This window comes from Rhododendron vialii, chromosome 8a, assembly GCF_030253575.1.
Source record: "Rhododendron vialii isolate Sample 1 chromosome 8a, ASM3025357v1".
In the NCBI taxonomy this organism is placed as follows: domain Eukaryota; kingdom Viridiplantae; phylum Streptophyta; class Magnoliopsida; order Ericales; family Ericaceae; genus Rhododendron; species Rhododendron vialii.
Window position 1 is genome coordinate 33,491,542 of NC_080564.1, and position 124,753 is coordinate 33,616,294.

Sequence of the window (124,753 nt, forward strand, 5' to 3'; positions counted from 1 at the left end):
AGTACAAAAAAACAACACAAAATAACAAAACAAAATACAAAAAGGCCGTCTAGAACCAAAAGGCCTTGTTGATTGAACATTCCATGAATTTTTGCTCATTGATTCTTTGTATATTTTTTTTAATCGGCAAAAAAACATTTATTAACTTGATTAACACCAAGTATATTTATTGATTCATTGCCAAGTGGCATTCGGCCGTTCCTTTTGGCACAAAGGGCTCGGATTGAATCTGACCGCATACAGATCTAAACCTTCCATTGCTCGGTCAAAATCCGAGCCGTCGATTGCCGAGATAAACGGCTAGATTGACCAATCGGTACCCACTTGGTAGGGGGTGCTTGGCAGAATCCCCCATTCCTAACATGTGACACAACATAAGCAATTTGTCACTTGAATTCAAATCCATGGTTTAGTTCGATCTCTATACATACAAGACATAATTAAATCCCTGACCTATATAAATAAGTATTACTCATGTATACATATTATCGTACAAAAAACCAAAAACAAATAAAAAAATGTGTGGGTAAATTTGTTCGGACAATTAAGTTATCAATAAAAAAAAAAATTAGCAAGATATATGTGGGCCATTGAGACCTCTTTGTGTGTAGAGCTGTAGGCATTGGCACGATTTGTCTTCTTTCTCTTTTGTGTTTTTGGTTAACTGAAGCATCAGTGTAGAGGCACACAAGTTGTCAAATTTTGTTCTTTCCCGTTATGTCAAACCACTTTCTTGATTCCTCCATTTTGGTCATAAATCCACCAACAACTTGTGACATCTTAGCGACAATTTAAAACGAATATTAGACTTTTTAACACATTATTGCTTCCCTCGTCGGCCCTTGTCATTAGACCACTATCACTGCATATATTTTAAGCCTGGACTCTTGAATCTTTTGCTTTTCGAGTGGTGGCAAACAGTGACGGCTATATAGCTTAGTTTAGATGGTCACATGAGCACCCCAAATTCCTCCCCCCCCCCCCCCCCCCCCCCCCCCCCCCCCTTATAATACATGTAAAATTTTTAGGTTATTTTATCATTTGAACACTCAGTCAAAAATTAAATGAACCTCATCCCAATTTTTGAACACTCAGCTCTATATTATGAACATCCATCAATTCAACTAATTTATAGTTGAACACCTAACACATAAGCCCAAACTAGGTACATATTTCTAAAACATCAAAAAAAAAAAAAAAATAGAGAGAAAAACAATGACCTATTGGTATCGGTATCATACTTTGGCTTCTTTTTGAATAACATTCGACTTTACATCTCAAAAAAGAAAAAAAATATGTCGTAAAACATCCATGGAACCTATTCGCCTAATTTCCCCTAAAAGAATATTAATAGATTTATGAGTCTATTAAATCCTGCTTAACTCGAAATGGAAAATTTCATTAAAAAAATTGTAAAATCTTATGTGTTTTTATGTTTTCTAATCGCACTGTTTGTACTATTATAATTCTTCTATCCCAAAATCATAGTCACCTTTAAAAAGATGTGCAATTTTCAGTTAAAAAATAAAGTACTTTCATAAATTATTTTCCAAGTTTCTTCGCATCGAATTAAAAAATCGTTGCGAAAAAATTTAATTAGTTCTTTAATTTGATGCAAAAAAAAATTAAAAATTGTGAACGTAAGCATTAGATTTTTTTATTCAAAAATTGAACTTTTTTTCGTTGGAGACTGTAATTTAGGACGTTGGAAGTATGGATTTTTGTGTTTATTCTACTCATTAACAGAGATAATAGAGTTAAGGTAATTCTTGACCCTCTTAAAAAATCCCATAGCCACCATTGGTGGCGAACAATGCTGCTTTCGGCGTGGGAGATGAGATGTCTGCCCGTAGGGCTCGGTCTGCTTCCCGCCTGAAAGAACCACTCACTAGCTAGCCAAACTGGTTTGCTATGTATATCCATGTGCACAAATTGAAAAGTCGTTTTCAAAATTTTGGATTGGAGATTAGTCAGTAGAGCCATCTCTAGTTCCTCTGCTTATTCTTGAGGTCAAAAAAGTCGACAAATTTCAACAACCAGATTTTAGAGTACGTACTCTGTTTTCTTTTCTGTTTTAGACCTTCCACAAAGCCTTTTTCTTTGGTGTGTTGAAAATCAAACACCAATTCCATTTCCACACCAAGTCAGGCACACCAAGTTTCGACAGCAACCTCTGTTGTATTATTACTCGAAGTAAATGAGGCCGTGTCTGAAAGCACTTATTTAGAAGCATCGACTCACCGTAACGTAAAACTTTCTTGCAAATTGTGTTGGCAACGTAGTTTTAATTGCGATTCCTATATCGCTCAGTGACGCCGAGTTGTCAGTATTTTGTGTTCCTTTGGCGTGTCCTTTACACTTTCAAACATTTCAAGTTCTTCATGTGTTCTTCGAATGCGTTTTCGTTACATATTTTGGCTTCGGGTTAATGACAATAGTAAGTTCTTTCTGCCAAAATGGTAGTATTTTAGTTGATATATGTGAGAAGAATAATTTACTTAGAAATTCATAAAAACATGGACTTTATTGTTGTACCTTGGCACCAGAGAAGTCTAGAATCACCATCACAAAAAAAAAAAAATTAGTGGGTGATCTAGTTTCGAATTGGTGTATTGTAGGTGAAAAATTCTAGCTCGCCTAGGTATATAAATATTTGCTATGTTTGATCTCTTTAATAACTCTACCCACCAACCAATAAATAAATCTGTCGCATGAAAGGAAGCAATAAATAGATAATGCCAGGATATACGTGGAAAACCCCAAATACGGGTAAAAACCTTGGGAATGAATCAAATCACTATAATCATTGTGCAGTTGCAAATCCAAACGAAGTAAATCCTCACAACGTTCTAAGTATCACCTGCCGAGTCACACGTACACCACACCCAATGATTGACTGCTGCCGCCTTGAATCCTCAAGCCTTCCAATACTCTTCCGGAAATCCACGGAAAGCGAATCAAACTAAGTTGATTTGATAAAGTGAAAACTTCTTGGAGTTATCGTTGTTGTGTATCAATGATCGAGAGATCCCATTTTGTACTCCAAGACACAAAAATAAACAGAATCCTCTTCAACGCATATACTTATAGCTCACGGCTTCCCCACTCAAGCATAAAGGAGGCCATCCTGTTTCTTTCTTGTTCTGTTCTATGTATTTTTAGGAATGAAAGCAGCACTCATTTTATTGCCTAAGGAGACACATGTCCTTGTATGGAAATAAATCTTTCAGGTCTCTGATTAATGCCGTGGCTTCAAAGACTTACTTGCCGATCAACCCGTAAATTAATCTAAAAAATTCTTTTTCCTTTTCTCCCCCCAGCAAATGATTTCCCTATATATCAATTCCATGTGTAGCAGATCATTTCTATGTGCAGCAAATCCTTTCCATGAGCACCAAAGCAAATCCTTTCCATGAGCACGAAATACTTTTTCCCAATACTTTCACAAACCGGCCCAGTAATAAATTGACTAACATCTACCGCTCTCAAATACAAAATAATATTGATTTCCTTCCACTTCCTAAACAGACACTCTAGGAATAAATAAAAAATAAATTACAACTCGATATTATGGGATACACGCCAATATGTGTTTTGTTGTGAAATTGCCAAATAAGACGCACCACAAAATATGGACCTTACAGTAGGCGAGAAAAACTTCTTTATAAAGCAATCTATAAATAAAGTTTACGGTGCTCAATCGCGTGCGTCCAAAAGTGTTTTGGACAGTCCAGATTGAAAACCAATTTTGACCGATCAAAATTAATTGTTACCGGTCAAAATTGAAAAGCAGATCTCAACCATTAATTGCCGAAATGGATGGCCGAGATTGTGCTATTCATAGCTCCGACGGGAATAAGTTTCTCTCATGTGAGTAATTATTCAATACTTCCAGAGTATATGAACAGTATACTCCCTCCTCTCACATAACATATGCGGCCCACATGTATCCCCTATATAGACCACACATGTTATATGAGAGGAGGAAGTATACTATTTTTATACTCCGGGAGAATCGAATAATTTTCGCTCTCATGCAACCTCTCGAATGACTTGATTCTAAAAGGAAGGTACAACTCCAAAGAGCCAAACACAAAATTTGTAAAACCAATAGAGTTTTTTTAAATTGTTTTTAGCATAGATAACCAACCACAAAAGTACAAAACACATGTTACCACTTACCGGTCCCTATATGATAATTAATCCACTAATTCAGTGAGGATGATGTTCTGGAGAACATCTAGAGACTGTAGCCTTGTGACACAATCCATGCCAAAGCTTGACCTCATTCATACATGAAGGCCCTCAAAACTCAATTCTAGTGTAAAACTTCAATTTTTTGATGTTTTGAAAGCCACCCTCAACCAAAGTTTGAAAATTTGACACCCCTTTGACTTAACCCTGATGAGGGGGTTAATTTAGTGGATGAGTCATGCATTTCTATTACTACGAATATCCTATTTGATAAGATGTTCTTTGTTTGGCCAAGAAGAGAAATACATTGCTGAACGGGAGAAACAATTAGATTTGAATTAATCCAAATATCATTTCCGATTGGTAGGTGAAAATAGGACATTTTGATTTCTTGAGGTAGGAGTTGTAAGGCTTAATTGGATATTATTAAGTACCTGATCGGAACCCATATAACTCTTGGTCCATGGGTTACAGTGGATTTGATCTAGTGTTTCGGATCCATGATCCATTTTTTTTTGCATAGTTGTTCTACTCGATGAGCTCTACAAAATGAACGTTTTCGATCATCGGAGCGAGACCGGAGTGGGCCCGAAAACCCGGGACAGCAGCACGCTGCTGCCCCCCGCCTCCCTATTACTGAGCATGATATTCGGATTCGAGCCTTACAACTCCTACCTCAAGAAATCAAAATGTCCTATTTTCACCTACCAATCGGAAATGATATTTGGATTAATTCGAATCTAATTGTTTCTCCCGTTCAGCAATGTATTTCTCTTCCTGGCCAAACAAAGAACATCTTGTCAAATAGGATATTCGTAGTAAGCTATCTTTTACGTGCATGTCTGCGATGAAATCGACATCTAACCGAATAATGCAATTGAGTCTCCCCGTGACGAAAGCCTGACTTAAGAAAGACACAGCTTCATATTTTTTTTTGGGAAACTTTATAATTGCTTTAGGTTTGTAAGTCCAATGTTCACACCTCATTGGATCTTATTATACCACACAAATAAAGGAAGGTGGACCTATCTACCGACCCTACATGCCTTTGTTTCAACCATGGAAGCCCAAGTGGTCTGAGCCTAAAGACCTTAGCAGATCAATTAATTGGTTTTGGTGTCAATTTACCCAATCCCTTACCTACCTCTGAAGTAACAGCTGACATAAAAAACAGTATTTTTTTCTCTCTCTTATTTTCCACTCTGTTGGGACTTGAGGGCCAGGGGTGGGTGAACAGAATGCCCAGGTCTCTTTTCTGTTTTTTTCATCGTACTTCAGTACCAATGGCACCCGTCATTCATGACACAATACGTTCACATAGTAGCTAATTGGTTTGCATTCTTGTGAAACCTAGCCTAGCTTACTCAAAACTGTGTTTGTTTGCCCTTCCTTACAGTAGACATTGATCCAAACAAGCGCCCGACATGGGATTGCGAACCGATTTTTAAGGTTTCGTCGCTGAGACTGCTAGTTGGTATGGAGATCTTGTGTGTTTAGCTCCCAGGCAACGCCTTGGCGTACTCGACAGGGGCGGACCCACCTTGGAGCATGTGGGGTCACGTGCCCCCACGCCCTTTTTAAAAAAAAATCTTCTTCAATTTTGTGTGTGTGTGTGTGTGTGTCTGTCGAATCAGTCCGCTTTAGATAAAGGCCCCCTCAAATAAGAAAAAGTGCGCATATCGCTAGCAGCCGTTGGATAGTGATTTCAATTGTCCAGATCCACGGATGTAAATATGTCCACGGATCCGGACCATTGAAATCACGATCCAACGGCTGCCACGTGAAGTCCGCATATTACTTAAATGCAGACGACCTTATTAGAAGGCTCGTGTATGTCGAATACATGCAAGTGGTAGCATTTGGTGTGGTGGTAAGGTGCTGGCATGGCATTCTAAACAGAACGGTTTGTGTTTGTGTCTCCCACAATCCGCCAAGTCTTTATATTTTTATTTGTTTCTCTCCACTCGCCCAACTTCTCCGATCATTTTTGCAGTACTTAATATGAATTCTCATATTGTATTTGTACACTTTTGGTCTCCGAAACTTGTACTCATAGAGTTAATAATAGGAAGATAGACGATAAACATGTGATAATTTTGTTTTTACGCATATAGTCGAGGTGCGCAAGTGTCCCCAAATAGCTGGTTATTAAAATACATATATACTTTAAAATTGTTACTTTATCATGAATGCTAAAATTAATTTTGGTATAAATATGCTTAACTGTAAGTCATATATTACAGTTACAGAAAAAATTGGTGCCCCCACTATGTCAAATTCCTGGATCCACCACTGCACACATCCATTGTCAAGAGAAAATGCGAAGATTTTACGCAATGTGACATGCATTTTTTTTTTTTCTCACACATAGTCTAGATTGAAGCATGACAAAAATAGAGAACTCTAAAAGTGTTGTTTTTTCTGAAGCACAAAATCCGTCTTTTCAATGGCTACCACATCCCGGATGCATCAATTTCAAAGTTTAACCGAAAGTGAGAAATCTGGAATGGTACTTGTGCCATCTAAAGTCCATATAGTATGTATCATCTTAAAACTTGTGACAGTTACTTTTGAAATCTACTCTTTCTAACCCCAAAGGGCCCAAACACGTAAACTAGGCAATTAAGTTCACACTACCAAAGTCCTGTGAACTACAATCTAATAATAGATTTGGTGGTTGCGAGTCATGTCACTAGTCTATTTTAAGTAACATTTTCTTTTTCTCCCTCTCTCTTTAAGATGAAACAGCTCTCCTTCAGCCACGACCACTTTGGATTCATCTTGGCAAGTTCAACCCTGAATAGGAGTACCTACAAACGTTTACAAGCCACATGTATCGAGGAGTATGTGAGTACTGTAAGCAACAATGAAACGAGGTTTTTTTTTATTTTTTATTTTTATATATCATCGGTACGAAGATTCTCCCAGTTAGTAGATGGCAATGACCATCTATTTGTTTTCCCCAAAAAAAGATGGTCCTACTTATTTTTCATACTACTAATAGTTTAGGTCCCTATTTGGTTGATCAATTGAGTCCTTTTGCAGCATTTTTTTTTTTTTTTTGGTAAATTCTTTTGCAGCATTTTCGTTGAGGTACGTACTTGCAAGCATGTTATAACAAAATAGAAAGGAAAAAAGAAAAAGAAAAGGAAGAAAAATTGAGTCCTCGAACTCGTGTTGAGCAGTACAATCCTATGGCATTGGAAATCATATGTAGTAGCAGTAATATTCGACCAGTAGCACAACTTAGAGTTATAACAAAACAGAAAGGAAAAGAAAAGGAGAGGAAGCAAAATTGAGTCCTCGATCTCGTGTTGAGCAGTACAATCCCATGGCATAGGAGATCATAGGGAGTAACATTCTAACATACGACTAGTAGCACAACTTTTAGAGTGAGAATTGACAAGCAGAGAGATATCAGAGAACCCAAATTTGACACAACACCTAAAAGCAAAATGTCTTTAAAAAGTTGATTTTGGAAAGGGATTATGCGAACTAGGTTCACCGTTTCTCATCGACACTTGTTACTGTGCCTTAGAATCAGTCTTGACATACGAATTAATTTTGGTAGGTTTAATTTGGACCGAGTATATACCTTCTGCTTAATTCGTAGGCAGTGCTGCTTAGGTATAGGGTGGTTCTATTTCCATTGTTTCGATTCTACTTCCATTGTTTTGAATAGGTAATGCGTAAGTTGTCAAGAAAAGTATAGACTTGTCTGCTAGACAATTGGAATAATGTTCCAAGTATAAAATTTTCCAGCTGCCCCAAGAAATTGGAAAGAACAACTTTTGGTTAATCATGCTTTCTGGCGCTGAAAATTACCATGTGCCAATTTTTTTTTTTATTCGATCAGGACATTTCAGATTGTTCGAAAAGCGAATGGCCAAGAAGTAAGCATAATCATTCATTGCATAAGAGAATTTTTTTACCAGTCGTAGCGTGAAAACGTAGCTCAGTCTGACTTAGTTTGGTTTGGATTTTGAGGGAAATTTTTTGACGTAGCAAGTGGAGAGAGATAGAAAGAGTAATAATAGAGAAAATTTATCAACGACCATGCACAGAGAGAGAAGTCAAAATCTAGAGTCCCAAAACAAACAGGGTTGTCGGTTCGCTAAAGATTACTACGAGGTATCGAGTGCGATCTCTCAGACAGTGGCAATCGATCGGCCCCGCCCCGTTTGGGGCGAGTTTTCCACTACCTTTTCCAGTATCATGTCGGGGTCGAGGTAAAAATACTAAAACCCGGCCGGGTTCGGGGTGATATATAGTACCCCACCCTAAACCCGCCCTGATATTACCCGCCCCGAAATGTATTTATTACAAAATTATAATTTTATCCTAATCTAATTATCATTAATACTTCAAATTTTATATTTTTATCCTAATATTATCATTATACTAAAAAATCCTTATATTCTTACCTTTATATTTTCATCATTATACTAAACTAACACTTTATTTACACTTATTTTCTTTTATTTTGCTTTTAGATTAGCAATTTTTTAAATTTTTTTATGGGGCGGGGTGGGTAAACCCGTTCCCCGATCAGGTGGGAACAGGGGTACCCAAAAAATACTTGGTCGGGATCAGATAATAATTTTCAAGTCGGGATACGCAAAAACCCGCCCCGTCCCATTGCAATTCCTACTCTCAGACAGATATACAGTAGTTATCTGCATATATAGCTGTTTTGTTGATTAGTAGTACTAAGACAGAACTAATGGCATGCACCTCCGGAGGGTTAGGTGAGTCGCTTCCCAAATTAGAGGCGTACTTAAGCGAACGAGGTGGCGCGCGGGTCAAACTAAAACAAATCCCTCGTTTTTGTGGCCTCTGTCTGTTGTGAGTTTCCAAGAAACAACACAAACAAAAATTTAATGTTGCATTAATTCAAGGGGGTTCCCCTAACATATAGGACTTTTAGGGCTGAGAGAGAAAATAGAAAACAAAGAATTAGTAGTAGTATATATCACCTACTAAGTACGCGGATTCATACTGATCGAGTACCTTAAAACAACCAAAACTCACTTTAATACTACTATTCATTAGGATATTGCATTTCATTAATTGAGAACTTTTGTCAATTATTATATATTCTCGGTGTCGCATATATTGTTTGTCCACTATTCTATGTTTAGGATGTTTCAAAATATTTGTTCTCTTTAAAAAAAATTAATTATAATGAAAATGGTATGAGTATTTATAAATTCGTCCTCATAAATGATTTAAAGCAGTCGCAGAAGTACAGAATAAGAGATAATGATTTTTTTAAATTCTTGAAAAGGCATGTATCAATTGTGTATCTCCTTTAAGAGAGAAATTTATTCACGGCTCCGCGCGATCTTCGGCGCTGTCCGTTTTGATTTTGAATGATCCGAATTTAAATGAAACTTTTTCTCAAAAAATTATGTTTTATTAGCATCTGAACCGTCCAAAACACTTTTGAACGGCTGCGATTAACGCCGTAAACAACTATTTTCGGCGGAACGGTGAAAAAGATTTTTTCCTCCTTTACAACCTGAGTTAGAAGATTAACTTCTTCTAAAGTACAGTTTCATGTTCCAAATTCCTTTCTTCATCACCCGTAAAAATATTTAAAAAATGCCATCAGAGCCCTCATTAGTCATTAACCAAACCCTTAATTAATTCATGATTAAATTCTGTGCATCATTGGGGTGTATGCATTTAACGCCCGGTTCTGTGCATTGGCTCGGATACGATGATTGGGTTCGGCCAATCACATTTGACCACCCCCACAAACTTTTTTGACTCTTCGATCCCAACAAATCAAACAAAAATAGTACTCCCTCCGTCCCAAAATGTTTGTCCGATTCGTAAAACGGGATATTAAAAATAATACAATTTTTGCAAGAAAAAATCAAAATTTTTTTAACAACTTACTAGATATCAATGAGTATTTTTAATTTGTGAAAAAAATTTGAATTTTTTCATGAAAAAATTACATTATTTTTATCACTCCATTTTGCGAACCGGACAATTATTTTGAAACGGAGGGAGTACTAAATACTCTCATGAATGCTACTTTTCTTCACCGAACCTACCTCTCTCTCTCTCTCTAGAATGGGCATATATAAGTACCCACAAACTTCTCTTCAAAATGGGATCAACCCACAGTTCTCAGGACCACCATCTCTGATCTCTCCCCCCCCCCCCCTCTCTACAAAGACAAGAGACCTTGTCAAGAACTGTTGGAAAGAGAAGAGAATACAAAAGTCTCTCCACCAACCCATATATATATATATATATATCCTCCCGTGAGAGAGAGAGAGAGAGAGAGAGAGAGAGAGAGAGAGAGAGAGAGAGAGAGAGAGAGAAACATCACACGGTTTCGGTTTTACTTTCTTTGCCATTCAAGAACACTCAGACCCACTCCCCTACATCTAGATTTGATCATAAGTATCTTGCATTTCTACAAAAACCCAAAACAAGTAAGTAGTACTTTAGCTTCCTTCAACTTCACAATGTTTATATGATGAGTAGTATTTCTTGATTTCTTCTCTATCTACGTTTCCATGTTTGTTTCATGTTCTCTTAAAACGCGTGACACAGTAGAATTTTTATTTCTTTTTGAATATATGTCAGGAACTAAGAAGATGGATACAGAGAAACCCTTAGGTCTGGGAAGGCCCCCGAGCCGGAACAGGAGCAAGAACAAGAGCTGGAGCCGGAGTGTAAGCCTGACCTGGAACATGGAAGAAGTGTTTGGTGGTGGTGGCGGCAGTGGCAGTCAGGTGAGACGGGCGCCTAGCCATGCCGAGGAAGACGAAGAGGCCCTAAAATGGGCTGCACTGGAGAAATTGCCAACTTATGCTAGGCTCAGAACTAGTATCATGAAATCATTTATGGACAATGGAAGTCATGAAAATATTACTAGCAACAATACTAACGTTAATAAGGTGGTGCACAAGGAGGTTGATGTTCGAAAGCTTGACGTGAACGATCGACAACAGTTCATCGATAGGCTGTTTAGGGTTGCGGAGGAGGACAATGAGAAGTTCTTGCAGAAGTTTAGAAATCGAATTGATAAGTAAGTTCTTAATTTGCATTCATCACTCTTTTTTTAAGGTTTTTTTTTTAAAATTTTATTTTGGAAATTGGAAATGAAGATGAAACATTTTTTTACAAAAAACTTGAATTGGACTTCCCAGTCACAGGATGCTGTGAGAGAAAAAACAATGATTTTGTTTTTCCAAAAGGGAATAATTATTAACATTTTAATTTCACTATTTATTACACATTTGCCTTTCCTCTAATTAATTTGCCGACACAAACGTGTGCGTTGCCTTTGGCGGGCTGTATGTACAAACCAAACCACCAAACAGAGATGGAGAGAGGTGTGGGCATGTGGGGCCAAGGCCCTCGCGCGGTTTTGGGTTTTTTTTTTTTTTTTAATATTAATGTTATTTATTTTTTGTTTGTTGAAAACATCTAAGTATTATATTTTGTATTGAGTGTTATTTAGACATAAAAATGTGTTCATTTTTTGTTCCAAAACCTAATTTCTCTCTCTGTGCATGGTCTTTCTTAAGTTTTTTCTTCAATTATTGATCTCATTTCTTTTTCTATCTCTCTATACTTACTACCAAAAAAAATTTCCCTCAAAATCTAAACCAAACAAACTATTAGATTCCCGAACCTTCAAATTTCAAAATCTTGTTCATAGGTCAGCCCATGTGTTTACAAAATCCTGGTTCCGTCCATGCCACCAAAAAAAGATTTATTTATTTTTTTCCATGCATGCCAGTTTCAAAGAAATTTTTTTTTTTTCCATGCATGCCAGTTTAACACATATGTACCCTAAGATTCGATAATTTATTTTTGTGATTGTAGGGTTGGGATCAACCTTCCAACAGTAGAAGTTAGGTTTCAACATTTGACAATCGAAGCCGATTGTTACATCGGCGACAGAGCTCTCCCGAGCCTTGCAAACACGGTCCGGAACATGGCCGAGTCGGTTTTGGGTTTGGTCGGAATCCGGTTGGCCGAAACAACAAAACTCACTATTTTGAAAGATGCCTCCGGCATTATAAAGCCATCAAGGTGAGGTTCATCAAGCTCGTTTCCTTTTCTTTCCATGTACGTACGTAAAAAAAATCATATACCATTTTCTGGTCGATTAACAAACTTGGTAAACTCTTTCACTATAAGTATATCAAATTTTCTTAAGGCTCATAATCGAGGTATACGTAAGCTGGCAAACTAGCCGGACATCCGGTTATAAAAGAAATATATACGAATGGTTCTCTTATTTTGATTATTTGCATTATAGGATGACGCTTTTATTGGGCCCACCTTCATCTGGGAAAACAACCCTCTTGCTGGCCCTAGCTGGAAAGTTGGACTCATCACTAAAGGTTAGTGACAAACGTACAACTCTTTTTGTCACCAACTCCTGCTACACTTCTTGAAAGGTTTTTTTCAGACCACTTAGAATTCAAGATAAATGGTTAAAGTGAGTGTTAACCATTAATTACAAATTCTAGCCAATTTTCTTGAAAACTTTCGTGTACCATAGACCTTCCTTTTGTCACCACTAAAGAATATAAAATCTAAGAATCATCAATTTTATGTGCAACAGGTAAAAGGAGAAGTTACTTACAATGGGCACAGACTTAATGAATTTATACCTCAAAAGACGTCAGCATACATCAGCCAAAATGATGTTCATGTGGGCGAAATGACTGTAAAAGAAACTCTTGATTTCTCCGTAAGGTGTCAAGGAGTTGGGTCACGATATGGTACTTAATCCATCGAGTCTCACTAGCTATATTTCCACATAACCCAAATCTTCTTTTCGTTCTAAAAAGGTTTGGTTTTAATCAATGATCAATGGAATACAGAACTCCTAACCGAGCTCGCAAGGAGAGAGAAAGATGCCGGTATTTTTCCCGAGGCCGAAATCGATCTTTACATGAAGGCAACTGCAATGCAAGGAGTTGAGAGCAGCCTCATTACCGACTACACCCTTAGGGTAATTTCAGCTCTCTATTTACCCTCTCCGTTTTTCGTAAGGTCGAAATCAAGAAACTTGTGTTTGTTTTGGGGTGACTTGGTAATTTCAAACCAATAATAGACTATCATCGAAATGGGTGGGTGGTGACTCACTCCACCAACTCAATACTATCTTGAAATTTTTATTTTTCTACTTTTTTATTCGTCAAACATATCGGCTTACCTACTCTTCTATCTATTTTTCCTTTAATTTGTTCCTTCTTTTTGTCTTTTTTAAAAGAGGTTTTCTTTTTGGTTTATACTTTGGTTGGTGAAACAACTGATTTTGGGGTAGAATAGCAATTAATGGGTTCTGAATTTAAAGTTCCACTTAAATTGGAATTTTTCTTTTATTTCAATTAATTCTGTCACGCGGCATTGTTATAAGGAAAGGAAAAGAAACGCTAATGTGTTACTTTTTTTAAATCAATATACAGATTTTGGGACTCGATGTATGCCGGGACACTATTGTCGGCGACGAAATGCAGAGAGGAATATCAGGAGGACAGAAGAAGCGAGTCACAACAGGTTGATGCGCTTTTTGAAATAATGTCATCAAGAAAAATGAATTGATTGTAAACATTGATTTCTTCTTTTTATTAGTGGGAAAGGCATTTTTGGCCGGGATTTAATTAACAACTCTACTAGTAGCCAATGCATCTGCTGACCATTTCTAGCTAGGATAGTTGAACCACCAAACCCATGAATTTTCCATTCAAGCAACAGTATTACTCCCTGCGTTCCCATTCTATTGTCCACGTTTTAATTGTTCTATATTCCAAATAATTGTTCATTTTTTAAAAGCTTAAAGTCTATGAAAATAACCTTTTATCCTTCAACATAGTGGTGATTCTACGATAGCACTGTCCAACCGATTCTATCTCCATTTCCTTTTGGATTTTAGCTTCTATTGTAGACAATATGGCAATATGGGAGATGATTTTATATTTTACCTAATTGAACTAAAGTCATTTAATCTTGAGCTGAGCATCTGAGTTTACGGAAGTGAATTGCTAGTGCAACTATTAGGGACGAAATTCGGATTTTCGTCAAGTGGCGAGACCATATGTGGCATGGATAAAAAAGTCAATTCTTAAAAAGGAAAAATTAAAAACCATGGAGTTGCTAAGTGAAGAAAACCAAGAACTATAGGTCCGAATGGTATTCTTAAAAAAGCATTGTCTTTCTAAATCAAAGATTTTGTTAACTTTGTAGTGACAATGTTTTGCGAATAAATTTTAAAATTCGGGCTTAATAATGCAGGAGAGATGATTGTCGGGCCCACAAAAACCCTGTTCATGGATGAGATATCAACGGGTTTAGATAGCTCCACGACGTTTCAAATAGTGAAGTGCTTGCAGCAGATTGTGCACCTCACCGAGGCCACTGTCCTAATGTCTCTGCTCCAGCCCGCTCCCGAGACGTTCGATCTCTTCGATGACGTCATCCTCTTGTCGGAGGGCCAGATCGTCTACGCGGGCCCACGAGAGCACGTACTCGAATTCTTCGAGAGTTTTGGATTCAAATGCCCAGAGAGAAAAGGAACGGCTGATTTCTTGCAAGAGGTAATCGTTTTATTTCAGCGAAAATCCTATTGGTACCGACGGTACCATAGGGAAAATGTACCGACGGCCACCGGACGGCCATCTCCGGCCACCGGACGGCCGATCCGAGCCGTCCAAAAATTTTAAAAAATAAAACCGAGTGGGCCTACGCGAGAATCAATGGCATCCGAGGTGTGTAGGGTACTTGATCCGAGCACCCCTTTTTCGTGTATATACACGTATATACATATATAGACGAAAAAGGGGTGCTCGGATCAAATACCCTACACACCTCGGATGCCATTGATTCTTGTGTAGGCCCACTCGGTTTTGTTTTTTAAAATTTTTGGACGGCTCGGATCGGTCGTCCGGTGGCTGGAGACGGCCGTCCGGTGGCCGTCGGTACATTTTCCCTACGGTACCGTCGGTACCAATAGCAGTACTCTTATTTCAGTAGCTAGGCAAAAACCATGTTATAGAAGCCGTGGGCCGAGCCTGTACCCAAAGAAACGGGCCTACAGGCCCATGTACGTTTGCATAGGGAAATGAAATGGGCCGAAGTAGCCCAGTTTGAAGTTTTAAACTTGTGGGTAAATTTCATTGACGCCCCCCTGAGGTTTCTGAAAAATACAAGATCCCCCGGAGGTTTCTGAAAATTTCACTGACCCCTCTTAATTTACAAAACTATTTCTACTAAATGACTGAAGTGCCCTCAAGTAAGGGTGACAAAACACGAAAGTACGCTTTTTTTTTTAGCAAACAAACTGGAGGGTGTTTTCGATGGTGAAAGAATTTTGAGATAAAACTAAACGAAGCTTTGGACTCTATTTTCGTGGGATAAACACCGCAATCATAATGAAATCTAATTTACAAAGCTTCAATCTAGTTGCTTTAAAAGTTTTTTTTACTTCTCTAATCCAAAAAAAATAAAATACGATATTTCGATAAGGGTATAACACTTCTTTTTGTTTTTTCTTTTAAAAGCAAAATTTCATTAATTTGTTTCTCGTACCATTAATCCAAATATTCTTACTTGTTTTCATAAAACGCAAAAGAAATAGGGCAAAAAAAAGGGCCCTACGAAGATGGGATTGGTTCAATAGTGAAAACTCAAATTTGGTTAGACAAGGTCCAAGTTTATGTTTTCGTAGTCCCAATACTTCTAACATCACTCATTATGTGGTGGGATCATAGTTTTAGTTCAAAAATAGGAACGGTGAAATCTTCTATACTATGAATAATGGTGTGGTGTGATCAGATAATACTTATATATTCCAACAGAGGAGAGAGTACCATACTTGCACCTCATTTTTGTAACAAAATCAAATATGGGAATGGTTTTTTCGGATAGTGTACAACACGGTATTGTGCCCCATCAAGCCATCCACACGATAATCCAATAGTCTAGACCTCATCTCGGCACCATAATATATGCATTGTTGAATTGCCGAATGAACGAACGATATCAAAGGAAGAAAAGAAATGGGCCTAACACCTATTTTTCTGTTGTGTCACAGGTGACATCAAGAAAAGACCAAGAACAATACTGGTCCGACAAAACCAGGCCCTACGCCTACGTCTCCGTCACCCAATTCGCCAAACGCTTCAAGCGCTTCCACGCCGGCCTCCGCCTCGAGAACGAGCTCTCCGTCCCCTACGACAAGTCCCGCAGCCACCAAGCCGCCCTCGTCTTCACCAAATACGCCGTCCCCAAACTCCAACTCCTCAAGACCTCCTTCGACAAGGAATGGCTCCTCATCAAGCGCAACTCCTTCGTCTACATCTTCAAGACCGTCCAGATCATCATCGTCGCCATCATCGGCTCCACGGTGTTCATACGGACCAGAATGCACACCAGGAACGAGAACGACGGCGCCCTCTACGTTGGGGCGCTCTTGTTTTCGATGATCATTAACATGTTTAATGGGTTCGCCGAGCTGTCGCTCACGATTCAGAGGCTTCCGGTTTTTTACAAGCAACGGGATTTGCTTTTTCACCCGCCTTGGGTTTTCACCCTGCCGACTTTTTTGCTGAGGGTGCCGATTTCGTTGGTGGAGACTGTTGTTTGGATGGTTATGACTTATTATACAATGGGGTTTGCTCCTGAAGCTAGCAGGTAACTCCTGTTGGAAAATTTTTATTTGATTTTGGAATCACAATTTTTGTTAGTTAAGTAGAATTCTTGGGTTGAAGTTAACTTAGAACTTTGTAGTTGGAGTAGCCTAGCTGACTGTCTGAGTTCAGTCCGTTTAACTTTTGCTTGTTTTTGCATCATAAGTTGCTTCAGGTGAACTCAACGGGTTAGCTCAAGTGGTAAAGAGAGCGAGATTAATGCCTTACAAGTTCTAGTGTCTAGTTGAATTCTCACTAGGAGTAGTATTCTTTGGGTCACGCTCTTGCAACATAGATGTGGGATGGGACTTGGGAGGGAGCTCTAGTTTACGGTGTGGACACACTCCTTAAGGTCGTGGTTGTTGGGATCGGTTCAGGATTACGTAAAAAGGAAAGGTAGCCACAAGTCAATTCATTTCATGAAAACTCAAAAGTATAATTTCTTGACATAGAAACCCAGTTGTTCAAGGGTCTTGGTATGCAGTTGTCCATGTTGCATACCTAGTTTTTCATATATACAAAACTAATGACCAAGTGGGAAGCAACAAGTGTATACTGTAGCCTTGTACTATAGTCATGTGCATAAGTTTAATCATGAAGAATATCTTTGGTAAACCTCCATTTTATCTCTGGGTATTTGAGAAATTGACCGTTGGCACTCATACATAAGTCTCCAGTTCAAAGAAGAATCGTGAGAGAGAAATAGTAGATAAACATGCAGCCTCAAGAGTGTTTGTTTTAATTACTAGAAGTGAGTTTCTTCTTTTATGGGCTGAGAACATGTCAAGCAATAATGCAGCCTCTTACTTTCATTTTCAGGTTCTTCAAGCAATTCCTGGTGATATTTCTGATCCAACAAATGGCAGCTGGATTATTCAGGGTCATTGCTGGTGTCTGTAGAACCAATATCGTAGCCAATACTGGGGGAGCCCTATCTGTCCTCCTCATTTTCCTGCTTGGTGGTTTCATCCTTCCCAGAGGTTTGTTCAAGCCCAAAACAATGATTCAGATAACACTGTAAAGATTTGTTTTGTACTGTAATGAGTTGATATTTTATTTATGGAGAGTTGCTTTCCATGTGCCAGATCAAATTCCTAAGTGGTGGCAATGGGGCTATTGGGTCACCCCTATGAGCTATGGTTTCAATGCTTTAGCTGTCAATGAGATGTTTGCTCCTAGGTGGATGAACAAACTGGTATGCAGTTTTACCATATTATCCTGCTTTTTATTTCCACGGACAGAAAAAATTTCACGTAAAAGTGTCTACATTATTGTGTCGGCACCACTTCATTAATTGTGGATCCACTGGATTATTGCATTTTGGACGGTTTTTCCTTTCGCATCATAGTGAAAGTATTTCAAGATAGTTTGTGTTCGACAAAGAAAGATTGCGATGAAATTCTGTTTTCTTACAGGCTTCGGATAATGTTACCAGTTTGGGGATTGCAGTGCTAAAGAATTTTGATGTCTTTCCCGAAAGAAACTGGTTCTGGATTGGTGCAGCAGCTCTTTTGGGGTTTATAGTTCTCTTCAACATGCTCTTCACACTTGCTCTTATGTACTTAAATCGTAAGTTTTACTTTTATGGTCATGAAATGGACCTGGGATTTTTCATTTTATTGGGTAACTCACGGTGCATATGCATTTATACTGTGCAATGAAATAGCCCTTGGGAAGCCTCAAGCTATAATCTCCAAAGAAGCAGCAAATGAAATGGAAGCCGACCAAGAGGAAACAAAGGAAGCACCTAGGCTAAGAACAAACAGATCAAAAAAGATAGATTCATTACCTCGATCCTTATCTGCCGCTGATGCGAACAATTCCAGTAAGAAACGTGGACTTATATGTAACTGAATCCAAATCTAACAGACGTAATGGTATACAACTTCGGGTTGTTAACTTCAGAGGCCTTTTTCAGGAGAAATGACAATTCGAAGAATGAGCAGTCGGTCCAATGCTAATGGACTCAGCAGAAATGAAGATTCAAGCCTTGAGGTTGCTCGTGGACTCGCTCCCAAGAGAGGAATGGTCCTTCCCTTCACCCCCCTCGCCATGTCCTTTGACACTGTCAGTTATTTTGTTGATATGCCGCCAGTGAGTGTTCCTTTTCTCCTTCTTTCACTCCCATTTAGCTCAAATGCAACTAAGTTATAGAAACCCAAGTGCTAAAGTATTGAATTATGTTGGTATTAACAGGAGATGAAGGAACAAGGAGTTACTGAGGACAGGCTCCAATTACTTAGAGAAGTGACAGGAGCATTTAGGCCCGGTGTCCTGACTGCTCTCATGGGAGTCAGCGGAGCTGGAAAAACAACACTCATGGATGTCCTAGCTGGGAGGAAAACCGGTGGTTACATTGAAGGTGATATCAGAATTTCTGGATTCCCTAAAGTTCAAGAAACCTTTGCTCGAATTTCCGGATACTGTGAGCAAAACGACATACACTCGCCGCAAGTAACTGTACGTGAATCTTTGATTTACTCGGCTTTCCTTCGCCTCCCCAAGGAAGTCAACAAGGAAGAAAAGATGGTAAGATAATCTCATCCATATCCATTTGATATGAAGAAGTAAGAATAACTGAATAAGGATATGATGTGGGACAAGGACAAGTACTAAAATGTAATTTTCTTTTGTAGATTTTTGTGGATGAAGTGATGGAATTAGTTGAACTAGACAATCTCAAGGATGCCATTGTAGGGCTTCCGGGAATTACTGGTTTGTCGACAGAACAGAGAAAGAGATTGACAATAGCAGTGGAGTTGGTTGCTAATCCCTCAATCATATTCATGGATGAACCTACTTCTGGTCTTGATGCGAGAGCTGCAGCCATCGTTATGAGAACTGTGAGAAACACAGTGGATACTGGGAGAACTGTTGTTTGCACTATTCATCAGCCTAGCATAGATATCTTTGAAGCATTTGATGAGCTTCTACTGATGAAAAGAGGAGGACAAGTGATCTACTCAGGACCACTAGGAAGGAATTCACGCAAGATTATTGAGTATTTTGAGGTACTTCAACTTCCTGAAATTTACCTCTTTTATATCGTGAAGCACACAGAAAATGATTCAACCAATTTACTCATTTCAGGCAATTTCTGGAGTGCCAAAAATCAAAGAAAAATACAATCCAGCGACGTGGATGCTTGAAGTAAGCTCAGTTGCAGCAGAAGTTCGGCTTGGAATGGATTTTGCTGAACACTACAAATCATCCGCCTTACATCAGTAAGTAATAATTGGCATTCTTTGATCAAAATGCTTAATTGGTCTTGATTGTTATGGTTTTTGAACTAATATATGCTTCTATGCAGACGGAATAAGGCACTAGTGAAGGAGTTGAGTGGACCTCCACCAGGGGCGAAAGACCTGTATTTCCCTACGCAATATTCACTGTCCTCATGGGGGCAATTCAAATCCTGCTTATGGAAGCAATGGTGGACTTATTGGAGGACTCCTGATTACAACCTCGTGAGGTACTTCTTCACCTTAGCCGCTGCCCTCATGATTGGAACAGTCTTCTGGCAAATTGGCAAGAAAAGGTTTGTGACTAGTTCTTACAGATTTCTGTCTTATCAGCGCAGTGGCGATAGATTCAAAGGTCATTGATAATTGCTTGTCTCTATTTGGTTCAGGGACAACTCTGGTGATCTTACCACAATCATTGGGGCAATGTATTCTGCTGTTCTATTTGTGGGGATTAATAACTGTGGAACAGTACAACCTTTAGTATCTGTTGAAAGAACAGTATTTTATAGAGAAAAAGCTGCCGGAATGTACTCTGCATTACCATATGCCTTGGCACAGGTAAGCTGAAGATTTTCTTCACTTTTTGTGAGTCTGCAGGGTTACGCTACATACGCAGAACAGAATAGTATAAAAGAAAAGTGAAATGGGAAGTGGCAGCACTGTTTTGGATATTGATCTATGACCTCACCTTCTCTCAATTTTATTTATATAGTTTCTGTTTTTTGATATGCAGGTTATCACTGAATTACCGTACGTGCTTGTTGAGGCTGTCTTTTTTAGTCTTATCGTCTATTCCATGATGGGCTTCGAATGGGCAGCAGCAAAATTCTTTTGGTTCTTGTTCATCACCTATGCCTCCTTTCTCTACTTCACTTACTATGGAATGATGACTGTTTCCATCACACCAAACCACCAAGTAGCAGCTATTTTTGCAGCCGCTTTCTACTCTCTCTTCAATCTCTTCTCCGGTTTCTTCATCCCTAGACCGGTAATTTTCATTTTCCTCAGAGCCATTTAGAAATAGTGTATGTTTCAAATCTACCTCGATATGTACTAACAGTTATTTCCTTTTGTCTTTTGTTTTCTTTGGTGCTGAAAATTCAGAAAATTCCCAAGTGGTGGATTTGGTATTACTGGATTTGCCCCGTGGCATGGACTGTTTATGGGCTGATTGTGACGCAGTATGGTGATGTGGAGGATACCATAAAAGTTCCTGGAATGACGTACGACCCAACTATTAAGTGGTACGTGCAAAATCATTACGGATATGAATCGGATTTCATTGGACCAGTTGCTGGAGTTCTGGTCGCCTTTGCTGCCTTCTTTGCCTTCATGTATGCCTACTGTATTAAAACTTTGAACTTCCAAATGAGGTAGTAGCTACAGACTGTTAGAGTCCATGGATGAATTTGTCCTGCAAACTGAACAGCGAATTGGATGAAACCAGAAGTGTCGTATTTTGGGACAGAAAATGGTTTTCAACAAGTTGTGGATCACTGTAAGAGTAAAATACTGAACATGTACTAAGAAGTAAGTATTGTATAACAATAGGTGTATAGCCATTGGATATATATTAGGGAAGAAATAGCTATAATTTCTTATGCAGAAGAACAATTGTAGCTCTTACCGTTTCAGCCAACTTCAGCTATATCAATGAAAGGTTTTTTGTTTATTCTTGTATCTCTTCAAATTCTTACAGGATCTGTTTGGTTAGTATTGCTTATTGGATACGTGTTATGGGTCTGTTTGGTTAGTATTGCTTATTTATTTATTTTGGGGAAGCAACGATGACTCTGCACGGGCCATGGCAGATAGCGCCATGGCAGAAATTGAGGTACTTCTCGGGCACTACAAAGCTACATTGGAAATTTTCGATACATGTTTGGTGTACGCGGTACCTATTTAGAAGTACCGTGTAAAGTATTGATACCCGATACATTATGAGTATGACAGAAATTTAGAAAGTACCCATGCTTCATAGCTTACCAATAAACTTCCATATACATACGTGTAAAGAACTTGATGTTGCTTGTGAGTACATTTAAGAGCAGAAAAGGAAAGAACCATCACCTACTACGAGCATTTATACAAAACTATATGTTAGGTCAACCAAAACCAACTTCATTCAGTAGAATATACATAAACTGATGGTTACTTTGGGATTGGGATTGTCTTTTTTTTTCTTCTTCTTGTTCGTATAGACAAAATGGTCCTTTAGGTTAACTATAAGCCACGTACATAAGGTTGTTTAGCTAAAGGCCATCAACATGGGCGGACACTTGATCCTAACTGTGAGAGAGAGAGAGAGAGAGAGTGTGTGTTTCATGCATACATTACGTATATTTTAATATGCACTTTTTTGTTTTGTTTTTATTTATCAGGGCGCTTCTAATAAGGGCGCCCTTATTTTAGTTAAATGGGAACGTCGCTGGTAGCCGTTGGATCGTGATTTCAATGGTCCTTATTTTAATGAAACTTTTCCTTATAACCAATCATAAATCTTCTGCAGATCCAGACCATTGAAAACACGTTCCAACGGCTGAAAGGCGATGTCCGCATTTTACTCCTCTAAGGGCGACCTTAGAGGAAGCCCACTGTTTATGTAAAACTACGACATTATTATCTCACTTGTTAAATACTCCTTCCTAAATGAAAGCGCATTGTCGTACATTCACATGAATGAACGCAAAAATAAGGGGATGCAAATAGTGAATTGAAAAGAGTGTCAAAATCAATTACCACAGGAACTGGCTATTTTTACTGGAGAAGAAAAATTGGCTCACTTGATTTTATGGTTCCTATATTGGTATGTGAATTTAGTTAGGGAGAGCTTATGAAGATTGGTTAGGGAGAGAAACAAGGGCTGTAATTACCTTTTGAAGATGTTAAACAAGCACTATTTTTCAATACAAAAGCAAGTTGGCTGATTTGATCTAATGGTTCATTGGCTTGCATGGGATTTAGTTAGGGAGACCACTAAGGACCTTTTAAAGGATTTAGGGGGTAAACGAGCTATTCTGAGTCAAGCTTTGTGATGTTCGAGCTCGATTCGTTTACAAAACGAGTCTAGAACTCGAGTTCGGGCTCGGCTTATTTGTAAACGAGCCGAGTCCTTGACAAGTCGAACCCAATTCATTTACTAAATAAGCTTTTATAAACGAGCCGAGCCTATTATACAAATGACCCGAGTTTTAGAGTGTTGAGCTCAACTCGTTTACTACACAAGCCTAAAACTTGATGGGCTCAAACTAATCGAGCCAAGCCAAGCCGAGCCTTGAGCTACTCGCGAGCGGCTTACTTCGTTTTCAGCCCTATTAAAGATGCTAACATTTTTTGGCAGGCTTCTGTGATTCTAGATTTCAAGCATATATATTCTAAAACTTACTCGAGTATAGGTGTATATATATTAATGCTAATTTACTAGAGTGTCAAGTAAATATTTATATATCAGTATTATGACTACATTTATTTACGTTGAATTAATTCAATAATTCATGACATTTTTGTCACACTGAAATATTCTAATTTTACGTAATTAAGTTCAAATTATATACAAATGTTCTGTTTCTTCTCTTGACCTCGATCTCCCTTGGTCTTTGACATTATTTATCAACTCACTCTTGGTCGTTCATGGGTACATGTATACAAATATATACTATATATACATGTATGGGAAAGTCTTCAATACACACTCCTTTAAGGTGTGTACCATATGCACCTATTGTGTGGTTCATATTGTACCACTTCATAAAAAATTCCTTGTAGGACCGGTCATTCATAACATTTTATTTCGTATCGTAACTTTTATACTAAAAATTCGTAACTTTTTATCAATATGATTCGTAACTTTTTAGCAATAGATTCATAACATTTTGAGAATCATAACATTTTAGTGTGTTTTAATAAGGGTGCATATGATACACACCCAAATAAGGGGCGTGTATTGTAGCACTTCCCTGCATGTATTTGTAGCACTTCCCTGCATGTATAACTACCCACAAACTTTCCTCAAAAAGGAATCAACCCACTTCTCTCTCTCTCTCTCTCTCTCTCTCTCTCTCTCTCTCTCTCTCTCTCTCTCTCTCTCCACAAGAAAGACTTTGTTTGTCAAGAGCTTTTGGAAGGGAAAAGAGAATACAATGTTCGTGACATTCTTAATTGCCATTCAAGAACACTCTTAAAGACAATCCCTACATAACAAATTAAATCAGCATCTGCATTTCTACAAAATCCCAAACAAGTAAGTACTTTAGCTTCCTCCAACTTCACAATGTCAACGTAATCTGTACTTCTTCTCCATCAATGTTTCCCTGTTCGTTTAATTCGTGTTCAAAAATGAAAATTTCACATTGAACATTTTTTCGTGTCAGGAGTACTTGAGAAGATGGACGCAGACAGAGCGTGGGGAGCGCTAGGAAGGACCCAGAGCCGAAACTGGAGCAGCAGCAGGAGCATGAGCAGGAGCGTGAGTCGGAGGGTGGAGGAAGTGTTTGGCGGCAGCAACGCCACTTCGCGGAGACAGACTATCAACTCTGTGGAGGATGAAGAAGCCCTGAGATGGGCTGCACTGGAGAGATTGCCAACTTATTCCAGGCTGAGAACTAGTATCATAAAATCCATTATGGACAATGGAGTTCATGAGAATAGCAATCATTATAAGGTGGTGCACAAGGAGGTTGATGTCCGAAATCTCGATGATAACTATCGACAACAGCTCATCGACAAGCTGTTTAGAGTTGCGGAGGAAGATAATGAGAAGTTCTTGCAAAAGTTTAGAAATCGAATTGACAAGTTCGTTCCTAATAATTCGCATTCGAATCTTCTTTCTTTTTTTCATTTGCTCCTGACATTTCTTATTAATTTTTCGTTTTTCTTGACCGGAGGGGACACCAAAGGCCTCCGCCCTTCCATCCCTCGGATAGATAGAGAGGGATGGCAGAACTTTTGGTTTTTTCATGCTTCGACCCCCGGGATCGATCGTTGGTAACAAACATTATGAAATTGTGTGGTTGTAGGGTTGGTATCAAGCTTCCAACAGTAGAAGTGAGGTTCGAGCATTTGACAATCGAAGCCGACTGTTACATTGGCAACAGAGCTCTCCCGAGCCTTACAAACACAGTCCGGAACATCGCCGAGTCGGCTTTGGGTCTGATCGGAATCCGGTTGGCCGAAACAACAAAACTCACTATTCTCAGAGATGCCTCCGGTATTATAAAGCCTTCGAGGTGAGCTTCAACAACTTAATTTGTCACTATGGTGCTAAAAAGTTGACCGAACTGTGAACCCTCTTGATATAAAAATCTTTCAAGCCAACCGTGGTTCGAATCGGAACCGAAGCTAAATCCAACGATCTGGATTCGTTTGGTTCTTGGTTTAATATAAAATCAAACCAACAAGAAATATTGATGCTGTTCTCATTAATTGGTACCTTTTGATTTTTGAAAACCCAACTATTTACATTATAGGATGACACTTCTATTGGGTCCACCTTCATCTGGTAAAACAACCCTTTTGCTTGCCCTAGCTGGAAAGTTGGACTCAAGCTTAAAGGTTAGTTATTGTCCTTTTACTGGCAAAGATGAATGAATAATTCAAAATCCTAAGGGATTATGATTCTATGAAGGTAAAAATGTGCGACAGGTAAAAGGAGAAGTCACTTACAACGGGTACGAGTTGGAAGAATTCGTACCACAAAAGACATCGGCATACATTAGTCAGAACGACGTTCATATGGGCGAAATGACTGTGAAAGAAACTCTAGATTTCTCCGCAAGGTGTCAAGGAGTCGGGACACGATACGGTGCTTAGTCAATCAAATCTCAACCGTACTTCGTTGTGAGCCAAATCTCTTTCATCCTAAAAACGTTTTGTTTTATTTGTTGAACAATGAATTACAGAACTCTTGACCGAGCTAGCAAGGAGAGAGAAAGATGCTGGTATTTTTCCAGAGGCCGAGATTGATCTTTTCATGAAGGTTACTGCAAGACTTTGAAAATTTTGAGTGAATATAGCTATACAAAACAATTAGTTATATGTTCTCTCTCTCTCTCTCTCTCTCTCTCTCTCTCTCTCTCTCTCTCTCTCTCTCTCTCTCTCAATTTGTCAGGCAACTGCAATGGAAGGAGTTGAGAGCAGCCTCCTTACTGACTACACTCTTAGGGTAAGTTGAGCACTCCATTTACCCTTCCATTTGTCACAAGGTCAAAATGAAGAGGCTTCTATGTTTTAGGGGTGACTTGGTAATTGCAAATTAATACTCCATAAATAAGACTGCACCAAATTTTCTAAGAGCCCTGCTTATCTACTCTGTCATCTCATCTGAATAGATTGGAGAATAATCAGTGGGCAGTCTTATTTTCTTCAATAAAAAAAAAAGTCTTCTTTGTTTTTTAAGACGTTTTTGGTGGACAAATTGATATAGAAAAGACAAATAAATCCACCGTTTTTTTTTTTTTGTTCAGTAATAAATAAATCCACCCTTAATGTACTTTAATAAGTAAATAATTATTTTCAAAGGCCAAATCCAATTCGAACAGACTGCCATATCCAGCATGCATGTATTAGGAAATCTATACTACTAGCAATAGCAAAATGGTCTTTTAGTGAGAAAAACTTTGATAGTGCCATATGGCACGAATAGATTTGATATTTTTAGAGGTAAAATGATATTCCGTATTTAACAAAAATTCTTTTAGAAATTGTTTCTGATTTTCACAGTAAGTACAAATTATGTTCTCTTGCATCTTAAAACTTCTATTAGTGTGTGCGTGCTTAGTTATGCACTGCCACTGGACTGGCATATTTAGCATGTACTAGGTCATATGGGAAAAAAATAGAAGTCCTTAATTCAAGCCAAATAAATAAAAACCAACACCTAATTAATGTGTTATTTTTTTTCTGTAAATGGACAGATTTTGGGACTTGACATGTGTCGAGACACTATCGTTGGCGATGAAATGCACAGAGGAATATCAGGAGGACAAAAGAAACGAGTCACAACAGGTTAATGCCTTTTTCAAAAACTTTGATCTCCAATGAAAATGAACTACTACTAATTATTCTACTCATGTAACTATTTTAATTGAAAGAGGGCATATTTGGGCAAGTTGGAACCAACCGAACCGACCAAGATTCGTGAACAACTCTAGTCTCTGGGGGTAGTAGTTTTTACAGCTCAACAGTAGACAAGTTCCGATAGTTGAACCACCAACCCCACCCCGTGATCTTTCCAGTACTCGTATCAACATATTAATTACTACATAATTCTAATTAAGAAGCAAAGATGCCAACTACTACCTAATTAACTATTTTAAACTAAAACTGGTTCAAGATAGTTTGTTACACAAACAAACCAAGTATGAAGATTTTTTTTGAACCTCGTTAAGTGTTCAAATCAAGTTCGAACAAGCTACTACTCAGCTCGTGTAGCTCGTTCGGCTTATGATGTAAGAAAACTCAACTTATTTGTATTCGACTTCATTAAAGTTCATTTGAGATTGGCCCGTCTCGTTTAACAAGCCAATTAAGCCTGAACATGTTTTGAAGCTCGTGAAATTTTTAAATCAAACTTGAACAACTAACTGCTCGGCTCGTTTATGTATATTTGCTAAAGATGCATATAGATTCATACACAGACAAAAGAAGAGCATAATAAAAGAGTCCAAACTCGACCCCCAAAAAAAAAAAAACTGAGAAGTCCAAAATTCAAAATATAAAAAATACCTTGTCAAAAAAAAAATATATATATATATATATATATATATATATATATATATATATATATATAAAAACTCTGGGCTCGTTCGTTTTGGATTTTGAAGGAGGTGAGTGGAGAAAGATAAACAGAGAAAATATATTGGGGTCCGTGCGCAAAGGTTTAAAGCTCCCAAACGAACAAGCTCAGAGTGACTGAAAAGACCCAAACAAAGAAAGCACGCCTTTCAAGTTCTTATGAATATCTTCATTGTTAATAATTGTGCTTATAGAATTACTTACCATTCCCGTCCATGGAAAAACAAAACTACAGTCAATATTTCAAAATGTAATGGTGGAAAATTGAAGGTTTTACCGATTTTGTAGAGAGACATGCAAGCTAAAGAAAATTTCAGCACATAATAATGCAGGAGAGATGATCGTTGGGCCCACAAAGACGCTGTTTATGGACGAGATATCAACGGGCCTGGACAGCTCTACAACGTTTCAAATCGTGAAGTGCTTACAGCAAGTTGTGCACGTCACTGATGCCACGGTCTTCATGTCCCTCCTCCAGCCCGCTCCCGAGACGTTCGAACTCTTTGACGACATCATCCTCTTATCGGAAGGCCAGATCGTCTATGAGGGCCCGCGCGAGCACGTAGTGCAGTTCTTTGAGAGTTGTGGGTTCAGGTGCCCAGAGAGAAAAGGAACTGCTGATTTCTTACAAGAGGTAATCACATGACATTATTCAGTAGCCTGGGAGCACCGCGTGGAGTTGCTTTGGCCATTTCAAAATCTTATATGTATGCGAGGTCCATATACTTAGTCATGAACTGTATAAGAATGCATGGTTGTTGAGTGGGCCGGAGCACCACGTGTGTGGTGCTCCCGGATTACTGAATAATCGGTAATCACAGCCAAGGCCCAAAGCCTGCAATATATATAACATTGTATAAAATGGGAAAAATATTCCTAAAATACTTCTAGTAGAAAAACTCATCTAAAACAGTTAAAATTGTTTGAATTTTTGAATTTTTTAAAAATCCAATAAAAAGCTTGAAATTTTGAAAAAAAAAATTCTCCTTCTTCCTGCTCTTTTACATTTTTAGATAAACTGAATAAAGGAGAAAAGTGTGGAAGCCTAAGATTCGATTTTCTGTGGAAATTAATTTTGGCATTTCAGTATTAGTTACTTACACTCTGCTTTGTGTCTTGATCATGTGAGAAAACAAAACTAAAATTAAAATATCATTGGCTAAAAATAGAATGCCAAAATCACATCTAATTTTCAAAATTCACAATTTAGTCAGATTACAAGTTTCTATTTCTAGATTTCGTTAAGTAGAAGTCATATTTTGGCAAACGTTCTGTTGTGCCTCTTTTTGTTTTCTCCAAATTAGGAATTACTGTAGTTTCTCATATCATTGATCCATTAATTTTTGGTAACTATAAAATCATGTACACTAAAAAACTGGGTTCGTTCAAAGAAACTCGTTATGAAAGTTAGTTAAACTCTGCTCTTTTACAAATGAGCCGAGCTCGTATATTACAAAGTTCTGCAGGGCTCTGCTCGTTTGCACTCCTATTAATAAGACTATTAAAAGAATTTTTCATCCCACATTAATCCAGGTTATTAATAAGACTATTAAAAGAATTTTTCATCCCACATTAATCCAGGTTATATCAAGAAAAGACCAAGAGCAGTACTGGTCCGACAAAACCAGACCCTACACCTTCATCTCCGTCACCCAGTTCGCCACCCTCTTCAAGCGTTTCCACGCCGGCCTCCGCCTCGAGAACGAGCTCTCCGTCCCCTACGACAAGTCCCGCAGCCACCGAGCCGCCCTCGTCTTCACCAAATACTCCGTCCCGAAACTCCAGCTCCTCAAGGCCTCCTTCGACAAGGAATGGCTCCTCATCAAGCGCAACTCCTTCGTCTACGTCTTCAAGACCGTCCAGATCGTCATCGTGGCGATCGTCGCTTCGACGGTGTTCTTGCGGACCGAAATGCACGCGCGGGACGAGGAGGACGGCGCGATTTACGTCGGGGCGATTTTGTTCAGCTTGATTATCAACATGTTCAATGGTTTGTCGGAGCTTCCGATCACGATTCAGAGGCTTCCGGTGTTTTACAAGCAGCGGGATTTGCTTTTTCATCCGCCGTGGGTTTTTACCCTGCCGACGTTTCTTCTGGGGGTTCCGATTTCGGTGGTGGAGTCTGTTGCTTGGATGGCTGTGACTTATTACACCATTGGGTTCGCTCCTGAACCTAGCAGGTAACTACTTAAATATTTTTACGAGTGAAAACACAGTTATTTTATATGTATAAGAGCAATCCTAATTGGACTAATCAAAATAAAAAATGTTGCTAAGGTTGGTAAGGTTTGCTCAAAAAAATGCTCACATTAGAATAATCAAACTTAGCAACCTCTTAACAACTAACCAAATTTTGGCCCTTAACCAAAACTAACAATTTTTTGCCAATAACCAAATTTAGTGGACCTCACCGTTACACAAAAACCTTCTCTCTCTCTAAATGTGTATGATTTCAACTTCATTACTAACCTTGGCAACTCCTAAATGGGGTATGTTTCTGTGAGTATCGCTGTATCGGTATCCGTTACCACTACGATAGGCATAGGACTCGTATGTTGAAGTATGCTTGCTCCATAGACTAGGACAGTTTTCCTTGCTTCGGGGCTGTAATGGTGCAATGGATCTTTTTATCAGAAGCAACAAGTGCACATAATTGTACACTACTAGGTTGTAGCATAGCCATGTGTTGGGACATGTGTGAATGTTGAGTCTCACATTAGATAAAGAGAATACAGGGTTGGTCTTAGTATTGTATTGAATGGCTCACCACTTACTCACTTAAGCTTTAAGTGAGTTTGAGGTCATTCAATCTATATTGGGCTCAAGCACTACAACATGGGCTATGCACTTACTTCTCAACCCATATGCGCAAAAGGGCAGATCAATACAAAGTAAAGGCTCGTAATATTATGTGCATAATGTGATCATAAAGAATGTTTTTACGAATTCTCCATTTTATCTCTGGGTACTAGAGAAACTGACCGTTCGTGCTAAGTACACAAGTCTCGCATTTAATGTATAATCGTGAGAAAGAGTAGCTAAAGACTCTTCTCTTTTTGTGGAGATTCACCCAACAACACTGGGAGCCAAGCAATGCGTAAGACTAGGCTTCTACCCAAAGAGAGATTTTTCTTATATGGGCTGAGAAATTTCAACTAACATGCATTCTTTCACTTCTTTTTTTAGGTTCTTCAAGCAATTTCTGGTGATATTTCTCATCCAACAAATGGCAGCTGGCATGTTCAGGCTCATTGCCAGTGTTTGTAGAACAAATGTTGTAGCCTATACTGGTGGAGCCCTATGTGTTCTCCTCGTTTTCCTGCTTGGTGGTTTCATCCTTCCTAAAGGTTTGCCTGAGTCCAACACATCTGTTCAGAAAACATTATAAAGATTTGTTTAATGCTGAAATGAGTTGTTTCCACTAGAAAGATTGGTTTATGGAGAGTTGCTTCCTGTTTGCCAGATCAAATTCCCACGTGGTGGCAATGGGCCTATTGGGTCACCCCTATGAGCTATGGTTTCAATGCTTTGACTGTCAACGAGATGTTTGCTCCTAGGTGGATGAACAAACTGGTATGCAATTTCCCATTTTACCCTTCTTTTTGATATCCCCGGACGGAAAACATTCATGAAATAAGTATCCAAATGTTGTGTCGACACTATTACATTAATTGTGGAAGGAGCCCAAGCTCCAACAAAATAATGCATTTTAGATGATTTTCTGAGAAAATTTTCTCGCCTGTAGCATTGCTGTAATTAGTAGTAGGAGAGAGTTTGTATTACACAACAAAGAAAGTTTCCGAAAAAACAAAATTTCTGTTTTTGTGACAGGCTTCAGATAATGTTAGCAGTTTGGGGGTTGCAGTGCTAAAGAACTTTGGTGTCTTTCCCGAAAGAAAATGGTTCTGGATTGGTGTAGCAGCTCTTTCGGGGTTTACAGCTCTCTACAACATGCTCTTCACCCTTGCTCTTATGTACTTAAATCGTAAGTACTATTTTTATGGTTCGAAAGATAAACTTGGGATTTTTCATTTAATTGGGCAACTCATGCTGGGTACTACTGGAAATAGCCCTTGGGAAGCCTCAAGCTTTAATCTCCAAAGAAGCAGCAAGGGAAATGGAAGCAGATCAAGAGGAAACTAAGGAAGAATCTAGACTTAGGACAAACGGATTCAGCAAGGTGTCACTCCCTCAATCCTTATCATCTGCTGATGCAAACTATTCCAGTAAGAAACATGAAATTTGTGATGTTGGGATATATAACACTTAATACCAATCTAACATAAGTCATTTATAACAGTTCCAAAGTCGTAAAATTTGAGATGCCTTTTGCAGGAGAAATGGCAATCCAAAGAATGAGCAGTCGATCCAATGCCATCGGACTAAGTAGAAATGAATCAGGCCTTGAGGCAGCAAGTGGACTCGCTCCCAAGAGAGGAATGGTCCTTCCCTTCACCCCCCTCGCCATGTCCTTTGACACTGTAAATTATTTTGTAGACATGTCACCAGTGAGTATCCATTTTCTCCTTCTTTCACTCTAATGCAAGTAAGTTATTGAAACCTAAGTCCAAAAATATTGGATTATGTTGGTTTAATAGGAGATGAAAGAGCAAGGAGTGACTGAGGACAAGCTCCAATTACTTAGGGAAGTAACAGGTGCATTTAGGCCTGGTGTCCTGACTGCCCTCATGGGAGTCAGTGGAGCTGGAAAAACAACACTAATGGATGTCCTAGCCGGGAGGAAAACCGGTGGTTACATTGAAGGTGATATCAGAATTTCTGGATTCCCTAAAGTTCAAGAAACCTTTGCTAGAATTTCCGGATACTGTGAGCAAAATGACATACACTCACCGCAAGTCACTGTTCATGAATCTTTGATTTACTCGGCTTTCCTTCGCCTACCCAAGGAAGTCAACCGGGAAGAAAAGATGGTTCAATAATCTCATCCATATCCCTTTCTTTAAGATAATAAGGATATTATGTTGTACAAGGACAAGTACTGAAATGGAAATTTATTTTTGCAGATTTTTGTGGAGGAAGTGATGGAATTAGTTGAACTAGAAAATCTCAAGGATGCCATTGTGGGGCTTCCAGGAATTACTGGTTTGTCGACAGAACAGAGAAAGAGATTAACAATAGCAGTAGAGTTAGTTGCTAATCCGTCTATTATATTCATGGACGAACCTACTTCTGGTCTTGATGCAAGAGCTGCAGCCATTGTTATGAGAGCTGTGAGAAACACAGTTGATACTGGGAGAACAGTTGTTTGCACTATTCATCAGCCTAGCATTGATATTTTTGAATCATTTGATGAGCTTCTGCTGATGAGAAGGGGGGGACAAGTGATCTACTCAGGACCGCTAGGAAGGAATTCACACAAGATTATCAAGTATTTTGAGGTACTTTAAAATTCCTGAAATTTTCCGGATTTCTGTTATTATAAAACACCCACTAAATGATTCAACTGATTTGTTAATTTCAGGCGATTCCCGGGGTGCCAAAAATCAAAGAAAAATACAATACAGCGACATGGATGCTGGAAGTGAGCTCAGTTGCAGCAGAAGTCCGTCTTGGAATGGATTTCGCTGATCACTACAAATCATCTGCCTTGTATCAGTAAGTGAAAAGTGGCATTCTGAAAACACAATGCTTAATAGGTTTTCATATAGATGGTGATTAAGCTTGTAAAAGCCTATTTCCAGATGGAATAAGGGTCTAGTGAAGGAGTTGAGCACTCCTCCGTCAGGGGCAAAAGACCTGTATTTCCCAACACAATATTCTCAGTCCTCTTGGGGGCAATTCAAATCCTGCTTATGGAAGCAGTGGTGGACTTATTGGAGAACTCCTGACTATAATCTCTTGAGGTTCTTCTTCACCTTAGCTGCTGCCCTCTTGATAGGAACGGTCTTCTGGCAAATTGGCAAAAAAAGGTTTGTGTCTACTTCTAAAATTCCTTCTTATTAGCCCAGTGGCGATAGACTCTAAGGTCATTGCGAATTCTTTGCCTCTATTTTGGTTCAGGCACAACTCTGGTGATCTTACTACTATCATAGGGGCAATGTATTCTGCTGTTCTATTTGTGGGGATTAATAACTGTGGGTCAGTGCAACCTTTAGTAGCTGTTGAAAGAACAGTTTTTTATCGAGAAAGAGCTGCTGGAATGTATTCTGCATTACCATATGCCTTGGCACAGGTAAGCAGAAAATTTTCTTCACGTTTTCTGAGTCTGCATAGTAATGCCACATACCCGGAAGAATATCAGAGGAAAATGAAATGGGATGCGGCAGCACTGAGTTTGGGATTTATTTATGATCTCAGCTTCGTTCAATTGTATTGATATAGTATCTGTTATTTGATATGCAGGTTATCACCGAATTACCGTATGTTCTTGTTCAAACTGTCTTTTTTAGTCTTATTGTCTATTCCATGATGGGCTTCGAATGGGCAGCAGCGAAATTCTTTTGGTTCTTGTTCATCACCTATGCCTCCTTTCTCTACTTCACTTACTATGGAATGATGACTGTTTCCATCACACCAAACCACCAAGTAGCATCTATTCTCGCAGCCGCTTTCTACTCTCTCTTCAATCTCTTCTCCGGTTTCTTCATCCCTAGACCGGTAATTTTCATTTTTCTCAGCGCCATTTAGTGAATTTATGTTTCAAATCAATCTCCATACATGCTAACTATGTTTTTTTTTTGTCTTTGTGCTGAAAATTCAGAAAATTCCCAAGTGGTGGAGTTGGTATTACTGGATTTGCCCCTTGGCCTGGACTGTTTATGGGTTGATTGTGTCACAGTATGGTGACGTGGAGGATACCATAAAAGTTCCCGGAATGACGTCCAACCCGACTGTTCGATGGTATGTTCAAAATTATTATGGATATGAGCCGGATTTAATTGTGCCAGTTGCTGGAGTTTTGGTTGCTTTCGCGGCCTTCTTTGCCTTCATGTATGCCTACTGCATTCGAACTTTGAACTTCCAAATGAGGTAGAAAAGACTGTCAAGTCAATGGACGAAATTTGTGCTGCATACCAAGCAGCGAATTGGAGTCGTCGGAAGTCATATTTTGAAAGAGAAATGTTGCTCAACAAGCTGCATATTTAGTATCAGAGTGGGTATTAGAGAGAGATTTATTGATAAGTATTTAATAACATATATTACTGTATAGACATCGAATACATGGATATATAAGGGAGGAAACTGTTGCGTTTTTCAGCCAAATTTGGGCTGTATCATCAGAATATACAAGGAAAGAACTTGCTTTGTCTTACTCTTCTGTAGAACTACTTGAGGATTTATCATGAAAAGGTATTTATGTTAATTCTTGTGTGTTGTATTGATTAGTATTTGTTTCAGATGGATTGATATATGTACAGTCATGGATCAACCTATCGTCTATGGACAACATGTACTCAAAGCCAAAAATGATCTCTCTTATTCTAGTCAAAATTACTATTCTAGACATGGACACGACTTAGGCACATTTTGGCCCCCATTAATCTGAAATTTGACTTCTGTTCAAAAAAAAAAATCTGAAATTTAGATTCATCTATAAGACTCTCCAAATGACCAAATAACAACTAGTCTTTGTTACACTTCTATTATTGCTCATTATAAATAACGACTAGTCTTTGTTACACTTCTGTAATTGCTCATTATATTGAGGGTGACTTTACGTTATATTTCTTTTTTGTCTTTAGACTAATGTCAAAATACCACTTGTTTTTATTTAAAGTATCAAAAATACTATTTAGTCCATATAGATAAGGGAAATGAGTTGTCTTGAATAGTGAATGTTTTGGTCTAAATATCTTCTAGTCAATAGTGTGAACTCACTCTGATTCTTTTTCGTTTATGATAGGAAGGAATTTTAGATCTATGAAGTCATTTTGTCATTCACTTAACTTACCCATTTTCCCAGTTGTTTCTTGATGAAATTCACCACCATCTTTGTACTTGTTAGTCATAAACTGCCAAGTGGTAGGAAGTTGCTCGCCGGGCTAGTCAAGGTCAAATTCAGCTTGACTATATGTTAGTGTACTACATGGAATGATTACAGAAATTACATAGCAAAAGACAAGGAAAAACAAAATTAAGGCTCCGTTTGTTTCGATGTAAAATGTTTTTTTAGAAAATAAATTTCAAACTTTTATTTTTCGGTATTTGGTTGGCAATTGAAAATATTTTCAGAAATCAACAAAAATAGTGTAGAGGGGGACCCTTAAACGGTGGAGAGATCTGAGAATATTGGAATTGAACGTGGGTCAGGATTGACGATCGAGGAAACTGAGTAGTGAGAATTGCAATAAAAGCCAACAGGTTCATTTCGAAAAATAACTTACGAAAAATTTAATGGTAAGTCATTTTCATCCAATTGATGAAAAATATTTTCTTAATTTTTTACACAACCAAATACTGAAAAATAGGAAAAACATTTTACGCCTAAACAAACGGAGCCACCAGGGGTGAAATCTATTGTTGTCAAAAATGTTTGCAGTTGTAGTGTCGTGGAGTTGTAAGTCGCGGACTCAGAATACATGTAGTGCAACGGTATACTACAGGGACCCCCAACTCCATGAGTCAAATAGTACAATCTAGGGGGTTTCATAGTTCTGAGAATAACCTAAAAACAAAAAAAAAGTAATTCTACCCCAAGAGTGCAGCAAGACACAAAAGTGAATGGTTTACAACATGTGACCTAGTTCGGTCAATTTTTAGCGTTTGTCCCGTGCTCCAGAAACCACATAAACTCGTTTGATCATTAACTTCGAGCTCCCAAAATTAATCGAGGAGCTCATAACGTGATTTGATACATACCCAGTTAGGAAAAAAAAATCACTTTGGGATAACATGAAAGGGTTTTATAAATGAAGTCTCCCTCAAGATATTCTTGGAAATTCCAGTCAAGATAACCTACTTTAATCGCATTTTTTTTCCTTCCTTAGAGATAAAGGAAAGGAAAAGGAAAGGAAAAGGAAGTTAAGCACCACTTTGCTTTGCTAGTAGAGAGAGAGAGAGAGACAGAGAGCCTGCAAAGTTTGACTTTTGATTCGTCCCCATTGCCAACGGTAGCACATTCCGACACGTGGCGTATCGAAAAAAGGTTTATCCTCTGGTGATCATCGTGTCCGTACGCATCCTAAAGCATTAATTAATATAGAGATAAGGTACTAATATCCCTTTAAAAATCATCTTTTAGACAACTTCGCTTTAACCGAAATTTGGCTGGCTGCGGGCTGCTGCTGGCCAGTAGTACTAGTAGAGAGCCCTAGAACTATTAGCACACCAATAACCATACTTTGGATACGCAGGGGTGCGCTACATCTGCGATGGTATACAATAGTATGCTTCGAGTCGTTCATTTCAATAATCAAAAGTTTTCTTACACTACACTCCTAGAGACCATGTTTTGTTGGACATCCCGAGAAAAATATGAGTACAATTGAATTTATTAGTATATAGATGGAGTAATATTATTCATCGATCGTATTTCAAGAAGATGAGCAGTGTTTTTACTTTTATTTAGGATTTGGATTTCTTCAGGTTCGCCATTTGATTGCACAGGGTCCAGTATGGCCATTTTTGGCGCCCTTTCAAACTCACCTTGGATGATCGAACTCGTTGATATTGTAAAACTCGTTGATGAGAACAGCTACGTAAAAATTAAAGTCGATCGAGTACTGATCAATACCATAACAAAGCACATTTATCTATTTAAAAATGGGTTCTTTAGGTTATAATCCAGTGTGTCTAATTCATTTTTTCCAAGATAAATTTGCTATGTTCACGTATTGATCGGTATCCAATCTATTTGATTTGTCATGTAGTTATTTTTATCGATGAACTCTATCCATGTCAACGAGTTTGATCATCAAAATGAGTTCTAAACAAGGCCGAAAATGGGCGACCTGTGCAACCCTGAGAAGCCACCTCCATGTGAGTATCATCCATCCATTCTTAAAATGGACAACGTTATTCAATTATTTCAAGTAAAAACTGTAGTCTCTTTGTAGTACTAAAAGCAAGCATTCTTGGAAAAACAATGAACTCGAACGTCCGGAGGAGTACTGGCTATTCAATCTTGTCAACTAATTGAGACCGAAAATTGAGAAAAAAATATACGAACGGAGAAACGGAGAGGAATACTAATCAATGAAAAAATACGACATCATCCTACTTCAATAGAGGAACGAGAAAGGGTTTAAAAACTACCCGGTCTAAGTCCGATTACTGCAAAAGGCACGTAAAATTTTCAAGGTATATATAGAGACTCTACCAAAAAAATCGAAAAAAACAAGCACACAAGCAAAAAAAATCTTCTATACATAGTAGCAGTATTTGTTTATTTTTGTTATCAACCTGAGCAAAATCTTTTAATCCAATAATGCGTGACGTTATCCAAGTACAATATATAGAATTCATTTCTAGGTCAAGTTCAACGAACCACCGCGTTCCGGTTAATTCCGTAATTACTCTCCAAATCCAGCCCCTAATTATCACCCCCTCCTCACATAAATGTCCTTTCCCAGTAACCCTCAAACCACATGCACCCTCCTCCCATTTCTCTCTCTCTCTCTCTCTCTCTCTCTCTCTCATCCAAATTCCCAATCCAAAACCTTCACCGTCCAATTCAGTGAGTCATCAATAGAGGGTCGAGTCAACCCGCCATGACTCGGCGGTGCTCCCATTGCAGCAACAACGGCCACAACTCCCGGACCTGCCCCACCAGAGGCGGCGGCAGCGGAAGCGGCTCCGCCGCGAGCGGCGGTGTGAAGCTGTTTGGGGTTAGGCTCACCGACGGCGGCTCGATCATCAAGAAGAGCGCCAGCATGGGAAACCTCTCGGCGCACTACCATTCTTCGTCGTCCGCCGCCGCTTCACCCAATCCCGGATCGCCTTCCTCCGACCTTCTCCGCGACCCGGTTCACGTGCCCGATGAGTACCTGTCCGACGACCCGGCCCACGGCCCGGGTTCGTCGAATCGCCGTGCCGAACGAAAGAAAGGTACTAGCTTCTTTCGATTCAATCTCGGATCGTATCGTTTTTTGTGTTTTGGGTTTTTCGATTCTTGGAATTTCTTGGGTTATTAATAAGTAATTTTGGATGTATTATTTGGATAAGGTTGTTTGGTGTTATCTGTTTATTTGTTAAAGTTTTTGGGTTGTACTTTGATTGGATTTGATTGGAATAAATGAATTAATGTGGTGTGCAGTGCTTCATGGGTAGATGACAGTGTGACATGCTTTTGTCACCATTCATTTAGGTCTCGACTTGGTCTTCCTTAATACGGAGTATTCTTTTTGAAACCAACACACAATTGCACGAAGACTAAATCTACCACAAAGGATTACGTGACTACGTGATTTCCCGGTTGTGTAATTAGGTACATCCACGGCTCGCAGCTCACACTAGTTTCGACTGTGTTTCGAATGAGAAAGTAGGTACTAATTTTGATTTTTGGTAAGAGAGGAAAAGAGTACAAATTACATCAGTTGTGCGTAGCACGAATTTGTATCCTAGGTTTACAAACACAACAACTTTTTTTTTTTTTATTCCTTCATTGGCTACTGTTGATTTTTTTTGTAACGACATGTGGATACAGAAACTATTGACATCCTTGGGTAAAATTGTTTACACAACTGATTTTAAGATGCAAATTTTCAGTATTACTAGTTTCAGCTGACGATGTTGTTTCTGTCTTATGGTTTCCAAGATCACTTATGCAAAGACAAAATAATCCGTTATTCGGGTTAATTATCTTTGTTCTATTTACAGAGGTTTAAGGGAAGTATTTTGATTGCATTATACTGAGCTGCATTTCTTGCAGTTTGAATTGATTGGTAGACTCGGTTATCTGCCTTTTAAGTCGTGATCTTCATTACAATTCGGCCTTTGGAAGGAAGGTCTTGGTATAGTCCTGTTTGACTAGGTATTAGGCAAATAATGCTCTGATGTGGAACTGCAGATTGGAGGGAGCTTAGTGGTAGGGGCATTCAAGTGTAGGAACTCTTGACATATCAGCCTTTAGGAACCTCTGTAATGTGGTGACCCCAGGAGCAATGGTTTTATATAGCACAATTTTGCTAGATTTTCTCTGTTCTAAAAATTGGTCTGGGCAGCGGACTAGTTGGCGCCTACGCAGGTGCTAGGTGGGGGTCCAATGCCTAGATAAAAATTGGCCTAGGCACTATGCGCCCCTCTTCCGCCTGACTAGCGCCTAGCGACTTTTAGATCACTGTCGATTTTTATGGAGCTGGTACTGGGGTCTGGGTCATGGTCCTGACCTGGAAGCAGAAAATGGGAGTGGAGTAAAGAAATAGAAAGCAATCCCTATTCTGCATTTGAAAAATGCTAGGAATGAGCTTTGTTAACTTTATAAGCAAGTCCTGCCCTTCTTTGTACAGTGAGAGTGGGCCAACATACAGAAGTGTTTTGCAAGTATGCTGCTTTTTATGATGCAGTTCATATCCTTGAAATAATTGTGCATTTTGTCTGAACCATGTGGTGCGGGCACCGAGAAAGATTAGTGTTCATTTCCTAAATATTGGGTGATGCATTTCTAATCCGTTGGCATATTGCCTTCAGTCACGTCGACATTTGATGCTTATAAGTAAGCAAAATGGTTTCTTTCCAATCTGTTGACAGCCTATTGTACATTCACCTCTTTTGGTAGAAGTGGAACAGTGGCATTGAACACTTGTTAATGTCATTCGACTAATTTGGGTTTGGTCTCTACCTTTCGACAATTTGTGATTGACTGCTTGGTTTCCAGGTGTTCCATGGACAGAAGAAGAACATCGCCTGTTCTTACTTGGTCTCCAAAAGTTAGGGAAAGGTGATTGGCGTGGGATATCACGTAGTTACGTCACATCAAGGACACCTACCCAAGTAGCGAGCCATGCCCAGAAGTATTTCATCCGGCACACTAATGCTATCCGGAGAAAGAGGCGATCCAGCCTTTTCGATATGGTTCCAGAAATGGTTTGTCTGCTCCAAATTCACTCTACATTACATCATCATATGAAAGATTGCCATTATGGTTTTCAATTCCAGTTTCATGATGGCAATGGCATTGTTTAGAAAGTAACACCACACCCCCTGTGGATGGTGAGAAAGGGTGAGAAACAAAATCGACCCATAAAAGTTCTTCGGATCTCGTCATTTCTCACCCCTTTTCTTCATCCAAACAAAAGATTTGATTGTCACCTCTTAAAATTAATGTGGGTGATGTTACAGATTGTCGCTATACTACTGGCTTATCCCTTTAATAATATCTACACATTCCTTTTCTTTTCTCATCATTTCTCGTTAGGTTGTAAATGGATCGCTCACAAGACTAAGTTAGTCATTTGCTAATTGTAGAACACCACCAACCATTCTTCTTTCATTAAGTAACTTAAGTTTAACTTTCCAATTATTATGTTGTTTGTCAGGACACAGATCAGCCACCACTACCGGAAGAGCAATTCATGCTCCCTCCCTCTCAACCTTTTGATACTGATACTTCAAACTCATTCCCCTCATTGAAGCTCTCTCTGAGTCAAGAATTTGAACCCATGGAAACCACTTCTGAAGAAAAGGTCGAAGAAGAAGCCAAAGAAACCGCGACTCCAGCAGGTGAATTCCCAACAGCGGTTCCTGCATTCTTTCCCGCTTTTCTACCCATTCCATTTCCACTGTGGCAATCAAATGCAGCCCCTCCTGAAGAAGAGAAAGGAGTAGAGACATTCCATCATCAAGTCCTTAGGCCCATTCCTGTCATTCCTAAAGAACCAGTAAATGTGGATGAATTAGTGGGAATGTCTCAACTTAGTTTGGGAGAGACTGAATCAAGCCATAGGGAGCCCCCATCGCTGTCCTTAAGCCTGTTAGGGACACCTTCAAGACCGTCTGCGTTTCATGCAAGCACTCCTGTTAATCCGTCAGCTACGACAAGTAAACATTTGTGAATTTAAATTGTGCGCTTCCCTTGTTATTTAGTTTTTTTTTTTTCAAATTTATTTGTGCTATCATGTAGCTGTATCGATCTATGGGAAAAACGGATGGTACTATGGTAGGATGTTCTTGTTCGAAATAGTTATTCTTTCACCCCTGTAAAGAGGTAGAATTTCGAAATAATATGGATCAAGTTGGAAGCAATAATCTCTCCTCTCTCTTTTTAGGTGAATTCTTGTTTGGTTTTTGTTTTCAATCTGGTGTCACATATGGTAGGTAGCCTCCAATTGCTAGTCTGCTTTCACTGTGGCAGTTATAATTGGATTAAGTTCAAATGTTAATGAAAAGTTTTGCTGTCTCTGTTTTTTGCTTTTGACATGGGTGGATAAGATTATTAGGGAAAAGGATGATGAAATCATTTGTGATCAATGCTTATGCTAATGAGGCAAGAAATAAATCAGAAATTTTCCCTCGAAACTCAGTTATCTTTTCCTTCATTTATCTAATACTCCTTGGAGTTGGGCCCAAAGGAACTTGAGATCTTGGTTTTCGACTCGTATGGACATGAAGTTGTCCTTCGTAATAATCTGACAGATACTCCGTACTAACACACTACCGTCTAGTACACTACCGTCTGGTCAAAAGAAAATTTTTACTGTAATAACCAAGAAAGAAAATGGGTTTTTAAATTTAGGGATGGTCAGCTATAGGTCCACAGGACCACAACACACAAAATGTGCAATAATTTTATCCATCCATATTAAAAGCCACACACATATTAAAAGCCATACAAGTTTGGTTGGCCATTTCTATGGTTTTTTCATCCAGCAATGTTGTAATAATTCCTGAATTTAAATGAAAATTAAGCAAGCACACAAACTATACAAGCACAGCCCAGGATAGAATTGACCTCGTCACCTTTGAGAGAGAGCATGACTGGCCAAATCGTTTTTTTCCATTTAAAAAATTATTCTAGAAGTTAGTTTTGAAAGCATAACACGAACGGGCTCGTATCTTATTCACTTTCACCGGACATGTTTCCGAGAATTTTAAGTAGTATCTTTTTGCTATTTTTCCTAGAATCTTCGAAAAATTTCTCCGGAAACAAGTCTTGGAGCAATGCCACATACACTCCTATCGACCACTCCCCGATAACTGTTAGAATAATTGTCTTGTGTTTTCCCATAAAATAAGAGCAAAAGCAAAATTGATTCCAATTCCAACAGTCTTCAAGGGCATTTTTCATAGTCTTTTTTTTCGGGCCTATATATCGGGGCCCAAGGCTAACTGGGTCTGGCCTGTCTTCAAAATCGCCCTAAGCCCTTTATTAACACAAAGATCCGAATATGGCTCCGGGAAACGAACCGCTCCGGTTCGAATGCCCGTTCATCGTTATCTTGTTCGCGGGAAAAACCCTCTCTCTCTCTCTCTCTCTCTCTCTCTCTCTCTGTGGATGGCCTTTCGATCTTTGTCACACAATGCATGAGCCTCCGCTCCCGCGATCCTCGCTCTGTGCTCGCGCTCTCAAATCCCGACTCTAGATTTTAGTACTCTGGGATATTTTCAAAAAGACTTTCACGCTCGAGCTCGCTCGCATTATGTAACTTGGCTTTTGATCCTGCTATTACTCGTCGGTTAAAACTAGGCTTCTCAGCTTGGGGAAACGAAGGGAAACAATGAAGAAAAAAGAGGTAGATTCAACCTTTTTCGTAAACCTTCAAGATAACAAGATGAATAATTGCCCTTTGTTTTAAATACATAAACTCGCGTAGATTTAGGATTCTCTATGGGCGTGCTTGCGATAACTTTGGGTGCAGGTTTTAGATTACAGTATCAGACTTTGCTATAGATTATAAATTCTACATTTTGGATGTCAGTTGAAGACTTGAAATCTAAAATTTGATTCAAAAGGCATCTCAAACTAGCTTCTCTAGATTCAGGTTTAGAACCCTTTTCAGCTTCTAGGAATCCCAAAACTGATTGACAAGAATTTTTTACAAACACTCGCAACAGCTTTTCAAATGCTTGCTCCTAGAAATTTTCACAAACATGAATTATATATAAGCATTAAGTTTCTTGCTGTATTTCAGAATTCAGGTTTTTCTGATTGCTAATTCAGATATTTGCAGCTGGTTTTATGTGGTGCCTAATTTGGGGTCATTGTGTGAAAGTTCGTTAGTTTTGTAACTATCCAAATTACGTGTGTTCTTGTTGTTGTGTCTATATGCAAAACTAGTGCTCAAAAGATGAAGGAAAAGTCTTGGAACACATGTTCCGGAAACAACTGTGTCCACAGCCGTTTGATATATATTGGCCCACATGTATCGAACGGCTCAAGACACAGTTGTGTCCAGAGTTGGGTTTAAAATATGAATACTTTGCATGTGTTTCAGACCATTCATTTGAGTTTGGAACTTTGTTTTACTTCCTTTTCTTTTCTGATAAGTAGCAATTAGATGATCTCCAATGGTCTCTATGTCACTAAAATGGAGGATGAAACCACTCCATTCAACCTCTATTTCATCTCTAAAATAGAGACTTCTATTTGAATCTCTAAATATAGAGACTCCAAGATTAGATAGAGATGGATCTCCATATAGTGAAAATATGTAGAACTCCATAATTTGGGGATCCATCCTCCATAAAATCGGTACAAAACGATAGCCAAATGGGCATCGACCAAAGACTTACTTTCCTTTTGGCAAATGGGCATCGACCGATGGACAGAGATTTGGGCATCCCTTGACATTTTTAGTGTTCATTTAGTTTTCCCCATCCTACTAATTTTGATAAATGGTGTTCTCCCCTCATATTTGAGGCAGCTAAAGTCTGGCCATTCCAGCCCAAGTTTTGCTAAACCCACCCGAACTCCCTGCCCTGCTGAATAAATTGAGGTCTGGTTAGGCTCAATGTCCATAGCTAGTTAGGTTGGACCTTTAAAACAAGATATCTTGAGCTTATGATTGTGATATTGATTCACAGTGTAAATCTTTAAGCTTTTGAGGCTTTCCTTTGAGCATAATTAATTTTGCTGTGCAGATCGTGTTTCATTGAGACCATGCTTAGATAAGAAGTGTAAAAGTGTAAGTACTTCGATAGTTATTTCTATGTGATTTACATGCAATTGACCAAAAGGTTGAGAGGATTTCGGCTTAGAGTGATTTGTCATTCCAGTATGCCTTCATTTCAACATCATGTGAATTTTTTTCTCGTCAAATGTATTGAGAACTGCAAAATCTTCAGGTACCAAGCACCAAAACATTTTGTCATCAAGGATTTAAGACTCAATTTGTGGTTTTGAAATTTAATAACTGGGAAAAAATGGAAACCCTGTTGGACGTGGACTCTAGTCTGTTTATACTATGCATACTTAAGTAGTTTAAATGTGGAGGGACCCATTAAGTTGATGAAAAAGAGCTTGGATTGGATGCCATGATTTTTGTTTTTTTTGGCTCAGCATGAATAATTTCTGCCTGTTCCCTTCATACAAGTTACAACAAGTTTCTGCCATAATTATATTTGTCGCTCTAATTCCTATCCCTCTTATTTCTTAGGTTTTCTATGAGGATCAAGTGTTATTCAGTTTAATTCTAGAGATTTTGCGCAGAAGCAGCAAAAAGTTTTTTGTAGTGCGGATGCCAGCTTTCAATAATACCAAGCAATGGGAATCTTGCCAAGATGTGCAGAATAGATGCTGCATGAGAATATCTGCGAAAAGGTTGGTGAGAAAGCAACCTTTAAGCTGATTGCTGTATGATTGCATCAATACTCACAAGTTCTGATTATCTCTTGAGCACATTCTTGATGAGACAAGGAATGCTTTTCATGAAAGTCCCACAAGTAGCTGTTGTTGATACGGTTGCATTTTCACCACCAACCCCCCCCCCCCCCCCCCCCCCCCCCCCCCCCCCCCTTTTTTTGGCCTTCCATTGAATCTGATACTATGTTATCAGAAACGCTATTACCCTGGTGATTTGTGTTTCTAGTACGCAAACAAAATGGAAAAAACCAAATATAGCAAACTAAAAATGTAGAGAGTGTGGAGCATTGGTAAGGCAGTGCATCATGCTCCTAGGTGTCTGTTCTATAGAAATCGTTTGTAAAAACAATTACTCTGTGTAGTTTGATGCTTATCTTTCAAAATAAGTACATTTCTATTTTCTCATACAAAAATCTAGAGAACTCTACCCAACATCATTTCGGACATATGATTGTACCACATTTTTGTTCTTGTTCCTCGTATGTCGTATCAGAGCGATCCACGTTACAGTTAACAGTGATTTGAAAGCTTGGATTTTTTGCTACTATCAGTTGATCTAGTTTCAACCATATACTCCCATACCTTTCTTGGTTGTAAGAATGGAAGCTGCATACCCAACTTCCCAAGAATCAGGTTATTCTGTTTCCTGTAGGGTACTTGCAATTGATGGAAAATATCCTAAAATGGTAATTATAATCAGCAGGCCAAAATACTATCTTCTATAAATATAAGGTATTGATTTCCACACAAGTGCGTATGCCGTATAGTATCCAAACTTTGCTTGTGTCCTATCATATGTGATGCTTATTGAATCTTCCTGCACCATGAAATTCGGATTCTTACAACTCAATGCTGGAGTGAATTTGCTTCTAGTGAATTTGAACTTTTAGGCCTCAAAGTGATTGCCTCCCAAAGAAAGTGGACATTCTAATCATGATGGTGTGAATTTGGAGAAGGTTGTATGTAGTGGTATCTGCGACTTTATATGCTTGATGTGGTGAAAACACAAAATCCCGATATTCGTACTTGGTTGTCGCAGAGACTCGAAAGGAGGATAGAAAATGCAATTGATTCAGGGGCAGTTCCAAACGAGTTAAATACAATGCTTAGATAAGAAAGGAATGTTAAAATGATTGAATGGATAGTTGGAGTAAGTTTAGATCAGAGATTTAGAGAAGAAGCTTATATTGTCAAAGGGTGATATAATGCTATGAAAGGACGCCCGAATTAGTAAATGGGATGCAACAGGAAATGGGCTGAGAACTAAAAATGCCATGTATGAACTGCTTACTTTTAGAGAACCTTGTAGCTGATATTAGTTCTTGACGATCAAACAGTTTCATAAATTACATCAAGATGCATACGGTGGTTAGTTTCATTTTGTCTTCCATTTTAGCTCAAGTAGGTTTATGAGTTGATCCAAGCTACTCAAAGTCCATTCCACATAATTTACTCATCTGGGGAGTAGGAATATCACTCTTGCACTTTGTTTGCTATGAAGTTAAAGGAAAGGGAAGAACATAAGCATTCATCATGCTCTTGGGAAGGAAAGGAGAACCATTACTCCTGCTCCTACATCTGATTGGAAAACATGAAGGAAGCAAGGGAGAAATCTGATTGAGTTATTTAGTCGCCTTTATTTCCTGTGGTGACCAAATATATTATTAGCATTTTAATATATATTGGATTGGAGTTGGCGAGGAATAACTACTAGTATTGGGCGTCTTGATAGTGGACGGCTGGATTGATCGCCAAGATTAGTTGGCCCATTGACCTGAATACCGAGTTATAGAAAAGGAATAGAAAACACTCTTGAATGTAGTAAGACATTAGTTTCATACTCTCAAATGGAGAATAGGGTTGCAGATGCATTTTCTTTTCAGATTTCTTTTGTAGCTTTTTATCATGTACCAGCAAACTTAAAAGCTATGAGCATGGTAGATGAGGGTTGGATTCTTATCCCCATAGGAGACAGTGATAGGAAGAGAGAATCAAAACCAGTGCCAGGAAAAGAACTCACAAAAATCATATTCCGATCCCACTCCACCCACACCCTACTAGCTTTTGTTAACTCTTTCCCAAAGGATCAGATGTGACCACATATCTACAGAAGAAACATGAGAGAGAGAGAGAGAGAGAGAGAGAGAGAGAGAGAGAGAGAGATGGGGGGCTTTAGTATCTCTCCTCTCGCTTGAGTGTGGCAGAGTGTTAAAGGGAGAATCTCTTCTCAAACACTTCTTTCCCTTTTCTCAACATTTTGCTGTAACTGCAGGTAGGGGAAGAGTGAAAGATAGAGAAAGACATGAAAGGGACCACTGCCTGCGAAGCTAAAGCTCTTGTATGTCAATCATTATAGGGATTTCCTTCTCCTCTGTTTTCTTTTTCCTTATTTGGTTACTCCCTATTACTCCCTTTTGGTGTGTGCTCTTGCAAATATTCCTCACCCACCAATTCTCATTTACAAATGTGCCCTGGTTTTTCCTTAGCCACCAGTTCATCTGCAAGGTACTATTGCTACTACAGGATAATTAGACAGCTAACCCATAACTGCAACGGCCTAATTGCAAGAGTTGAGCTCTGCTAAGTACCAACTGAGTTGACCACTTCCCTATATTCTAATGTTATATTTATGATCTGTATGTTTGTGAAGAGTTATTCTCTTTTCTATTAGGTGTTGACAGTGACTGATGCAAAAATTTTATGAAGAGGGATCAACTGCAAAAAAAAATTGAGTTTAGTTTGATTCTGGCAAAAAAATATGAATGGGCTATAGTAAAATTAATCAAGACAATTTATTATAAGTAACAAAATATACGTTGAAAAAATGAGATTACTCAAATATTTTGGGGTACCCTGGCCCCGCTCGCACCCCTTCCCGTCTGCCGCTTGGTGCTGATCCTGTTGAGTTCCACCATGGGTTTTTTTTCTTCACATGTAGATGAGATTTCCATGTCTTCGTTAGAAGCACGCATTATGCACATATGGGTACATGCTATCACATTGCATTTAGGAATACAGTTAGTGAAGTTCCTAAAGGAAGACTTGCTCTAATTGGCCATTTGTGGTATACATTTCATATGGATTAAAGATTCATGCTTCCATCACAATTAAAATGGAACCCCTTTGGTTCCAAATGAATGTCAACTCACTATATTTCAGTGCCAGTCATATCAGGTGGGGCCTTCACTTGCATTTTGTTTCAAATTGACGGTGGAGAATTAGCCTGTGAAACCACATGACCACAGGCACTTGGAGTAGGCATATCCACGAAGTACACTGAAAAGTTGGAACATAACCCAACTAAGTTCTCTACAGTTCTGCAGCCAAACATCTCCTATCTCGTTCTTGGCTTGTACTTCTTTTGGGTAAGCTTTTCTTCCACATCCATTGCTTTTATCTTTCGTTTGGTGGTCCAAAAGGGTCAAAACAACACTAAAAGCCTGTAGAAGTTACAATACCCTAATAAGAATTGAGAAATTATGCACAAAAGAGAGAAGCTTAAAAAGTGAACTAGAAAGTTGATGCAAACTGGGTCTTAGTTTTTTTTCTTTTTTGAAAGGCTACTGGGTCGTAGTTGACAATCAAGAACCATAATTTGCAAAAACACATTAGCTCCAGACACACCCTCCATATCTAGGGGAACAAGTAGGCAGTTGTTTGGTGTAATGGAATGGTATCAAGTAGGCAAAATCCACTGGTACGTGATTTAATTTTGATGATTTTTTTTTTTGGAGCTGTAAGCCGCCCATATGTTATTAATTTGAGGATTCTATGTATGCTTTTCCTGGAATTTTGAATCCCACTACAATTTTTTATTTTGCGTTTTGCATTGGGCAAAATATATATTCTACTTTCGGCTCCTTTTGGATATTTTGCTTCAGATATATTCATTTGTTCCCCTCATTGTATAACCCACAAACATAAGCAGAAGCCAAAAGAGCATATGCCAATATATGTTTCTCCTTCTTGTGAAGATATATTTCCGACTTTTTTACTGAAATTATCGTGCAGAGTTAGTAATATTGAAGTAAAATTAGCTGAAAAACAGTAGGAAAAGTAACATTTTCATTCCTTGGCAAAGTAAAATGAGATGGTCCTAACACTGACTTATTGTATCTGATGGTCTTCTTAACTATATACTTCTACAATTTTAGTACTTATCAAAGATTTTCTTGGAGAAAGATAAAAGTATTTTCAGTTTCTTGATAAAAGAATCATGGATATTGAGTGCATAACGGCTATATATAAAAAACTAAGTAATCTACATGAATATATTCATGACCTTTAAAAATAACAAAACAAATCTGATTTTTCCTCCTACCGAATCAAAATGCCATTTCTCCCTTCATTGCTTAGATCCAAAAACCTTTTGTTTGTGCTCCCTTTGGCTTAGTGGAACACAAATTGTCCTGATTTTTTCTTCTCTCCTTTTCCTCTCTCTCTGTCTCTGTCTTTTCACCATTATATAAACCCTTCTTGGTAACACCTATCATACATACATAGCATTCTCAGTTCACTTAAGCCTTTAGTTCTCTCTCTCCCTCGTCAGCTCACTCCAGCCTTCCTTTATACTTTCCCCTCACACCTGTCCAATGGAGAGAAACCAAATGCATAGACAACTTGCCAACATGAGGAAGGCTCTTTTTGATCAGGTTTTCCCTTATTCTTACATACTGTAGAGTATGATATGAGTATCTCTTGAAACCTCACTTCTAATGCCTTAACATACCAATTATGTTAGGATGACCATAATTATTGTATCACATTTAGTACTATCTGATTTGTTATTTCACATGACCAAATCACTTGTATTCTGTGGGACCTATTCGAATGAGATGTTATCACTAGCATTACTCAACATGTGTACATTCGCACATTTTTACATGCATGGGAACTGTTCTGCTGAAGTTTGCTCTTGATATACCTTTATTCAAGTACATATGTGTAAATCTGTCTCTCCGTATTTAGAGAGAGAGAGAGAGAGAGAGAGAGAGAGAGAGAGAGAGAGATTGCATGGATGTGCAAAAACTAGCAAGTCTTTTTCTTTCTTTTTCCTTTTTAATTATACTCTGTTTCTGTGAGGGAGACTGAATACTAATCATTGGGTGATGGCGCAGGGATATCTTGACGAACAATTTGTTCAACTGGAGGAATTACAGGATGACGTTAACCCAAACTTTGTTGAGGAAATAGTTACACTGTTTTATAGGGATTCAACTCGGTTAATCTTGAATATAGAGCAAGCCTTGTGAGTAAACTAAGTAAATTATGTCATTATCTACACGTAGTATGCAAATAATGCTGGTAGCAGTGATCAATGTTTTTGGTTTGGAATTGATTGCAGGGAGAAGAGCTCTCTTGATTTCAGTAAATTGGACACCTATATGCACCAGCTTAAGGGAAAAACTACAAGGTAAAAAAAATATAACTTGTAGGAATATTACAAGTTAATGTACTCATAGTTGTATATGCAAGTGTATTCTATTTCAACGGTAACATGCTCTCTCTCTCTCTCTCTCTCTCTCTCTCTCTCTCTCATTTACAGCATTGGAGCCATAAGGGTGAAAAATGAATGCACTCAATTTGCGGACTACTGCAATGCAGGAAATGGAGAAGGGTAAACAATCCTCCCTTCTGTTTCTTATCACAACATATGCTTTCTTTGGCTCGTATATTTGTCAAGAAAAGAGAATAGAAATGGATAAGACACATACCAAAAGAGATTTTTAATATTCCTCTCCCTTCACAATCCAATATCCAAACACAATACTAGCTTTCTAAATACAGAATTGAGACTCAGAGAGCTATATGGAGCTGATCAGGAGTTTAGATGTCATTTCTCTTGCTCACCTTTTGCCAACTTGGCTTCCATATGTGCCGAAAAGCCATGCATGCATGCACATATATGTCATTATACTAGGAATCTTCTTTGCTTGATATTGGAGTTATTTTATTTATGATTGAATACATGGCCCCAGATGCAAGAGGACTTTCCAACAGCTCAAGAAAGAATATTCCACACTGAAGAAGAAACTTGAAACTTACTTTCAGGTCTGTGGATAGTAGTTCAAGCGAAATTCCTTTTTTTTATCTTTCTTTCTTTGTGTTAGTATGCATCAATTTAAGTAGATGCTATATCGTTCATTTGTGCAGTTTGCAAGGCAAATTGGACCTGTGGAGACCGCATGTCGCTCAAGTAACTGACTCTAGTAAGGGATCTGATTTGGCTATACGAGACTGGCGCATTAGCATAGGCATGTAGGAATCCACCATTCCGGCCACCACCCTATAGAAAATAATGATGCATGGAATGTTGTTCTGCCCTAGCTCTTGGGTTTTTAAGCTACTCCCATGCATGTAAGCTCTGGATGTTTGATCAATGAACCAGATAGCTAATTATGTAGGAGTGATCCAGATTATTGTTGTGGCTCCTTTCCTTCGTGTTTGTGGTCCATGCATATGTACGTACATACATACATGCACACTCAAAGAAGAGTAATTATTGAACGCTTCCAGAGTACCATGTGGTACTTTCACTCTGTAATCCCAACAAATTATGGAGCGATAAATTTTGTTGGTGGAACATTAACAACCCTTTTGGTGGATTGCTCGAAGAAAAAGGGTGGCTCACGTTGTGTTTGTTGCAGAACTTAGATGGGAGTATCACTTCAACTATATTATGCAATACTCCAAGAGTATCCAATAGTTACTTAAGGGACGAGTTTGATGGGTTTTATTCTTTTAGATGTGGTGTCGCTTCATGTGTGTGTGTGTGTGTGAGAGAGAGAGAGAGGATACCAAAGCTCGAACACCCGGCGTGGCACATGACAGTGTGTGGAATCGTTGGATTACTTTGATTATCAAAACAATTAGATCTATAAACCTAGAAGCCACAGGAAAGTAAGAAGAAAACAAATGCATAGAGTGCAAATTACCTTCTTGTATTATTCACTTACATTTACGGACCGTTTCTATGGTTTCATTCTAGGTAAATACCCTTTTAACTCTTATCAAAACATAGATGAGTTTGCATGAGAGAGAGAGAGAGAGAGAGGAGCTAATTGGGCTATATTTACTATTTTAGGGGGGACATATTCATATGGACCATCTATGTGCCTAACGCCTATCTTGGGCTACCAACGCAGCCCAGTCTAGACCGGGACTTGAACCTTGCTGCACTGCTAATTAGGCCCACAAGACCTGGGCTGAGGGGGACCCATCATCAAGCCGAATTGTAGAAAGCCAGTTACAGGTAACTATGTACTCGAGCACAATGGGAAAGTGAATCCTTTTCGAAAAAGCAAACTGATGATGCCACAAGCTGCTGTGGACCTGTGGTTGCTCCGAGCGGTACTTGCAAAAAACAAGTTCAGGAATCGGCGGGTCTGCCGGCCGTGGATATTTCAACAATTATTAGTCAAAAGTGATAAAGCGTATGAATGTTCAGTCTAATAAATTTATTTACTTATAAAAAAAAAAAAAGCGTATGAATGCTCAGTCAGTGACGGCTCCAGACGTGTACACATTTCGTATGAATATAGAAGTAAAATGCATAAAATTTAAGAATGAAAAAAAAATGTAAATTGTTAACGGTTAACATGTGTAAACAAAGACACTATGTTGAGGACCCACATCTCATTCAATATCGTATATATTGTTTATGCATTGTGTTTATGTAGCAACTCATGTGGCACATTCAAATGACATTCCCACACGTAATAAATGTATTGGGTATTTATAGAGTTAGCTGATGGAAAGGATCAAGGGATGAGGACCCCTTATCTTTATGCTTTTGTAATTTTAGAGAGCTGCTATTCCCTCCCCCTCGACACACAACCCCCCCCCCCCCCCCCCGGCCCCACCTCCTCTTTTTCGGAATTACCCCCACCTCTCTCTCTCTCTCTCCTCTCTTTCTCTCTTTTCCTTTTCTTTCTTTCTTTCTTTCTTTTTTTTTCCTTTTTTTTCCGGTTTGATTTTTTTTTTCATTTTTTTTCTTTTTCTTTCTTCCTAGTTTGAATTTTTTTTTCTCTTTAATAATAGGTTCAAGTCTAATTCTAGGCTTTGTAAAGTAATTAAGAAAAAAAAAAGTGTTTCAATTGATCATGTTTATACGACTGTTTTATTTTTATTTTTTTGTCCTTTATAGATTAAAAAATATAGTTATGAAAATAAGTGTTTCAATTTTCAATCCGTTTGAACCAGTGCAAAGATGTTATTTTTCTGATCATTTCATCCTAAATGGTCGTGATAAATTTTTGGCTCCAAGGCCTTTCAATGAACACCCTAACCCTAAGAGAGTCATGAAACTAAATAATGAGTCTTAGGGTGCTCGTTGAAAGGCCGTGAAGCAAAAAATTCATTAAGATTACAATTAGCGTTCGGGAACTAATTACAAAATGTATTTTGCAAACGACGTACTAATCCAGAATACAAATGTTATATTTAGGATTACTTTTTTTTAACTATAGTACAATTTAATAAATTTATTAACCATTATTTAGCATAGATCCTCTTAACTAATTCAGTAGTATGTTTTTTCAAATCACATTTCTACTCCATAGGATTGCAAATGGCTGGTTTCTATTTTTTTTAAAACTAAAACGGAAACGTTTTAGGGGCTTCGTAGGGGCTACTGTGCCAATGGGAACAGCAGAGCCCTCGGGTCCCCCCTACTTTTTAATTTATTTTTTTATTTAATTACTTATATCTTATTTATTTAATTTCTATAAATACACCCTTTGTATATTTAAAAATATAATTCAAGAATTAAGTGCTTTAATTTTCAATTCAGTTAAATCAGAGCAAAGATCGTTTTTTTTATTATTTTATTTTTAAATGGTCATAATGAATTTTTTGGTTTAAGGCCTTTCAACAAACACCCTAAGACTCATTATTTAGTTTCAAGACTCTCTTAAGGTGTCCATTGAAAGACCTTGAAGTCAAAAATTTATTACAACCATTTAGGATGAAATGATCAGAAAAATAACATCTTTGCACTGGTTCAAACGAATTAAAAATTGAAACACTTATTTTTGTAATTATATTTTTTAATCTATAAAGGACAAAAAAAAATAAATAAAACAGTTGTATAAACATGATCAATTAAAACACTTTTTTTCTCTTAATTACTTTACAAAACCTAAAAATAGGTTCACAAAAAAAAACCAAACTGAAAAGAAAAGGGAAAAAAGAAGAAGAAGGAAACTGTGAGGAAAGAAAGAAAGGAGAGAGAGAGAGAGAGAGAGAGAGAGAGAGAGAGAGAGGCGGGGTAGTTCGGGAAAATAGTGGTGGGGCCGAGGGGTGTGTCAGGGGGATTAGCAATTTACTAATTTAAACTTGTTCTCTTGACTTTTTAAAAAGAATTATTCAAAAAATTCCCCCTAGATTTTCCATATTTCCAACATTTTTCTCTCTATCTCTTTTCACGTATTATCCCTACTATTTTTCAAAAAAAAATTCAAAAACCAAACCAAACACAGCAAGTGGTTATAGATCTTAAAATTTTAAAAAGAGTAGATGATAAAGATGTACTCAAACTATCATGATGTGGTTCTTATTTTCGGAATATTTTGCTCCAATAGTATTAAAGGCTACTAGAAAGAGAAGCAATAAAAGGAGGTTGACTCGCGTCTATGATATCCAGTTCCTTTTTTAAGTGGTTATAGATCTTAAAACTTAAAAAGAGTAGATGATAGAGATGTACTCAAACTATCATGATGCCGTTCTTATTTTCGGAATGTTTTGCTCCAATATGTAAATTAAAAGAAAGGTGTCTATTTTCCTTTTCTTCTATTTTCTTTGGCTTTACAGTAACAGGACCCCCGATTGATAGGGCACAACACTGGCACAACACATGCACGGACATGGCACGGCTTGTGGGTGTGCCCATAGGCCAAGCCAGACTTAAATTTGTTTAACACGCTGTGGCTACACTCCACATTTTAGTCGTCTTCTCTTTCCCATTCTTGCTCAATGAATTACCATAGTTAGATAGTGAGCTAGCATCTAAAACTTTCACCAGGCAAGATAACCATTTCATAATACATTGTAGCTCAAAAATGGCAAAAAGAACCTAAGTAAGGTAACACTCGATCCTAATAAGCTCCTACATTTCCATCATGTTTAACACGTGTTTAAGAGATTACAACCACATAACGCATATAAAATTTTCCTTTTATGGCCTCAAAAAGCACATAACACATATAAATTTTCTCCTTTTGAGGCCTAAAAAATTAGTCCAAAAAAATAATTCAAAGAACACATGCCCCTAACAGTGATGGACGTTCTGAACTTATCAAGAGGAAAAACTACTTGGGGACGCAGTGTGTAGAAGAACTATAATATCAACTTTAACTGAATTTCGGTGTGACTTTAAGAGCAAACGGTTAAACGACCTTCCTTCCGTCTTCAGCGATGTAGTAATTTCCCAAGGGATTGAGTGTGCAGAAGAACTATAACGTTAACTTTAACTGAACTTGGGCGTGATTTCAAGAGCAGAAAGTTAACCAACTTTCCTTCCGTCTCCAACTATGTAGCCTTAATAATTTCCCAAGGGATTGAGTGTGCAGAAGAACTATAACGTCGGCTTTAATTGAACTTTGGTGTGACTTCTGGAGAAGAAAGTTAACCAACCTTTCGTCCGTCTCCGGCGACATAGCCCTAATAATTTCCCAATTTACATGATAATAATGTATGTATTCAAGAGATGGGCAAGGGTAAAAAAACTTCATACCCTCTCTCTCTCCCTCCTCCCTCCCTCGCCCTTTTTGGGCCTAAAAGAAACACTGGAAGTAGCAAAGAAAGGGATGGACATTCTCACCTTATTAACCTTCTTGTTAGAGTAGAAAAATCCACTTGGGGAGATTTGAGGGCAGAAGGGAAATAAAGGCCGATTGTACGAATCATCGCCTCTCTGTCTTTCTCTCTCTCCCTCTCTCTCTCTCACTATATATATATCTCTCTCACTATATATATATCTCTCTCTCTCTCCATATATATATACGTATGCACACAACGCCTGGTAGATGTTTTCTTCGTCAGTTTATATCATCATCATCATCATCATCATCGAGCTAGGTTTTTCGTCACACTTGAACGCGCAGTCCTCGGAGCTATACCTCTCTGCATGTCTCCCCATCTCCTAGGGTTTATTAAACAGCTGCCAATTGCCATTGAATCTATCTCCCTCTCTCCTAGGGTTTCTTTGATCGACTGGACGATCAAGGTAAGCCCCGATTTGCCATTTAACTTCTTCAATTCAGTTTTGACATCTCCCAGGGTTTTCTAAATTACCCTCGCGAAACCATCGAAGGCTCGCAATTTCTGTGGTTAATTGACTTTTTACCTCTCCTAGGTTTTCAAATTACCCTCCAGAAATCATCACAGGCTCGGAATTTTTTCTGGGTTTTATGTATCCCTCGCTCGCGCCCTGAATGCAATTTTCTCTTCTAGGGTTTTTTATTTGAATAGTTTTGTGAAGCAATTTTCTCTTCACTGGTCTCTTTTAGTAATTTTCTCTCCAAGGGTTCATTTTATTTGGTTTGGTTTTGAGGGTTTTGTCAGAAGCTAGAAGATCACTGGTCTCTTTAGGGAATTTTATACTACCGTTAGGCCTTAAGTGGCCATGGCATCATACAGGCCGTTCCCTCCCCCGCCGCAATCGACTTTCGGCCCGCCGCCCAATCAGAATCCTCTCCCTCCACCACCAATGGCCCCACCGCAACCTCGTGCAAACCAGTATTCTCAGAATTGGGGTGGATCTTTCAGTTCTCAGAATTATAACCCTAACCAGTATTCTCAACATGGGGGTGGTTACGGGTCGTTGCCACCGCAGTATCAATACCCATTGCCACCGCCTCCACCCGAGTCTTCGTACCCGCCCCCACCACCGATGAACTTACCACCTACACAGGGTTCGATGTACTACCCATCATCCCAATACTCCCAATTCAACCACCAGTCATTGCAGCAACCACCGCCTCCACCACCGCCACCTCCTTCCTCCCCTCCTCCGAGCTCTATGTTTCCTCCCCCTCCCCCGCCCCCTCCATCACAACCTCCATCTCCTCCGCCACCTCCTTCAACGGCTCCAATGGGTGGTCGGGCAAAGGAAAGTAGAGGACATGGTGAAAAGGGGGCACCCGCGAAACAGCATAATAGGCCTCCTGTTCCCCCAATGGCAGTGAAGAAATCTAATGGGGGCAGGATTGAGACGGAGGAAGAGAGGAGGTTGCGGAAAAAGAGAGAGTTGGAGAAACAAAAACATGAAGAGAAGCAGAGACAGAGTCAACAGTTGAAGGAATCGCAGAACACAGTGCTGCAGAAGACGCAAATGTTGTCTTCTGGGGCGAAGGGGCATGGGTCGATTATTGGGTCACGGATGGGTGAGAGGAGGACTACCCCACTTTTGAGCGGTGAGAGAGCTGAAAACCGGTTAAAGAAGCCCACAACATTCATCTGCAAGTTGAAGTGAGTATTTACGCCGATTTTGGATTTTTGGGTTTCTATCTGACCTATTTGTTTTCTTGCTTTGTAAGTTCTATTTCATTAATGAGTCATGTTAATTGCCATGTGTCATGGAATTCCTTTAATGTTATTAACTAGATTGGGAATTTTTGAGGAATATTTATTAATTGTAATCTCTTAGGGATATGTAATTTCTCAAGGTGATATTTGGACCCTTGACAAAATATTGGAAACAAACTTCTTAGTTTGGTACAGACATTCAACTTGTATATCCATTTGCATCGAAACTAATGTGACTATTTGCTCATTCTGATTTTCCAGATGTGTGGCACTGAAATTCAGTACTTCACATTATTTCTCCGTTATAAGCTTTGAGACAAAGAAAGTAACCGCGTATTGATAAATTAGGGATCCTAGTCAATTTTTTTTGATAAGTAAAAGATTATATTACCAAAATGGCATTAAGGGAATGATGCCCGTATACAATAAAAGGCCACAAGACAGAAAGGCCTTCTACACTTGCACTCCTATGCAACTGAAAAAGCTCAAACCAGTCTAAAAATTGGTCAAGAGACGGAAAACAATCATTCTTGTCCCAACTATACAAAATATTTAACAAAAAAAACTTTTGATTTCAAATAAAGGCTTTGCAACCCCTCCCCTTCAAAACTTCTTGAATTCCTTTCACGCCAAATCACCCACAACGCCAAATCACCCACATCAAACAAAGAGAGATCATGGCCCAAACACGTTTCCTTCTTTTTCCCACTCGCATCTTTCCAAGCAATCAAGAGTTCCATGACACTATCCGATACAACCCACTGTATCCCAAACCAAGAGAAGACCAAAGTCCCTTTTGCACATACAACACCAATTTACCATGATTCTCCGTTTCCGAATCAAGTTATTGATAGTAAGAATCTTGTCTTGAGCCACACACCAAACAAAGAAACTCACCTTAGCGGAGCCGAGGTTTTCCAAATAGCTTGCTAAGAAAGCTTGATAATAAGATTTCACCCGAAAGGCTCCAAATGAAGATAAATTCCACCGCATCTCATCCTCCCCTTCTCCTATCCCACTGTGCACCATACACCCTAGAGAACAACGACATGAAGGCCGCCTCCTCCCGTTCACGCACATCTCTTCGCAAGCGGATATCCCAAACAGCAACCCCGTTCTGGACATGGAGGTAACATAAATTTCTAAGGAATCTGAAGTCTCTTACGTGGAACTGCCGATCCCATGCCCTGTGATTGTTTTTAGTAAATGGCAGTGTTCTAAAACAAGGAATTAATCATCGATTAATCGTTGGCGGGGCCTATCCAATTAGGTCCGACTAACGAATAATCGCCAATTACTAATTAATATGCATTGGTTGGTTGCGGATTAATCCGATTGATCGCTGATTAATCCGATTGATCGCCGATCCGATTAATTGCTTGATGGTGGCTGACCACCCGACTAGCGCTTAGTGACTTTTAGAACATTGGTAAATGGAAGGTAATACCTTAAATCCATTGCACGCCCCGCCTTAATCTATTGTATGGAATACTTTTTCTTTTTCCAAATAGGCATGTTGTTTTTTGTGCCATCTGTTATCAATGCTTTATTCTTATTGATTTTGGACGCATTCTAGTTTTGTTCAGAACTTATCATTTGCCATTCTTAAATGGGTTTTTAGTTCCTGAGTTAACTTTTGGCAGTCTTCTTGCATCTCAGGATATTCCTAATGTGTCTGTTACTTGATATGTTGCTGATTGATTAGTTTTCTATTTTTGTGCTCTTTGAAGATTCCGGAATGAGTTGCCAGATCCAACTGCACAACCAAAGCTTCTTTCTTTGAGAAGAGACAAAGATAGGTACACAGTCTTATTGAGATTTATCTGAGTAGCGAATAGATGCTAAACTTTTTCAACCTTATTGGTATCCGTGTATGTACCCTCCCACGAATTTGCGTGGTCACAGACACATATATTTGTTTATCCAATGCATTATGTCTGAAAGGAGGAGTTACAAACTTGTGTTTATGCCTACTGATCTGAAGTTAGAAAGTGTTCTCTTGGTTTCCTCTTGTGGACTCTCTCCTTAAGGTGGTTCATTCAGTTGAACTATTTGAACTAGGACTCTAGGTTCTAATCTGCGATTCTGCACATAGAGGTGTTGCATGCAAAATGTGTCGCAGTACTTAACATATTGGGGGGAGAAGAATACATCAATGTGAAGATAGATGTGCTGAAAATAGTAGATGTCTTTTCTTGTTTTGGGGGGAAGTTACCCCTTTGTGTGTCATTGATTTCATATGGAGGGTGACTGGGTGAGAAATAGGAGAGCTTTGAGGGGCTGAAGCATCCTATTCGTAGTTTGAATTTCTTCTTTTCTATTCTCTTTCTTTTTTTGCCCCCATTTGTTGGGCCTTGGGAGGCATACCAAAACCCTCACAAGCTACAATACTTCTAACTTGATTGTTTGTTTCTAAACTGGCACATGACATCGCCCTTAACTGGACATGGTACCTCATGATCTATTTTATATGCTGCATCATGGAACTGTAATATCTGTATCAAACGCTGCAGGAATGTAAACGCGTTATGTTTTGATTTAGATTTTGAATTTCATGCTTTCTTTCATTGTTTTGATTCTATTGCAAAGCTTATGATCTGTATTTGCAGATTCTCAAAATACACAATTACATCTTTGGAGAAAATGCACAAGCCTCAATTATATGTTGAGCCGGATCTTGGAATACCACTTGATTTGCTTGATCTCAGCGTATACAAGTATTGTCTCTTGATAACCTGCTTTTGGTTACATCAGCAATAATTTTTAGCAAAAAACCTGATAAAAACTTCTTTCCTATGACTAGTCCTCCCAAGGGAGAAAGGTTACCCCTTGATCCAGAAGACGAGCTGTTGTTGCGAGATGATGATCCAGTGACCCCTGTCAAAAAAGATGGCATTAAAAGGAAAGAGCGGCCTACTGATACAGGCATGTCTTGGCTCGTTAAAACACAGTACATCTCCCCTCTTAGCATGGAAGCAACGAAACAGGTAACCTAGTATTACAGTGCCCTATGAAGTTGTTTCTTCTTGTTCCTTTTACAAATTGTTTTGAAATCCATATCATGGTTATTGCCAAACCATTTTTAGTCTCTGACTGAGAAACAAGCAAAAGAACTGCGAGAAGCAAAGGGAGGCCACAACATTTTGGAGAACTTCAATAACAGGTCTGTTATTTTCTACCATCTCCATGTGAAGTGAATATTAGCAGGGTAGATGTGCAAACTCTGTGCGTCCAGTAAAAGACATGCCATTCTTTTCCTAATTTTTTAGGGAAAGGAGAATCAAGGAAATTGAGGCTTCATTTGTGGCATGCAAGTCGCTACCTGTCCATGCAACAAATAGCAAGCTGCAGCCAGTTGAAGTTTTGCCATTACTCCCTGATTTTGAACGGTGTGGACATTATTTGTTGCATCTTTTGCCCTTAGCTCGTAGCGTTTTAATTGTTCTTCTTAATCATATTTCACTGTGCATCATTTTCTTATACGTATTATATTTCTGCCAGGTATGATGACCAGTTTGTTGTCGCTACTTTCGATAGCGCTCCTACTGCTGATTCAGAACTGTACAGCAAGTTGGACAAATCTGTGCGTGATGCCCATGAATCTCAGGTAAGATATTCATGGGGGTGCTATGTCGCACAGACATGACATAAATGTAGCCCAACAATGTGATGATAATGGGTAGACTACGGGCACTTTATTGACCCGTCGTGCTCTTTACCCTAGTGTTTTTAGAACAGGATGCCAGAGCTTTCAAACCTCTTACAATTCAATCGGACAATGGTTGTTTTTTCTCCATATCTCGTTTTAAAGTATCAGGCCCCTTTTTAAATACCTCCTCACTCCTCTAAAAATTGAGTTTTTTCATGCGGGGTTGAGGGATTCTGTCGTTTGCTCATGTTGTCCCCTATGGAGATGGATTGATGCTGAGGGTTAACTTCTACTACCCCCATAGAACACTTATGCGAATGATGACTGGCCGCCACTTCCAAGTGCCCGCACAACATCATTCTCACATGCCATCCTCAGATGTTTGCACCGTTACTCATGTCATCATGTGCCATTTCTATGTGCTGCCATGCCACTGCATTTGCATGAAGTCATCTCCACTCCAAAAGGCCTAGGTTGGGAGCATAACCTAGGATCTCTGCTCTGGACCTTAGAAGGATAAGTGGTTAGGTACTAGAGTTGAGGATCATCAAGGCTGCTTGGCAGCTCTTTTTTCGCGAATGGCTCAAGCTTGACCGGTCTTAGGACACTAGGACAGAGGAGACGTTGACCAGAGCTCCTAACACTTTGGGGCTCGTATCATAGTGTGGTTGTGACACTTCGCAACATACTCACTGCATCCCATTAGGCAACTGCATACCCAGAATGGCAAGTGGTCAAACCGAAGGGGGACACCATGCGTTCATTGGACGTTGCCAACATGCTGGGATCAACCTGCATATAAGAGGCCTCTCCATTGACAAAACCGTCAACCTACCTACCAAACTTTTGCCATCTGATCTCCTCCCTCTAGAAAGGGGAAAAAAACCTTTGTCCCCCTAAAGGTGCTAAGCTCTCACCTCAGCTCTTGGCCATCTTCCCTTAAACGATCTACTTTGGCCACCTCTCCTCGACTTGCACACACAGGCACTTTAATCTCATACTGGACTTTAACAATCAATCTTCCGGTTCTTATGAAACCTCGAAGTGGGTCTTCATTTGATTCGCGGTATATAAAGTATATGTTTTAAGGTTCTTGATGCATAATATTACTATTAATAATGGCCTACCGGTGAGATATACCTATATAACTCAGTATTCCTGATACCAAAAAATAAGGGGAATGTTTATCAGAAATCCTATTGGTACCGACGGGTACCATAGGGAAAATGTACCGACGGCCGCCGGACGGCCGTCTCCGGCCACCGGACGGCCGATCCGAGCCGTCCAAAAATTTTAAAAAATAAAACCGAGTGGGCCTACGCGAGAATCAATGGCATCCGAGGTGTGTAGGGTACTTGATCCGAGCACCCATTTTTCGTGTATATTTGTATATACGTGTATATACACGAAAAAGGGGTGCTCGGATCAAGTACTCTACACACCTCGGATGCCATTGATTCCCGCGTAGGCCCACTCGGTTTTATTTTTTAAAATTTTTGGACGGCTCGGATCGGCCGTCCGGTGGCCGGAGACGGCCGTCCGGTGGCCGTCGGTACATTTTCCCTATGGTACCGTCGGTACCAATAGCACTACTCAATGTTTATGGACTAGGCTAGCTCTTATTTCTATTGATAGCATTTTGTCTGAAGTTTGATATATTTCACGTGATGCAGATTTAAGGTTAAGCATCATCTTCTGACGGATTAGCTGTGGTTCCCAAAAATTACTTGTGGCAAAATTATTAGGAAATTAAGCGTGGTTTGACAAATTGATTATGTTTAATAATTCTTCCTATACTCCCCAACAGGCCATCATGAAAAGTTATGTGGCAACAGGCTCGGACTCAGCTAAGCCAGATAAATTCTTGGCCTATATGGCACCATCACCAGATGAGGTACGTTTAGCTGTCACTGGAATTTGAAAAGCATATGGTGCGACATCACATTTTAGGCTCTGGGTGTCTGTTTGTTGAATTGACTCTTACTGATCATTTGTTATTCATGTGAATTATGACGGTGGCAGCTATCAAAGGACATGTATGATGAGAATGAAGATGTCTCATTCTCGTGGATCCGGGAGTACCATTGGGATGTATGTACCATATTGGTTTGGAACGTTGTTTCCTTAGTTTTAGTCAAAATTTCTATTGGAGTTGTCCATTTTGCATGCATCAACAGGTACGAGGTGATGTTGCTGATGACCCGACAACGTATCTTGTGGCATTTGGTGAATCAGAAGCGCACTACGTGGTATGAACTTGGACAATGACTCATTTTCATTAATGAATTTTGTTTCAGTAAATCACTGCACTTTTTCTTCCCATTGCAATGCAGCCTCTTCCGACAAAGCTTATTTTAAGCAAAAAGAGGGCAAAAGAAGGAAAATCTAGTGATGAAGTTGAGCATTTCCCAGTACCTTCAAGAGTAACTGTAAGGCGGAGAGAAACTGTTTCTGCGGTGGAATTGAAAGAATCAGAGGTATGCTCTTTGATTACTAAAGTTGCTGGTGCCCTGGATGTTGCTCTTTGATTTCTTACATTCATGCATTTTGATAGCCCATCTACTTTTGATGTTTGCAGAGTTACCCAGCTTTGAAAAGGGGAGTGAAAGACCTTGAGGATGGCCTTGAGAGACAAGACAAGGTTGTGGATGACCAAGACATGGATCACTCAAGCGAAGGAGAATACATGTCTGATTGATTTCTGGTTATGCTGGGTTTTTTTTTTTAAATACAGGACAGAAATAAGAGAAATGGATAGAAGTTAAAGACGGTTACAAACATTGTTTGTAATGTTTGTATGTAGGTATATTTTTTCATTTGTAGTACTCAATTTTCCCCAGCAATGACGTTTTGTTTTCTTTCTCTGGTTAGGTGATTCTTGACCAATTTCTTACAATGTAGAACTTTTCCGGAGAGATGAATAGGGTAAGCAGTCTGTCTTTTTGTGAAAATGTAGATATTGACGGCCTTAAGCTTTGGAGTGTGACTGTATTTGAATTTTTTTTTTTCCCGTATATGTCCAAATACTGCTCAAGAAACCATCAAGTCATATTGGTAAAATTAGCTTCTTTCTCCAAGTCATATTGGTAAAATTAGCTTCTTTCTCCAAGTCACAGTAGATGAACATCTTACAAGCACCCTGGCAAGTTTTGATTGACCTTCATCATGTGCATGCCCGCAAAACCAAATGAGCACTAGACAGACCGAGGGAGCAATACAAAAACTACGAACTCACAACTTACAAATTTAAACAATTTTCTCTGAACATTACACCCTTTGCAAATGATCTTTGCATATTCTACTTTACAATGCACGGTACTTTACATGCTCGAAAAATGGAAATAAACTCATCACCAATGTCAAAAGTTGTTTCTCACAATGGACTGACTACTGAGAAATATGACTGCGTTTTCTACTTGTGGAAAACTTACTATAAATTAGGTGAAATTTAAAATAAAATAAAAAAACAAACTGATTTTGAAGTTATTAATCAGCTAAAAAACAGAAGATAATAATCTATTGTGGGCCGAGCTTTGCACAAAAATATGCAAGTAGATATGGTACAGCTAAATGGTACACAACTCAACTTGTCAAGTCCAATGCATGCTGGGGGAATGCTTTGATGTTTCATCTGAAGGTATCCACAACCGATGTCGCCAAACCCCATCCAAACGAAAAATAGTTGCAGTGATCCACACTGATACTGCTGTGTACATGTCTGAGATGGAAAGGCACGAGACAACTCGTAAGCCCACTTCATCTTTTTGCATGCATCTGCATTATCATATCATATTGAAAGGATAGGTCATTCAACAAATCAAAACTATGGGAATCAATGTAACAAATGTAGTGACAAGAAATGGACAACTTAAGGAGCCCATGGCATTTTCTATGTAAAACGATTTTAGAAGACTTGCTGGCTTGTTTTATTATTTTTGATCGACCCCAACAGAAAATAGCCAATAGAAGATAATCAATATACAATAAAAGAATTCCTATAAAAATTAAAACAGAGTTAACATACAAATGCTGAGGACTATCGACACTATAGCTGATTGACAACAAGGAGATTGCACACCTATGCAAGTAGGCCTATTAGCTCTCAACCGGATAAGATGTGAACTATGGAGCAGGTCTTGGCACTCAACTGCGGGCCTGTGGCACAAATAGTTCAAAATGGGTGGGGCGGTGGTGACTTGGGACACACCTCAGCCAGCTCCAAGAGACTGTTACACAGACTATTCTAAATGAGTGAGGTACTTGTGGCATACGCTAAGGTAAACTATAGAATACGTTCACATAAACTATACGTGCATCTTCCTCCTTCCATTTCGCAATTTTCTTACTAAGGTGTACCCCTTGTTTCAAGATTATCATGGGCCAAGTAAAACAAATTTTCTCAGAATGCATGATCTAAAATATTTATTACAAGGGAAACATAATGCTATTGAGGCGGAATGCTTGGGGTTTGATTAATTTTGATTATGAGAGAACTAATTTTAGGACGTCAAAGTTCTTATTACATGTCAGCATTTGTCCTGCATATACTTACCAATGGCTCACTTTTAACTCTATTCACATTGAAATATACTTTGTAGCCGATAAATATCCCAAATATTCAGGAAGGTTCTTTATTTCTTACTTACCCATCCCTTGATGAACTCTTCTATGCTTTCTCAATATTGAAGACTCCTAGATGCAATCGTTGCCCTGTTGACCAATGGAAACAAATGTCAAATTTAATCTTGGAGAGAAGGTCAAACTTTTAAAAAAACAACTATATAGATCTTGAATCCTTAACCATGCTTGCCGACATCTGACAGCTTCTTGCCGTACAGCTCGTTTTGGATCATCAAGAGCATTTGATATAGCTCGTAGCACCTGAAAATTAACATACACAAACTCACACATGAGAGAGAGAGAGAGAGAGAGAGAGAGAGAGAGAGAGAGAGAGAGAGAGAGAGAGAGAGAGCACTTTAGAAGGCCCTAGTACGTATGCATATCTTCTGTTCAATTATGGAAAGAAGGTTTAAAAAACCCACTAGTATTCCAAATTGAGCAAACTAAGAAAATATGAAACATTGAATGGGTGATTGATGATTCAATTGAAACCTGTGATCTCATGGGATATATCCTTGAATGGGGCAGTGCAGACATCGCAACAAGACACTGAATCGCTGTCTCTCGAACAAGCTGAACGCAGGAAGTAAATGTTTCAAATGTAACACCAAGCAAAATTAAGTCCCAGCTAAAACAAAAACACGAGTTCCTATGCAGAAGTCTTATACCATCATATGGGGGTAGGAGATAAGCCCAAGAAGGCGAGTAATAATGATATATGCATTCTCCACCACTGCTTCTTGACCTGCATGTATGAGTCATAAAGAAAAAATTCTCCTAAGACTTGCCTGGACATTCAATGTTTAGAAACTAACAAAAAAATGCAAGAAAAAGCAAGAATCTTATGAATGCATGGTAATTATCTTAAATGTTGATAACTCCAACCTAAAAATAGTTAATATTGGAAATTGAATTGGAGCATACCGTGGTTATCCAGAATTGAGTAAGTAAATCAAGGGTTATGTAGTTGGCCAAATATGTTTCCGGCTAATTTAAGGATTTTACATTTATCCAAGATCATGTGTGGGCCAGGTGGCTGATATCAATTATATAGGATTACTTTATTGTTTGATAGAATTTATATGGGTAGTTTCGATCCCGTGCATCACAAAACAGTAACCTTTCGCACTTCAAAGAATCTCTGACTTGGTCAACTTACGTTTTTTCGGGTATCTCAAAAGTCAAAACTTTATTGGGTTTAGAACACCCTAGATGTCAAACCATCAAAGTGTGTTAGTTCCTCGTTCATGAGAACTCAAAGAGCCTGCCATACAATCTAACGTAGGGACTCGGAGTTCCGATCATGGGAATCAGCCTTTCCACAGAGAGTGGGCCTAGCTATTACTTTGACAGTCCTGGGAGTCCTGTCACATGGGTACAATTTACTTAAGCTCCCTATTCATCAGGAGAGTTCCCATTCAACATGTAGGAGACCTCTCTCATGTCAGTTACCCAAATGGCTAGAGACTATTATGTCCAACAACCACAGCAACACTTCCAGTTGGAGTCATTTTCTATATCTTGTTGGTTTACCATTTTTCAGGGCTTTGAAAAACTTTCAAACCAGAGTCGATGCTAAATTTTATGAAACCTAGAATAATCAAAGAATCCAACTCCCCATGCTCCTCCTATGGATACAACATAATTACTCTACGTATCAGAAACAAATATCTAAAATGAGCATGGGTGGCCCAAATAATACTTTAATCACTTAACTCCTAAGACACATTGCCCATGGCTACAAAATGTCATTGATTCCACTCTGCATACTAAACTCTCCTTTCCGTCTTTCATAAGTTTTTTAACCCCGAAACAAGAGCATATGCACATACAAATGGAAAAAACTGAGATAGAGTCTTAAAACAAAGATATGGCCTTACCAGTGTTGTCCGTCAGTATTGCAGATAATACCAACAGGACACTGTATATTACCTCCGAATTAGAAATATCCTCACTTAATATTGATAAGCTATCCACTAATAAGGGGATGAGCTGCAAAACACAAAGATGCTATTGGTCACATCAGAATCAACAGGGGAAAAAAAAGACTTTGAGTAGTAAGTTTTGAGTTTCTCCAGTGCCAACCTTCTTAGCTTCACTCAAGATGGCACTGTGTGGAGTATTGGATATAATGTGTGCAAAGGCTCGATACAGCATGGATCTGAGATCATTTAGCAATTTAAGTATATCAAAAGTCATAAACACTGCATCAAACCAAGGACTAGGGCTTTTGAAAAACCGACTTTACAAACTCTACAAGGTCGGTGACTAAATAGTCATGTTTTACCAGCAAAGCTAAGCTTGAATCTGGTTGATCAAGATCCAAGCAGATCAATCAGAACGGATTAAATTATCCTCTAGTTCAGCAAATGACTTGAACAAATTGAAAGCATGACAAATATCAAAATACACGGGGTTCAGACATGGTATTTGTTGGAATGATTTTGCACACTCTAGTAATATCAGAATCCTGCTTGACACGTATAACCATGTACTCACTACTCAGTACTAGTAAAATGTTTGTGAAATTACCAAATGATTTATATAGACAACACTCAGCAGCGACGCTGTTTGGATGATGCTCAACAACTTATAAATAGAAAAAGAACGCGGTAGCCTCCTGAATATAAAATGACAAGCAGAAATGAATGACAAAAAGTTCTATTCTTATTTCTAGTAAATGGACATGTGCAATGTGAAATTATGTAGATGAGGCAGCAGTGTAGTGAATCAATGTTAGACTTTAAAGCTGTATATGCTAAGTGGATAAACAAACATTACTATGCCAGATGAAGGGAAAAAATAAGTAATTATCTAAGAATTATCAGAATTCAATAGTAAACATAATCAACAATCTGGGGCAGGATTTCAAGTCTAGGTGGGAAACATTCAATGCCATTCGAGTTACACGAAAATAGAAGTGAGCCAAAGATGTATAAAGATAACATAATATGTATTATGTGTTGAGGGCGCTAATGATTATCAACTACAAGGCTTGGGAATGTCCTAAGCTATGCCTCATACCTTGTGATTGATGAATTAGACTTCACCACTGAAGATATCAGAACCGGCATCATGGTAGAGAAAAAGCGTTGCTTATAGAGCGGTCTAATAACTGCATGAAATCTTCTGTTCAAACAAGCTTCGGAATCGCTCATAAGAACATGGAATGCATCTGCTGCAGATTTCATAAGAGGAAGCACATCCTCCTCATCACTGTCTTTAATCGGATGCTGCTTCAATGACAAGGCCGCACTATCACTGTTTGACAGTAAACAACTAAAAATCGTCATCGTTATATCTTTAACTTTTTCATGACCTCGCATAAGCAAACCTTTTCCCATCCATGCCAGTCCAACAATGGCATGGACTTGAAGCAAGCTACTGTTTAAATTACTAAGTCTTAGTCCACTACTACCAATCTCACTGCCATCACTTGTTCCACAAAATCTCCTTAGACCACTGTCGTTCGGAGTCCACACAATACTGCTAAAGATTATATCCAATGCTGCTTCTAAACTACAAACATCAGAGGTCTCCATTACGTTGCTTTTTAGAGGTAGTTTGTTAACCATGGAACCCAGAGCCTGAGCTGCAGGAACATGACCGCTGAGGAGGGTTGTCAAAAATATGTGCACTATAACTTTTACATTTGGGATGCGTGTTTGAGGACGAACAGCTATGATAACTGAAGCAAACAATGAAACTATCCACTTGTCTCTGCACGGAAAACTGTTCAAACCATGATTATGCTGTGAAGCTTCAAGTTTGCTTGGATTGACACCAGATATGGACTCCTCTGATGGGAAAGTAGCACTTGAGAAAAGTACATTTAAGGCTTTTTGAATAATGATGCTTTGACTTTCCTCTGAACATTTTGCAACGGCTAGCTTCACTGCTGTCATTGTTGCATCAAGAAGCTCCTAAATGCATGTAAGTGTATAGTCAGCACTCAGCAGCACTAAGGAGTACGTTACAATCAAGTACTCAATTGTTGAAGATGTCTAATGACGTGAAAACAAACATGAAAACAGATCATATGAAAATTAGACAACAAAGAGTAAGAAAATTAAGTACATGAATATGGCAGTGTTCTTACATTTTCCTGCAGGCCAATGTTGAAATCAGTGTTCTTAGCAATGTGGTCCCAAATATCTACAGCGAAGTGGAATGGGAATTCCTCATAACCTCCAATTTTATCAAACCTAAGTCCATGCCAAGAAGTATTGCTGATCATAATAAGGTGAAATAGAAAACAATAGTCTGCTGACTTGCAGAAAGTGTAGAATGGTTAGAAACAGAAAAAAGAAAACAATAAGAAGCAATCATGAAAACACCCTATCCCTCTTAGTTCATGTACAAGAATAGCCCCAAAATTTAGGACTCAATAATTAACTCCCAGCTATGCATTCACAATCTAACTATTATTTCGAGAAAAAGGGGAATGACAACTCCCTACCTCTCTATTAAGTCAATGAAAGAGCAGAAATCATCAGGTGAGCATGCAAGCTAAAAATTTTGGGTGAGAAAGATGTTATGGGTTGAAAAACTGTACACTAATCAGTTTTCTGGCACGATTTTTAAAATATATCATAAATTCATAATATTCAAGATATCCATGTATCTTTAGGACTTGCTAAAATGAAGGGAACACACAGGGTATCAGTTTTTCCGCCACGAAGTTTGAGATTGTTACTTGTTAATATTTTGATGACAGGACTTCAGCCACCTCAGGATTCCCTCACTCAAATACTTCAATATTTAGATCATACAATCCCTCTGTTCTGTTTTTGAAGCCTGTCCTGTGGGTTGGTCTCTCTATGTGCAAGAGGGGTCCCATCCGAGGGAACTCCTGAGAGCTTGATACACATCATATTCGTCCATTTCTACCAGACGAGATCTTTCTGTAGATCGTGACACACCAACAAAGCCTCAATAGACAACAGTCCAAAAATTTGTGTTTACTCCCTTGGCGTTGAACATACACAAAATCTCGCAAGTGGAGAAACAAAAACAAAAAAAAAGTAGCAATATGCATGTATCAAATAATAGACAAATCAATAGCTTCATAACATGTGACTGGAGTTATCAAAAGAAAACACTGAGAAGAATGGCAGAGCCTCAGCAACTAGTCTCTAGAAGTACAATGAATGAGAATAAGTGCAATATATGTTTCGAAGAGACTCGCATACCATGGAAGCAACTTATTAGATAAACATTCCAAAAGCTGAACAGCGGACTCAGCTGATTCGATGTTTCCGTGTACCTAAAGATGCAAAATGTCACATTAGATTGAGAAACTAGCATGGATAAAAGACTATTTAAGAGCACAAACAATGCACTGTCCTCGTTTAAGTTAGCAACACAAAAAGAAAAGAAAACACACAAAATTTGCCATTTGGAGAGGACCATAAATGATGTCCCAATAGAACCATAATTTCCAGTCAAACAGGAAGGAGATAAGCAGTCAGACATACTAAAGCATCAGATAATCTGTCAAATACGGCCTTTTCCAGCCCTTGGACAATAGACAGCATAAAATTCAGGCCTGTTGGACCAATCTCAGAAATTGCTTTGAGTTTGAGAGATAAAGGCATGGTTGAATCATTGGAAGACAGCAACAATACGATCCTTTCTACAACAAGACCCTTAAAGCATGTTGCCTTGTCCGAATCATGACGAGTATCAACAAATGAGGCAATTTCCACCAATGCCTTCAATGACAACTTCCACAAAAGTCCGTTGTCAAAATTCAAAGTGATAATCGACATCAACCTCGTCAAAATACTTTCAAATATCAATTTTGGCACAGGCAAGAAGCTGCCAGGAAATGTGGCCATAATCTGCAGACCCCTCACTGTAATTTGAGAACAAGGGGGGTAAAAAAAGAATCAGGAATTAGCTTCCAGGAAATGTTGCCAGAATAAGAAAATATTAAACTTGCTCATCAGATGTTAATAATTATCAGTAAACACAGAGATTCACTAAACCCTTTTCCATGTTATGCAGAACCATTTACCTCCAGAGTGAACATAGGCATTCTGACTTTCTTCATGTGCAGTTATTACTAAGGTAAAACTGAAGGCTTCAGTTAATGAGCGGCAAAAACTCTGAAGCATGCAGCTCCATGTCTCATGTGCAGACACAGTAGTTGAAGTTCGTCCTTCAGAGCCCAAAACCAAACATCTGCAAGCAGTGAGGAGTTCAATGCAGAGATATAAGGCACCATAATCAAGTCTTCCAGAAAACTTATAACCATCCTCCAGCTGAATATCCCCACAAGAACCTGAAAGCCTCAAAGTGTCCATTAAGCGGAGGAAGAAGATCTCAAACACTCTATTGCAGGAGGCAATGGAAGCCCTGGCAGAAACAGATAATATTCGACCAACTGCATGTAGCTTCTTCTTGTTTGGCATAGGAATATCCCCATAATTCTTAAAAGTAGTGATGGAGTTGATAGTCAAGTTTATTTCTTCATCACCAACAATCAAACTTAAGAAGGAGCCCTCATTTTGCTGAACAACTTTTTGCAGAAGTAGGAGAGCTTCTGTTGCAATTTGATTCCCCTGAAAACCCATATCATCCACTGGTTCCAACTCCAGAGATGAAATTGACTCTAATGAATTAAACAGTGCATCTTTTAGTGAAGCCCAAAGAGTTTCAGCATGTTGTGCCATCCTCTCTGCTCCATACAACACACTGCAATAGCTAAGATACCTCAAAGACTCAACCTGTGGGCATATAAAGTCACTAACGAAATAGGCATAACTAGTTTTCTGATGGTATCTAAATATCTTAATAGAAACCCAGGTAGTAGAGATGCATTTTGTCGATACCAACCTTGGTCGATGGCAGAGTAGAAGAAAGTTTTTCAAGAAGCAATGGAACGGCAAATGGCTCAAAAAGAGGTGTAGAAGCGAACGCCAGCTGGTAGTTAAAAAAAAAAAAAGGTTAATGCAAAAAACGAGAAAGGAGTATAGCTTTACGGTGTGCATTAACGAAGCCCAACAAAAGCAGTGGAATGTAGCCTTTCTGACAGCCTAAGATCAGAAGAATCTAGGCTTTAGCTTTAAAAAACTTTCACCAAATGACAGTCTTCCTTCATCACTCAAATAATTTGAACAATATATAACAAGTCTTAACTCGCTTTTTGGAACATAAGTGTATTTTTGGTACCTTTGACATAGACTCGGGAAGATTATAAAATAAACTTCAAGCGTAAGCAAAATATCAGGAAAAAAAGAAAGGGAAAGACAAATTATGTACAAGAGCTGGGAGAAATTTACATACCATTAGTGCCCTTGACAGCTCATCCCTTTTCACCTCAACTTCATCTCCTTTTGGCTTTTAGAAATAGAAGAAAGGTAAACATCGAGTGTAAGATGTGAATAAAAATATCATATACTACTCAATAATCCCTAGAAAGAGAGAAAAAGATTCATATGCGAAATGAAAGAAACGAATAAAAATGTATGTGTTCAAAGCAACAAACAATAAATTATTTATCTAAAACCCTCTTAATGGTAATATACAAACGTTAAACTATTTATACGCCACACTCTTAAGATCACACGAGAAGAAGTCCGTTTCTGCACTTACCAATAGTTGACAGCGGGGTGAATTTGTTGTAAAAGCATTTCAACACGAGATTATTGCAACAGAAATACGACAAGGTTGCTAAGTGTATTAAGGTCAAACCTGGGAAGCCATGCATTTTACCTACAATGTTTTTGGTTTTCCATTCGGGTTTGGCGATTCTTCCTTGCATACCACACCACAACCTTGATTCTAAACTAGCTTACTTAGCAAAAGATAATTTCCAACACAAAATTAAACAAATAAATCATCCTACATAAAACTGGGAAGTTAGAGAACAATCACACTTCAATTACAAGGAAGAGTAAAGAAAATTAGTACCAGAAATCTTTGTTTTCAGTTAACAAAGGAAAATTGTGCAAAATTTAGTCTCCATCAGACTACATAAAGTGCTAGAATTCATCCAGATGCATGCATATAATACAAACAGACAAGCAAAGAAGACACAATAGAAGAAAACTGGCATTCAGTTGTCTTACATGTGTAAAATGAATAGGGAAGTAACTTCCCAAAATTTCAAAAAGCTCCTCCGCAAAACTTGCAAGTGGACCAGATGGATCTGGAAATATTCGAGCCAATAATTCCACAATACGGAATGTGATCATTAGACACTGTGGATCCTTTTCCCCATCAATCGCTTCACATATTCCATGGACAATATTATCATCCTAAACAGAAAAGAAATAAGAGTCATAAGAGCCAACTAAAAAGTGTAAGACTTAAAAGTTAAAGGATGAGGGTTTTGACAAGCGCCCCAAGGGAGGGGGAGGGGAGATGAGAAGAGTCACTGTGGAAGCAACAGCAAAGGAAAAGAAATCACTGTGAAACAACAGAAACGCTTGAAAAGAAAAGTGGAAGAAGTCCCACACGATAGGCAATAATTACGAGTTGGACATACTGACATAGAGGTGCATACACGAGAGAGAGAGGGAGAGGGAGGGAGGGAAGGGGGGGCGGGGGGGGTCAGAAAATTATAAACACAGATTCGACGGTATCGTGCACGCAGATGTATCTTGTGATGGATCCAAAGAAATGAATGAGAAGACAGCTGAAATGTAAATGCACTCAAATGCATACTTCGATGGCTACAGACTTCCTTCAGATGGTTAATTACACAACTAGTTATAGGCCTAAAAAATGTTAAAAGTACAAAGAACATAATCAGATGATGATTAAAGGATCCTGACTGTGGGGTTAAACCCGTAACTCTTCTGTTTCTGCCTCTTTCCTCTCATACAATTACCCTTATTGAAAATATAAGTCTCAAAATCAAACAAAGGCAACTAATCACTAAGATCATTTTTCTAAAAACACCAAATTGCAGGGAGGCAGGATTGAAGAAATACCAGTGCCGCAACCACGTCAGGATAGCGATCAAATAGGCACTCCAGAAGTTCATAGCAGAGCTGCGAAACCGTTCAGATAGTAAAAAGGAATGGAAAAGAAGTCCACAGTAGAATCAAATAAACATGGTAGCTCTCTCTTCCCAAACAGAAGTAATTAGCAAACATGTTAGCTCTCTCTTCTCCATACAGAAGTACTTAGTAAACACGGTAGCTCTCTTTTCCCCTGTACACACGCCCCCTCCAACCCCATCACCAAGCCACTTCTTCATTTTTAGTAATTCAAAAATTGTAGCATTTGTATAAGCAATAAAATTACCAAAGAAGCCATCATCAACAAGTGGCAAGCAATCAGTTATACCTTCCTATCATGTTGCCCCAAGGATTGCACCTGCAAGTTTACTAAATAGGACTGGGCAACTGCTCTTGCTTCGTTAATAGTGACCATTCCAACATTACTTTTCCTCTTCATCAGTGCCAAGCAACCAACAAGTGCACCACGCAAAGCCTTCCAATCTGCCTGATATAAACACAATATCAAGTACGTTTATAACAAACACATCGTAGAAGTGGAAACATTAGCCTTACCATAAATTTAAAATGCTTAAAAGTAAAAGCTACAGGCTACAGACAAAATACACACCAATTTGATTGCAAATTTTAAATCTATATGCACATGTACATATGACGTGGATAGATGAATGCTATTTATTGAACAGCACTTTATACTTTTTCAAGCCCTCTTAAAGAAATAACTAGAACTTCTAAAGATCCAGATCAAGGATTTCATAAGACCATGGGAAATAAAGCAGCTAGAGAGGTCCAACTGGAACCTTCGTGACGAAATAGTAACATTATTGAGTTATTATCTTTGAACTAGGAGGTGCAAGCGATATAGGACAAACAGACAGAGCAAGAGTGAAATGAGTGATCATACACTGTCCAAACCGAGGGTTAAGTGTGAATTCAGTAAGATCACCATCCCATTATTGGAGAGAACAGTATGATCTTGCTCAATCTAGCCACATGGTCTTTCAATTATTTTGTTAGCTGATATTGGGGTGTCTTTACCCCTCTTTCGAAAACAGTTAAAAATGAACATACAGAGTGCTAAAAGATATTGTCAAAAAAGTGCTGGAGAATTTTCCATCACGTGATATTTTGCAAAAGAGTACTCACCAGCCTTTCTGTAAAGAATCCTATCAAGCTATGGATGACAGCATCATTTAAAGGCTTTGATGCAAGACGTTGCAGCAACTCTGCAAGAAGTAGTATACCTGTGGGGACAGAAAAAGCAGGATAAGAAAAAATTGTGAACACCCATGCTATAAAGATAGTTAATGCAATAAATAGCTCCTATAAATTTTACCAATAACAACATGGCTCCAAAGTAAAAGATACTCTGTCTTACAGTCTTAGCCATCTAAATTACACAAGGGTTCAGGAGCTACCATGACTCTATGAATATCGAGAAATTGACACTAAACATCACCAACTGCATAGCAGTTCGAGAGAGAGAGAGAGAGAGAGAGAGAGGTTCAATGAAGACGACAATTGTTCAGCTCGGCTCTCAGTTAATGAATTCATTCACTCTGAGACAAAAATGTTAAAGGTTTCATAAGCAATTATACAAAGCATTCATCCCAAGGCAATTTAGGTTTTCCCTTCCCCTACCATTTATTTTATTCAACCTGGGAGGAAAACGATTAATGGTTCGTGGTGGAGGCAATAATTCTAAGGGGGTAGAAGTTTTGTAAATAGATGGTGCAGTTGGTAACCAAACGAAACCATTCCGTGTGTCCCTCATAAATTAGGGACACACGGAATATATGGTGCAGTGCAGTTGGCTCATAACTTCTTTTCTCACCAACATGAATATGTTAAGGAATGTATACTGCATTGAAAAAAATCCCACTGTCTTCCCCTCCCTAAAGCATTTCCATTGTTGTTGATTCTATCACAGACCACTCTTTTTTACTGCATCAACCATCCGTACTGTTGCATCAACAGGTCTTGATCATATACGACATCATCTAAAAGGTTATTCTCCATGAACTTATCTATAATTGGCGCTCCTACGACCATTTCACAAACGTATTCATTTCTATTTTGAGGTACCGCACATCCATCTTTCCTTTTTGCTCAACCACACAACCATATTTGCATCGCCATACACTTATATCAGAATGTGGTTCTTTCTGACTTACTCAACATTTGGTACGGTAGAGCAATATTGGCCCTGTAGTTGGCCCTATAAACTCCTCATCGAACATTATTGATTTCGGTAGATCACATAATATGCCAGAAACAACCTCGCACTTGAGCCACAATACTTTTGAGCATGGATCACATCCTCTCCATCCTTTAACTACGGAACCTAGATAACGAAATTAGTCATCGACGAACTTGGAGAACCCTTTATATGTGTGCAAACAAACGAAATCTGAACACTTCGCCGAAAAGCAAACTATGCTAAGAATAAAATGTAATCTCCAAGAGGTATCCAACCTAAAGGCATCATCCACCAATTCCTACCACACTTTTCTTCTAATTGGACAGACCCTAAGCCCAAGAACACAGATCGAAAATAAGATTCGAACACTTAATCTCACAGGTCTCCTAATCCAAACCACCTATAGTTCCACCAAGCTAGAACCTCCATCAGCATTCCCTACCGCTCCAGTAGAATGTCACTCCACAAAAAAGGCTATCCTAGATGCCCCTCGTTATATATCTGAGTCTTGAAACACACCATATTTGCTTTCCAATCTCTAGAAGGGTTTTAACCGCTGCAGGCTTGCCAGTTGGATTTGATCCCAACATGTTTCAACTAACGGAATTGTAGACATCTCTTCCCCTTCCAAATCACTGTATTTACCATTCATTGTTACCCTCCCATTGCAGTCCATTGAACCCTGTAGGTTTCTAAGTTCCCTATTGAATCAACTTTTCCATCCTCCACTCTTACCAGGCCCTCTACGATCGTAGTAGTAATGCTCCAGCTGGCCTCAATAGCCCCAACAAGGTGCAGCGTTTTCCACTCACTGCTGTAAACAATACTAGCAAATGCACTCTCAATGGAAGAACCCGCATTTTCAAATATAGTGGCAAAGGCCACTAAAAATGTGGTTGTATACATCCACCAAACAACAGAAGCCGACTGTGAAAAAACACATACATTCAAAACCAACTCATTGCTTCAGTCCGAAACTAACAGCCCTGAAAAAATAAACAAAAACACAAGAAGTACCTCTCGAACGAATAATGCTGTCTGTGGTAGTCAGATACATCTCCATATCTCTAACCTACATTTTAAACAGCTATAGTTTAACGAGACGCAGGGAAACAGAGAGCCTATCGAGTAGAAAATAAAAACGACGGCAATTAGTCGACGCAAAGAAGTATGAAAATCAGAGGCGGCTCCACCATGGGTTGAGGGGGTTCAAGAAAATGCACTAACATTTTGTAATTTTTTACATATGTTTTAGTTTTTCTTTCATATCGTTGACAGTGAATAATCCATCGGTAGCCAATTGTAAATCAAAATTCACTTAATTTTATTAGTAAGTAGATAAGATAGCTCACCAAAAGAGAATAAATTAGGGCCAATAAATTTTCTACAAAAATAAATATGTCCATATTACATAAAGCTTTGTATACAAAAAATTTCTTAAGTTTTTGTCACCGCTCAACCAAAATCCTAGAGCCGCCCCAGGCGAAAATAGTTAGGACAAAAGCTTACCAGTTCTTCTATCTTTAACATGTCATTCTTCAATAGAGCAGCAATTGCATCTAAACTTGCAACCTAGCATGCAATTACAAACAGAGTTCAAATGATCTTACACAATGCATTAAAAGCTAACGCAATTTTATTGATTCGGGCAGTTAAGGAAAACAGGGAAGTGGAAAGAAGTCAACCTGCTGAGACGGGGAGCCGGAAGAGTCGACATAGGATTCTACGTGCTTAATCCAGTGAATCGAGTCGGCCATTGGGGAGAGAGAGAGAGAGAGAGAGAGAGAGAGAGAGAGAGAGGGTTTAGGGGTTTTCCAGCGAACGGGGAAAACCGCGAAAGAACCTACGACTCGCGGTTGTACGATGTAAGTAAATTCGCTTATTTATTACGAACGCAGATTATGACCAATGGTCCCTATAGTTTTAAAAACGTTTCACTCTGGTCCCTTGAATTCCGATATCTTTATTTTGTGCCTCGTCACTGTCATCCCTCCGTGACTCCTTCACATTCTGTTAGGTTTTGTGGCAGGTGCGTGTTTTGGGCAGGGCCGTTTTTTCATAGTTTTTTCTATGAAAAAAATCACATTGTTAGTTTTATATCATTTACCGACCCTAGTCCTTTCTATTTTTCCTATGAAAACAACCTAGGATTTATCTGAAGTCTGAACATCTGAAAAACAGAGAGAATAGAAAGTTAGAAACAGTTTTACAATCTGGAAAATCATAGAGGAAAGAAGTTGGTGAATATGTCGTGGCCGACACACGTACTTGCAGGGAAATAGTAAATAGTTTGTCACCTGCCCTTGCATGGGATACAGGCAGCTGTTATAGAAAAAACCTAGATACAAGAATACGGCTAACAGGAGGATTAGACTACTGTTAGCCAGCTCCAAACTGATATATTTCGCTTCATGCTCAAAACTTGCTATCCAGAGACTAAACATAGGAGGCGAGGGTATCAGTGTCACTAGTGTTCACAGAGTGAAGACGTAATGGCAGGTGAATTAGTACAAAACGGAAGAGGGTACAATACCCCTTGCTCCTTGGCTATCAATATTCCTACAGTATTTCTGCAATACTCGACGAAAAACAACATTCCCGAAGCCTCCCTCAACCCGATGACACAACAGTACCTACAATCCAACATTTGCCCACAAACATCATGTTTACCATCTCTAATACTTGGAACTTGTCTCATCACAAGAAACCTCCTCCAATCTGTCGAGAAATCCTTTCTGAGCAGATTCTTGGAGAGGCGAGTCATCAACACGTGTCCCATGGCTAGTTGCTGCTTCAAACCTTGTCCACAACTCCTTCTTCAAAGTGTTCTCTCCTGGACGCTTCCCTGTTCGAAGAGCAGTTTCGGGTTCCTTCCACATGGGAGTGCTCTCAATTAGAGTTAAGCCGCCACCAAGTTCTGCAGAGAAATAAATTAACAGTTGATTTCAACTGAAATCAGATTCCACATGTTCTTTGGACGAAACTATTGGATTGTTAACCACCAACTCATCTAAAAGCTTAAGCTGTTAGAGAGAGATGCAACTTTATTACTTATACCTTCAACAGAAACAAAACATAGTACCTTCATTATGTGAATTCCAATTTACATAGTTATAACTTTGAACATCATTTTTTGCTCTCACGAAAGACGAGTGTGCTTGCTGATTTTGGACACAAGCAGTTCTTGGCAACCGACAATTGCTAGTAGCATTAGTAAATGATTTCTCCTCAGGCGGCTCCATTAGAACACAAGTTTTAGGAGGTGACATAAACCAATCTGGCGAAGCTTCTACCCCTGTCCTTCCGTTTCCCAATTTATGCGGTGGTTGTATCCCAAAAAGTTCTGGATATTTCAAAGCCAACTCCTCTGACCCTTCACTGCTTGAGGATTCAGAGAGTTGCAGCCTACAAAACTCTTTAATCGTTACAGGAAATGGCGTTGATTTTTGGACCCCACGAGTATCTTTGTGAGATAGTTCAGAAATGGGCTCAAGCAATACACACGACTTAGGTGGTGACATTTTGAGGCATGGAGTCATAACAAGCGCAGAGCAGTCCATTTTTGACAATTTTGGCAGAGAAGCGAATTGAGGTTTCAAATTGCTTTCCCTTTCGTTCTCAACAGCATTGGCAACTTTACTTGATTTTACTGCCAGACCTTCAACATTATTATCGGTTGTATCTCCAGAAATAGCACTGACAGACGGTACCCCAGCAGTAGTAGATGTTATCTTTTTCATAACCCATTGAGATGAGCCTTGCAGGTTGGACGAAAACGCTTTCGGTCTTGGCAAAGGCGTGAGCAGAAACAACTGCCTACCACCCTCGGCAGTACAGTCAGCACGCCATGACACTAGTGGTGAAGGAGAGACCAAGGAGTCGAGTTTGGTTTGTTCTGAACTCTGAACTACATCACTCTTGCCTTCATCTAAAATAGGAACTGCCCTATTATCCAAAGGTTGTCCCAACAGATTCTCGGAACCACCAGGGTGACTGGAGAGTGCTTTCTGAAGTATGGGAGCCCACGGCTGCACTCAGCAAGACAAAACATCAATCAATGTGCAACAAAAAGGACAGCACTAATAAAAAGCAGCTAGAATGAGAACCTTCAAAGAGGACTGGATTTCCGACAAGACTTGTGTGAAAGATACAATTTCCTTTCTTCCCTTTTTGCTCGGCGCTACTTTGAGAGCTTGCACAACATGTTCATCAATCTGCAACAATTACTTAACTTAATACAGTAAAGCATAACAACTTAGTTTGCAAGTGGAAGAGGACATATGGAATGCAAATCCTGGCTAAATAAGACAAGGACAAAATGAGCTCATCTTTTTGAGTCTGCATAAGTATACATAAAAAACATTCTTCAGCTAAGTATATGAAGAAATATCAGATTCATCCAGCATGCACTGGGCAAGTAGGGTACAATAGATGTAAAAGTAGGAAACAACAAGGAAGGTGAAGTGTACAATGTGATTCAAGAGACCATAATGAATGAGATGCAAGGAGTGATGCAGAATAATTTTTAGCTTCTACGACAAACTTTTATAAGACAGGAGCAGCTATTGCAGCAATTGTTTCACAAAAAGTGTCCACCTGTTGGAGAGGGGCTTTGGCTCCAGCCGGAGTATCTATGCGGTAGCAAGCACCAAAACTAAAATACCCCCAAAACAGTAAAAAGTACTAGGAAAAATGAGTTACAAAGACCTCACATGATGATATCAAAAAAAAATAATAAATCATGTAAATTATGTATAAAGAGGCTTATAGACGTGTGTATGTGTGCCGTATGAAGACCTTTTCTATGATTTAGCTCGGTTATTATGAGCTCCTAGTAGAAGCTCCACACAAGTTTGTGTAAAGTATACACGTTTTAGAGACACTTCTTCCTAGCTTCTCCTGCTAGGTTAACAATCCCCCGATTCACATTTAATTCTCATAAATATAAAATATACAGAGGCTAGTAGCTCAAGTTATTTTTGAAAGTAATCACGGCACGATTTGCGGTCGGGTTTGTTGACAAGTAAATGAACGTGTTGTCCAAAAGGTCCGTGCACACACTTGAAAGGGCAAAATACAAGGCAAAGAACAGGCCAAACCCCAGCTTCCCCAATAAAAGTATTGTAGGTAGCTCAAGTTCACATACTATGGAAGTTTTTATACCCAAGGCCCTTCAAATCCTTGATTCGATGGAATCAAATGGTTTATCAGTATCCATATAGTTATATTACTTAAAGTATCTCCTATCGTTACATTTTTTTTCTACCCAAACTAACACTACAAATCCATCTCCAATGGCATACCCTTTTTGAGTTTTACCCTTTTTCTCGCCCAAATGAGGGGAGACCCAAATCCAAACCATTTTTCTCAACCCCTCTTTTCCCTTTCTTATTTTTTACAGATGTGCCATTTTGACCCAAACTTTGGAGAAAAAACATAAAATACAATAGGTTTGGTTAAAAACTAAAAAGAAGAGTTTAGGATTGGAGAAGGCATACCCAAATGGAGTTTTGACCCAAACTTTTCAGTGCCGGAGATGCTCTTAGTACATATGTTGATGTCTTATCTTTGTTCAAAATCATAAATATGCTATAGCTGATAAGTGATAAGTGATATCTAGTCAAAAGCAACATTACATGGAACTCGCAAGTGGAGTGGTAACCAAGTGGTAGGCACCATTTTTCCCATGCATTAAACAGGGTTCAAACTTTAAACCTCACTGACTACAACTATGCGGACTTTCTCCGGGGAAAAAAAAACACGGAACCACAAAAGAATCACACTAAACTACAATGAGAAAAATATAATAGCCAACCCAGAATCAAAGAGAATATTGGTGGGGAAAGACGTGCTTTTTCTTTCCCCCCATTAATTGAGTGATCTCGTAACACAATGGAGTATACACAAACGCAAGAAATTAGGGCTTATTCGGCGGATTAATGCAGAATCAAAGTGAGAAAAAACACAGTAACTGAACTTAGTAATCCAATTAGCGGGTACAATCACTGAAACACAAGACATCACTAGGGTTTCAAACAGAAACGAACCCTCTCTCTCTCTCTCTCTCTCTCTCTCTCTCTCTCTCTCTCTCTCTCTCTCTCTCTCTCTCTCTCTCTCTGTGTAAAACTACAAGTTAGATACCTGGTGAATGAGAGAGGAGAGATCGGAGTGGACTAGAAGGAGGCGATCGAGGGCTTCGTCTTGGGCTTGATCGTCGTCTTCGGGGGCTTTCTTCTTCACTGATTTCGAGGGCCTTGCGCCATTGGAGACGTCCCTCAGTGGCTTCCTCGTCGATTTCGACGTTTTGAATTCGTTCTTGGGCATCTTCTTCAATCTCTCTCCCCAACGGTAACCACGCCTCTCACTCTCTCTCTCTCTCTCTGGTTTCTCTCCGGCCAATTTGATTTTGGGATATTTTCACAACGCGGGCAAAAATTAAGCGGGCATTTTGCTTTTCGGTGTTCGAATTTTGGGTAAATTACAAACACCTCCCTAAGGTTGGAGTTATGCTTCTTTTCTTTTTTTTTTTAAACTGTCAATTTCATTTCAGAGCCCGAAGGCAATACAGATTTCATCAAAAGGTACAGGAAAGAACCAAAACTACCAAGACTTCGACACAGGCACCCCCTGCAAGCAAAACCGACAAAACGCCTAGATTAGGAACCAATCTAGGTCCAGGTAGTAGAGAATCCTAACAGACCCCCCCTAGCTCAAATCCGCAAAAAACAAAGCATAACTGAAATCTGAAAAAGCAACAACAACTAAGAAACAACAAAAGAGAAAAACAGCTCTCCTACCGGAGCGAACCAACAGTTGATTCACCCATGGCGCCTGAAGATCTGCACGCTCCTCTGTCGAATCGAGTCTCTAAAGCTTAACACACCACGAACTTATTCCACCGCCGCACATTGGCGAATCTAAGGAAGCCTCATACCGACAGTGCATCGAGGAGACCGAACCCCGATGATGTAATTCACCCACCTCCTCTACCCTCCAGATCCGGGGAAAACCCAAACTGGAACACAACTGAACTGGGGAAAGCAGTCGGAGAAGAACCGGATACTCCGGAAGAACAAAAAAGGAAAAAACCCCCAAACCCCATAACACCTTATTATTGACCCACAACCACCGCTCGCAAAACCCGCAACCCGCCGGCCACAGCAACCAGATCAGGGAACCAAGGAGGAGCCGGAACAAAATGAGTATACAGGCCGCCGACCGGAGACTCATTAACTGAGAAAGTAGAGGAAAAGTTGGAGAGAAAATAGGAGGGACGTTTACTTTGCTGTTTTCCCTCCTCTTCCTATAGGGATCCAAACAAGGGAGGAGGATTTTTTATTTTTTTTTCCTTCCTTTCCCTTCTCCAGTCTTTTGTCCAAAATTTTACCCAAATTTTAGTAAAAACATGTGCAAAAACGATATCAGGGTAGAAGTACCCCCTATGGAAAAATCCAATCTCCTACTAGTAAAGAAGAGGGATAAGATTGAACCTTGAAAAGGGGGCAACAGAAATGGGTCAAGACTTGGATTTTCTCATAGTGGGGTAGAGAAATTAAAATGCCATTGAGATGGATTTTTGCTCCTTTTCTTAAAAAAAAAAAAGGTTTTAAGTGAAGAGAGAGTCTTAAGACTGGAGATGCTCAAAAGATGAGGGAATAGAAGACAAACTAGAGAAGACTGAAAGATAAATGACTCATTTTCCTCCTTTTTCTAGTTGATTCCCACCCCATAAATAAGAGATAAATAAATGACAAGGAGAATACTTTTTCCTCTTTCATTTAATTTTGTGAAAATTTATGGAAACAGTGAGAGAAAAACAAAAAGAAGAGTAAAATGGAAAGTTGATTTTCACTTCTCTTTTCATCATTCTTTTTCTTCCTCTTTCTACACTAGAAATCAAACAAAGGGAGAAAGGGAAATTTTTTTATTCTCTCTCCTTTTTTTTTCCCCCGGTAATTCTATCTCCCTTTCCACCGCGTTCCTTAATAAGTGTTAATAGACCCTTAAATTTTATGATTACTAGAAATAAAACTCTTTAAACTATGACGTTGCACCCGTGAATGGTTGATACATTTAGAAGCTCACATTTGATACAATTGCTAGATATCAGTTTTGTACTCCTCCACTAGAGTATTGAAAACCTTTTTATCGATCCATCTCCACTAGTATGTGGGTTAATTTTTTTTCTACATACACCCAAGTAAATAGATTCACCCTCTTTAGTTTTCAAAGTTAGAACATGCAAATAGAGTTAGAGGCAAGGCGCATTTTACTATCACGAGTGTGTATTAATCACATTAACACGTGGATCGATTCACATAACTGGTAGTTGGTGTCATGTAGAGCAACTCCACGACCCACAAATTAGCTAGCAATCACTTTTTTCGAGTGCTTGATTGGAAGAGTTAGTAGTATGATTTCGTAGCGCCAATCCAATCTTCAAATTAGGGGTGATTTCGGTTTGATTCGGTTCGGGGCGAAATTTCTGAAGATCGATTCGGTTCGGTCCAAATATTTCCAGGACCGATTCCGATCGGAGTTGAGTTCGTCTCGGTTCGGGGTGGGATCGATTCGGTTGGAAATAAATTTATATTTAATTTAAAGTATATATATATAAAATATATAGTCGATTGGTTCGGTTCAGTTCAGTCTGACAAAAATATACAGGAAACCAAGACCGAACCGATTTCAGTTCAGTTAGGTTCAGTCCGGTCCAGAAAAATTCCGCCATTACCCCAACTAAAAACCGAACCGATCGGTCGTTTTTTTCGAATTTTGTAACACCCCAACTTCAAATAACTTCTCCAGTATTTTAATTTGTGATATAGTTATTAATGTCCGATCAAGCTAATTTTTTGCATGTGTGTACAACTTTAACAGCCTTACAAGATAAACATTTCAAATTATTACAATGAATGCACAATGTAAAGAATTCAAACTCTAACTTCTCAGAGAGTGAGAATGACTCTCCAACCAATTGATAATTCTAATATGCATACTTTTATTTAGTGGGACCCAAACCAGAGATGGAACGGAGGGTTGCTGCAACAAATTTTAATACTCGTATCATTTAAAAATCCAAGTGAGTCATGAAGTAGGAGTATTAAATATTGGAAATTGATATTCGCGCTCCCAAAATTATTGATGGTGCTCCACTAGTAAATTCACGTTATAAATAGAGTGCCATCAGTAATTTTGAAAACGCGAATATCAATTTCCTAAACATTTTGGTCTTACAAGAAAAATTAGTTTTTGGATAAATCGGATTTACCGGCCATATACAATGGACCCGGGGACTCAGCAGCCCCTGCCCCCCCCAGTACCAATACGTTCCCGATTTGATTGAAAAAAATTTCAAAACCTTCCGTTTGCAATCCTATGGAGCAGAAACGTGATTATGAGAGCTTTAAAGATAAAATTTAATTATGGCTCTTTAGAATAATATGATCAGAATAATAATATCTTTATACCGGTTCAAACGGAGTGAAAATTGGAATACTTAATTTTTTATCCATATATTTTAATATATAACCGTCTAAAAAAACTTAAGTGTTCAAATTTTCACTCCGTTTGAATCGGTGCAATAATTTTGTTATTATTATCATATTATTCTAAAAAGTCATAATTAATTGTTGTTTATAGGGCTCTCATAATCACATTTCTGCTATACATGGTCCTTAATAAAGAGCATATACTTCATATAAGAGCCCTAGAGATAAAAATGAATTACGACGTTTTAGAATAATATGATCAGAAGAATAAGATCTTTACACCGATTCAAACGGAGTGAAAATTTTAACATTCAATTTTTTTGACACGGTTATATATTAAAAAATATGGTTAAAAAATTAAGTACTTCAATTTTCACTCCGTTTGAACCGGTACAAAGATGTTATTATTCTGATTATATTATTCCAAAGAGCCATAATTAAATTTTATCTTTAAGGCTTTCATAATCACATTTCTACTCCATAGGATTGCAAATGGAAGGTGTTAGGATTTTTTTTTTCACCAAACGGCGACGTTTATTGGTACTGGGTAGGGTAATAGTACTAGGTAGGGGCTGCTGCGCCTCCTGCGCAGCAGAGCCCCCGGGTCCATATACAATGGAAGGGGTTTGCGCCCTCCTAGGTTATTAGTTCTCAAGTTCTATCTGTTTCTTTGGAGTCAATTCGTGCGGAACTTTGCTTCTATTTTAATTGAGTTCTTTGAAAATGGACGACGATATTGAATCATCAAAATTAGTCGAAGCGTACGTAACCTAGTTCGAACACTTGAGTTGTACACATGCAAATGTGATATACTTTGAGGAGATCCAAATGGGATTCCTATCTCCACTAAACAAGTTAATGCACTCGTAGGGCTTGTTTTCCATGTCACACTCCTTGTTGGAAGATAAGAATTGCGGAGAGTCTGACACGGAAATTACCCTCTCCATTTGTCCTATTGCCACATTCATCCTCTAAATGAATCCGGACGCCATCTTTGCCTAAGGGACAAAATCCTTCACTTCGCACGTGAACAGTTCACAAATGGTGGGACATAGTGACGGATAAACAAAGAAACGTAACTATTCCGATCGATAAAAAAAAAACAAAGAAACATAATTCCAGAGAGAGAGAGAGAGAGAGAGAGAGAGAGTTGTGTAATCATGCCAGCAGAAACCTTCTTCAGCGAGATCACAATCCCTCACCAGAAGACCCACGATCAAAACCTCTTGTTCCCTGCAGTCTTGTCTCCAAAAAACTACGTGAAAGTACTCAACCGCGACGACGTCGTTGAGGCCATCAGAGCGCAAAAGCCGTGGCTCGAATCGCTGCTGCACAAGAGCGGGGCCGTTCTGTTCAGGGGATTCCCCGTCACGACTGCTCCGGAGTTCAACGACGTCGTCGAGGCTTTCGGGTTCGAGGAGTTGCCGTACGTGGGCGGCGCTGCCCCGCGGACTAACGTCGTCGGGCGGGTTTTCACTGCCAATGAGGCCCCGCCTGATCAGAAAATCCCATTTCATCATGAAATGGCTCAGGTACATATTTTTGGAGTACGCACGCAGATGTTGACACACAAATTTGCGTGTCGCCCTGTGAAAGTCACACAATTACTCCTCTATTTCGTTTTCTTTGGGATTGATCTTCCAAATCTTGAAATTGATATTTATTAAGTAGTACTTGTATCATCGAATTAGATAACTCAAAATCTTTGAATTTCTTGAAATACGTGTAGTATAGGCTGCAATGGATCTCAACAAGAGTTTTCTTGTTATACCTAACAAACAATTATAAGGCCTGATCTCAGGGGAATAGGAAATCTGCATCAAAAAAGAAAAAAAGAGAGTCTGAAATCACTCCCATATTGAATGGCCTGCTTTCAGGGGAATAATAATCACTTGAACCTAAGTATTACAGTACCTATTATCTTTTATACTTCAAATTCAATTTTCTAGTAAATGAAATAATTTCATATTTCCTATAAGGCTATAACAATAATGCTTGTGACACAGACGATCTTACTCATGCCGTCCGATGAATGTTAATTTCTTAGTGCATTTGTATGATTCACGAGCATTAGACGACTCTAAATATATATGTGCCTAGAGCCATCCTATGCAAGTGGATCCGATAGTTTATTCGCAAGATCCACGGGTATAAGATGGTCTGATTGCGTCCAGAGTCATATGTAAGTAGTTCCCTTAGTTGCGGATATCCAAAGCCGTCCAACACGTGATATGTGGATCCACAGGTATCAAATGGTCCGATTGCATCCGGAGTTATCCGATGCACGTGGGTCAGTTCCTGTGGAACCCTCGTGCATCAAATATTTCGGATGTATGTTGCCGTCCGATCTCAGTGGGGCCCACATGCCCCACATAACTCCGTGCAGACACATCCGACTCTGTGTCTTGATCTTTGTGTGTCCCCTAGCACTACATGCCGGAAAACTTCTCCAATAATTTGAATGCCATACTCACTGTGCGTTTGCGAACAGGTACCGACATTCCCATCCAAATTGTTTTTCTACTGTGAAGTAGAACCTGGAAAAGGGGGAGAAACCCCAATTGTCCTAAGCCACATCGTATACCAGAGGATGAAAAAGGAGTACCCAGAATTCGTTGAACGATTGGAAGAGCATGGATTGATATACACTCGAGTGTTGGGAGAAGATGACGATCCTTCATCGCCAATCGGCCGCGGTTGGAAGTCCACTTTCCTGACCAAAGACAAGGGCGTAGCGGCGGAAAGGTTTGTTCAATTGTTTCATCCATTCCTTGGTTTTTATTCCTGAATCCTGATCTTTTCGTCATGTGGGTATTGCTAGTTAATCTCAAACCTTTGGAATCATGGAATCTAGAGATTCCTAATGTTCAAGCAGAGCCTAATACCAATACCAAGAAAAGAAGTTGGTTTCTGCCTTAACCCAGTTTCATCCCATGTCAAGGGTCTGGAAACTTATTTGCTCTGTTAAACAATTTTAGAGCTGTTTGTTTGACGGGATTAATAATGAAGTATAAGATATGTAACCTTATCAGTCTAATTTCTACAGGGCTGCCAAACTGGGTATGAAATTGGAGTGGGAAGAAGATGGATCAGTGAAAACAATAATGGGTCCAATCCCAGCAATCAAACTAGACAAAGCCCGCCAACGCAAGATTTGGTTCAACAGCATGGTGGCTGCCTACACAGGTTGGGAAGACGCCCGGAATGATCCCGTTAAGGCCGTCACCTTCGGAGACGGGGAACCTTTGCCGGCCGATATAATCTACGACTGCCTCAAAATCCTCGACGAGGAGAGTGTTGCCGTTCCTTGGCAAAAGGGTGATGTTCTGCTGCTGGATAACTGGGCTGTGCTGCATTCACGGCGGCCTTTCGACCCGCCTCGCCGTGTACTAGCTTCACTGTGCAAGTAACGAATTCCAAATGAGGTTCACAATTTGTCTAGTACATAAACTTGGAAATTGTTAGTTATAACTGAGCTTGTATGGGCTTCAATACGTTTGTTGGGTTTTTATTGTAGAGGTAACAAACATGGTGATCATAAACGTCTCCTGCGGATCTTTTGCAGTGTAACGAATGCCGGGAACCTGTTTTTTCATAGCATTAAAACTATGTTTACCTCCAGTACGAAAGGAATAAGAAGTACTCTATCCGTCGCTTTTCAAGTGTTTGCCTTTTCCATTTGAGCTAAATCCCAAAAATAAGTGTCAATTTCCAAAAGTGAACGGGTAAAACTTGATACAATGTCCCTTTTACCCTTCTTTCGAGTATTGATGAAGTACGTAGATTCAGAAGAATCACATAGAAATGCTCAAGTGTATTTTACAAAAGTTGATATTTTTAGAGTAATGGCATTCCTTTAAAAAGTTGAATTTCTGATGATAAATACTTATAAAGGGACAGAACAGAAGGAGTAAAAAAGTTGAATTTCCAGTGATAGGTACTTAAAAGGGATGGAACGAGTACTGGAAAGCAAGCTTTTCTACTATAGACACGGCATTTGTTGCTATTCGATGTAAGAAAGTACAACCTTCCAACTTAGTATGATATCAATTACGGATTACCAACATTCAAACTTCCAAATCCAATCTAGGGTTCAAAAGGGATCAAAATATAAACTCTTTCAAGTCCTTTTTTCTATAACAACAGAGGGAAACAGTAGTTTGAGATGCTTATCAACAACCAAAAAAAAAAATACACAGTAGTTTCAGATCAAGAGATGTGATTGGAAAAGAGAGGTTTCATCAACTCCCGTCATTACGCCTCAATATGATATCAAAATTGCAACACAAAGCGGGTCTGGAAAGGATACATCACGAAATGAAAGAAAAATGGAACGATGAATTACACATATGAACACCACAACACAAAACACTTACGGTCGAACCTCTATGCAACTATACAAACACAAACTACGCAGGTCAGAAGAGATAGTAGTGGAAACAAGGGGAGAAGGTGTTGAATCTTGAGGGTTTTGCTAACCAAAAATAAGAGTAGAAAAGGAGCACGTCAAAAGCAGCAGGATTCCAATGGTATGTTCACCATAACCTATCGTCCTTGAACAAGCCCACTGAATACTTGGCTGTTCCCAGCTAGAGTTGCTTCCCACTCCACAGAGGTCAAAAGGATCTGTGACAGGGAAATCACAACTTGCTTCATGTCTGGCCGCAAAATGGGATCATCGTCGACGCATTGCTTCGCCAGTGTGGCCACCTACATCGACAAATAGAACAAAGAGGTCGGAAACCACATTACAACCTCAAACATTGAATACAATAGAGTACAAATGTTTGTTTCTTTCCAGCATTCCTCTATAACGGTATTCAGTTGACCAATTATCTTATAACTTGGATAACATCTTTTCTAGAAGCTTAAGAAAACATAGAGGAGATATTTATAGATAAGATTATAGAGGGGAAGGCTGAAGGCCAAAACATTACATTCTAGTCTCCTACCCAAATATGGTCGATTTATCAACAGACACCCTACTATTCCTGCAAGAATTTTTGGAGGCATTGAACCTAAAAACAATTGGCAATGAGTGGAGAGGCTCCTAAGGCACATATACTAGTTTCGGAATTGAAAGTTAATCAGTTTGGGACAAACCCTAACAATTCCAAATCTCTGACCAAGAAATTGGGAAAAATGTACCTTGAAAACACAGTCGTGAGGGTAAAGATCCATCAAATTAGGGTCAATGTGATGTTTCATGCTTGACATAGTCATCGAGTCAGGTGAATTCCTGAGAGCTGCTAGCATCTGCAATTCATGAGCATCAAGTAGAATCAGTGAGAAGAGAGGGAAAAAAAAAATTTGCTGACATGCAACATTGAGTTATTCTAATAAAATCTAACATATACTTTCACAGTAAAAATTTCATCTGTAATGGTATATGAAGCACAAAATTAGGAAACTTTCTTATTGGACTTGCAGTAACACGTACAATGGATACCAGTGAACGCCTTTCAGAATTTTTAGGTGCAATGCCTTCTGTTCGTGTGATGGCTTCCTTTCCTGATATAATCTCAAAAAGTACAACACCAAACGCATAAACATCACTTTTAACTGTCGCTAGGCCATCCCGCAAGTATCTGTAATAATCATAAGAGGAGGCGATCAATGTTTAATTCAAGAGTTTGTTGCCGTCAGCAAATCTGGTTGACAGTGTTATATATACTTACTCTGGAGCCAAATAACCAAAAGTGCCCACAACTTTAGTTACTGAAGCTTCTCCATCAGTAGTTTTTCCAACTAGTTTCGCCAACCCAAAATCTGAAATCTAGAAACAAAGGACAAAACCAATCATACACCCTTGCTATAGTAGGGCTACAAAAACAGAACCATTGAAGTAAGATCGGTAGACACCTTCGCCCGAAAAGCACCATCTAGTAAGATGTTGCTTGTCTTGATATCTCGATGGACATAATGAGGTTTAGTATGTTCGTGGATGTACTCCAGACCTCTAGCTGCACCAAGTACAATCTGAAGCCTCATGATCCAAGAAAGTGATGTTTGACCTGAACAGAAATCACTAGGAAGTTTTAGTGCAACAAACAAGTCAAAGCTATCAAATGCATACACCAAACATTTATGAGGTCCTAGTTTCTGCCCTCATACATTCACCCCTGAAAACTTAAGTAGCCAGGTGTACTTTTAAAAAGAAAGAATTATATATCAAGGTCAGGTTTAATTTGAAACTTTTGATGAACGAATATATATTGCCAGCAGTTTTTACTCGACAAAATAAATACATAATGAGTGTGATAAATATCAAAGACCACAGCAAGATATTAGGATGAAAACGTAGTCAGCTTCTAACCGGATTTGAACTAGCTAGCCCATCCCGGTAAACAGGTTACAAGCTTCATAAATGAACACACAGACAATAGTTATGTTGTTAAAGCTTTATCATTTTAAGTACCTCGCAATGGACAGCAAAAACAACAAGGGATGCATCATTAAATAAGTAGCACAGTATGATCATCAAACAAGAATATCTGGGGACATAATTTATACTGACGTTATCAGGACTAATATCATCTAGTAGACCAGCCGAGTTGATGATCACGCTTTGGATACTAAAAGAGTTGGACCCAGCTAGATATGGACAGTCTTAGAAAACTTTTTTTTTTTTTTGTGACACTCCCAATTAATTCATCTTACCCTTGCTCAAAGGATCATGCAAATGGCTTCTAAGTGAACCCTTTTGGGCATGTTCATAAATGAGGAAAAGCTCATCCCTACTTGCCGCATAGCCAATCAATTCTACCTTGCAAAATGAAGCCAAAATGGAGTCAAAACTCCGCAATTCTCAAGACCGTAAGAACAAGCTTAAGAAAAAGAAAAAAAGACCGAACACTTAAATAGTAAGTCTAGAACATTACCAAGTTAGTGTGATGAACCTTGCAAAGCACTTTCATTTCGGCCAAGAATTCTTTAGTTTTTGTAGCAGTCATTCTCTTGATCGCAACTTCCTAAAAGATTCAACATTATATAAATAATAATTTGACTTGGGAATCACTCTATGAAAGAGTAACACCATGACAAGAGGCAGATTAGATAGTTGCTAACCTGTTCACGAAGGAGGCCATAATACACAGAGCCATAAGTTCCGTGCCCAATAAGATTTGAATCAGAGAAACCATCAGTACAAGCTAGAATTTCTTCATACGTGAAAACCACAGGCTTCTCCAAGTCAAAAACATCAGGCCCCATAGCTGCAGCAAATTCACTTGGGCTCAGCATAAATCCAAGATAGAAAAGCCACCACAAAACAACAATGAACAATTCTGTTCTCAATGCGCGCGCGCGCGCGAGAGAGAGAGAGAGAGAGAGAGAGAGAGAGAGAGAGAGAGAGAGAGAGAGAGAGAGAGAGAGAGAGAGATTACAGTGCTATGCAAATTGCATATTCAAGTTTCAAACTAAACAAGTTTGTAAATCTCAACACATGAGGTTACCCGAAACAAACCAACAACCAATGGGAAACAACCATCATCGAACTACCGTGTATTAGTCTGAAACTTTCTGTGCAAAAAAGCCAGATGGCCAGATCAAATCTCTCGTCTCCATAGTTATGAGCTGAGAATTCTAGAACAAACCCCTCGATGTGGATATATGGTATCAAAATATAACCACCCAAAAATGAGACTATTATTCCGTAGAAGACAAACTTTTACAAGGTCCATTCCTTTTCCTTTTAGTCCAATTCCCCCTCCCAAACCCCTGTATCAAACACCGTTATGCCCAACAAAATGATCTGCAATTATATGATCCACACATACTATGGGAAAAAGAAAACCTCATTCCCCACTCCATACTCATAAAGATAAACATGATGATTAAAATGCATGATGCACTCCATAGCATGCAGTTAGTTTCAGGTCATGTTGTAAACAAGTGTAGTACATGATTATAAACCTTTAGGAACATTCATCTGGCGGTCACTCGATTCCCCATCAGTTTGCTTCCAATCCCTAGATTTGCAGCAGGTGGACCTCCCAGAAGCACAACAGAAGCTTGTGTTCCGGAGGATTTGGAACTTGTGAGAAGTCTTCTCGTCAAGATTTTGCCCATTACTTTTTTGGGTTTTAGCAAAGCAGCTCGATGTTCTCAAACAAACAAAAATAACTACTACAACGAGTAGAGCCAGACCGAACCCCAAACTCCCAAGGATCCACCAATATGGGACGTGAGCCTTATTTTCTGCAAAACAAATAGCTTTAGAAACCTTGTGAAAATAACTTCATTGCATAATTTGCACTTCAGGTAATTAATGACATGAATCATAAATGGACAACAATATCACTGACAGATACAGAGTTTGCAAGACGGAGAATGATTTGGTATCTTAATTGATATTAGTAGGACAACTTGGGAATATCGGAAATGGTGGAAGCGAAAGGAAAAATCCTTGAGTTCAAAAAAGATAAGGAGAATTGCAGTGTCCCGTATTGAGAATTACGATGCTAATTGCCACAGAATTTCAAGCTGCAAATTATTTACCTTTCTTGAGGAGTTCACTATTAACATAAACCCAACGGGAGAAAATGCCTAGTTGTGTTTGTGTCTAACATGCATGTCTTCTATAATTTTGGTTCTTTATTGCCACAGTTTTTATTTGATCTTGCCTTCACAGCTGCAGCTTTACTTCAAAGGGAAACTAGATGAGAAATAGCAAAATGATTCATTTTTCCTGATTCTCACATTAGGTGTGCAACCTTCTGTTGGCTCTAAACAATTTATAAGCAGATACAAATTCATTCTTCTCTCCATCAAAAATATTTGTTAGATAATGAGCCACCATGTGCCAATAAGCAGATTACAGTCAAATAGTTCGTAGGTTCAACAGAATGGATTACCACATAAATAAGTGGTACCATCTGAACTACCCCTACCTGCATTACTTTGAACAGACGGTGCTGGAACAGGAACAGAAGCCGGAGGAGTGTAATTCTCAATAGGATATGGCTCACCAGGGGCTACACACACACCAAAAAAAAAAAAAAAGGGATCAAAATAAGAACGTAAACAAAACAACATGGAATACCAAGTCAAGCACACATATCCAGTTTATACTATCTGAATGAAATTTATAAAACAACACTAATCGGCATCCAGCCCACCGATCTCCCTCATTTTTTCTTCCAGTCAATCAAACAATCGTAATCTGCCTTTACAAGAGACGAAAAATCACATGTTCACACATTTGCTTCTCTATATGTAATCGGGAAGAGGTTGTATAGAGTACAACAGTGAAAGTAGTTTCACCTATCTCCAATTCATGCAATGTCCAATATAAATCCTTCTCACGAGGTTTTGGTTCTAGAGATTCATGTGTGAACTATACGAGGGAGGTCCTTGGAAAATTTTAAGACCACAAGCTGGTTGTTTGCCGACAATTTGACACCCTGAAATCCTTGCGAGAAATTAACTGATACACAAAGTCTGCTTCATACAAAGGCCTCTTGAAATAAGTTTCTCTGATACGCGCTATCATTCAAAATCGAAGTTTCCTTTGTGACCCTTCACATGAAAGAAGACCCATTCCCTATACTAACTGCACTTATTGGCTTCAGCATTTTTTCAGTCCATGAAATTATACCCACGTTCTAGAACAATGCTCACTGCCTCAACCTCCGTTCTACGAACTCTAATAGAATGACACCAAAACCAACACACATTACGCATTTTCCTCGGTCCAAACCATTGGCTTCTGCAGGTCTGTTTATGGGTTGAATTAACCTCAAACTTAGTATTGCTCCATCTTTCAATCTTTCCAAACCCTTCCACTATATGTATCCATTTTCATTGGATTACAAGTAGCTATTATTTGGGATAACTATTTGCCCAATAAACCAGTCTTGACTAGATCCAAGCTCATATTTGCCCAGTATACTACCAGTTCTGGTACACTCCAAACGTACAATTCTACTTACACATGTTTAGGGCGAATTTGATTACTATGTATATAAATGGTCCTCATAAAGCATTTACAATGTATCAACTATCAAGGAAGCCCTTAGTGTAGTCAATTGCATGCCTTCCTACACAGTCCATAAACTGATTCACCAATTTAGACCCATGAATTGAACTCCATTATACATCGCCAACAAATGAGATCCTTATCAACTAAACCACAACACTTCAAAACCGGATCAGATAAATGCAATAGAATTCAACTGGTCCACCACGCCAAATGAAATCCATTACAAGGAATACCGTGATTGTAGTCCATTCCATAGCTTTCCTCCAATCACACTCAATAGAAATATCCCACCATCTAAAACTCAGGAGTCAAACTCCATCGAGCATGATACAAAATGGAATCTGAATCAATTAACCACATAGCAATTGCAAACAAAAGAATCATTTCTTTTCTTTTTTTATAACTAAGGTGTTAGAGCCAGCTTTCCGAGCACCTCGACTAATCCTCGGGCCCAATCCCACCACCCACATGCGGGTAGCCTAATTAAAGCCAGAGCAAAGCGATTGGCCTAAGGAGTTGATAGCACTTGAGACGTTTCAAACCTGACACTTGGGAGGAAGCAACCCCTAAGTCCACGTCTAGACCGCTGGGCCAACCCCCTTAGGGTTGAAAACAAAAGAATCCATCTTACAGCCCCTTTGAATTGCAAGAAATGGTGGGAAAAAGAAAGGAATTGGGGTTTTTTTTTTCAATGGTCCATTTTTGTTTCTAAATCCAACCTTTCCTTTTCTGTCCCTTCCTCACAATCCAAATGTCCTGTAAAAAGCCAAAAAAAAAAACAAGAAAAAGAAATGCGAAGTAAAGAAAGAAAACAATACCTGAATTCAACGGTATATAGACAAGACTCCCAACAGACACATTATCAGGATTCTCAATCCCATTCACTCTCTCAATACTATCCATACTGACACCAAACCTACTGGCCAATGAAGCCACACTATCCCCATCCCTCATCACATAACTCATCAAGTAGTTCCACAGTCCACTAGAACACCCACAGAACAGCTGCAGCGACACCACCGACCCGGCACGTGCCTCGCGCGTGAAGTTGGGCAAGAAAGCCAGCCCATTGTAGGCCTCAACCACCAAGTCATGCACGGATCCGCCGTTAACTCTGACGGTGTAAGTCGTGTCGGTCAAGTATTCCTTGTTTGAAGTACAGGAGCAGTTCTTTCTGATGAATAAGTAGTCACGGCCGTTTCCTTCGACGGTGACGTCGTTCGGGAGCACGTCGAACATGCTCTGGATCAGGGTTAGGGTTTGGTTTGAGCTGAAGGCTAGGAAGGAGGTGCAGAGGCGAGTGGTGTCGGTGCAGTTTAGTGGAGTAGGGTATGAGGAACAGAGTGAGTGGAATTGGAGGAGAACAAGAAAGAATAGGAAAACCCAGAAAGGTTTTGCTGAGAAATTCATCTTGGAAGGATCAAATCTTTACTTTCACCCAAAAAAATATCAAATCTTCACCGAAATTTAGACGGATTGAGCTGAGAAGCACAGAAACTCAATGGTTTTGGATTTACCCTTGAACTACCAACAAGAGAGAATAGAAAAAACCCAGAAAGATTTGATTGGAAGATTCAGTGCAAAAGATCAAATGTTTCGCAAAAATAGTCACATTGAGCTAAAAAGAATGGGAATTCGATGAATTTGGGTCTCCTTTTTTTTTATTGAACTGAAAACTGGGGTCTCCTTGGGAACAGAGATAGATGCATAGAGAGGAGAGAGAGGGTGGATTTGGTGGGATTTTAATGAGAAAACAGGGAATTTGAGGAGTCGTGTGAATTTGGGAGATATTTGGGGATGGAATGGAAGGACGGGAGGGGGGAGGAAATGGGAGTGACTGTGAAACAGGGGAATTGGTCCTTTCCAGCTTAAAAACAGGACTGGGCTGGTAAACTGAAATGACTGTCAAAAAAAGGGGAGAAAGCGACTGGATTTGAAAGAGACTTCACACTCCCATAGATATTTGCCGGCAGCTTTAGTAAGGACCGGCCAAATAAGTTAAGTGGCTTATTTTTTTATTTTTATTTAAATTTTTTTCGCATTTATTAATTTTTCGTCAATTTTTTTAGGAATATTGTTTCGTTATGACGAAAGAAATCTAAAAAATAAAAAATTAAGATCGAAATCTAGTTTTTTTGAATAAAAATAAAAATAAACCAATTTTTTCGTCTTTATTAAAAAAAATGGATTTCGATCGTAATTTTTTACTTTTTAGATTCCTCTTGTCATGAATAAGCAATAATCCCCAAAAAATTAACAAATACGAATTTTTTTTGAATACGGACAACAAAAAAAAAACCAAGGGGCTTATTTAGCCGAACGGCCCCTAAATACTGTTACACCAGTACATAGCCAAAATTGCCGGTGAACAGTATACTTTTTCATTTTACCTACTCATATCTCTTTGAACACTAAACTAATACTATCTATTTTACCTATTCTCTAATAAAATACTATCTTCTTTTCTTTTCCCTTTTTCTTTTTCAAGAAAAAAACAAAGGAGAGAGGGGGAAAGTTTGGGAGATAATTGGTTTTGCTCATGAACAGTTGATATTTAAATATACCTATGTACCGTAGCCGGAGGTATTCTCCCTTTGATTTACCTAATCTGCTGCATGAGGGTTTTTTTTACTTTGCATAGGTAAAACAGTTAATTTTGGATGTTTACATAATCTGATGTACGTGCTCTAAAATTACTTACCGCTTGCTAGATTCTAGCTTGACAACAAAAACTACTTATGCTGTGTACAACGAACTAAACTGAATACTTATTTTTTGAATTTACGGTGATAGTAGTATGAGAAAATGATATGTCTCGTAAAACAAAAATTAAACACTTAAAAAATAAGAATATTTACAAAATGGGACCTCAGTGGTTTTTGACATTGGCACATATTGCGGTGGGAAGCTTTAACACAACACATCTGCATGGTTCCCGTGATTAAGTATGAGTCCTGTGTAATGTGGGGGTATTAAAGGGTTCTACAGCACTACGTGACAATGATCCAAGGGCGCTGAATAATCACTCATTGATCGTATCGTAGACCTTGTTCGGTTAAGAATTTTGAATTTTAGATTCTAATCATTGTCTTATTTCTCTCAGATCATTGCTTTCATTTTTCTCTCTATCTCTCTTCAATCAGTATTCTTATTTTCAATCATTATTTTATTTCTCTGTACACTCATTACCTACGAATCCAAATATCAAAACGGACCTGGTCGTAGTGTTATTGCAATAGAAACGTAATTTGAAAGGAGCAAGGGTATTATGGGAAATGATGTCGTATGTTAATTTTGGGGAAACAAAAGCCTGGCTGCGGGAAGTGGAAAGCAAAGCACATGTCACACGACAGTTGGTCGGGTCCCAGCTGGCCCCACGCCATTACGTATAAGGAAAGAAAGAAAGAAAGTTGTCAACACGGCACGGGAATATCATCGCCGATGAAAACACTAATGCTACACACACAGCAAAAGTGCACAGATTTGTTATGGGATCCACTACGAATCTCACATAAATTATTTAAGCTGTTTATTAAATGTAAAATATTTTTTTAAAGGCTCAAGCGAAAAATTGGCACAATTTGATACTTATATATGCTCGATTTAAGCATTTAACTTTTCAGTCGGATTTCATGATAATAAAAAGTTAGATGATTGAATCGAGTATCTATAAATATCGGATTAAGGTGATTTTTGGCAGAGGCCTTTGAAAAAATATTTTATATTTAATGAACAACTTGGATCGTTTGTATGAAATCCGAAGTGGACCCCACACACAGATTTGTGCATCTGTGTGAGAATTGTCTGATGGGAACATACTTACTGCGATGAAAATGCCAAGCACTCGCTGGGCACATAGATTTGGCACAGTCACGATGTGCTAAACACACATTTTAATGTCGTTCCCAGTACCAAATTTAACCCCAAAAAAATTGTTCAATTTATCCACCACACGTATTAATGAAGTAGTTCCCAGTACTAAATGAATAAATCTAACATAAATGTGTGATAAAAAAAAAGTGTTGAGTGTGCATCAAAACCTCTAAAAAATTACTCGGTAATATTCAAAAAAGCTAAAGAAATCGACTAGAAGAGACTGGCCCGACGGCCATGAAGACCCACTTCAGACTCCGCACAAATAATATGAACTGTTCAATAATTTAAAATAAAACAAGTAAACTCGTTGAAAATTATTAAATTGCTCAGATCATCGGTGTGAGGACCCGGTGTCCACGGTCGGTTTTCGTACCAGGATTGGTTAATATTGGGGTAGAAAAATGCATGGTTGAGTATGGGGTGACTTGAAATTGACCTAGGGTGGGGATACACGTGGGTCAAGAAACAACTGTAAAATGATGAAATCCAGCGGACAAGGAGCAGGTAAACCAGGAGCAAGCGCCAAACAAGTACGGCTACTACTAAACCCATGGTCCACCGTCCACCCACACCAAAACAAGAAAACGATGAGAGAGAGAGAGAGGGGCACTGTTGGAAGTTGGACCATACAATAATTATCTCTTTTTCTTTCTTTTGGTAATTATATATCTAGTACAGTACTTGATTAAAAGCTAGCAATGAGAGTTTTATATGGGCGTCAACATCAGCACATTCCTTGTAGTGGATGAAAAATTTACACGTAAAAAGTTGAAGAAATAACAAAAATAAAAAAATCTTACTATTAGATGTGTAATTAACCGTGGGTAAGGCTGTAAATAAACTGAGTTATTCGCGAATTGTTCGAGACTCGGTTCGGTAAGAACTCATTCGAATTCGATTCGTCTACTAAACGAACTGAACCTGAACCTCAATTCTAGGCTCGTTCCGTAAATGAGCCGAACCTTAGCCTAACGGTATTCGGCTCGGTTAGGTTCGCGAACCTATACTTAAATTTAATTAATAATTCAATAGGGGTCTATTTGTAAATGTAAAAAATTTTAAGGTTGTATATATATTCAATACTAATTTTTCTCCCAAATTCTATACGATCAATGAGAGAGTTTAGGTTCGCTCGAATTTAATGAGCTGAGCAGAATCAAATCTGAGTCTTGACGAGCTCAATTCGAGCTTAGATTCGGCTCGGCTTGATTCATTTGAGTTTAACAAGCCAAACTTGAGCCAAAATGTTCAAGTTCGAATCGAATCCGAGCCGAACTCGAGTCAGACTAGTATCTTAACGAACCCAACCAAGCCGAACCCGAGCCTTGAAAAATTTTAACTAGCCGAACTCGAGCCAAGTTGTTCAGGCTCGAATCGAACTCAAGCCGAACCCGAGCCGAACTCATACCTTAACGAACCCGAGCTGAACTTAACAGGGTTCGGTTCGATTCGGTTCGTTTACAGCCCTAACCGAGGGTAACGATGATGTCAAAACTGTTTTTGTTGGTGTAAAAATTTCGGTGCATATAAGTCTCGTATACTGCATATAGTACAATTTTTTTGTGCACTAAAGTTTTTGTATCAACAAAACAGCTTTGACATATTATCATTTCCCTCAACGGAAAGAAAAATAATTTCCTAAGTCTAGACCCATGCACTATACGTTGATTGCGAAGAGGACGCAAAAAATAACTCACCACCATCACCACAATGTGTCTCATGGTTATTTCCTCCTTAATTTTTTTTACTTCGATACCGCAAGTAATTATGAATTGTTATTGTGAATGCCTGAATACGCGTAATCGTAAAAGGAGAAAGGATCCATCTTAAGGGTAAATTTCGTTGACCTCCCCTGAGGTTTTTGATACAAACAGATACCTCCCCTGAGGTTTCTGAAATAACACTGCCCTCCCTTGCTTTAACTGACATTGTCAACAGACCCCCTTGCTGTTAATTTGTTATGGATGGCGTTAAGATTTGCAGAAAAGTACCAAAATACCCTTAAAGTAAATAGATTGCACAAACTTGACTCTTGGAATTACACCTCATCTCTCATTTTGTGAAATAAATCCACTTGAAAAGCATTAGGCGTATTATTATTATTATTATCATTATTTTTTAACAAATGTTTTTGTTTTTTCTATCTTTCTCAAACAAAATGATCAATGAATTTTAAAAAAATAGAGTGAGTCAAGTTTATATTAAAGCCAAAATTATGCAGCAAAAAATATTGCATTGCTTGGTTTGTTTGGGCATTTGAGGATTTTACTTTTGATGATTATAATAAATTTGTTTCCTTTATTTTTTCCCAATTTCATTTTTAAACAAAAAAAATGCAAAGATAGTTTGTGCTTGGGGATTTATTTTATCATTGTTTACAAAAAGGCATGAAGGCACTCCATATGTTGTGATTTAATTTTTTTTCAATCTTTTTGTTGCTCTTATGCTGGCACCCACCTAATACCACAATGATTTTTTTGCCACTTAATCTCCACCACAACTAGCCCATTCACTAAGGCATGGTTTGGCTTAATAATCTTTTTTCAATTATTTTTATATCTCCATTGAAAAAAATACCCTTGTTAATTCTGTGCAATTTTTTTTTCGGATGATTGGTTCACTAATGACAAAATATTCCAAATAGGCAGATATTGTGAATTTTTTTCGTCTTTTCTAACTTTTTCTAATTTTGGTTCATGTGTGTTTTTTTTAAAGTTTTTTTTTTTTATCAAAATGAACCTCAATGTTCTTTCAACGTGTTTTTTCTATCAAAATAATTTACCGATACAATGAAACTCATAATATCCTGGACTTCGTGATTTTATTTTTTTAAATTGATTGCATTTTTTACTTTTTATAAGTGTATGGAGTTTTTTTTAATTTTAGAACATGTCAATCACAGACCCGGGGATCCTGTAAGGCAGAGCACCCTACAGGGATTATAGTACACCAAATCTTACATTGAACTTTAACTAAATTTGGTTCAATTTTAATGTTACTCCATCAATCCCATAATATTTGTCCAGTCCGCAAAACGAGGACTCAAAAATATTGCATTTCTTTTAAGAAAAAATCAAACTTTTTTTTATAAGTTAAAAAAACTCATCTATATCTAGGAAGTTGTTGAATTTTGTAAACTTTTCTTGCAAAAATTGTATATTATTTTTACGTTCCGTTTTACGGACCGGACAAACATTATGACGTGCAAAAACACTACAAATATTAGAGAAAAGAGTTACTTTTGATGTGCTCTACCCAAGTGGTTAGAAAATACATGAATTACTGTTGCAAGTAAATTTTTTTTTTAACGGCACTGTTGCAAGTATTTTTGCTTATAGGAATGAAGACTACTGAAGGGTTGAGGACATTGTTGGTATATTCTATGTAAGGACACCATGACATCAGCATGTCTTGGAACTTTTCGTCAATTTTCTAACGTGACTTGGATGGAGGGGGGAATATGTACAATGTCAGTTAAAGCAGGGGAGGGCAACGTTATTTCAGAAACCTCAAGGTAGGTATCTGTTTGTGTCAGAAACCTCAGGGGAGGTCAGTGAAATTTACCCTTTGAAGTTTTCTTATACTTTGTATATACACTAATCAGCCTGAAGGTTTTCTTCCACTTTATCACATAATCTTTCGAAATTGCATGTGTCGTTCACGTCTCATCTACGTTCTTGCGAATTTTAATAGTTTGAAATGTGTTTCAATGACATTTTCACACTCGCACTCTCGCAAACCCATGCGAGTTATGTTGCTTAGATCCTGTCGCAAATAAACATAAATATTTTTTTTTGAAACCAACAAACATAAAAATTTGGATGATGCTATGGTGTCTCCAGTCATTTTGGGGACACCGTAATTTTTGGCATAACTTCACCATTATGAGCATAACTAAAACTCGTTACAAGCATTACAGAACCCAAACAAGGCGTAGCCAAGAAATATCCAAAAAACCAACCAATGCATAACAAAACCCAACCAAGGCATAACAAATAAGTTATGTCTTGCTATAGTTTTGTTATGCTCATAATGATTTTGGTTATGGTCATAATGGATTTTGGTTATACTCATAATGATTTTGTTATGCCAAAAGTTACAGTATCCGTAAAATAACCGGGGACACCAAAGTCATTCCCAAAGTCATGGATTTCATTCCCTAAAAATTTACTATGTCATTTGAGTATGAGGTGAAAAAAACGAAAGAAAACAAAGTTTGTCACCCGGTTGGGTCAGCCACGAAATCATTAATACAGGAGAGACAGAGAGAGAGAGAGATAGAGAGAGAGTTGGGTCAGCCACGAAAGAGAGAGAGTTGGGTCAGCCACGAAATCATTAATACAGGAGAGAGAGAGAGAGAGCAAATTAAAAGCCAACGTACGTGAAACGGCAAAAAAGTTACTCGTAGTACTACAGTATTAAATTGGGAGGCAGATAGTAGCAAGGAAAGAATTCGGAAAACAGAAAGTCTACAGTTCCCGATCGGGACTCCCGATCGGAATCCCGACGCCCCGCCGAGCACGCTCCGGCCATTGGACGGCCGATCTGAGCCGCCCAAAAATTCTAAAAAACAAAACCGAGTGGGCTGTAGCGAGAATAAATGGCATTCGACATGCGTAAGTGGCCGATCTAAGCACTCCATTTTTGGCTAATCCAAACACTTCATTTTTGGCCGATCCAAACACAAAAATGGAGTGCTTGGATCGGCCCACTTACGCATGTCGGATGCCGTTTATTCTCTCGGGAGGCCCACTCGGTTTTTTTTTTAGAATTTTTGGACGGCTCGGATCGGCCGTTCGGTGGCTGGAAAGTTTCCGGCGGAACGTCAGGATTCCGATCCGGAAGTGTAGACTTTCTGTTCAGAAAAATGCATATACTGGGAAGTGGTGGGACATTTAGCCCCCGTCATATCCTTGTGGTGGATTTATGACTTACGAGAAGAGCCTTGAAGTTACTCCGATTGCTTAATGAATTTGCTCCTCACACAATAAATAAGAGTTCAATTTTTGAGGTCACGACTTTCTTTTGTAAATTTCCCGGTTCAAACGCGAATGGCATGCCTTTGACCAAATTGAGAAGGCGATTAATTGAGGTATGTTTCAGTTAACCCGAATACCTCTAACTGTCTAGGAAAAAAGAGTACTCCATAATTTTATTTTATTTTAATAATCAGTAGTCCATAATTATTGAGAGCACAACGTAAGAGAGGCAGCAAATTAGAAACAGGACATGAGACACATGATGCAACTATCCTCCTCCAATTCATAGCCATTTTGCCGTTGGATCTCAGTCAGTAATGTTAGGACGTGCGCCATTCAATATCATACCCACTAAAATAGTCTCAATACAAACTAAATTTTATTTTCGTGGGCTAATAAAGCATTGTTTAAATAATTCGTGAATTCCTCGATCACGCACTATTGTCCCCCACCATTATCTTTCACATCAATTGGAAGGACCATATATATAGTGATTTTGCACAAAGTTTTTGGGTGCAAAATGGGTACTACGTGTTTGTACCCAGAGCGCATCCGAATCATCAAAACATATTTTGGACGGCTCAAGTTCGAGCACTCTCTCTCTCACTCAGCCTATCACTCTCTCTCTCCTCTTTCTTGGCCGCTAAATTCTGACTGTCTAAAACACGTCAAGAGTATTCTTTTATGAACAAAGGAGGAGATCCACGAGAAAATCACATCTATGAAATTGCTCACTAGAAAGGTTCTTCATGCCCTTATGGACTCACAGTGTGAGTCTCACACACACCCAAACGTTATGCATGAGCATCACTTGCCAGTTCCAATGTGTATATTGGGCCTTTGGGGTTTGTAAATTAAATGAAATAAGCATAGGGCCTCGATTCTCCGTTTGTTTGGGTTTTATCACAGCCCAATTTTATCCTACCAGATTGGCATCAAATGCCAAACACATTAGGTGCACACATTGTTGGGCCTAGGTTCTCTGTTTTGTTTTTTTTTTTTTTGGGGTCATGACCTCAGCCCAATCTTATAGGCTCGGTTAACATGTTCAACAAGATTGCTGAGTCCACTATTTGATTTTCGGATTATTTTACGGGTTTGTTGTTTCCTCAATTTTTTTATTTTTTTTATTTTGGGATAACTCAAGTGTTTTAACTTAGGTCTTTGGGTCAGCTTACACGCACTACAACTAATTATGAGGACCAACAAATAAACTTTTTACAGGCTCCGTTCAGTTGTTCGGAATGTTGTTTGGACTAAATTCCCAGGAAAAGTGAAGTGAGGTGAAGTAAAGGAAAATGGAATTGATTTTCCGTGTGTGCTCTCTTGACAAGGAATCTAGCAGGAAAACTGAAATTGCTTCATTTTGGTAAGATCGATTTTGTAGATGTTTCGCGGTAGGAAAGTTAAAGTTGTGAGTTCTGCAACTTTCTTGATAACTGAACACCTAAAAAATTATGAATTTTTTTTTTTTTAACTTTTTCATTATTTTTTTCATTTTCGTGCAACTGAATGGGGCCCTAGAGAATTATCTAAATCATAGTGAAGATTGTGATAACTAATACTGTACTAAACAACATTGACAACACATTTGGATCCCCGAAACCTACATTCAAACATAGGCTTATAGCTCTACGACTTGTTAACACATGGTCATCGCCATCTCCCCTTTTTTTTTTTAATCCCATTAATGATTTTCACACTTTCCTTCTTCTCCTTTTTCGTCATTAATATCTCATCAATTAAAGTGGTGAAGACCCTAAGGTACTCTTTGACTGCTGTGATTCTCGCACAATTATTCAACTCTCCTCTTAAACATTACTTTCTTGCTAAAAAAGGCCATGTTTGGGTTAGTCATATCTACACGGACGACTTTCCCTTTTTCTATGGGGTCCCAATAACCTAACTCCTTAGACTTGCACCAAATGTATGTGTTATATTGGTGAGAATATGGGGAACTCGATTGTGCCTTTTTGGGATATGGGCCATTTTGGTTTGGGTTTGAGCAGAGGATAGAGAATTCCTCAATATATGCTCTCCCCCGGGGACCTTGAAAATGACCTGAACCTAACTTCACCATTTGCCCGGCCAGATTAAATCAAATCACGCACGTTTTCAAAGGATTGGGCCCCACTAATCTCTTTGCTTTTTTTTTTTTCCTTCTTTTTTTTTTCGTGACGGTTTGAGGTATTCGGGTCAACTTACGTGCACCCTGAGGTCCCCGACTGTTCCCTTCTTTGATCCGGTCAAAAGCAGACCATTCACACTGAGACTAGGAGATTCAAAAGAAATTTCTATCTTGCGGCCTAGCCTCTAGAAGTTGCGAAGTAGTATCAAATTCAACCTGTCTGGATTTACATATTCCATTTTGTCACTTGATACCCCTTCTGTTCCATCCTTGGTTTTCATGTTTTCTATGGGTGTTGTGGTTTTCCACAATGTGTTTGTTTATGTGTTTTTCTTTAGTCCTAGTATTCTCCTTTATTTCAGTGGGATGAGGTAAAGTGGGATGAGGTAAGCTTTACTGATAATCAAAGAGCTAGTTAAGGAGGGCTTCTTCCAAATTCACAGGTTTGACTCAAAGGATTGATCGAGTAGAAGTATGATATCTAGTAAGGGACTTATTCTTTCAAATTCATAGGTTCGACTCTCGTGGTATCGTTGATGGTATTGGAGATTTGTAAAAGTGAAACTGTGCAGTTAAACAGTTTTGTCCCTACAAATCAAGAAATAATACTTATCGTTGATGGTATTGGAGATTTGTCCATTGAATAGTTTTAGGGAATCAAAATTAGTCGAGACACAAGATTGTCTCAACATCCGTTTATTAAAAGCAAAAACGAAAATTGATAGATAGTTAAACAGGGGATTAGAAGTCTAGAAAAACCTTGTAGGTTTCCTCCCTCCATCAAAAGATCAACTTCAATCATCATTGGCATGCATTCCACTAGAGTAAATTTTGAGAAAACAACACCCCCAATGATGCATATATAGATCCAATCAATTTGCCCCATTCTATTTTTGTAGAGGCAAAAAATGTTTCTTCGATGAAAGTGCAAGATGATCGTTCAGTATTTATTGAGTTCAATTAAACATATATAGTAATGGATTATGATAAAACCTGAATTTTATTGTTTGACTGCGACAATTAATCAAAGAAAATATGTACTTATTCACTAGAAAAACAACTCTATAGATGTACTTGACACGGTGAGATTACTTGTCCTCTAGAACAAAAACTTCTCATATTAATCCGACCATAATGGAAAGTTAATCGATTGGTGCAATACTTGACTTTAAGTGTATTTTTTAAAATAATATTATCCTTACACAAAAAAGATTTGGCCAAGTAGATAGTAGGAAAAAGCAAAAGAGCATGTCTCCAAGAGGTCGCAAGTGCGAATCTTATGAAGGCCAAATATTTCAAATTTTGGAGCCATTAGATGTTTGTTTGATTGTTAAGTTTAAGGCTTTACAAGTAGTCAAAATGCGCGTATGCTGACTCAGACATCCGATTATAAAAAAAATAGAAGAAGAAGTATTACCCTCCCACCGTGATGTGGCAACTGGCAAGTGAATCACATTACACTTGAGACTTGAGTCACTAGCTCGGATCTCTTTTTCTTTAGAGAGGGAGAGGGAAAGGGAGAGAGGTCATTGTACTCATTGATGTAATTTTGACTTGAAAATCCATAGTTGGGACTCGAAAAAGAAGTCACCATCAAAAATCAAAGTGTGTGGACTTCTTAATTAAGCCCAAAATTAGGGGACCATTGCCTAGAATAAACACTTTTTAAAAATGCCATTTGGGAGGGGAAACTTATGGATACATTGCATCATTAACCAAACTTATGGATACATTGCATCATTAACCAAAACTATGGTAAGCCACACCCTAACCAATAATAAAATAGAGAACCTTTGAAGTGGTAGCTATCAACATCCTACTTTTTGGCCACCAACACCATGCTTCCAATTATCACAAACACCATCTCTATCTTTCCCCACAAACTCATTGCCTTAATTTTTCTTCATTTTTTTTTTTAACCCTGAGTGTCTAGTCAACTTAACAACAGTGCTCAAAAAATACCTCACATAGTAATAAGCAAAGTTATAAGTCTTTTAGCAAATAATCAAATTCCACTCATTCCATAACCAAACTTAATAACTTTTACCAATAATCAAAACTCAATAACCATACCCAATAACCAAACTCAAAAGCACCACACATTGGAATCGTCACATCGAGACAAATAATTTGGTGTGGTCGGATGCGTGTTTGGAACTCGTTTGCAATTGGACATAGGTGCATTGCGTATTGTGGGGTTTTTTTTTTGTTAGGGATGCAAAAATAACCAATGTGGAGGTAGAGATTGTTAAGTTTGATTATGAACTAAATGATAATCAAATGCTAACGTGGCACATTTTGGTTATTGGTTTTGATTATTCTCATTGCGGATGCTCTAAGACATTTTTTCATAACTTGAATTTGAAAAGTGAACATCACCACCAACAATAATAATAGAATCCATCTAGTTCCCAATCATTGGGGGAATGAGCAACTTTGTAGACAAGTTGAATCACGTTTTTCTCTCTGTGTTTTTTTTTTTTTTTTTGTCTTGATGTATTTCGAATCGTATGACGTGGTGGAAATTTAGAAAATACATATGTTTTTGAGACACGAGTATATTAGAATAAGAGAAAGAGGCAATCAGCAGAGTGTAGAAAAAAAACTGGAAATGGAAAGGGTCTGTTTGCGGTTTTAATTTTTTTGGTTTTCTATATACATTCGTGTTGGTTTTAGAGGTTCGTATAATTCTCAACTCCCAAACAGCACTTACGAAATGCCACCCACCGGCCACCACCAACCACCTTTCAAAGCATTCCAAAAGCCCAAAAATTATGCCGTGAATGAGTTTAAGATAGTGAGAGATCGTTGATGTGGAGAGCACAAGGTTTTAACCAGTTGACCCAAGTACACCCACGGAAACTTTTGAGCTGCCTGTCTCTTGTCGCTAATGCTTTTTCCCCTTTTGCGGAGTCGCTCAATCATATTCGTCCGTTTCGGAAAATAATTAATGGATGAGATATGTTTTTAAATTTTAACTATATTTTTGACCGGTAATAGTTTGTTTTTAATCCGGACCATCCAAAACACTTCTGAACGTGTGAGATTGAGTTTCGAAAAACTTATTCACTGGTCCTCCATGAATAAGTTTTTCTGTTTGTAAAAACTTGCAGCAATGTTGTGTGTGTCTTGCTATGTCTCTTTTTTTTTTTTTTTTTTGTCAATCGATAAAAATCACCATGCGTTGCTATATCACGAGGTTTAAAATACTTTTGGTTGAAATCTTATATATGGTCACTAACAATAATGTGGCTGCACAACGGGAAAGGAGGGGATTGAAATTTTAATATTGAGGGAGGGATCAAAATAAAAACAATTCAACTTTGATGAGAAGAAATTTTGGGTTAAATAGAAGTAGTCATAAAAAATTAATTAATGGAAGACAAACGAATAAATACCAAAAGAAAATACTGAAAAAATGTGGGTATGAATTCCGAGAGCTTTGGCACTAGAAAACAAATAAGTGTTCGTTCTGGGTGGGATCGCATGTTCAATTCCTACGAACGCCAAACATTCTAAACGTTAGGACATTGAAGATTTGATCGTTATTAACTACAAAAAAGATTCAACAGAAAATGATTGCAATAATAAAAAAAAGAAGGATTGCTCTTATTGTCCGGTGATAGGGACACCCGCGTTCTCCTTGAATATATATATAGTGGGGAGTAATCATTATCGGTATGGACGGCTGCGATTTATCCTATTAACGGTTGGCCGTTGGGTAAACAAAATTAATGCAGCTTTGACCTTTCAAGTTTCTATTCGATATTTCGGCTTGGTGCCCTTCGGCTGGCTTCCATTACAACAAATTTTGCAATTCCTTTGTTACACAAATATCTCTCTCTCTCTCTCTACTTTTGAGAGAACATATCATGGTTGTTCGGTCGATATTTTGAGTAATGAGTAGGGCGGGATAGATAGAAAATTAAAATAATAATAAATGGAGAAAAAACTAATTAGAAGATGTTACCATGTTTTCTAGATTTCAATATTGTGGTTCCTGTTTAGGCTAGGTTAATACGGAGTATTTATGTTTTCTTGTTACGCGTACTTCCTTTATTGGTCTAGATTTTTTGGTTACTACGTTACGTAGCCTATATAAATACATGCTAGGGTTATATTTTATATAGAATAGTAATTGCCCGTGCTTATAATACTACGCATCCTGATAGTGCCGTGGGCACATGCATTTTTGTAATATACAGTTGTTTTTTTATGTCAACGCCGGAGTCGAGCAGTGGGTAAAAAGAACCGATGATATTTTTGTAATATATTTGTAAAAGTGTGGGTGTTTTCTTAAGAGAGCTGGAAAACACACATCAACCATTGGATCAAATGGATCTCAGCCATTCTTTCAACTTGTATTTGTGTGGTCCTCACACCCTTGTGTTTTATTAGCTAGACTAGACTAGATTAATAACTAGATTAATAATAGTACATCATTAAATTCCGACATACTCAGAAAAAATAAAATAATACATTATTTCACCTTTCTACGGAGAGATGACAAGTTTTGAGAATTCAAGAGAACAAACCCATCATTATTAACGCTATGAATATAATTTTAAGATACAATTGTATTTAATATCTAGTATCGTTCAATATACATGAATCTACGTAAATTAAACACCTCTATCACAATTTATGCTTGGAGTTGTGTTTATATAACCGGATGTTCAGGTCAGTTCTGAGACCCTAAAGTAACCGGGGAAACCTTTCAGTGAGAGGTGGTCCAAGGTTTGAAATATTTAGCTTCCGTAACATTCGAACATGTGTCCACTTTGCCAAACCTCTAGGAGTTTACTAGGAGTTGTGTTCATAAATTTTTTGGCATCATTACACATATGACTTGGGGTGTAAATGGTTCGATTCGATCTGATTTAGACATTTTTCACATCAACCCGGACATTTCGATTTGTACAATTTTCAAGCCAAATATTAATGGTACAATTTGACCGGTATATTCCGGTTTGTTACTTGTTCTTAATGGCATCTACTATACAAAATCCCTTAACGAAAAATTTCGGAATACCCTCAAACTTTGATCTATCTTAATGTTCAATAGACACCTAAAAACTTCGTTAAATTGCAATTTTTTAAACAAAAGGAAGGAGATGTTATTCATCTGAAATGTTGAAACACATACATCAGAAAAGGGATAAACCCCAGGGGATCGCTAATCAGAAACCCACGTAGTGCATGTTCCGATTGAAAATGCTCGATCTTTAGCACAATCATGTGCAGCTCTATTACTCGATTTACGAACATGAACATAAATACCAGATTGAAATACAATTCTTAAGAGCAACGTAGTCTTGGATCAACACCACACCATCAGAAGGAGGCAATTTAGAAGAGGCGCGATTCTTGACAATAATCTGATTCAATTGTTTCTCTTTCGAGATGGCTGCATCCACCTAAAATATTGAGCCATTAATCAATCAAGCCCCCTTCCTATCAAAAATAATAATAAAAATCAATCAAGCCCCCTGCTGTTTAAATCTATCAAATTAATTACGGCTTTTAGACCTTGTCGATCATTTGGAGTCTCAATTCTTGGGCACGGTCTCCAATATTCTCTCCCTCTCTCTCTCTCTCATTACATCTGTGCCTTAGATGTGTAATGGTTTGTACTGGGATTCAGTTGTTATCTATCTGTCTAGTATCAGACGGGATTTTTATATCGACATCTCGTGCTGATTTGCTTTTGCAGGGTGTCCTAGGATCCCGGATTAAATAGTTTGGTGCACTCATGTATTTTGCGATGTAATTTTCGCCTTAGAGCTTGAATGAAATTGACATTTTCAAAAAAATAATATTAAATAAAGCCTAATGATCGAGACTTGGGCATGGTGAGCAAGACCGGATTGGGGATTGGTACTGTGCAAAATCGAGATGAAATTTAACCCGTTGAATTGTCGAACGGACAACATCCGAACCGCGCAGCACGGTGCTATGCCGCAGCTGCACAGTAAGACCACTGAATACTTACTCCGTCAGATTGGCGCATTATCGAACATGTTGGGTGGTCGGAGGCCAAAAGGCGTTCCACTGCGCTGGAGAGTGGGTGAAAATGCCTTCGGCGGCCCACATGAACTTGAACTTTTGTGGCTCGACACGTGTCCCTCAGTACTAGATTTACAAAAGTGGTTCCCAACGTCCAATCACATATTTTTCTCTTTGTATATTTATTTTCATTTGATTTTTATGGATATAGTTGCATCGAATGATTCGAATTCAATCACACGTCGATGGTTATTAACCTGGGTAGTGGCCTTAAAGATATGTTTGGAATTTAAAGAAATTAAGATTGGAAAACCATAGTTTATTTTGTCATTTTTTCCTTCACTTTCAATGCAAAAAAAACACAAAAAAACCGAGGACGATAACCACCTCTATCATATCACTTCTTTCGTCATCCTTTTCGTCTCGATCCAAGCGAGTATTTTGTGATCCAATAAAAATGGGGTGCGATTGTATTTGCTTCTCTCGTCTTGTTTTACGTGGCCCACTTTGATTATAATGACTCATATTTTTGTACTTATATATATCTATATAGACTGTATTAGTTTGAAAATACAAGAGTAAAATATCAAATAATAAATCACTGCTATTTCTTTTTTCTTATTCGCTGGAGTATATCTTTTTAACTTTCATCGCTTATAAATATCTTATTTTCTTGCAAAGTCCTCTCAAAAGAAAAAGGTAAGCGCAAGTTATGTACAAAGTGAATGAAATCCTATTATTTTCCGACTCCGACACGGCGACACCTCCCTTATGTTCTCCGCTCCGATGAGAAATGAGAAAGGGACGACCGACTAGAAATCCAATTCTTCCGACCCCAATCACTTTCATCCTAAAAAGAACTTTAAATTTTGATAAGAAGAAATTTTCTTGCATATTGTTCATCATTTTTCTCTAATTTTTCTCACTTTTATGTGATGACCTCCAAATATTGCTATGCATCATTTTTTTTTTGGTCGTATTGCTATGCATCATTTGAACTATCAGAGAATGTGTTTAGCACAAAAGTTACGGGTTCCGTAATATCTATGGATCGTAAAATATTAGAAAATATTATCGAGACAGAAATAACTATACAGATCCAAACAGTGGCGGATCTAGGATTTGTCTCACTTGGAGGCACGTTATACTAATATCCTTAAGCAAAAATCGAAATTAAGCGCAAAAGCATAAACTATGGAAAATAGAATTGTAAATTTCATTCATTCGGTAAAAATCAAGTAAAAAAATGAAGGCCTAATTTTCTCATTCGATCAAGATATATATTACAAACCTTAAAAGAAAAGAATAAAAAGTCCTAAATTATGTAGCCCCAAATTAAAAGTTCTTTCAATAAAATGTTACTTTTGCTGTGTAACCCCAAATTTAATTGATGATTCGTGAGAAAAACAGTGAGGTGACGGGCGACGACCACAGAGACGAGCAATCAGCAACGACAAAATAAATCAAGCATCGAGCGAGTTCTCCCCGTCGAGTTTTCTATGTGGGTTTCTTGTTCTCCCACTCATTTTTGCCAAAAAAAAAAACAAAAAACACTCATTTTTACATAAAAAAATAAACTATATAAATTAAAAAAGAAGAAGAAAGGGGATGGGGTGAGGGCACGTGCCTCTTACTCAATCAGCTCCTGGATCCAAATACAGGCGTGTTTAAAATTATTTGATACGTGTCAGTGTCACATCTATCATGTGAAACTCATGTGCACGATATAATTCCCAACACCTCTATACCAAATCTCTCGACTTTTAACTCCTATCCCCAATTCAAGGTACTGGCTACAGCCTACAAGATCGATCACGGGTTCCGCATGTTTTTTTGTTGCATGCACGAGCCCTGCAAATACGGATCATGCAAAAAATCCACTTTTACATTCTCTCTTAATTAACTTCATACGTTGAGTTATTAAATTAGATCAAGTGGGTCTCCGCAGGTGGACAGTGAATTTATTGTCTTCCAAGATTAGTCGAGGCGTGCGTAAGTTAACCTGAATACCCGATTATCAACAAATAATGGAGTAAGGTTCCTCCCGTATAGTATATATGATATATCCTATTAATTGATTCTCTATTTATAATCGAACTACAGGTGATTATACTAAATGATTCTAAACACTCTACGATTATTGGTTGAATAATTTCTCCTCAATTATGACTTTCTGATGAAAAATGGAAAGAAAAAGAAGAAGAAGAGGACTAATGATGCATATGGAAGTTGTGGAAAAAAAAAAAGGGATCAAAGACAAGAGAAAATAAGAGCATCCACAGTGGAATAATCAAAAGTTGTCACATCATCTTCTGATTATCTATTTAAGGGGTTACTAAGGTTAGCAATGTAGAGGTCCACAATGGTTCAATCAAAATTGAATAACTAAAAGTTGTCACATCACCTTTTCAACTTATAAAAATCTAGAAATTGTGACATAGAAAACAATTTTTTAAAAAATAGTTTTCAAATGAATAAAAACAGGTTATTAGAAAAAGAGAAAATAGTTTTTTTTAAACTATGATTTAAAAAAACAATTTTTGAGAAAAAGTTTTACAAAATTTTTTTTTTTTCAAAAGAACAGTTTTTGAAAAAAAAATTCTAATAAAAAAACTGTTTTGAAATAAATTGTTTTTGCAAAAAAATAAAAAAATGTTTTTAAAAGTATTTTTCTTAGAAATATGCTGAAAATGGAAGATAGAGAAGGTTTTTGTGTAATGATGATGTACTTGATTGAAGAAAAAATAAAAAATATTTTAAAAAGCATTTTTCTTAGAAATATGTTGAAAATGGAAGATAGAGAAGGTTTTTGTGTAATGAAGGTGTACTTGATTGAAGAAATGTAGGGATAACTATATTTGATTATTGGCAAAAGATTGTTAGTTTTGATTATCCAAGAGCCAAAAATTTGATGAGTTGCTAAGAGGTTGTTAAGTTTGATTATTCCAATATAAGCTTTTTTTAAGCAAATATTACTAATCTTAGCAACCTTTTTTATTTTGCTTATACGACTGTGGATGCTCTAAGAAGAATATAAATGAGGTAAGTTTAAAGAAAAAAAAAGGATCCGGTACTAGTAGCCGCACGTCTTCTTCGATCTTCATGTTATAGGGGAGGGGAGGTTTAGGAAAGAGATATATAATTATTCACGGAGCCGGCTCTTTACAGAGGCGCTCAATCTCAACCGTTCAATACACTTCATGTTATAGGAGAGAGGAGGTTTAAAAATAATGTGTTACCGCTAATAGATAATTTATTAACGGTAATAAATTATTTTCAATCTGGACCATCCAATACATTTTTGGATGATCAAGATTGAGCTCCGTAAACTTTCTTTACGAAAAGCGGGTAAAGAAGTTTTTCTCTTTAGGAAAACAACATGCACAACATTTTGGGCAGGGTTCGGCTCCTCTCCAAGGTATTACACGATTTAACATGTGAGTTGGGGCGGGATTTACTTTGGGTCCAATTAGCGGCTCATCCGTGGGGTGATTCCTTGGGCACCAAAAAAATATATACATTTAGTTGTCACACCGAAATAGCCAACTCTTGGGTAATTATGTTGCAACTATGTGACATTACTATGTGGTACTCTTCTAAAATAAAAAATAATCATTATATAATGCGGGTCATTCGTTATCTTTCAATTATTCAACAAAAATGAACGACAAATGTTTCTACCGAATAACTTATTGCTACGTAAATGATTTGAAGTACCACACGAGCAACGTCAAGTGATATTCAAGAATCTCTCAAATGATCACTCCACAAAAATAATGCTACGCAGTAGCCTTGTGTAGGTGACAAGGGGCAGTGAATAATTTTTGGGTCGCTTTGCTTGCTGAAGCGAACAACTTACAAATTTTTTAAGGGGCGGCCATGGTTGCGTGTACTATGCTCCAATCCTGTTTCTACTGTTTTTTCGGGGACCCCCCTTTGAGTGAAGGGAATCTTTTCTGGTTCTTTACCCTTTCTCTTTCTTTTCTCTGTTCACATCCTCTGTTCCTATACCGAAGGCCTACCCACATAAAACTAAAATAAACATACTACCCCTGTATATTCATCATCTAGAGAGAGAGAGAGAGAGAGAGAGAGAGAGAGAACCCACTCACTCACTCGGCGTGCAAAACCCAAAAGAAAAGCAGCTGAGATTGCAATCCCACAAACAATCATAACTTTCTCCCTCTCTTTCCCTTTCTCCTTCCCCTTTCATTCCCCTTTTATTGCGTTTGGTTTTTATATTTGTTTCGGTGGGGGCTTCTCTTGGGATGTTATATGATAGTGGTTGGATTTTCAGTCTTTTGGTACTGCCTTTCTGCGCTCTCACTTGATGGGTTGAAGCTCTGGTAAAACCGGTATGTTTCTTCTTCTTCTTCTTCGTCTTCTTTCTCAAACAGAATGAAATAGTCTGCATATATTTCTTCTTGTTGGTGTTCTTGACGTTCCAGACTTTCAGTAACTGTTTTCCATCTGGGTGTTTGATTTTTTGGGCCAAAACAACTTATTAGATAGTTTGACCCTTTGAGAGGATGTGGGTTTTTCTTTTTTCTTACGAGGGTGTTGAAAACATTTTGCCTCCAAATTTCTCGGATACATGCAGTCCCTCGTCCCACATGTACCAGGTAATTACCGGGCGTAAGCCCTTGAGATTCGAACTTTGGACCTTCTATGTGGAAATTCTATGTTCTGGCCCAAAAGAGTTGACAGGGAGCAAACCCCTGAGTCCAGACCAAGACCGCTTGGCTTGGCCAACCGGTTATCTGGGTTTTATTTTATTCATCTCATGTCTTTAAATTGAAGATTTGTGTAGTTTTACATATTTTCTTACCGATGATCTAATTGGTGTATTCTAACATTTGCAGAGAGATTTTTCTGTTTTCCAGCTGATTTCCGGGGGTGAAACTTGAAGAAAAGCCAATTTTCCACTTGGGTTTCTTATACTAGTCTTTTTACTTGGAACTAAGAAATGGATGGATGCTCAAAAACGGACATGGACTGTCCGCAGCTGCTGGATTTGATACCTAAAGACAGAGAGTGGCTTGTACAGAGGGGCGAGCAAAACAGCCATGGATCTTCAGAGGAGAAAAAGCTTGAGCTAAGGCTTGGTCCACCAGGTGAAGAAAGAGAGGAATCATCTCTCCTCTCTCTTGGGTACTTCTCTAACAAAACTAACCAGAACAGAGGAATCAGAGGATTTACAAACGCTGTTGAAATGAAACCAGGGGAGAAAGCATGGATCATGAACAACAACAATGGAGGCCAAACCCATTTTTCTTTTTCAGAAAATCCATTTGGGTCATCCTCGGATTACATGGTAAAGACCCAACAACAGCAGCAGCAGCAGCAGGGTAATGCTCTGTTTCCTTTGATTCAATCGAACCCACAAAGAATGGCCATAAAGGCAAAGGAATCATCACATGGCTGTCCCAATAAAGGAGAAGATCTGCAGCAGAAAAATGCAGAAAAGAAGGTCTTTCCACCACCACCAGCTTCTGCAAATCCAGCTGTGGCCACCAACAGCTCTCAGAAAAGGTACACCCCCCAGCATTTTTTCTTTGCCTTATTGTTGTTTGTTTCTCTTGGACAGAGTCACAGAGGATATTCATCACTCTTCAGTCACATTGATGTCCATTCATTATGGTTTCCCTTTTTCTTGTTTACATTAGTTTTTTTTTTTTGATGGGTATTTTTGTGAAAGTAAAGATCTCTTTTACTAAAAAAGTTTCGCATTTTGACCTGTTCATTAATGAATAAACAGCTGTTTTCTCTTTTGGGAAAGTCCATCCTTTTTTCCATTTGTCCTTTTGGTCACTCATTTATGTTACTTGGTTTATCTCACTTGTCTCGTGTCCAACGGTTCAGATTTCATCTCGACACCATGTATAGCTTCCAAGCAGTTCATTGCTTTCATGAAATTTGGACCGCTAACCAGCCGCACAGCACGCCCCCGGTTCATTCATATTTATATCTTTATGTTTTTGGTGGAAATTGTGTATCTTATGCTACATTTTCAACTCTTTAAAAAAGAAAAGAAAAGAGAGAGCTATATTTTCAACTCGTTTTGCATAGGATAAAATGAATGCTAATGACAACAAATACATTATTAAAATTGGAAATTTTAATAATGATATTACAAATCCACTGCAAGCAGTGTATAACATTATTGTAACATAAATACAGAACTATCCTATTGCCCCCATCAAAACACCCTTGATGAGAAAACATATAGATGCAACAATCCCTTCAGAGCCACAATCCCTTTCAACTTAAATCATATCAATGACCAAGTGCCGAGCGCCGTAGGTAGATAATGTTGCCCATGCATCCATAAGAGTTTCAATTTTGGATAATTGTTAGACAGAAAAAATGATGCCAACAGATGTACGTTAACGTAAAACTCCTACGGCCCTGGATCGACCGCAAAACAATGGACACCCATAAAACGAGATCCCGGCTGCACAGAGGAAGGGCAGCAGCTGCATAAAAAACCAGACCTCGGATACTGGAAAACAAGAACCAGTCACTCAAAAAAGATAATGCCAGTTACTTAAAAATAGGTTCCATTGACCCCTAAATTTTGTGGAAATTTTCTTGACTTAATCCCAACATGAGTTCACGCGGTTGTAACTTTCTCAATTCCTCCGTTTCCTACTTTTCTTCTAGGGATAGCCTATAATTGTACATCCCTCAAAAAGAGGGTATAATATACGCCGTTTCGGATTTCACTGCAATTCTTCTTTAATAAAAGCACCAAAAAGCATCGCAACAAAAGCAGTATAAAACCTTCATAAGAAAAACGACGATAATTCATATGAACTACAAAACCTCATAGCTTAGCCAGGATATATGTGTGTGTTTTTTTTTGTAAGCCCAGAGTGGATGGACCTGCATTGTGTATCTCATCTGGTCATGGGTTCAATTGATGTACTATGATGTTCTTCTAAAGACATGAAAATGTATTTGTTTGTTTATTTATGTTAATTATGGAACTCAAAATTGATTTGTTTACCCAAGTTTGCAATAAAATTGGTGTTTGTGTTTTCCTACCTCTCAGTTTATACAATTTCTTTGTGACGGATTGATTTTCTCTAATCTAATTCTCTCTTGATGATCCCTTGAAAATATTTCAAAAACAAAAGAACTGCTCCTGCTCCAGTAGTGGGGTGGCCTCCAATTCGTTCATTTAGGAAGAATCTTGCCAGTAGCAGTTCATCCAAGCCGATCCCTGAGTCGCAAAATGTTGCCCCGAACAAGGAATTGAGTGAAAAACCGGCTGAAAGTTGTAAAAAAGGTTTCTTTGTGAAGATAAATATGGATGGAGTTCCCATTGGAAGGAAAGTTGATCTCAAAGCCTATGACAGCTATGAAAACCTCTCCTCTTCTGTTGATGAGCTCTTCAGAGGCCTACTTGCAGGTTATCTACTTTACTCAAGTAACAGTTCTACTCATACTGTTGGTTTTTTATAGTGAAATGTAGCGTTAGAGAATACTAATTTGATATGTCCCCATATTTGATACTTGCCTAAAGGTGTAAATCCTATTTTGTAATCAAGAAAGTTGAACTCGAACTTCCCATGTGAAACGAATCAAGTCACTCAACTTCGACTCCAATTTGGCTCGTTGAAAGCTCATTTGTGATAAACTCGGTGATAACAAGCCGAGTTTTTGAAGCTCGTTAAGTATGTCAAACGAAGCTTGAACTACCTAGTTTACGCATTTCTATAGCAGTTCTGTTTTGGGAATTGGCTGTTAATATGGCTTGTAATTTAGTGCTATGCATACAACTAAACCAACAATAAAGATTTGGTAATCTTATTGAGTTTGTCTTTTTGTTATTCTTTTTTAGCTCAAAGAGATTCCTCGGCTAGTGGAATTCAGAACAGGCAAGAGGGAGAGAAAGCGATTACAGGTTTATTAGATGGAAGTGGGGAATATACCCTTGTTTATGAGGACAATGAAGGAGACAGGATGCTTGTTGGAGATGTCCCATGGCAGTAAGCATCTTTACAACTGTCTATCTAATCTGTTTTATTTTAATCTAACCCCTTTCATAGTACAACATTAGGTCTAACCCTTTACAAATCGCCTATTTTATAATCTTACTTTGTTATTCTTTTTCCCCAAAACGTACTTAAGATTCCTAATCTAGGGCTGAATTGTTTTTCTTTAACTACGCTTTTGCTTTTGTTCGTTCTTAATTCGGGTTGTTAACATGTTCATTGCAGCATGTTTGTGTCCACTGTCAAAAGGCTGCGCGTCTTGAAAACCTCTGAGCTGTCGACATTACGCTGTGAGTTTACTTGTTTAATCCCATTCTACTAAGTTTTACTTCAGCTTTCATCTGATTTGGGCAAAACTTTGCTTTCATTCTAGTTCTGAACTTTTCAATATGGGGATTTTTGTGTTTGGCAGTTGGTAATAAGCAACAGAAGATCCCACTTGACGCTGCAAAGAATTGAAGGAAAGCGTAGTGTTTTCATGTGAGAATCTGGAGGAGACCTGATTTGTGAATCAAATTTGACACATTTGATTGTATGTTCCGAGTGAGAGAGAATAGCAATTGTATTTAAATATACTCGTGCTCATGTATTGGGAATGGACTTGTTTTCTTGTAAGTTTTCGAAATTTTCCTTTTCTTTCCGGCTTTTTTCTTGGACGAAAAGGTCAAGATAGAAGGGCTACATATGGGGATGACTATGCTTTTCTATTTTTTTTTCCCCTCTACTTGTTTGTGCTGTAATTTACTTCTGCTTAACGTGGGTTTTCTATCTTTTTCCCCCGTCTACTTGTTTTTGGCTGTTGTGCTGCTAATTCTGTGGTTCGTCATTGGCCCCCCACCCCCCTCCCGGTTCTTTTAAAATCAATCGCGATGCGTCTTGGAAGGCTTCCTCAAAAGGGCGATGGGGCGGAATTATCCTTAGAAATTCTGGTTGTCGCCTTATCGATGAAAGAAGCTTTAACATCTCAACATCTTCGGCTTTTATAGCAGAGGCCTCTCTTCTAAGAGAAGCCTGCCTCTTTTTCAAAGCCTTGAACATTCGTAAAGTATAGGTGGAAAGCGATGATGCGTTAGCTTATTTCACTTAACGTCTCCGTTCTGGTTCCGGTTCCTCCATGGGAAGTCTTGGCGAAGCTGATTTTGGATATGGATTTGCGTTTAATGTGTACTTCTCGGGAAGGGAACGAAGCGGCTCACTGGTTATATTATCCCTCAGGGCAGCTCATTTGGACCTGAATTGGCTGTCTTCCCCTCCCCAAATTTTAGCTGATATTTTGTTGGGGGATGTTTCTGACTAGCTTGTTTCTCTGTTTCGTCCGATAAAACACAAGAGACTGTTGTTAACCCATTATCATGAAATGAAGATCTTCATTTCTCGGAGATATAAACGGGTCGAAGAGAAAAGGGGCAGCTGTGGAGGGGACAGTAGAGATTAATATGAGGTGCGTGCAAGCTGACCCGCAGTGGGGCCTGTGGAGCTATGGCCTATGTTGTGAGGTGGGTGGGCTGGTGTGGCTGTGGCCCAAAGGTGGGCTGGATGGGTTTGTGTGGGCGCCTAAAAAACCTAATAAAATAGGAGGAAATGACGGCCCAGGATGTGTTTTGATAATTAATATCCATCAAGGACATTTTCAGCATTAACAAATATTCTCAGTATGTCATTGACGGGTATTAATTATCAAAACAGGTCTTTGGCTGTCATTTTCCCATAAAATACATTGACGAGTCCATCTGTTATTCGGTTTTGTAATGGGCTGATCACTTGTTTTGTGCTACGGCCCAAAACCGAGGAAAAACCCCCTTCTAACGTTCAATACTTGTCAACCTTGGTTTTCACGACCCAAAAAACAAAACTAGCCCATTCTATAATGAGATTGGTTTTGACGCTCTAAAAATTACTATTGGCATCGCAAAAGTAGAGTGTCAAAATCAGTCCCTATATACAATTGATTTTGGTGCCAGCAGTAATTTTAGAGTGCCAAAATCAAAATCCTTCCTTATTCTACAAAATTGAAAATTGGACCCCCTTTGGATACACTTTCTCATTCTCCCTCCAATAGCAATCCAGACTGTAGGAAAAATCTAGGAATTCTCAGTAACGTAAAATCTCGAATTCTGAATGAAAAATTACTACATTAGATTAAGTACTTACATTTATTCGATTAATTTTATTTCTTCCATGCCAGTACTCAAGTAATTATTTTAAAATTGATTTAACGACTCGGGTCAATTATGTGAGATCCAGAAGAGAGCCCCACACACACCGATCAATACAAGATGGTGCACAAGGAGTCCGTATGTTTTTGGACCAGTATTATTGTGCATTTTCGGTCATTAGATCACGTGAAAGGTCTTGTTACATGAAGATGTAGGTAGGAGTGAGTACAAGAATCTGAGGGGTCTTTTCCTTGATTTTGTGGGTAAAGTGCAACGGATTAGGTGATGATTAAACGGTTAATTGCAACGGTTTCAGACCCAATTAAAGCAAAACCCATTCAAAATTTGAAAACCTAAAACCTATCCCTAATTTCTAAAGACCATACAGCTGCACCATAGCTGGCTAATATATAGCCCCTTACCATATTTAACACCCTAATAAATAGATTAATTAACCTAATCCATTTCAAGATTTTTGATTAATTAACCTAATTTTTGGATGAGTTTTTGAGAAATTTTTGAAATTTTTTTTAGGGTCATGAGTGGAGAGAGAAATGAGAATAATGATTG

At 38.5% G+C, this 124,753-nt stretch overlaps 10 protein-coding genes and 1 long non-coding RNA gene across 13 annotated transcripts; 8 read left to right on the forward strand and 3 right to left on the reverse strand.

Moving 5' to 3' along the window:
* Nucleotides 1–10,322: 10,322 nt before the first annotated feature.
* On the forward strand, nucleotides 10,323–21,782 carry LOC131299221 (ABC transporter G family member 29-like). Its single transcript, XM_058324839.1, has 21 exons — nucleotides 10,323–10,646; nucleotides 10,801–11,245; nucleotides 12,049–12,258; nucleotides 12,488–12,572; nucleotides 12,797–12,956; nucleotides 13,059–13,189; nucleotides 13,647–13,737; nucleotides 14,473–14,774; nucleotides 16,271–16,869; nucleotides 17,685–17,845; nucleotides 17,951–18,060; nucleotides 18,281–18,434; nucleotides 18,532–18,690; nucleotides 18,784–18,959; nucleotides 19,062–19,394; nucleotides 19,502–19,876; nucleotides 19,956–20,089; nucleotides 20,176–20,403; nucleotides 20,497–20,668; nucleotides 20,844–21,098; nucleotides 21,215–21,782. The coding sequence occupies exons 2-21, from the start codon at nucleotides 10,812–10,814 to the stop codon at nucleotides 21,485–21,487; spliced, it is 4,542 nt and encodes a 1,513-aa protein (XP_058180822.1). The 5' UTR covers nucleotides 10,323–10,646; nucleotides 10,801–10,811; the 3' UTR covers nucleotides 21,488–21,782.
* Nucleotides 21,783–24,206: 2,424 nt separating this feature from the next.
* Nucleotides 24,207–35,225, forward strand: LOC131299222 (ABC transporter G family member 29-like). Its single transcript, XM_058324840.1, has 22 exons — nucleotides 24,207–24,350; nucleotides 24,481–24,901; nucleotides 25,126–25,335; nucleotides 25,576–25,660; nucleotides 25,751–25,910; nucleotides 26,008–26,084; nucleotides 26,217–26,270; nucleotides 27,022–27,112; nucleotides 28,234–28,535; nucleotides 29,483–30,081; nucleotides 31,088–31,248; nucleotides 31,365–31,474; nucleotides 31,733–31,886; nucleotides 31,972–32,127; nucleotides 32,237–32,409; nucleotides 32,500–32,832; nucleotides 32,926–33,300; nucleotides 33,384–33,517; nucleotides 33,604–33,831; nucleotides 33,923–34,094; nucleotides 34,265–34,519; nucleotides 34,623–35,225. Exons 2-22 carry the CDS (start codon nucleotides 24,495–24,497, stop codon nucleotides 34,893–34,895), a joined length of 4,509 nt encoding a protein of 1,502 aa, XP_058180823.1. The 5' UTR covers nucleotides 24,207–24,350; nucleotides 24,481–24,494; the 3' UTR covers nucleotides 34,896–35,225.
* Nucleotides 35,226–38,448: 3,223 nt separating this feature from the next.
* LOC131299253 (transcription factor MYBS3) lies at nucleotides 38,449–42,043 on the forward strand. Its single transcript, XM_058324893.1, has 3 exons — nucleotides 38,449–38,908; nucleotides 40,677–40,885; nucleotides 41,338–42,043. The coding sequence occupies exons 1-3, from the start codon at nucleotides 38,572–38,574 to the stop codon at nucleotides 41,851–41,853; spliced, it is 1,062 nt and encodes a 353-aa protein (XP_058180876.1). The 5' UTR covers nucleotides 38,449–38,571; the 3' UTR covers nucleotides 41,854–42,043.
* A 1,194-nt stretch (nucleotides 42,044–43,237) lies between these two features.
* LOC131299287 (uncharacterized) lies at nucleotides 43,238–45,705 on the forward strand. Its single transcript, XR_009190675.1, has 3 exons — nucleotides 43,238–43,530; nucleotides 44,879–44,974; nucleotides 45,394–45,705. It is a non-coding gene; the product is annotated as an uncharacterized LOC131299287 (long non-coding RNA).
* A 3,916-nt stretch (nucleotides 45,706–49,621) lies between these two features.
* On the forward strand, nucleotides 49,622–52,030 carry LOC131299276 (histidine-containing phosphotransfer protein 4-like). Its single transcript, XM_058324919.1, has 6 exons — nucleotides 49,622–50,251; nucleotides 50,717–50,847; nucleotides 50,944–51,012; nucleotides 51,145–51,216; nucleotides 51,578–51,650; nucleotides 51,753–52,030. Exons 1-6 carry the CDS (start codon nucleotides 50,192–50,194, stop codon nucleotides 51,801–51,803), a joined length of 456 nt encoding a protein of 151 aa, XP_058180902.1. The 5' UTR covers nucleotides 49,622–50,191; the 3' UTR covers nucleotides 51,804–52,030.
* Nucleotides 52,031–56,629: 4,599 nt separating this feature from the next.
* On the forward strand, nucleotides 56,630–64,778 carry LOC131299234 (protein PAF1 homolog). Its single transcript, XM_058324867.1, has 13 exons — nucleotides 56,630–56,823; nucleotides 56,953–58,067; nucleotides 59,855–59,923; nucleotides 60,734–60,841; nucleotides 60,928–61,111; nucleotides 61,211–61,287; nucleotides 61,394–61,513; nucleotides 61,626–61,731; nucleotides 63,581–63,667; nucleotides 63,796–63,864; nucleotides 63,951–64,022; nucleotides 64,107–64,250; nucleotides 64,352–64,778. The coding sequence occupies exons 2-13, from the start codon at nucleotides 57,223–57,225 to the stop codon at nucleotides 64,469–64,471; spliced, it is 2,001 nt and encodes a 666-aa protein (XP_058180850.1). The 5' UTR covers nucleotides 56,630–56,823; nucleotides 56,953–57,222; the 3' UTR covers nucleotides 64,472–64,778.
* Nucleotides 64,779–64,994: 216 nt separating this feature from the next.
* LOC131299226 (MMS19 nucleotide excision repair protein homolog) lies at nucleotides 64,995–79,430 on the reverse strand. Its single transcript, XM_058324853.1, has 21 exons — nucleotides 79,251–79,430; nucleotides 79,075–79,137; nucleotides 78,583–78,637; nucleotides 76,512–76,609; nucleotides 75,694–75,852; nucleotides 75,336–75,395; nucleotides 74,469–74,657; nucleotides 73,684–73,737; nucleotides 73,234–73,320; nucleotides 72,413–73,124; nucleotides 71,871–72,250; nucleotides 71,586–71,659; nucleotides 70,493–70,598; nucleotides 69,418–70,316; nucleotides 68,479–68,554; nucleotides 68,274–68,385; nucleotides 67,062–67,138; nucleotides 66,886–66,966; nucleotides 66,575–66,654; nucleotides 66,420–66,483; nucleotides 64,995–65,547 (listed from the first exon to the last, which is right to left on the reverse strand). The coding sequence occupies exons 1-20, from the start codon at nucleotides 79,320–79,322 to the stop codon at nucleotides 66,450–66,452; spliced, it is 3,468 nt and encodes a 1,155-aa protein (XP_058180836.1). The 5' UTR covers nucleotides 79,323–79,430; the 3' UTR covers nucleotides 64,995–65,547; nucleotides 66,420–66,449.
* Nucleotides 79,431–79,833: 403 nt separating this feature from the next.
* On the reverse strand, nucleotides 79,834–84,014 carry LOC131299244 (uncharacterized). Its single transcript, XM_058324883.1, has 4 exons — nucleotides 83,707–84,014; nucleotides 81,672–81,779; nucleotides 80,648–81,593; nucleotides 79,834–80,482 (listed from the first exon to the last, which is right to left on the reverse strand). Exons 1-4 carry the CDS (start codon nucleotides 83,887–83,889, stop codon nucleotides 80,241–80,243), a joined length of 1,479 nt encoding a protein of 492 aa, XP_058180866.1. The 5' UTR covers nucleotides 83,890–84,014; the 3' UTR covers nucleotides 79,834–80,240.
* Nucleotides 84,015–88,012: 3,998 nt separating this feature from the next.
* On the forward strand, nucleotides 88,013–90,718 carry LOC131299258 (clavaminate synthase-like protein At3g21360). 2 transcript variants are annotated; one of them, XM_058324902.1, is made up of 4 exons: nucleotides 88,031–88,131; nucleotides 88,179–88,588; nucleotides 89,548–89,801; nucleotides 90,103–90,718. In XM_058324902.1, the coding sequence occupies exons 2-4, from the start codon at nucleotides 88,217–88,219 to the stop codon at nucleotides 90,464–90,466; spliced, it is 990 nt and encodes a 329-aa protein (XP_058180885.1). In that variant the 5' UTR covers nucleotides 88,031–88,131; nucleotides 88,179–88,216; the 3' UTR covers nucleotides 90,467–90,718. The 2 variants fall into 2 exon arrangements, with proteins under 2 accessions (XP_058180884.1, XP_058180885.1); XM_058324901.1 differs by having other exon boundaries at nucleotides 88,013–88,588.
* Nucleotides 90,719–91,278: 560 nt separating this feature from the next.
* Nucleotides 91,279–98,874, reverse strand: LOC131299236 (lysM domain receptor-like kinase 3). Its single transcript, XM_058324871.1, has 11 exons — nucleotides 97,857–98,874; nucleotides 95,948–96,031; nucleotides 94,971–95,255; nucleotides 94,125–94,270; nucleotides 93,938–94,027; nucleotides 93,717–93,822; nucleotides 92,919–93,070; nucleotides 92,735–92,832; nucleotides 92,497–92,644; nucleotides 92,205–92,312; nucleotides 91,279–91,766 (listed from the first exon to the last, which is right to left on the reverse strand). Exons 1-11 carry the CDS (start codon nucleotides 98,446–98,448, stop codon nucleotides 91,602–91,604), a joined length of 1,974 nt encoding a protein of 657 aa, XP_058180854.1. The 5' UTR covers nucleotides 98,449–98,874; the 3' UTR covers nucleotides 91,279–91,601.
* Nucleotides 98,875–117,926: 19,052 nt separating this feature from the next.
* Nucleotides 117,927–122,807, forward strand: LOC131299251 (auxin-responsive protein IAA18-like). 2 transcript variants are annotated; one of them, XM_058324890.1, is made up of 6 exons: nucleotides 117,927–118,382; nucleotides 118,890–119,559; nucleotides 121,167–121,441; nucleotides 121,874–122,021; nucleotides 122,253–122,317; nucleotides 122,440–122,807. In XM_058324890.1, exons 2-6 carry the CDS (start codon nucleotides 118,994–118,996, stop codon nucleotides 122,484–122,486), a joined length of 1,101 nt encoding a protein of 366 aa, XP_058180873.1. In that variant the 5' UTR covers nucleotides 117,927–118,382; nucleotides 118,890–118,993; the 3' UTR covers nucleotides 122,487–122,807. The 2 variants fall into 2 exon arrangements, with proteins under 2 accessions (XP_058180873.1, XP_058180874.1); XM_058324891.1 differs by having other exon boundaries at nucleotides 117,934–118,382; nucleotides 118,911–119,559.
* The last annotated feature ends 1,946 nt before the right edge of the window (nucleotides 122,808–124,753 follow it).

Bases quoted from the DNA above. Each gene is read 5' to 3' on its own strand.
- LOC131299253 (XM_058324893.1), top strand. From the start codon at position 38,572: ATGACTCGGCGGTGCTCCCATTGCAGCAACAACGGCCACAACTCCCGG. The intron at 38,909-40,676 runs GTACTAGCTTCT...CTTGGTTTCCAG, and splicing joins CCGTGCCGAACGAAAGAAAG to GTGTTCCATGGACAGAAGAA. The intron at 40,886-41,337 runs GTTTGTCTGCTC...GTTGTTTGTCAG, and splicing joins TCGATATGGTTCCAGAAATG to GACACAGATCAGCCACCACT.
- LOC131299244 (XM_058324883.1), bottom strand. From the start codon at position 83,889: ATGCCCAAGAACGAATTCAAAACGTCGAAATCGACGAGGAAGCCACTG. The intron at 81,780-83,706 runs GTATCTAACTTG...TAATTGTTGCAG, and splicing joins TCTCCTCTCTCATTCACCAG to ATTGATGAACATGTTGTGCA. The intron at 81,594-81,671 runs GTTCTCATTCTA...TGCTGAGTGCAG, and splicing joins AAATCCAGTCCTCTTTGAAG to CCGTGGGCTCCCATACTTCA.
- LOC131299222 (XM_058324840.1), top strand. From the start codon at position 24,495: ATGGACGCAGACAGAGCGTGGGGAGCGCTAGGAAGGACCCAGAGCCGA. The intron at 25,336-25,575 runs GTGAGCTTCAAC...TTTACATTATAG, and splicing joins GGTATTATAAAGCCTTCGAG to GATGACACTTCTATTGGGTC. The intron at 33,518-33,603 runs GTAAGTGAAAAG...GCCTATTTCCAG, and splicing joins AAATCATCTGCCTTGTATCA to ATGGAATAAGGGTCTAGTGA.
- LOC131299276 (XM_058324919.1), top strand. From the start codon at position 50,192: ATGGAGAGAAACCAAATGCATAGACAACTTGCCAACATGAGGAAGGCT. The intron at 50,252-50,716 runs GTTTTCCCTTAT...GTGATGGCGCAG, and splicing joins GGAAGGCTCTTTTTGATCAG to GGATATCTTGACGAACAATT. The intron at 51,013-51,144 runs GTAAAAAAAATA...TCTCATTTACAG, and splicing joins CTTAAGGGAAAAACTACAAG to CATTGGAGCCATAAGGGTGA.
- LOC131299258 (XM_058324901.1), top strand. From the start codon at position 88,217: ATGCCAGCAGAAACCTTCTTCAGCGAGATCACAATCCCTCACCAGAAG. The intron at 88,589-89,547 runs GTACATATTTTT...GTTTGCGAACAG, and splicing joins TTCATCATGAAATGGCTCAG to GTACCGACATTCCCATCCAA. The intron at 89,802-90,102 runs GTTTGTTCAATT...TAATTTCTACAG, and splicing joins AAGGGCGTAGCGGCGGAAAG to GGCTGCCAAACTGGGTATGA.
- LOC131299236 (XM_058324871.1), bottom strand. From the start codon at position 98,448: ATGAATTTCTCAGCAAAACCTTTCTGGGTTTTCCTATTCTTTCTTGTT. The intron at 93,823-93,937 runs GTAATGTTCTAG...TCATTTTGCAAG, and splicing joins AGGTTCATCACACTAACTTG to GTAGAATTGATTGGCTATGC. The intron at 91,767-92,204 runs GTACATTTTTCC...TTGTCGATGTAG, and splicing joins CTCACGACTGTGTTTTCAAG to GTGGCCACACTGGCGAAGCA.
- LOC131299226 (XM_058324853.1), bottom strand. From the start codon at position 79,322: ATGGCCGACTCGATTCACTGGATTAAGCACGTAGAATCCTATGTCGAC. The intron at 73,738-74,468 runs GTAAGACAACTG...TATTTCTAAAAG, and splicing joins TCCCTATTCATTTTACACAT to CCAAAAGGAGATGAAGTTGA. The intron at 73,125-73,233 runs GTTGGTATCGAC...ATATGCCCACAG, and splicing joins CTACTCTGCCATCGACCAAG to GTTGAGTCTTTGAGGTATCT.
- LOC131299221 (XM_058324839.1), top strand. From the start codon at position 10,812: ATGGATACAGAGAAACCCTTAGGTCTGGGAAGGCCCCCGAGCCGGAAC. The intron at 20,090-20,175 runs GTAAGTAATAAT...GCTTCTATGCAG, and splicing joins AAATCATCCGCCTTACATCA to ACGGAATAAGGCACTAGTGA. The intron at 20,669-20,843 runs GTAAGCTGAAGA...TTTGATATGCAG, and splicing joins TACCATATGCCTTGGCACAG to GTTATCACTGAATTACCGTA.
- LOC131299234 (XM_058324867.1), top strand. From the start codon at position 57,223: ATGGCATCATACAGGCCGTTCCCTCCCCCGCCGCAATCGACTTTCGGC. The intron at 59,924-60,733 runs GTACACAGTCTT...CTGTATTTGCAG, and splicing joins TTGAGAAGAGACAAAGATAG to ATTCTCAAAATACACAATTA. The intron at 64,251-64,351 runs GTATGCTCTTTG...TGATGTTTGCAG, and splicing joins TGGAATTGAAAGAATCAGAG to AGTTACCCAGCTTTGAAAAG.
- LOC131299251 (XM_058324890.1), top strand. From the start codon at position 118,994: ATGGATGGATGCTCAAAAACGGACATGGACTGTCCGCAGCTGCTGGAT. The intron at 119,560-121,166 runs GTACACCCCCCA...CAAAAACAAAAG, and splicing joins ACCAACAGCTCTCAGAAAAG to AACTGCTCCTGCTCCAGTAG. The intron at 122,022-122,252 runs GTAAGCATCTTT...TGTTCATTGCAG, and splicing joins GTTGGAGATGTCCCATGGCA to CATGTTTGTGTCCACTGTCA.